Source organism: Astatotilapia calliptera, chromosome 20 (assembly GCF_964374335.1).
Source record: "Astatotilapia calliptera chromosome 20, fAstCal68.1, whole genome shotgun sequence".
In the NCBI taxonomy this organism is placed as follows: Eukaryota; Metazoa; Chordata; class Actinopteri; order Cichliformes; family Cichlidae; genus Astatotilapia; species Astatotilapia calliptera.
In genome coordinates, this window is record NC_137441.1 from 8,147,236 (window position 1) to 8,254,600 (window position 107,365).

The following is a 107,365-nucleotide window of genomic DNA, read 5'->3' on the forward strand; positions in this document are numbered from 1 at the left end:
CATTGTATCTTTTTTCAGCACAGTGCTTGTGATAGGGCTGTCCACAGGCTCTTGCTTCCAACAAGCCAACTTGTGCGACTGTCTTCCAATCAAAAGTTGTAGCCCTGAGTTTGAGGATGTTGCATGATCAAGGTTGTCATTCATTTGTAGCCATTGTAATAAGTTTTAAGTTTGTTTTTGTATTATTCCTGTTGAAGTTTGGAAATAAACTAAGATGGTTTTTAAGAAGTGGGGGGTATGTTTATTGTCTGTCCCAAATGGGAAACAAAATAAATGACCTGTAGCTGCAAAACACCTGAAAATCATGCCTAATAAATCTTCTAATAAATCTAAAGTATTTTTTAATACTCTTTTTTTCTTGTTAGAATTTTCCATTTCCCAAAATGATAAGTTGTTTTTACTATTGTTATGGTTGCCAGGACATCTTTGTAAAATAGATTTTGTAAACTCAATGGATATTTTTGCTGTTTAAATAAAGATTTTTTTAAAAAAGTTGTTAACTATAACCCTTGACATACAATAGATATATTACTAATCCAAAGATATTAATGAATGATTAACAAAAAATAGATTCCAGTCATATTCAAAACAAAACTGACTCAGCTACATTGTTTACATTTGAATTCTAGATCATTTAGACTTTTTGGAAATAAACATCCTTGATTGTTAGCAGCATTAAATCGGTCTACACAGCTGACATGGACATTTTGAAATTTTGTTTCTCTTTCTTCTTTCTGCTACACAGTTCAACAGTCGGAGAGGACACAGGTGAGAGAAAATGTTCTTATGCTGGGTTCGTATCCATTAGCAGACAGCAATACTGGAGCTGACACAGGAAGTATGAAATTTGTGATTTTCCTGTTCTCTGTTATAAAGTATGAATTATTGAGTTTCTATGCACTGCAGATGAGAAGGATAAAATGACAGTTTCACGCCATAAAAGCGGCACTTGTTAATTGAAAGCACAGCCGTGCTGCAGAAATGTTCTGTTGTGTCTGCACCATGCTTCATTAAGCATGACATTTAATGTGACAGCAGCTGATTTCAGTGTAGGGTCACGTTGCCATGTTGTTGGTTAGACTGGTGGTCTTCCTTGAGTTTATGCACCGCTTTTAGTAGTTTGTGTCATGGCTGTTTAGTGGCGGAAGACATTGATGTCCAACAACTGGAACGTTTAGTGGAGATGCTGACACCTAGGGAGTGTGAGGACCTCCTGTCTGCCCTCTCTCACCCAGAGGAAAACATATTTGAGCACCTTCAGCGCCTCTCGCCAGAAAAAAATCTCCTAGGTCTCCAGCCTCGAGCCAAGAGAGAGACGCCTTCTGCTCTAGGTTAGCTAAACTTCTACATCTGAGGATGACAGCAACACATAAGTCACAAGCTTCTTATTTATACATTAAACATTAAGTGTCACTCTTCATTTCAATGCAAAAATAAGTTATAGAACAAATAATGCAAAGTTAACTTTTTAGCGAGAGATGAAAAGACGCTATGAGCTGTAATAAGGTATAAAGACAAAGCGCACCTTGAAACCTGTCTGTTTCTCACACAGCCAGCTCAGCTTAGAGAGTTTCTGGCAGCAAACTGACAGTCAAAGAAAAGTCTTTCTGAGGGCTATATGTTTTGTGTTTACTAGATAGTGAAGCCCAGTGCCAAACGGCCCTGACAGACTGGCTGCTGAGGTACGGCAAGGAGACCTACTATGACAGGCTTTCACGTGCCTTGCATCACATCGGCAGAACAGACATCGCCACTGGTGAGAATAATGGTGACTCCTGCCTCCTGTAGCATGGAATCATTTATTTTTAAACAGAACAACTGTGTTGTGCTACTAATGTAGTGGTTTTCAAATTAAAATGGCTGACTTTTTATACACAGTACAGTGTTGTTGATAGGAACAAATCCCTATGAGCAGACATCACAGCATGTCCCTTGACAAAAGGAAATTAGAACAAAGCCTCATTTGGGTACATGGCAGTGTATTTTCAAAATTGGTTTATTTCGGTCAAGAAGGCCTCCTCAAGATTTTAACAACAGTGTATAATTGCTTCATTACTCTGAGATTTATTTTAATTGGAACTTCAAAAGTGGCATATTTTGCAGAATGCCAGTCGTTGGCATGTGTTGCAGTCCAGTGTGCACACAAGTCCACAGCCGAGTGGCGTTGGGTAGAGGGAGGTGTAAATGATCTGACAGAGGACTCAGTGGAGCTGACACCAGCCACAGAACAAACCATCTGCTCCTTTCATCAGCAGCTTTGGAGTGAAAAAAAGACAAGGAAAGGATAGGAAGAGATGAGCTGGAGTTTGGGGTGGGGTGGAGTGGGGGCCTTGATGGAAAAGCCTGGATGCAAAATGTAGCAATTATCTTACACTTGATTGCATTTCTGAAGAGATCTACTCATACATCGAAACCTGAGAGATTCATTTTGTTTTATTCTGAAGGACAGCAGGAGCTCTCCTGCTAGAAGTAATTATGGTCATTGCAAAAAAACAACAATCAAATCCAATTTTACAATCTTTTATAGGATACATAAACACATTTATACCTTGAGATGCAGAGAAATAACGATCGCTTGTGTTATTTTGTCTTCACAGAAGTGGGGAAGAACATCAACCAGGACAAAGCCCTGAGCCTGAAGCGCTATGTTGAAGATTATCACAAATATGTCAACTCTTTAAACTTTGTTTCAGACACAAAACACCAAAAGCGCGGACACCAGAGGGTCAGAAAAAGAACGGGTATGATCACTTAACTCAAAGCTTGAATTTTTCACTTTTGAGCTTGGTAGATCATAAAACAGGAAAACATGATAGACAACTAAGTCTTAGCATCTGTGTCCATGCTAAGCCCAGATCTGTGACTACAGATGTCCAAAGGAGATTTCTGGGTTATTCCTCTGGAGACTCCATGAATGACAAATGGTATAATGTTTCACTGAACCCTGAATCTATTAAGTGTTTAGATGAGATGACAGATTAGATTTGGTGGTCGTGGGCATGCTTCCAGCTCATTACTTCTCAGTATCAACACTCTCGCTATACAAGTAATATTTCCCAGGACAGTTAGGAAACCCAAAATGTAATTATCACCTGTCCATTTCGTCAGTCTCCTGGGTGTTCATTCAAGTTAAAACTTGACAGAAATGCTCCCATAATCCTTTGAGATGGTAAGTGTGTCTGTCCTGTTTGTGCTGTGTGTGTGTCTGTGTGTCTGTTAGTTAGCGATCTGACATGGCGTGACCTGGATCTGATTGTGGAGCAGGTTCGCGTCCCTCCGTACCAGAAGGGGCCTTTGGATGTAGCTATGCCAGTATTGTACGGTCTTCTGTTGGGCTTCGGGGGCACCTTGCTCATAGGCACAGCTTTACTCCTCGTCATTGTCCACATTTCTCATGGAAGGCTTCAGAACTGTCACTCCAGAGCCACCAGCAGTTCCAGCAATAAAGCCATGTAGTTTGGGGAGCTTCTGGAATGTCAGATGTAAACATTCCAATTATCAAAAATGAAATAAGTGTACAAAAATAAAAGCTGAAAATATTTTGTCTTCTTTGGTTTTGCTGTTCTGGTAAGTCCTGCAGAGAAATATGCCTGAAACATTCAATCATCACCAGAACCAATGCAGGACCTAAATATCGATTCTAAATCACTACTGCTAATTATGATAAATGTGACAAGCATAATGTAGTTTGAGATCAAATAATTATCCTTGTGTGTATTGCTAGACTGGTAAGTGTTATTGTCTTGCCAGTGGGTAGATGACTGGTACTGTGACAGATGCGCTGGAACCCAGCCCTTACACCAAAGGTTGTTCCGGTGTTACTGTGATAGTGATGCCACCTTCCATTTCCCCTCCAAGTGACGGCAACGTGCCCGTCTGGCATCGAAGAACAACTAATTATCCAGCCTGGCGCCTGCTTCCCCGGAGCCTGCCGATACCTCCACAGGCAATCCAAAAGACTAATAACAATGACAATGCTAGCAGACAATGGAGCACTCGTTGTGATGGCAGCTTCCAGCGGGTGACAAAGCCAAACAGAAAACACAGGGCTATATTTTTTGAAAGTGTAAAGTGGGAAGGACTCTTAGCAAGCTGAAATAACTTGATATTTGAGATGCAGTAAGTCAGTCCAGAATTTGTATCGGAAGACCAACAAAATAAAAATGTCTAATTTCAAATTTACTTTGTTGACATGTGCAAGTTTTAATTAAGAAAAGCATTTTCTCAGAATATTTTTTTTACTTACTCTGCTGAGACAAACAGTTTCATAATTGCAAGATAGAAAACAAGCTCACGGCGCTGGAGTACTTTCGAGCTTCTTGTTTCTTACTCTAACACTACTTTCTTCGTCATAATTGAACTAATTACTTCATTATACAAATCTGGCCTAATGTGCTTCAGGAGTCAGACAGCTTGGATTAACAGTGGCACTAAGTAGCAATTACCGACTATTAGTTCATAAATCAACATTTAAACAAATTATAGTGCCAAGCAAAGCTGTATGAGCAAAGCTCTAAGACCAAAAGTGTGTGCGGAGTTTTGTTGTATTACCGAAGCACTGGCCTAAAATCCTAGAACATCGTAAGGGTTCCCTTTACAGTGATGTCATTTGAATTCGAATCTTCTTGGTTTGCCATAATATTCAAATGCATAAGGCAATTCACACTTCTTTGACTTTGATTTTGAAAATAAAGATGCCTTACATTGCCAGAATGTAGCCTTAACCCTGTAGCATGCAGTAATGACATTTTGTAACAGTTTGTCTTTCTCGCCATGTGTCTTTAAACAACATTGTGTTTCACCTTCGTCGCTTAGCTTCCCAGGTGGCACAGTAAAACTCTTCATGACAAAACTTCCTCTGTCCTTCAGTTTTCCCCTGCTGGCTGTTAGGATCTTGCAGGTGCTGAGTATGACAGGTTCACCTGCTGTGGGCTCACCCGTATTTCTGTAACCAGTGGAGAGGAAAGCCAGAGTTCTGTATGCCTGAATGACTCACAGAAACAACATGTCACAAGGGGGCCTGCATCATAACTGTGACACTCTTTAGCATAGAGAAGGTCCCACCAGAAAGCTTAGTTTCTAGTTACTTTGTCAACTAAGGTTGACAAAGAAAGCTATGAGCACACCATAATCTTGTTGAGGCATCCTTCATAACTGTAAAAGGATACAATGTGGTGCACCATTTTAGATTCTATAAAGTAAAGCCTGATCATGTGATTGGATTCAACCCCATCCTTTAAGATTCATGTCATTTCCAGAGATCCGAAGAATAGGCCAGCGTTCATTTCAAGCCATTCTCATGCAAAGGATGTAGCAATCACAGATAGCATGGCTGAATAGAGAGAGAATGTGACATGAAATTGACATTTGCAGCCAAGACGATGCCAGCGTCTGAAGGTACGGTTTCCAGGCATATCCATTCTCATGTTAAACAGAAGGAGGGTTTTTTTCCTGTGGTTTCTTTGGGTTATTTAATAGTTTGTGGACCAGCTTATCAAACTGGATTCTCTGAGGAGGACACATCTGTCTCTTGTCATTGGCTCAGCTTGGCATAAGGAGTCAAGTGTTTGTCTGGATGAAAATGTAGACGGACTGGATGTAGCGCGTGCCAAGGGGACGCTCAGACAGAGGGCTGCGTCCTTGATGTGCTGAGGCTGAGCGTTCTGCACCAGGGCCTCTGGGGTGTGCTTAGTGTCACTAAAGGCTTTAACTTCCCCCTCCCTCCATTTGCATCTTCATTCATCTGCAGGGCCACTGAGGTGCTGCAGTCCCCACTCAACCATCACTCTGCCTTTGCTCAATATATATGGATCACAGGAAACAAGATCACAACACCAGCTCTTTTAAAGTCATACTTTTTTTAATCGCCTCGACTTCAGCTTTCACAACTTTACCTTTCATGGTTTCCTTGGGGGGGGGGTGTCTGAGACTTCTTCAAAGTTTCTTAGTGCTGATCAGACAGGAGGATTTTCTGGGTTGACAGATATAGCCACAGTGCCATCCTGTGGTTATGGCACGTCAATACAGGATTCTGCATGATCATTTGATTGCGTTTGTGAATGGGGTTGAACCCTACTTATGAGCAATTTTTAATGGCTATAATAAATGTCCATGTTATAAAAGCAGAAAATAATGCATATTGTCATTTATCGTTTTAAAGTGAGTTTGTATATTGCGTTTATTGCTTTAACTCCGAGAGCAGCCATAGAAAAGCAGTTTCACCTGCAGTTGTCATCTAATAAAATGCAAGAGAAAGGTGAACAGATGGTCATAATGTGATGCAGTTAGAGTTTTAGTGAGTCAGGCACACTGAATCACTAAGCAGTACTGTGTACTGTTGTCACAATAAAACGCCTCATATGCCTAAACATAGTAAATGGCCAATGCTGAAACTTCAACTTCCACCATAAATCTCCCTTTATTTTATTTATTTCTTTATTTCTTTATTTATTTCTTTATTTATTTTGGGGGGGGGGGGGGGGGGGGTGTTAAAGAATAAAAAATATCTGGTTGCACTATTCTACTGTATAGAATAGTGCATTGTGTGCAGCAGTTTACATGTTAAGATAAGCATGATGCTTTCAAATCAGGGAATGTTAATACATTTTACAACAGATTAAGTTATTTTAGCTCTAATTTAAGACTTTAGAAAAAGTCATCCCAAAGGTAGGTTGAATTCCCCCAAAGAAAGGTTATGAATAACCAAGAGGTGAGCAACAGCAAAGTCATGGTAACATCTGGTAAAGGGTTTTCAGTAATGGCTGCTTGGCTTGTCTACTTGTGGAGATAAAAGCAGAAGATTTCTCCTGTGTGTTTCTGACAGGTGTGTTTCCTCTGAGCCAGAGAAAGGCAGATTTACCCATGAGACATCAGGCATAAAGAGAGCAAGCCAAACTGGTCTCAACTGGTCTGGTATTGAAGCCCATTCCTATTCCTATTCCTATTTTTCCTATTTTCCCCCTTTTTTCAGCTTTCAGACTTGCATTTATGGAAAATTTTATGGATCACTTTCATGTAGAACTCACTGGGATGCTAATATGTTTGTGTTAATGATTCTGCTATATTATGCAGCTGAAGCAAGTGGCAATTTCACTAATGCTTATGCGGTTAATGGTCTCAGCATACTCCATGTGACAGGCATTTGTAGGCACCCAGTTATGCCTAGTGATGGTCTCTAAAGTCAAGTGTCTGTTGTGCTGAACAGTTCGGTTCTAAAAGTCTGAACATACAAACACTCCATCAGTGCTGATGGAGATCTTCTAAATTGGGCTGTGAGCTTATCATTCAATTCTCAAAATAAATGAAATAATTGTACAGCAGCGATTAAATTATCATTGTGTAATAACACTCATAACACCCCTGATGACATGCTGCAAAGCATCATGTGGCTCTGTTCTACACTCTGTGTAGTCTTCTAATGACTTCTCCCAGCATTGCACCACACTGCGTTGTTTTGCATTGTCTTGTCTAATTTCCCCACTGATACTGAAGGGCTCAGTAAGGAGCCAGAATCTATAGTCATCACTTGTTTTTTGGCAGGGGGAGGGGGTTGGTTTTTGTTGCGTTGTTGTTGTTTTTAATCTAGTAAGAGACAGGAACGCAAACAGCACCCCCACTCTGTTTAATGACTTGATAGGATGATAAAACACCTCACTTGCATACCTGTCCAACACAATAGCTGCAAATCTGTCTTGATTAGCAAGGTCAAATTTGTGTATCTCTCTAAAGAGTTATCTTCTTGTTGCAAGTTTGTTTATGATACTGTTTATGAAATTGAAATCACACAATTAAGTTGTTAAAAACAAAAAATAAAGCCAACTCTGAGTTTTCAACAGAAAAATTCTGCTGTTTGTAGTTTCAATCATTTAATGAAGGTCAGTGGCTTTTGAAATAATTAGTTAGCATTGCTTTTGCTTTTAATGCAATAATGGTAGCGTGTAAATTCAGTGCATCTACAAGTTGATATAGGAGGAAAACAAAAATGGCAAGAAGGTTGAACAGCATCTTCAATCAGATGTGGGGTTCTGGCTTAATTCAACTATAAATAATTAACCATCTTTCAGTTAGACACGCAGACTTAATGATTTTATGCCTTAATTAATCACAAGAGAACGTTCCATTGTTGGTGCATTTAGTTGCTGCTGAACTACTGGAATGAGACAATAGGCAGCATTAATTAATACCAGATATCACTGGCCACATTTGCTCTTTGCAACTCTGGAAACAAACCCTGTCCAAAGACAATTTGCTGACATTACACAATCAAGATTTATGATGCCCCAGCTTAAAACTAGTTTGTTAATGATGCAGAACAGATCCCCAAACACAGGCCTGTAAAATGCATATGCAAAGCACCAACTGCTGTCAATTGATCAATGTCAGACAACAATTATTTAAATTTACAGAAGTGATATGTTTTTTCTCCATCATCCTCATTTCCTCAGATGAGGCTCACAAGCCCACATCCAATTTGCACAACAGTCTTTGGCTTCCTGGGTCTTTATCCAAGCGCTCCAATTTTAAATCTGATTTTGAAAGGTCAGAACTAAATATTTTCTCAGGGAAGGCGCTTCATAAAAGTACACGAGCGCTAAATGACAAGGTCCCATAACTCAATGAGAAGATACCCTCTGACACCATGCAATTAGTCTCTATAGTATGAAACCACTGGGCGTGTAAACAAATTTAATACATAAATCTCTTGGTCTCAGATTTCTAAAAGGAACCTTGTTAATTAAACCATCATGGTCAATGAATGTGCAAGGGGTGTAAAATTAATTTTTATGTGAACTTGCTATTATAGGATTAAGAAGCTAGTCCATTATAACAGCATCTCATTTGAAAAGGGATTTAGCTGGAGGTATTTCATAGTTCAGTGTAATCATCGTTTGACCTCCAGAAAGGTTTGGTTTTTTTCTACCTATTGCTTCATTGATAAAGAGTAATTATGGAGTAATGTCACAGTATCAAGGGGGTCCGATTGAAAACAGAAGTAGTCCAAAGTCTGTTGTTCAATTTGAATACGTTAGAAAGGAATAAAATATGATGGTAACTGTAAAGTTGTAACAACACCAAATAAGAATAAACAGTTGCCCAGAATTCATGGGTGGGTGCATAGACGATGTGAACCAGTGGCTTGGGGGTGTTACAGTATTTTAATCCCTTTCACTCTGAACAATTCACAAAAAGCTGCAACCACACGATTTCAAAAGCTATGACTGACATGTTTCTGTGATCCATATATTTATTGCATACATTATTTACTGTATTCTGTTACTTTTGTTTTTTACAGTATGGAAGCAAATTAAAAGATTCTCCTAAAGTGCAAGAAACTACTGTGTATTAAGTCACCTGGTGTTTTTAAGCTAGGCCTGCTTTACACACAAACATGTGCATAGGCCTACAGTATTGTTACTGTAAAGTAATTTAATGCTCAGTAATGACCACTGAAATTTCACAATGTTACTGCAAATAACTCGTTTAATTTCATCGTTCAATCATTTCTTTTTGAGATAAAAATAAAAACAACACAAATGAAGTAACATATTTAACTAAAAATACAAAGAAAATTGATTTAGGCCAACAATCAATATTATCAAAATTTCTTAGCACAGGGAAGAGTAAGTAATGTAGATGCTTACTAAGTTTGGGATTTCTACATGAATGTGAGGGACTTGTCTTAACAGAGTGTTGTTTTTGTATTGCAATGAAAGACATCTTGATTCATACCAATAACTAATAACTTTCATAATATAACTGAAACTCAAAAACATAACATTTATAAAAAATAATAAAATTTAAAAAAAACATTAAAAACTGGAAATTAATTGAAAGTGATTGAAATTAAATACTACAGTAATTTGAAAAATAACATTTTCAAATGACTTTATGAAGTCCTCACCAATACTGGAGCTATAGGAATTAAGAGGAACAGCCAGGTACTGCTAATCAAATGCATCTGATTAACTGATGGTCAGTAAGTGTGACTGCCTCTATAAAAGAATACATTTTGGCTGTTTATTGGTTTATTCAGGTGTACGTTAACACATTGCCACAGTCTGCATGTCCCAGCAAATTCAAAGTCAAACCATTCAATGTTCAAAGAAAATGAAAAATAACATACCAAGACCTCAGTGAGCATGTTAAATGTTGAAGTTAATGACAGCACCATTAGAAAAAAAAACTGAGCATGTATGTTTTGGAAAGGTTGACAGATAAGACTTGAGTAGATATGTTTGACCACAATGCAGAGAGAACCAGAGAACCACGTCTGGTAAACCAAACATAGTATATCAGCACAAATGGTAAATGGACTGGTTCTTATATAGGGCTTTTCTACTCTATCTGAGCACTCATAGCACTTTATACAGCTAATTAATTCGCCCAGTCACACAAACACTTTTTATAAGCTGTTAAGTGCTCACTATCTAATATTCACACACATTCACACTCTGATGGATGCATCGGAGAGCAACATGGGGTTAGTATCTTGCCCAAGGATATTTTTGGCATGCAGACTGGAGGAGCCTGAGATCGAACCATCAACCTTCTGGTTAGTAGCTGACCTGTTCTACCACCCCAAACAACCCACAGCCAAACAACCCATACCAACTGTCAAGGGGGGTGGAGGGGTGATGATTTGGGCGCCTTGCTGTCACTGAGCTGAACTCCTCTGCATTTCAAAGGACTGCACAGACTCCTTTGAAAACTTTTTTCTAATGAGTTATCACATGTACATAATAAAAACTGCTATACTGGCTAAAGTTAGTACAACAAATGAATATAGTGGTCTATTAGCTTTTGCTAGTGTTGTGTATGGAAAATGAAAAATGACAGAGAGATTGCCTTTTCTTACACAGTACATTGAAACATTTATAGTCAAGAAAAGTAGGACAATAATAGCTCATAACCATATGTCAAACAATAGTCAAACTAATTCTTTCAATCAAAATATCCCTTAATTTAAATCAAATCAAGTCCACACAGGCAGCCTGAAAACAATGAGGCAGAGAAGAAAGAGAAGTGTAAGCTGCAGGTGATGAATTAAACACAAACACACACAGACACTTACATGCATTAAGCGATGAAAGACTTTCCCAAGGCTCCAAATTAAAGCTGATGGCCATAGAAACCTTGTAATCACTTGTGGTGCCAATTTGCTGCAGAGACGAAGGGGAGCAGAGGAGCAGATGTGTGCCAGAATACCTTAGGATGATTTCTTAATAGCGTTATAAATCCATTCATGCATCACAGGCATACCAACACCACTGACAGCCTGCTGTTAGACTAGACACCACAGGCCTTTAAGCACCTGCTACACAAACACAAGTTATCTGGCCCACACATTTCTCTTTCTTACAGTTTATACTGGCGCAAGAGGCAACAATTAAGAGTGTTATTTGGTTGTTGTAGCTCAATTCTGCCTTATGGACAGTTATGAAGACTCTGATGCTTAACAGAGTTTGCAACAACAAAGCCATGAAACTGCTGATACTATGTAATCTTCCTTTCACTTATGTTTAGCCTTTTGCAGTTCCTTACCTCCACAGGGGCTTAGCCAGACTGCTCAGCTAGTTGTAGCTCACAGCTGTGGCCATGCACACTCTCATTTAATTAAAGGAGCACTTCTGTATGACTGCGCAGTCAGCAGTTCACTCCTCGGTTATTGTAAAAGGTAGGCAAACTGAGCCCCAGAGTTCCCTTCATTAGCACTTGCTTGTTGCTAGTGTCTCTTGCGCTAGTACGTGCCACCCCCTGCCAGTGACGTGAAGTACTGGATACTGCCCCTGATTACTGATCAAGGTAGAACATAGGAAAATTTTAGATAGTCGGATAAAAGATGAAAGTTTAAGCAGAGGACGGATTTTGGCAAGAACGCATTTCATAAATTGCAGAATAATGTCAAGATTATTGACAATATCTTCAGTATGTTTCTTCTGCTCTTGTTCACTTCAAAACATTTCCTGCAAAAGTAAAGTGACTCTTAGACACAGAATGTTCGCTACAGAATTAATAATAAGTAGGTGAACCTGTCATTTTGTATCAGGTTGTGCAAACAAACGTCAGTGTACCTGTTCCAGATCCTTCTCCTCATTAATGTTAAAATCAAGTCCGTGTTTTGCTCCCTGGGCCTGCAGCCAACAACATTTCACATATTTTAGTTAAACAGGCTTGTACACAATGTGATTCTATTAATACTGACAGACATGCAGTAAGACAGTTGGCATACAATGAAATCTCCTTTAACTGTGTGAAAGCAGTTACTCCAAAGTGCTCTTCAAAGACCTAGACTTTTGCATTACAGAACTAAAGTATACTTTAAAATCATTTGTTATCCATGCTAAGTAATATTTTTTTTATCAGTAACCAATTTTTACAGAGCTATTTTACTTTCTATTTAGAAATGTACAACATAATCTATTTTATTAATCTTCTGAATTAAAAAAATATTAACAATTTTCTACCTTTTCACCTATAATAATTTGCTATTGTCTTCCATGGTGTGTATGTCATGTTAGATTAATAAAAAGGCTGCTCTAGCTCATGTGACAATGAGAAACAATATGAGAGACTAAATCAGATACAGAGCATACAGCATGTGCCATGACCTTGGTGTAACGTACAGCTTTGTTTGTTGTGGCGCTTACTCTGTCACAAAACCCTGTGATATTTCTGTTTACCTTTGCTGAACCAGATAAGGTGACAAAAGCTGTACTAAGAAGAGGAATTTTTCACTTAAGAAAAAAAGATATTTTTCTCCTCTGTTTAATCTGTCCCCATATCCCTAACCTTAGAGGCTTTAAACAGCATGTGTTTGTATGTGATGTTTTGAAAAGGATTTGTCTGATAAGGTTATTTTATGCAGAGAGGCCTACCTTTGAGTAGACTTCCCTCTCTCCAGAGGTCTGCTGAGCAAACAGAATGGCATCATGAACAGAAAGAAAGAGATTACTGCGGGCAATATTGCCATCTTCAAACGCTCCCCCGGCCTCCAGTTCTTCATACACCTGGGCTGAAAGTAAGGCAACTAATATTATACAGGGACAAAGACATTGTTAAACGTAGTGATTTTGCCTAACGCGCCTGTAGTATTGTAATTACAATTCTCTAAGGCAGGAAACAAGAGAAAATTTGCAGCTTTAAAGTAATCAAGCATGATAAACTACAGTCACTGTGGATCTTCCCTTTATCTCGCTGGGAAATTGAGATTACCTGCACAAAATGTTAAGCAATGTCTAACTTGTTTTCCTCTGACAGAGCACTTCACAGAGCTAATGGACTCAGTGCTTTATGAATGATTAGGTCTTTGTTGCCATGCCAACTGTACAGAGTAGCCAACAGGTGTGAACAAATGCAGGTAGTTTAAGATTTTACCTTGAACGTTAGCCAGGTACAGTTTAATGCCCAGCATCGTGTAGCCCGAGTTCATCTGCGTGGAAAATGAAAGAAAGAAAACCTGTCATGGACATGCACATACATGAACTTACAACGAAATCCAATTATTAATGCTCTCATAAAAAGGCTCGGCTGAACAGCATCTGGCTAACTGAAAATGAAATATTTGAGAAAAAAGTAAGGCATCCTTTCATGATTCAAAAATGTGTTCAACGCAGGTTAGAAGCTCTCTTTTTCTATTTGGACATAACTGCCTCAGTCTCTTTGATATGGGAATATCAAAATGAGAAATTCTCTGAAATTATAATTTGTGTTAATTAACTTAGCTGTTAGACATCCATTTTATATTATTAAACATAATAAAACCCCTTTCAAAAAACTTTTGCTGCCAATTTAAACTATTTTCCAATCTAAAATAACTGCATCTTTAATCTTTTATGGTTACTTTCTGCACCATAAAAATTTTTTAAAACATTTAGTGTACTTATATTACATTACATTAATCCTATATTGTATTAATCCTGACTCTGTTAGCACAGGAGAGAACTTTATAACCTTTATCAATGCTTTTATGCCCATCAGGTCTATGAAGCAGACCCCCGCCATGTCGAGGATTAGGGTGTGGAAGGGCACTGGCTGAGGCTCCAGGGTGAGAACAGGGGGACTGGATGGCTCTTGGTCAGGCAACTGCTCACCAAGTTCAATATCATTACAGTGGAAGTTGACATAGCTTGTAGGAAGTTCAGCATTGTTGGCACTGCCATCGTTCATATCAAAGTCATTTTGCAGTTCAAGCTGAGATATGGTCTAGATTTACAGGAAACAAATACAGAAAGGTACAGAAAGGTCACAAGTTGTACTTTCAGTGAATCACCTTTAACTCAGTGGGATATATATCAACAGTTGGATGGCCCGTAAATTACATGAGTCTGATGTCATATGAACTTGATCCTACCTGAGCTTTCATGTTAACCAAAGAGCTGAGTTTCCGCCTTCTTGACGTTTTGTCCTTATCTTGTTTCACTTTTTCCTTCTGTTCTTTGTCCAAGAACTTCTGCCTGGCCAGGATAAGTTTGCCAGGGTCCAGCCCAGTCTAGGTATACAAATACTATATAAACATCTACATGTCACATGAACACATGGCCAACCTTGCCTGACGGGAAAAGTGGCCATTTTGTCTTACCTTTTTGATGACTCTCTGGCGAAATATTTCCACATTTGCAAAGTAGATTGGTGAGCAATAGTTAACTATTTTCACACCTGTTACTGACATGACCTGTGGAGTTGTTACAAAAAAATGAGATGCAATTCACCCCAAGTAATTTCTTATGGTAAAAAAAAAAGATATATACTTAATATACCTTGCTGTACGTCTTTGGATTTCTGTAGATATCTGTATCCTTAATTTGAACAATTGTTGAACCATTGCGACTGTAAGGAAAACGTAGTTATGAAAAACTAAAACAGTAGAGCTCATTTTTGGTTCAAATGTACTACATGTTCATACAGTTTACTCACAACTGTGTCTTGAATATAACTACCAGGATGGAAAAACTCACTCCGATAGCAACACCATAAGGCAAGCTTAGAAAGAATGTGGCCAAGAATGACACAACCCACACACACTAAAAAAGAGACAATAAGACATGAAAAAAATATAGTAAAAAAACCCCCACTGCATTATGCTTCAATATCATATCAAATAATTTAAATTACACAGTCCAGTTTGCTCTTCTTCCATAAGTAAAAGGGATCAGAGAGCTGTAGGAGCGTGTTCTTCAGGTTTACTGCAATCAACGCTCCAAGCACTGACTTGGAGAAACAAAGATAACTGAAGTTACTTAATATGTCTCAGTTGTTCTCTTACGTCTGTATGTTTTGTATGATATTTCAGGTTCACACTGTTATGTCCACTTACTTTTGGGAGTGGCTTTAGATAGATTCCCAGGGCGAGCATGGTGACCATTACTACTAGCATTACACACAGACTGGCAAACTACAAGAGAGCAGTAGTGCAGTAGTTAGGGGCTTTGGTAAACATTTGCTGTATTTATAGTCCATACTAAATCTTCCTCAGTAGGTTCTTAGTTATAATTTGAGTATGATCTGCACTCACTTGTGAAGTTCCTCCAGCACTGTCAACAGCCAGCGTTACAGACAGAGCACAGCAGATCACATGGATCTTAAAGAAAGACCCAAGGAAATTGCTGCAGCCTAGAGCCAACATTTCCTATTCAAAAAGACCATTTCAGTGTTGACAAAAGTGAAATAAAATACACTTCTTACATTTTTAAGAGAGATGCAGTTTTTCAAACCTGGTTGGGATTCACATCATAGCCATGCTTAGCTGCCAGTGTCCTGCCCATAGCTAAGTTGATGACGTATCCGACAATAGCCAGAGAGAAAGCTGTGCTCAACATGTCTTCCCACTGACTCACTGTTGGGAGGATCGGTGCAGGAAATCTAGAAAACAGAGACAAGAAACAAATCAGAGTTAAACATTCTTTAATGACTTTCATGAATAACAGTAGGACAAAAAAGCTGATGTCTGCTTTACCCCAGAGGAATATTGCCCACAATGTCCATGTGGTAGATCTCAGGAAGATGCAGCGGACCTGAGATGGCTGTGGCCACCACCACCTGTGTAAAACAGGAACAGAAATCACGCTACATTCTATTATATACTGTTAATTCTCTTATGTGCACCCAGAAAAACATCTGTGCAACAGCTATCTCAAATATCTAAAAGAAAAAATTTTAACTACTTACGACGATGATCTCAATAGGAATAGGGAAAGGAAGTTTATGACGAAAGTGGAAACCTAGTTCTTTCACCACAATCAAAACTGCACTGCTGACCAAAGCAAAGACTAAGGAGGCTATATTGGTATCAGGAAGGCCCAATATTATATCCTTGAGAGTCTGTTTGGAAAGAAATCATTTTCAGCAAATCATAATTTTGCAAAGTATCCGATCATATTTTCTTTAATAATGAATGGGTAACTTACATATATAACAGCCAGCGGACCACTGTAAGATGGCACTGTGATGCCAAAGATGTACTTGAGCACTGAAATTAAGATTTGCAGTCCTGCAGCAGTCATGAAGCCTCTGACAAACGACTCTGACAGATAGATGGCTACAAACCCAAACTGCATGAAGCCAAGACCAATCTGCACAGACATAAATCATACTCAGTGTGCCACCTTTAAACTATATCCCATATTCCTTTCAGATTTTACCTTAAAGGACTGAGCTTTTAGTGGTATAAGTACCTGTATGATTGCAGTGAGACAGGCCAGAGTACCAGATATAGCCAGACGAACTTCATTCATCCTGTCAGTGTCCACTACTGTGGCATTAAGAGTGGCATTGAAATGACTGAAATCCGACTCAGGGGCTAGCCTAAGACACACGATTCCCACCATAATGCTGAGAACAGCAAAAGTACCTAGACATAGAAAGTAGGGTGTCACATCTATTTTCCTTGCCATATTGCAAAGCGGGCAAAGTCAGGCTCAGTGCAGCACCATGCAGCTCTGGTAACTTATCACTGTCATCACACAAAATTGCTGTAGATAAATCATTCTGATTTACCTGGGACCATCTGGTGAGCAGTGCCCATGAAGAAATATGGGATGAGGGGGAAGAAAGAGGAATAGAGACCATTGACAGGAGGAAGATTTGCAAGGAGAGCAAAAGCCATGCCTGGAAAGAAAAGAAGCTGTCAAATAAATAATAAAAAATAACACAAAAACTGTTATCCACTCCACCAGCTAGCATCAGTCAAAGGCTGTTATACAGAGTTATCTGAGAGTAGAAGATTGACTGACCTTGGGGAACCTGAATGGTGCCGGCGCTGACCCCACTAATGACATCACACAGCAGGTTTTCTTTTACTTTGTACTTGGGAAGCCAGCTTAGAACCGGCAGGTGTTTAAGTAACAATCCTTTGAGCCTGGGTACAGAACATCTAACACAAAAAAACAAAAAACTGTCTTAGAAGATCTCTGGTTTTCTGCTTGTTCATTTATAAAAGTCAATAACACACATGTAAACTTGAGTTCTAGTTATGTATCCCCGTGCTTTTGAATATAATACAGAGGCTTATCAGAAGAGTTTGTGTGAGAGAAAAGCACGTTGTTCATGTTGACTGTGCAGTAAGATTGCAGTTCGGTACCTGAAGAGTTTCTTTACTTTTTCTCCAACAGGGAACTGTCGACTCTTTTTGTCAAATTCTCTGTCAAAGTCAGGGAGGTTATATGCCGGCCTGTCAATCACATAACGTGGGCTTTCCTGTTGCATGGCTACAACATAGCAAAATATATTAAGCAGGCAGATATTTTATGCAATGTCTTCAAAGTGAAATTTAACACATTAATATAGTAAGTCATTTGGTGTCTTTTTTGTTTAAATTTGTCATTAATTCATGAAAGTATCCATAAAAACTCAACAGCATACCTGGAACTTTATACTTCACCTTTCCCGATACTAAACCTGGCCCATATTTTAAGTGTAAGGTCCTTATCTAACCTTGATGAATGAAAGATCAGCCAAAACTTCACGGGACTAATAAAATGTTTGCTCTACACTGGGTAAATAAAAGATCATGCACAAGTTTATTCAGTCCTCGGTAATCCTTTTCTCCATGCAGGAGAAAAACTTATGTTATTTTTCACCAGAATGACAATACAATACATTATGAATACACAGATATTTTTACTTTTTATATTGAACAGATGATCCAACAGCTGTCAGTTGTAATTGTTGTTATATTTTTATAAACTGTTAAACACTAAACAGGAAAAGAAGATTTTAAAGAAATAAAGCTAAAAAGAGATATAACTGCATTAAGAAAATGAAATTAGATTTAGCCTTTTTGTCTAATAAATAAATCTCCAATATGGAAATACTGTGTGAATAATATATCTTATCAATATCACAACCTAGGGATATTACATTACATCTCTTACATATAACCTGTTAATGTAAATAAGCGATTCCTAACAACTGGTGTATGCCTGTAGTGTGACTGATTGCAGCTGACTAAAATGCCGTGTGTAAAGGCAAACACAATTAGACAGATGTTAAAGCTCAACATAAAAAAAGAAATTTTGTTGTACAATGTTAAATAAAAAACAGAAATTTTAAGACACTGTACTTACTTTTGCCTTGCTTACTCTTGAAGCACGTCTGCAGATGTTTGACTCAAATGAGACTTGTTTGATTACTTTTGAAGTAATGCTAAAGACCTTCTACACCTGCTGGGTGGAGCTTAAAAGGATAAAGCCTGGTGCTGTGAAATACACTGCTCAAAAATTTAAAGAAACACTTTCAAACACATAATGAAATCATAAGGATGCCACATCATTTAATGAAAATTATCATTATCAAACCATAGATGGCTGAATTCAAAGACAACAAAAAAATCAAAGTGAAAAAATAATACAGCATGCAAGTCCATTATGCTGAATTTTCATTGTAGCAACTCAAAATTGTATTCAGATGTATGTGAAGGCCCAAGATATGCATACGTGACAACGTCAGGGGATGCTCCTAGCGAGACCATGGATGGTGTCTTCTGGGGATCTCCTCCCATATCTGGACCAGATGACTAAGCTACTGGGCAGTCTGAGGTAGCATCGAATGGACCAAAACATAATGTCCCAGAGCTGTTTTACTGGGTTTCAGCCAGGCGAGTGTGAGGGGCAGTTAGCTGTTTCAGTTCCTTTATCTTTCAGGAACTGCTTGCATACTCCTGCCACATGAGGCCAAGCACTGCCTAGCCAGTAGAGGTCTGTCCGTCCATCCACAATCAAACCAGTCATGCTGAACAATGTTACCAGAAAAATAATGTTCTCCATGGCATCTCCTGACCTTTTAACATCTGGTCTCATCTATTAAAAGTACAGGAACCAGTGCTGGACTCCCAATTCCGGTAATATTTGGCAATATACTAATCAGGCTCCACAGTGTCAGGCAGTGAGCACAGGGACCACTAGAGGGCGTTGGGCCTTCAAGCCACCCTCATGAAGACTGTGCCTCATTGTTTGGTCTGAAACATACACACCAGTGACCTGCCGGAGGCAATTTCATAGGGCTGCAGCAGTGCTCATCCTGTTTCTCCTTGTACAAAGAATCAGATACTGGTCTTGCTAATGAGTTAAAGGCCTTCTATTGCCCAGTCCAGCTCTCCTAGAGCTTACATTCTCCTCCATGCTTTGGAGACTTCCCTGACAAAGCGTTCTAGCAATGTCACACACTGATGTGCTGTCCTGGGAGAGTTGGACTACCTGTGCCGACTCATGATACCAGTAATGATGCTGACTCTAGCAAAATGCAAAACCAGTGAAAAAAGTCATCAGAAGAGATGAGGAAGGAAAAATGTCAGCTTCCATCTATAAAAACATTCCTGTTTGAAGGCTTGTCTCATTGTTGAATTTCACTAAAACAAATTAAATAAAACTGATTAACAATCCCTCTGCTACTTAACTGACCACATCAATGTCCTAGAAATTTAACTGACTTGATGGTATACTCTGACTGAAGTGTTCCTTTAATTTATTGAGCAGTGTAGTTAAATTGGTTAAACTTCTGATTGCCAAATGTGCCGTTTCATCAGTGTGCTACCGAGCAAGGACACAAGATGTAATTACCAATAAATGTATTTTAATAGGTTCAGTTTCTATATACATGTAGCATCCTGATATTCATACTTATCAACAGAAACACACAAACAAAAATACTACTTTACATATGTTATGGGAAAAGGGTAGACATAAGATAGAGCTGGAACTAAACCAATTACAAACCAGTTTAATTTGGCGAATACAAGTAATCCTGCTAACTGCAACAAAATGATACATACAAACACCTTCTTTTCACAAAAAAAGGGTGAGACAGACATGACAATGTGTAACACATGATTTTGTCCCATTGTATTAGAATTTGTGTGCAAAACAATGGCATCAATATCATAGACTAAAGTGCAATTATATAGTAGTTCCATTTGTGTTTTCTCTAAAAGAGGAATGCCAGACTTCAGATAACCTCTCGACATAAAATGAAAGTCTCCCTCTGGTGGAACAAAAAGAAAAGCACAAACTTCACATGAAGGCATCGCCTTCAAGAATGAGAGAACAATAGAGCACTTCTTCCTTTCTTACAGAAGCATGAATGCTCTTAACATTTCACATGACAGAAAGCTTTCGATGAGAACACAAAACTTTATATCTGCAGCTAAATTTCCAAAAACATAGTTCAACGAATAAATTGACAATGACAGAAATGTTATGAGAACCAGTCATTTTCCAAACAAAAACTGTGAAAAGCTGAGAGTACTGTTTGTGAATGGTGCCAACAGTAGTAAAATGCTGCAAGTACTGGTGATACGTGGCTACATGTAGCAACATGTACATGGACTTGTAGGGGAAAAAATATAAAGAAGTGAGTGTATACATTTTTTCATGAGTCTGTATAAAACCAATGCCGCAGAGGATTTTCATCAAAAAGTAGGATGCACATAAAACATATTTAACTCATCTAAGACAGACATTTGTATCTGTACACAGAAGTGAAGGTGAACAAGTTTCAGTTAAGTTTATATAAACAAAACGTTCTCGATAATGTTGCCATTTTTGTTAGTGCACTGCAACAGCTTGATCTTTGTAGTAATGCTTCACACATAATGTTTAGTCGTGATACTAAAATAACAAGCGCCAATAGCAATAGCAGAGTAGTGCAGCAGAATAAAGAACTTGGTATTGAACAGTGGTATTGGTATTGTCTAGCAAATCCTGGACTATAATAACTATAAAACACTTCTCAAACATTAAGTCAGTGACTATCAGGAGATATGAGTATTCTGCAGTTGAGTGCTGACTGTTTGAGAGCTAATTTGGATGAAAACAATCACTCGCTGTCAAGCTAGTATAACTTTTAAGGTAAATGGTTTTAATTTTGGTTTCGATTTTATGGTTGAGTATTTTAACTTTCATTTGAAACACTAATCACTGGATTAAAAGCCTGTTATGGAGGGGATTTTCTGACTGTTTAAAAATGAAACAATCCAAAGATGTAGCTGTTTAAAACCACCTGCACGTCTCAAATGTCCTCCACAAATTCATTCAAAAGCAGCTGACGTTTTCAGAGGTTTACAATTTCTACAGGACTGTAGCACGTAGGCCATTAAAAGTGGGAGAACAGGTTACTATGCAAATACAGAGCTTGTTAAGCAAGTGCAGCAAATGCAGCACCATGTGATAAAAGTCTGATGATTTTTTTTTTTTTTAAATCTAGCCATGTCTGCTTTTCCTCTTCTTTATTATAAAAGCTCATTGTCCATCTCCCGCTGGCAGCCTAAAACCCCTTAAGTCCACCAAAGTCTTTAAAATGAGTACTGACTAAAAATCACTGAGGATGCTGATGTCCGCAAACTCCTGGCGGTAATTGTATGAGTAGTAGGCCAAGAGGGAAGACCATTTGAGGGTCAGAAAGCTCCACACACAGGAGAGGTAGAAGCTCTTCGGGTCAGTGAAAGCTGTGGGACAGAAAAAACAAGGTGGTTACTACTAGAGTTACAACAATCCTCACCTCTCTGAGTATTTGAATTGTCAGTCACTTATTTTAACATAAATGAACAACAATACAAAATTCATTAAAAAAAAAAAAAAAAACAGGAACAGAAAAGACAAGATTACATTGCTTCTGTGCGATGGCCATAGTTAGGAAGATAATAAAGGCAGCCACAGCCAAAACTGAGAAGAATACTCCAACAGCGATGAAGAATCTAAGACCCTTGAGCCAGGTTCGCCAGTAGTCCTGACGGTACATGATGTGTGTGATGAGAGCCCAGAGCGCTAAAACTCCTGTCAAGACAGAAAAACACAGATTTCGATTGAGTATGATAACACTGCAGCCTGAAGACTACAGAAAACCACCACGTGACAGTAATTTATGGAAATTACAGTGTTGTAATAGAATGTAATAGACTACTCCCATACAAAACAAGAAAAGACTACTATTTTAGAAATTTTCTGCAAAAAAATGTGTTTTAAAACAAAATTTACATGATACTCAGAAATGCAAGTAAATCACTTAAATTACTCAATTATTGAAGTTAATTAAAAAAAGAACAATACGGTTTTTCTACTTGAAAGATAAATAATTATAATTTAGCATTAAAAATATCATTACAATTTTTTTTTAAAAATCATAATGTACCAATAATGCATTGTATCTTATAAAGATTTCAGTGACGGACTAAATTTTAAGAGTCGTTATATGATTATGGCGCTTAACTGTCCAGGCCTACATCGCGATTAGGATGCCTGACATGGCTAAATGCGCCGATATCCCGTGATAAAGTCATTAACTGTTTGCAGTGTTTTTAGTTAATGCTATGTGTTTCAACATACCTGACAGGCCTCCCATAGCCGCCGTCCATGGTTGTTTATATGCGATATTCCAGACCAAGAAAGCCGACAGTCCAAACACAGTACCAACAGTAGCATATCCTATTTTAATGTATATGTTGGTGACTCCCATGTTGGAATATTGCTACTGTTAGCCAACGTTAGCACCGTCGTCGAAGATAAAGGAGTATTTTTTTCCCCTCAAAACAAACTATTAATAGGTTAAACCACAGCTTACTGCCACATTATGCAATACCCTAAGCTACAGGAAAAGGACGAAATGAATTTCCCCTCCGCTAAAGAGGACCCAGGGAGAGACCGACAGCTATCCCTGCTAGCAAAACTCTATTTCGAAATAGAGATCAGTCACTTCATGTGCCTTGTACGTAATACAAAGACGAAAATGGCGTTAAGATTTCCAGCTAGCAAGCAACATCAAAATAACAACAGACGAGCTTATCCGATGTACGCCGCAAAGATGTTAGGCTATCATCGAGAAAACAAAACCACCCCGGAGAGCTGCCTCTTCATCCGCAGAGGAAATATTTATTTCAGTAAAAAACTTTCGTTATTGGTCTTTACCTGCCACTCGCTGTTACACGACAAAGGACAAACAAATGAACTAGCATTGCTAATTCAGGGAAAAAACGAATTTCTATGCTCTGTTTACAAAAATTTGCCATACTATCACCTCCCCTTTAAATATCTTTGTACAGAGGAAACCCCCTTCTTATCGACACACCGCCCCTAGTGGAGCAAAGAGAAACAGCATTTCTCTTAGACTTCTCTAATGGAGCTTTGTAGAATTAAATGTGTTGTGCAAAGTTGTAGGCACTGAAAACAAAATAGGAATTTATAAATTTTTAATTTGTTTATTAACTTCAACCCATTGCCTTTAGTGTTTGTGTGCGCTGCACTCTCTGGGACTTTTGTTTTGAGCACCTTAAAGACCTTTGCGCAACTATTCTGCAAATTTGAACAGCTTTAATGTATTATAATTTAACAAATGTCAGAGGTGATTTGTGAAAGAAGGACAAAACCAAGAGTGAAAGGGAGGGTTTACAAGATGACAGTGAGACCTGCAATGATGTATGGTTTGGAGACGGTGACACTAACAAAAAAGACAGGAGGCCAAGCTGGAGGGTGCAGAGCTTAAGATGCTAAGATTTTCACTGGGAGTCACCTGGATGGAGAGGATAAGAAATGAGGATATCAGTGGGAAAGTTTAGGTTCAACAGTTTGTGGACAAAGTTAGAGAGGCAAGGCTGGGTTGGACATGTGCAGAGGAGGAATATAGGGATATTTGAATATGAAGCTGGTAAGTAGGATGAAAAGATGAAGACTGCAGAGAAGGTTAATGGGTGTATTGAAAAAGTACATACAGGGGGCTGGGTTATCAGAAGAGAATGCTAGGAATAGGGGAAGATAATCCACCGTGGGGACCCCTGAAGGGAGCTCCGAAAGAAGAAGTGTCATGATTACTTGATCAGGTCTCTGAAGACAATTTTATGTTGAATGCTTGATGCTTGAATGCATGATGCTTGATCAGATGTACTTTTGATAAATAAGAATGTAAGCATCTAAAATCCCTATAACTTATACAGTGCTGTAGTGCTGTTCATACATTTGCATTTTGGTCACACACAAAAAACTAACTGACCTGAGATGAATTTTTAGTTTGTCTCTTTTCTTTCTGTTTAATGCATTAGAAGTTTATGAGTAAAATGTCAAATGTTTATGTGGTCATAAGGTCAGACAAATATATCACAGTATTTTCCTGCACAAATGGACATGTGTTAATGCAGCTGCACACAGAAAAGAATAACACCAAAGACTGTATTCAAAGTAAATCATGGCTCCTGGCTAACAGTGGCAGGCATGAAGCAGTTTTCCCATGGAAAAACATAATGTATTTATAATCTCACTATGAATGGAACAGTGATAAGGATGTATAGTAAAGCGTACTGACTTTTTTTCTCAGAAGCTGAGCCTCATAGATTTCCTGTGGTTGTCTGCAGCTCGTCTACAGTCGAGACTGTTAAACAAGAAAACCACATAACCTAGTTCTGATGAACTGCAATTCACATTGCTTAGATTCAAATTCTGTCTTCATATTCTCACATACATTGCCATGTATCAGTGCTGTACTAAGCCCATGCCCCCGGGCACTCTTTTCAGGACCAATCAGAAAGACACAGGAAGCTGTGTCCAGTAGCACTCCCCGTAACTCACATAAAGTACCCTGACTGAGAGACATATGATAGAAGCGAAGGCTAGAAAAGGAAAGCAGACAAATTAAAGAACTGAAGTAATCAAACTGAAGAATCTTATAAGACTGCGACATTGGTGAGTTACTGATTGCAGAGGAAAGGATTGTGTGGAATTGTGGCAGACCATTTGGTTCGTTGTGCTAATTAATGAATATTATATGTCTATTTTAATCATAATATCTTGTGCTTTACAAAGCCCCTGCTGATTTGTCTGACAGGGTTTTAAGGATAATTTCAGTCTATAAAGGCACTTTTCCATCACAGGTGTTCAAATTCTAGTTTTTCTCCAAATAATATATTTAAATTGTTACTTTTTAGTATTTGAAACTAAGTCGGTAATGTAAATGTCAACATGTGACTGCACAGCGGGGATTAGAAGTGAAAGAACGTGGTTGACAAATGTGAAAGTGTTGCAGTGGGTGCAGAAATATTGTCTCCAACTGCTTTAATGTCTTTGCTTATGTGTGCTCTGCTTTCTGCTTCAGCCCTCAATAGACCATAAGGTCAAACAGATCAAACACGTATTTCCCTGTCACTGCTAACTGGCTTGGATAAAGGAAGGAAAATGTGTGTATGTGCACGGACATGTGTGTGTTTATGTGTGTGTGTGTGTATGGAGAGACACTAGACAGTCACAACAAAGACTACTGGCAAAGTACATTCCATGGGTGTGTTGCAGGAAATCCCACTCCCATTCCCGAAGGATCTAAATAGAAACACACGCACACAAATAAATACAACTTTAGAGATAGAAACACAGAGAGAAGCGCTGCACATAAAACAATCCATTATAGTTTGATGCTGTAATAAAATTAAGTCTATAACATTCTATAACTAATGCTTGCATTTTTTTTTTGTTTGTTTGTTTCATTTTGAGCATTCTTTATAAGAAACTGATCAGCGAGTTGCTCAATTTCTAAATACCCTGTGAATTGCTTTGCAGGGCATGTGCATCATCAATAGGGGGCAGCATTTATTTTCAAAGTGCCAGCCTGGAATGTGATACGCAATGCAGACCTGGGTCCATAAGAGTTCAAGGTGTCAACAGTCTAAATTCAGTCTACCTTGAAACTTGGAGCTTTTTGCTGGTTATATTCTCTGGAGCTAAAACAAGGTCACCTAAATCTCCAAACGAGTTAATAAGATTTGATTTCAATCCCTGGGCCAGAAAGCAATCGCCACTGCTGAATTATTAGGATTTTCAGGGTGAAAGCTGATCATAGTCTAAGTGCAGCTTAGGTCTTTTGATATTTGGTGCAAAACATCAATCCCCTGAAAGAATGTTTTCCCAGTAATATGTTGCTATTTACAGAAGACAATCAAGACAGTCACTTTTTCAGATGCTATCAACCAGACTGTAGCAATATGCTCTTCCTTATCAGCTAAACTATTGTATTTAAATTCCCCCAGGAGGTCATAAGAAGGAAAACCGGATTCCTTGGTTGTGAACATTCTTTATGTGGCATCAGAGAGCCCCTGTGAGCCATTTTCAAGACACAGAGAAACACACAGTTTAGTCAGAGAACACAAAATTTATCGACTAAACTTCAGCGGTAACTTCTGTTTGGTTGGGTTTGATTGCTTGGCTACTTTTAAGATTGGATTTTGAGACAATTGTGACTGTTGTCATGACTCGAAGGAGGTCTAAACATGGTAAGAAATCATTATTCTTTTGAACATTTGCAGCAAATGTGCCTCACGGTACCTTTTAAAGTACAGTTTTCTGTACTCCAAGAGCCACCGTTCACTTACCACACGATTATGTAACAGGGTTCCAAGATGGAAGCAGTAATGTCTACAGTAAAGGTCAGCAACAGGTGCTGAGCTTTTAATAAAAACATACAAAAGAGGCGGTTTGAACACACAGCTCAAATTGCAGCCAAGCATGGAAAACATGGATGCTCTGGTCAGTGTGTGTTGTGGAAAGGTTTGGCAAAGTGACTCAGACACTGAGGTCAGTACAGGAAGGGCTGCCCTGCACTAGAACAATAGCTGGGATTTAAACAATTCTTGCATAACTTTTCCAGCCTGCAGCACACAGACATGATCCTGTTATAACAGAACATGGGAAATTAAGTTTTTAGAAGGGTCTCCTTGTCCTTATGTAAGACATTGCAAATTTACATCTGCTTGTTTTGCTATTAACTGACAAGGGAAAACGCTACCTTCCCATTTTACTTTCTCGACTGTTAAAGAATAAAATCATTGTGCTGTTTTTTCTTCACACAGATTTTGTTCAAGCTGTTTTCTTGATGGAGAACTACGTCAGAAACAGCAGTTTTCCACCAAGGCGGCGTACACCAGAGTTGGGGGACGTAAGTCACCTGCATCTATAAACGAACACAAAAAGCCAAAAGTGTGAACTACAGGTGTAAGGTTTGAATCACAGGAAGAAATATTGAAAAATCCATTCAAAACTGAACACCTGTTATGAATTTTATGATTTCATAAAGCTTTAATGGGTACATAACACTTCAACACCAAAGGAAAAACACCTGTGAACTAGAACTGCATAAACGCATTAAGTGTTGTCCTCAAACCTAAATTACTTTCTGCCCTTGAAGCAGTTTATCTCTGCCTACAGGCCCAGTTGAGCCAGGCAGCTGGATAACCTGATAAGTGTGTGGTCTATACAACGTGCTGCAGCTTGTGTGTTTTCCTGAACTACTGTACTAAACAAACTTTATTATATAGTACCTTCATGCAACATTATACCTCCTTTAATACCCCTGACCCCAATGTTTGTGTTGATTCACCCATTTTTTTTTAACAGTTCAGCCAAGAAATGATGCAAATTTGTAACAAATAAGCCAGTTATTTTACAGAAAGGGTGCACATTTTTAGCAAATTACTTGTTTGACTAAGACTTGAGTAAGGTTTGACATCTTTGAAAATTTCATCTCTAGCATTCAAGAATGAATTTGAGTTGAAATATACACATCATATTTGTCTACTCGCTGACGTGTTTTAACAGAAGGACAAAATGTTAAGGTTCTACATGCACACGAGGTCAAGCTAAATACGTCAAACGCCGTTTTTAATTAGGTGGTAAAACTGCCAGAAGAGGCAGTCTCTCTGATGCAGTTTCTTGTGAAAAGCCAAAGAGCGCACACACGCAACGCAGCAACAGTGCGCCTGTGCCGCGAGGGATGGCTGAACAGTACACGACTCGACCTCAATGAGGCAGCAAGATCTGAGTTTGATGCAGGACCTGCCTGGAATTACTAGGAGGACAAAATGCGGAGTTATGAGTTCACATTGTCGCCGTGTTGAGTCGCCGCTGTGCAGTAATGAGTGTGAGACGGGGCTATCCAGATTACTGTGCCGTGAATAATGTGTAGAGCTGCCGAGCTGCAGATCTTCTGACTGGGAAACTTGTTTGTCGGTTGTTTTGATCCGAAACAAGATGCATCTCTTTCGGACTCACAATTACCAAGTGTTCCCGGACCGCTGCTCGGTGGAAAAACAGACAATACGGGGCATCAGCTGGGTATGCCTCTTTAATATTTATACATTTACTTAAGCGAAACGACTGCGGAATATTTCATGGAACATAAGCAAGAATTGCTTTTACTGCATGGTGTCACAATATGCGGATAAGAAGAGATGAGAATGATGACTACGATGACATCATAATTCACTGTCTTTTTATATTGATCCGTTCATTTCCAAAGTAACGTGACTTAAAGGCTTAGCGTTCATTAAGAACAAATAAAATAACATAAAAAGCTTATAAATTTGAGGTGTTGGCACAAAATAGGGCTTCCAAGATGTCATTTGCTTTCTTGCTTTAGTTCATATGAAATCACTGCTGGTAGAGCTACTGCGAGGGTAAAAGACTGTAATCATAATTTGGTATGCAAATTGGTATCTCCTAAATGTCTGACACATGTTGCCTAAAAGGCCCTAAAAGTATCCTTTACGTTGCAAGTAAGCTTCGAGATTTGGTGCTGAAATAGGAAAGATGGAAAAGTGACAGAACATTTCTGAAGATCTGGGAGCAAAATGTGTGGTTGTGTGAACAGTGCATGTAACTGAGTACAGCCCAGTTTTGTGGCACTTCTCTGTTTATTTGATGTCACTATGCTGCCTTTCCTGCTCTATTTACTAGTTTTCCCAGCCTTACTTTCGCTGTATACTAGCCTCATTATAGAAACCACAGCAGAAACAATTGCAGCTAACAAGCCTACAAATTAGTTAGTTAGAGCAAATTAATTGACATCAGCATTTTCATGAGTCCAACTTTTCAAAATTCCCTCTGAATTATTATTATAGCTTGTTTTCATTGTTATTGATGTTGATGTTTTGGCTATTAAACAGACCAAGGAGTGTGAACCCTTCTCTTTTGGTTGTGGCTGACTGCGGTAGCATTTCTTGCCACTGTCTTAGTTTTTGAAAACCTATCATCAGTTGATTCCAGGAAAATAGATGGAATGTCATCCATTTAAGCAGCTGTTTTAGTCATATACAGAATAAATAAAATTAGCTCAGCCTTAACTATGTAAATCAGCTGGAGTCTCTGCATTTTGTAGATATTCAGGAACGCTTCCAAGTAGACTGAAGCAGGTTCCTCTATTGTTGTAGCAGTTGGCTGTGGTGACACAGGAAGGTAACAAAGCATATTTCATTATTATTATTTACCTCGGGTTATAAATAGTGCATTGTTTATTGTTCACGTTCCCTGAAACACCCTTGCTCAGTTTACAGAAGAGTTTGTAGAAGAATGCAAAATGAGGGAGGTTTCGGTTGCCAGGTCACAGGAAGACACATAACAGCGCTGAAAGTCTTCTAAATTTACCTGATTTTTAACTATCAGGGGGCCAAAGATAACGTGCAGAGACTGTGTCCCAAACTACCTGCTTTTACCAGCCAAATATCAATGTCATACTTCCGTGAACTAGTTAAAAGTTCTGCATGAACAGCAACAATTGCTTTGGATTTTTTTTTACCATAACACTATGATGCACAACACATTAATCTAGAAGTATAAAAGTATCAATCTTTTTTTGAACGTCAGAAGTATCGCTGAACCGGATAAAACCGAGGGATATCTTACAGCTGACAAATTACAGAACTTGAAAACATGCTAAATCATCCTAAATGCAAAATTGACGAATGCATGCATTCACATTGTGCATTGTGCATTTCAAATATTGTTTGTGCTATGCCAGCACATTAGTGGAATCTGACTCTGTAACAGGTAATAGCAAGCCTGTATGCTGTATTTGGTTTTACTCAAAGCTGTTTAGTTGTTTGGCAGTAGAGTGATATCCAATCTTTCTATTCATTGTCGTGTGTTATTAGTAATAAGCCCTGAAGGTTAAGCTAATTCTTTCTCTGAGCACATGAGGCAGATAAGAGCACAGCTGAGCTCATTTTTCTGTCATCATTTGCAGCATCCCTCCTGGACTTCTTGCTCCTGCATACCAGTGCTGACACATGGACACAATGCAGAAAAAATACCTCACATACATAAGGGTTCCTAAGTGTGTCTGTCTAACAGATATTGAAATGTTCTCCACATGTTTTTAACTTACGAGGCACGTTTGTTTTGATTGGCTCATAAATTAGCTATGCTATGCATAATGTTTCATGGAGTTACTGCCATTCAGTGGCAATTGGGTTACAAGCTAAATTGTGGTCCATTCAGGCTAATATCACATGATGTAGCTGCCTGTACAGCAGGCCAAATAAAACATGCCACAAAGTGTGTGTGCAGTAGAAGCAGAGAAACCGATGTCTATCTCCGATGTGAAGAATCACATCAGCTACTGTTTGTTTACATGTCTTCTATGTCACGTGAGTGCTCTGCATATTTACCTTTTTTTGTTTTGTTACAACTCTTACAATCCATCAATTCAGTAGAAAGAGAGAGATTTGTGTTAAAGTGACACTAGTAAATTATTAGAACTGTGAGGCAAGTTGAAACGTAGTGTGTCCTTTATATTTTCAATTAGTTACACTGAACCCAATTACCTTGGGAATACAGACAGACAACAACAGCCGCAAGATGGTCATAAAAACATAAAATCTAAGCAACAAAGGGGAAGTCTGACTTGGGTCAAAGTACAAACGTGGGAATGTTGAATATTTTTACATGGTAGGGCGTTAGAGATAGCAATGATTTGACTCTTTTAAGTGAGCATTTCAAGAGTGTAATGAAAAATCATCAATATTGTTTACCTGTGGCAGCTGCTTCAGTATTAATCTTTAAATGTTCAGGTTCAATTACTTTTTACATGAAAGGATAGTCTGTAGTTTAAAGCAAATATTTGTTTTAATGAAATTCAAAGAGTTTAACCATGTACCTTCTGTTGCCGAGGTCTAAATACTCTTTCCTCCCACTTCATTACACACACTTGACAACCACCCACACCATGTTGGAGACAATGGCACATCACAGGTTGAGATAATGCATCTGTAGTGACCTTCATACCAAAGAAAAGAAAACAATTTTCCGTTTCTCGATGGTCCAGCTTGGTTGTGTTTTTTTCAGACTAGCTACAACAAGATTGTCATCAACAACCAGCCCAGCTAGTTCCTGTGGAATGCTGCTCCCGAGCAATTTATTTTCTTTATTTTAGAGGTTTTAGATATGGAGAAACGGTTCACTGGGTATAAAGTATGTCTTTCTGTTTCTCCCAGACTCCACTGCCAGAGGCTCTGAATTCAAAGGACACTATGAAGCAGGTATGTGTGCCAACATTTAACAGCATTTCAGTGGTGCTTTGAGACTCTCACTCTGACCATAAGGAGAACCACAATGTGAGAGCAGAGGTAAGATTTAAAGCAGAGTGTAAACACCTTCACCCCTGTCCTGAAAGATAATTTAAGCACATGTGAGATCTATTGTTGGTTATCACTAATTAGCTGATTAAACTCTAGTTAGCCTTTGACAAGTTTCACTGCACTGGTGGCTTTAGTTTTACTGACCTCCAGTATAATTCAGAGTTGCAGAGCTTGCATCCTCTCAAACTGCTGAACTTGTTCTTTTGTTGTTTATAATATCCTGCATTACTACTCAACCGAGTTTTAAAAAAACACATTCCTTGCAGGGGCAAGCAGTCATAAGGAGTCTAAAGAGCACTCCAAGGCCCACAATAAATTGACCCTCCCCACTCTCCTGAGTCCTACCTAACTCAGTCCAGGCCCCTCATGTTGCTTTATCTCAGCTTCTTCAACAGCATGCCAAGTAGTGAACCTTTAAAACCCTGATAAGAAGAATTGACAGGGAAAGTGGCTTCTGTTTAGGTTCAGTGGTCTCCCTGCGACAGAAAAGGTAGAAAGCAGTACAGAGAGTGCATCTTTCAACTCCTACCCATATGGAAAAGAAATAGTAAAAACTTATAAAAGACTTGCATAAGATGTGGCCTACTTCATATAGTGAATCATATAAGGCTTATATGATTTACTCATGAAAGTGGCCACTTTCTCATTACTTTCATATATTGTTTTCATAAGTATCCAAAACATACAAGTTTCATTTATGTAATTTTTCAAGGGATCTTATATCTGCTTTTAATACAAGTTTCACACAAGACAGATACAAACTTTATAAGATTTATATATATCTTTTCCATATGGGTAAATAATCAACCCTGTGAATATTTTCGGGTTTGTAAAGACACAGAGGGAGGACAGAGCAACTGAATCTGCAGGAGACATGTGTTGCTAACCTCATTGGGGTTTTTTTTTTGTTATTGTTGCTTAGCAAATGTTTGCTCCCGATTCTAAAAGTCAGTAGTGAGCATCATACATTATGATAGCACTGTACAGGATTGGTGTTTTTAATAAGCAAGGTTTGATTGTGCTCCAACATTTTCCAATTCAAACATGAAATGGAAACGGAAATCTGTCTGTAATCTCTGAAAAGCTTTTTTTTTTTTACCGTACATTTTTACCCATGTTTGTGGTATATATGTTTGCTGAAGAAGTGTGGCGTTGTTGTTGTTTTTTCTCACAGAGAAAGAGAGGGGTAAAAATCAGCCCAAAGATGAAGCTGCTTGTCAACTCACTCTGTGCTTCTCACACAACACAGCCCACTGAGGTCAAAGAGAAAGTAGAGAAATGTCTCGCCTACAAAGGAGACATGCAGTGAATGCTGCACTCATCAATATTCCACTGAATGAGACAAAGGCATGAAATTAAACATTTTAAAAGAGCATGACTAATGGTTTTAGTCACCATCAGATTTAAGTCAAAAAGGATAAGACAGAGAAAAGATAATCCAATTGAGCTGTGATAAAGACAATTACAAGCTTTTCTCAAGCATCTAGCATGTTTGAGTAAACTGTACAACCTGTAGAACAGCTGTTCTTTGCCTGGTCCTGCAAAAATTGGCTGTAGTAATTTATAATCACAGATTAGAATCATTTCCTTGACAATTTGAGTATGATCTAGTATGGATCACGTGAGTATTATACTATACATATTCAGTCATAAATCACCTAATAATGTAGGTTCCTGACTTTAAAATTACCTAAACAACAGTATAGTGCCCTGTCATGAATATATTATGGCCGCCTGTCCAACTGTTATAGATGGCATATACATCACTGGAATATTTCTAACATTTTGAGTTATTTTCCAGTGTTAGAAAATCAGCACTGCTCAGTGTTAGCCATTGTTAATCTTCAAAACTGACTAGGTTACTTTTAAACATATAACACTGTCAAAAGTGTTAATTTAACACTCAACAGTGTTGTATTTAACACTCAGAGGTGTGGACCCATATAGACACTCTCCAGTGTTAATTTAACACTGGAGATTTTGCTGTGTATGCACGGGCTGAGTGTGTGTTGTACTCTGTGTCACTGACTGGCACACCTGTGGGAAAAATGTTTGCTCTTTAATTTCACTCACTAGAAACAGTTACATGTGTGTTGTAGTTCTCAGATAATGGGATTAGATGGCCTAGTTCAGGAAGCAGACTCAACCACATATAGTCAGCAGCAGAGGGCTCACAGTGATGTATGGCTTTTGATGTTGTTTTTGTAAGGAATGAGTTAGGTAATGGAAAGTCGCCTCATCAAGAAAATAAGTTGGGAGTTGACAGGCATGAGAATGTGACTGCAGGAGCCCCATGGGAAAATGGGCCTCTGGGAATACAAGTGACCTCACGACACACTAACTTCAGCAGGGCACAGCAGAGGCCTCAGGACGCATTTACTCTGTTGATGTCAGGTCTGGGAAGAGTCCAGTGTCAGGGCGATAGGTTAAAGTGTACACTGTGCCCGCAGCTGTTAATTGCAATTTTAAATTTGAATTAACAACTTTGTGTGAACTTGGATTTACCAAGGATGTGTTATGGCCCACTTTAAATAGGGAAAACCAGGGGCTGTGTTGGAGTCATCGAGGCATGATGTCAGCAGATAAGTCAAACAGTAGGTGTTTTTACATCCTGAATGAATTGCAGAAACCTACAGGAGACAGAAAGTAGTTTCTGTTGCTGGCTTCTTTGCATTGCATTCTTAAGAAAAGAATATAGGAAGTAATCCGTGTTGGATTTTGTGTGAATCTCCAGGTCACCACCTTAGACAAACAACAGTGTCTAGGGGAAAATCCACAGCCTGTGTCAAGCATGTAATCACAAGACCTGTGGGAGTCAACCAGGGAGGCGCAGAATTAAAGTTTGTGCGACTGTCAGTCATTGAGACAGTAAATATCGTTGGGTGGTAGTTTAAATCAATTCTTTTATGTTCAAAATACAAAGCATAAAGCATGAGAAGGTCTAAAATTGGAGAGCTGAATTTCAGCCACAAACAAAGTACATTCTTGTTACGTAAGCTTTGCCTCTGCATGAGTGGCTGGCAGGTTGTGCACCCTTGTGTGCAGGTCTTTGTGAGTTTAAGCCTGACCTCAGTGTGTTATGTGCAGCTATGTGTATTTGTATTACCAATATTGTTGGGACTATAGGGACAAAAAGAAAGCCCCCATAATCTCACTAAATTTGAAGATTTGGGTTTAGGTTAAAGTTATGGTCTAGGTTAATGCAACCCTTTATATTATGGTGTGTGTGTGTGTGTGTGTCTGGGTGTGTGTTTCTGTGTGTGTGGTCTGTTTGTCCCCATAACAACCCTTATAGGGACAAAATGCCTGTCCCCATGAGTTTAAAGGCATTTTTGAGACTCAAAATGTGGTTTTAGCGTCAGAGTTACAATTAGGTTATGGTTAGGTTCAGCCATTCATTTTTGATGGTTAGGGTTAGGGTAGGCGGCTATGGAAAGCATTATGTCAATGGGATGTCCCCACTAAGATATGAAAACAGGACTGTGTGTGTGTGTGTGTGTGTGTGTGTGTGTGTGTGTGTGTGTGTGTGTGTGTGTGTGTGTGTGTGTGTGTAGGTGTGCTGTTGAGAATGAGTGGTGGGGACATCAAAGCAGGTTAAAGGGAAACTAGTTCAGAGTTGTCATACAGTTTGTTGTTGCTCTGTGCTGGCCAGAGTCAGAAGCTGGAAAGTCAGTGAAGTTTCAGAGCATTTAAGTTTGCATCTTTAACACCTTTTCACCTCTGTGCAACCCCCAAAAACACTCCATTACACTTTGACACCTATGCAACCCCCACAAACTCTCCATTACACTCCAACACCTACAGAAGTCTCCACACACAACATTGTTCAAAACTGAGGGGGAAATTGTCTTCCTCACTTTCACAAACACTCGTTTCTTTTGCTGACTTCGGCCTTTCACCAACCCAAAAATTGGCAGAAATTGTGTTTATAAAAAACACTTCACCTAATACAGTAACTTTGCTGTATTTGCTAACTTCACCTATCTTTCATGTTTATCAAGTTTCTCTCAGATCGCGTGGTGAAGGCAGCCAGATCAGTATATAGTGTCATGATTGAGAAGAACCCTGGTCTGATCCGAGATAGAAAGCATCACCTCAAAACATACAGGTACCTATTCTGGCGATGTGCTTTAGTTCATGATTAAAAGTAACAGTGTCTCTTAATTACATGCAAATTTCTCTCATAGGCAATGTTGCTCCGGTAAGGACCTTGTTGACTGGCTGATGACCCAAAATGAAGGCCTCCAATCAAGAAGTCAGGCAGTGGGAATATGGCAGGTCTTAGTGGATGAGGGAATACTTCTCCATGGTAAGAACTGAAGAGCTAACTTTTGAAGAATTTAGTATCCATCCATCCATCCATCCATTTTCATCCGCTTTGTCCGGGGCCGGGTCGCGGGGGCAGCAGCCTAAGCAAAGAGGCCCAGACCTCCCTCTCCCCAGCCACCTCCTCCAGCTTATCCGGGGGAATACCAAGGCGTTCCCAGGCCAGCCGAGAGATATAATCTCTCCAGCGTGTCCTGGGTCTGCCCCGGGGCCTCCTCCCGGTGGGACATGCCTGGAACACCTCACCCAGGAGGCGCCCAGGGGGCATCCTTGTCAGATGCCCGAACCACCTCAGCTGGCTCCTTTCGATGTGGAGCAGCAGCTGCTCTACTCTGAGCCCCTCCCGGATGGCCGAACTTCTCACCCTATCTCTAAGGGAGAGGCCGCTTGTATCCGCGATCTCGTTCTTTCGGTCACTACCCACAGCTCGTGGCCATAGGTGAGGGTAGGGACGTAGATCGACCGGTAAATTGAGAGCTTCGCTTTTACATTCAGCTCCCTCTTCACCACGACGGACCGGTGCAGCGTCCGCATTACTGCAGCTGCAGCCCCAATCCGTCTGTCGATCTCCGGCTCCCTTCTCCCATCACTCGCGAACAAGACCCCGAGATACTTGAACTCCTCCACTTGGGGCAGGAACTCATCCCCGACCCGGAGTGGGCACTCCACCCTTTTCCGGCTGAGAACCATGGCCTCAGATTTGGAGGTGCTGATCCTCATTCCCGCTGCTTCACACTCGGCTGCGAACCGCTCCAGTGCGAGCTGGAGGCCCTCACCCGATGAAGCCAACAGAACCACATCATCTGCAAAAATCAGAGATGAGATTCTGAGGCCACCAAAGCGAAAGCCCTCCGCCACTTGGCTGCGCCTAGAAATCCTGTCCATAAAAATTATGAACAGAACCGGAGACAAAGGGCAGCCCTGGCGGAGCCCATCACCCACCGGGAACGAGTCCGACTTATTGCCGGCAATGCGAACCAAGCTCTTGCGACGGTTGTATAGGGATCGAATGGCCCGTAGCAATGGGCCAGACACCCCATATTCTCGCAACACCTCCCACAGGACACCCCGAGGGACACGGTCAAATGCCTTCTCCAAGTCCACAAAACACATGTAGACTGGTTGGGCAAACTCCCATGCACCCTCAAGTATCCTGGAGAGGATAAAGAGCTGGTCCAGTGTTCCGCGACCAGGACGAAAACCGCATTGTTCCTCCTGTATCCGAGGTTCGACTAACGGACGAACTCTCCTTTCCAGCACCCTGGCATAGACTTTCCCAGGGAGGCTGAGGAGTGTGATCCCCCTGTAGTTGGAACACACCCTCCGGTCCCCTTTCTTGAAGATGGGGACCACCACCCCGGTCTGCCAGTCCACAGGTACTGCCCCTGATCTCCACGCAACATTGCAGAGGCGTGTCAACCAGGACAGCCCTACAACGTCCAGAGCCTTCAGGAACTCAGGGCGGACCTCATTAACACCAGGGGCTCTGCCACCAAGGAGTTGTTTAACTGCTTCAGTGACCTCGCCCCCGGAAATTGGCGGGTCATTCCCCTCATCCCCAGACTCTGCTTCCTCCTCGGAAGACGTGTCAGTGGGATTAAGGAGGTCCTCGAAGTATTCCTTCCACCGCCTGACAATTTTCTCAGTCGACGTCAGCAGCGCTCCGCCAGCACTATACACAGTGCAGGTAGAGCACTGCTTTCCCCTCCTGAGACGTCTGACGGTTTGCCAGAATCTCTTCGAGGCAGCCCGAAAGTCTTTTTCCATGGCCTCTCCGAACTCCTCCCACACCCGAGTTTTTGCTTCAGCCACTGCCCGAGCCGCATTCCGCTTGGCCTGTCGATACCTGTCGGCTGCCTCCGGAGTCCCACAGGCTAACCAAGCCCGATAGGACTCCTTCTTCAGCCTGGTGGCTCCCTTCACCTCTGGTGTCCACCATTTGGTTCGGGGATTACCACCACGGCAGGCACCAACCACCTTGCGGCCGCAGCTCAATGCAGCAGCTTCAGCAATGGAGACGCTGAACATGGTCCATTCGGACTCAATGTCCCCAGTCTCCCTCGGAATGCTGTTGAAGCTCTGCCGGAGGTGTGCGTTGAAGATCTCGCGGACTGGGGCCTCTGCTAGACGTTCCCAGCACACCCTCACTACGCTTTTAGGTGCACCAGGTCTGTCCAGCGTCTTCCCCCGTCACCTGATCCAACTCACCACCAGGTGGTGATCAGTTGACCCTCTCTTTACCCGAGTGTCCAGAACATATGGTCGCAGGTCTGCTGATACGATTACAAAATCGATCATCGACCTACGGCCTAGAGCATCCTGGTGCCACGTGCACTTATGGACACTCTTATGTTCGAACAGGGTGTTCGTTATGGCCAAACTGTGATTAGCACAGAAGTCCAATAACAGAGCACCGCTCGGGTTCAGATCAGGGAGGCCGTTCCTCCCAATCACGCCCCTCCAGGTCTCGCTGTCGTTACCCACGTGAGCATTGAAGTCTCCCAGCAGGACAACAGAGTCTCCAGGTGGAGCACCCTCCAGCACCCCCCCCCCCCCCCCCCCCAGGGACTCTAAGAAGGCTGGGCACTCTGAACTGCCACTCGGCGCATAAGCGCAGATGACAGTCAGGACCCGTTCCCCGACCCTAAGGCACAGGGAACAAACCCTCTCGTCCACCGGGAAAAACCCCAACGTACCGGCAGCAAGCCGAGGGGATATTAGGATACCCACCCCAGCCCGCCGCCTCTCACCAGGGGCAACTCCAGACTGAGACAGAGTCCAGCCCCTCTCCAGGAGACTGGTTCCAGAGCCCAAGCCATGTTTAGAGGTGAGCCCGACTATATCTAGCCGGTACCTCTCAACCTCACGCACTAACTCAGGCTCCTTCCCCACCAGAGAGGTGACATTCCATGTCCCTATTGCCAGTCTTGGCAGCCGGGGGTCAGTCCGCCAGGGCCTCCGCTCCTGGCCGCCACCCGGCACACAATGCACCCGACCCCTATGGCGCCTCCTGCGGGTGGTGGGCCTGCGGGAGGATGGGCCCATGTCTCCTCTTCGGGCTGTGCCCGGCCGGGCCCCATGGACTAAGGCCCGGCCACCAGACACTCGCCCTCGGGCACCCTCCCCGGGCCTGGCTCCAGGGCGGGGCCCCGGTAACCCTATCCCGGGCAGGGTAAACTGTTCCCTCGATGTCCTTTTCATAAGGGTCTTATGAATCGCTCTTTGTCTGGTCCCTCACCCAGGGCCAATTTGCCATGGGAGACCCTACCAGGGGGCAAAAGCCCCCAGACAACATAGCCCCTGGGATCCCTGTGACACACAAACCCCTCCACCACGATAAGGTAGCGATTCAAGGAGGGGAAGAATTTAGTATTTTGATGAAAAATAGGAAGGATACTTGTCATGTGTTGGGTGAATTTAGGGCTTCTTGTGAACTGTAGATGAATGTGGAATAATGTCCAAACAAATTACTTTTCATGTATTCTGATGATAATGCTTTTGGTAGCACTTAGAAATGTCCCAGACATGCTCGAGTATCTTGAAATCTGGTGACCGAGTCTACCATGACATTTGTTTTGCGTTGTTATTTCAGTCAGTCAAGTGTTCACTAACCACTTAAGCTCTTTGGATGAGACACTGTCTTCCTGGAAGAGACCACTCCAATCAGGACAGAAATGCTTCATCATCAAATGAAGGAACTCACTCAGAAAGCATTTGCATTTATTTCCATATATCTAAAGTTTTATAAATGACCGGCATAAAACTTATCTAAAAATTTACTCATCTGCCTCGTTGTTGTTTCTAAAGCAACGTGTGTGTTGGAGTTGTCTAACCGCATTCTTGCATTTCATTTTAAGGGTTTTATTTTCTCTTCTGTGTTTTGTCTCAATCAAAGTGAAACACGAGTTGAATTTCCTCGACAAGGACACACAGTTCTATCGCTTCCAAGACTCCCAGTTTGGACTTAACCACATATTGAATGAGAAGGATTCAGAGGATGAACTAGGGGAAGCTCTGTCTCTGCTGTCTCAGCTTGGTCCTGATGCTCTGCTCACTATGATTCTACGTAAATGGTCAGTTTGTTTAGTTGTTACATGAGCATTTCCTCATGATAACCTGTATTGTTAGAAAGCTTCTTACAACAAGTTCAAGGTGCTAGCAAAGTTACTGTATTTTGTTTTGTTTGGCTTATTATGTTCTTCTTCTTTCCTTTTTTTTTTACAGCCCCAGTCAGAGGAGTCCCGAGGACTTGGAGGTTATCTACGAGGAGCTGCTCCACGTCAAAGCTGCCGCTCATCTCTCCTCTTCAGTCAGTCTCTATAAACTCCCCTAACATTTTTAAAGGCTCTACATATTGATTTTTTTTTTAATGTGAACTGTTATCAAGTTTTCGTGATAGTTAACCATGGATTTGATCTGATATATTTTATTAAAATATATTTTTTTTAAAAGACACTATTCTACTTGCATACATCAACCATAATATTTTTCTTTTGTATTTTATGCCACATGAAAGAAATGTTAAAAATACACTGGAAATATGAAAGTGAAAATCAAGAAAAACCCATTTACAACAATGATAGCAAAAGGTATCAGTGCGCTTCTGTCTGTTCTTGTCCTGCTGTGCCTGTAGGTGCGTAAGGAGCTGGCAGCAGTGCTGGTCTTTGAATCACATGCCAAAGCTGGAACAGTCTGTGAGTTTACACAGCTTCATTGTGTTGCTGAATCACACGATAATACGGTTCTTATGCACAGAAAATAGCATCTTTTTCTGTGAAACATTCATTGTTTCCAGAAAATAAGATTAAGACTATTCAGACCGTCTAATGTTATAATTAATTTCTTTGTTTACTGTGGATAAGAAGATCATCAGGTCTTTTTTCTCTTCAATCCTACCCATTTCTTTAATGTTAAAGCCATATTTAACAAAGTACTTTTAAGGAAGGTGCTCTCAAGGTGTGATCTTCTAGGAGTTGTAATGGTTAGAAAGATATATGACTGACTGATGTGGTTTCTTTCTGCTTGTTTTTCAATATAGTGTTCAGTCAAGGGGATAAAGGAACCTCTTGGTACATCATCTGGAAAGGCTCTGTAAATGTGATCACGCACGGCAAGGTAAAGCCAGTGGTTCCAAATTAATAAAACCCACTGTCTCTAATAAAACACGTTGCAATTGATTTCAAGTATGCTGTATAGCTCAGAGTATTGTGTGCATATAGGGTCTGGTGACTACTCTACATGAAGGTGAGGATTTTGGGCAACTAGCTTTGCTAAATGAGCAACCTCGAGCCGCCACCATCATCTTGCGAGAGGACAATTGTCATTTCCTTCGTGTTGATAAACAGGACTTCATAAGGATCCTCAAGGTTTGTTGGATTTCCTCTTACTGCATTTTTATCACCAGAAGTTGTCTGTCAGACATCAGGTGCTTACTGAACACATGTAGCCCCATGTGACAATTTAAGAGATGTGAGATTCACGCAAATTTTCAAATAACTTTTCAAACTGGTTGTCATCCTTCTCTGTCCTTCAGGACGTGGAGGCTAATACAGTGCGACTGGAAGAGCACGGAAAGACTGTGCTGGTGTTGGAAAAGAGTGCAGACTCGACTGAACAAGGAGGAGCAGGGAACAGCAGCAAGTAAGCGACTCTGACCTACTAACTTCTATAAAATACTGCAGTTAATTTACAAGTAGGTTTATGATCATGAAGACGCTTTGCCTGGGTGTGGGCTGATAATGCATGGCTCTAATACAAACACTGCATCACAATAAGTGATGATTACATAAATTTTTTTTAAAGATGTGGTTAACCGTTTATTAATGGAGTATTACCTAACACTCACATAATAGGCGGACTTTAACCCTGCCTTTCTGAGTGACGTGTTATCAGTCTTGAACCACTTTATCAAGTATGAAGGTCAATTAAGCTGATGCAGGACTCTTATTTAGATTACGTTTAAACCACTTTCTTCTCTTTACTTGTAAATCTACACAATTGAAAAGAACATTTATTCTCTGAACATTCAGTCCCTTTTTGTGCTCTCAAAGTTTTGAATTGAATTTGATTAATATAGCAATCAATTCAAAACAGTTCAAGGCACTTTATATTGCATTGTAGAGATCCTTTGATGTTGGAGAGAAAACCCAGCAATCAGACGATCCCCCATGAGCAAGCACTTTGTGATTATGGAGAAGAATAACTTAGTTTTAACAGAAACAGACCTCCAGCAGAACTATGCTCAGGGAGGGGCAGCAATCAGCTGGCTGTGGAGGGGTGAGGGAAAGAAAAGAGGAAAAGAGGAGAGCATAAATAGACAAGAGCATAACAAAGTATGTGAGAGAGTACACAAAAGTTAATAACATGAGGTAGCGTCATGTAAAAGCATCATGAGCGAAAGAGGGGTGTGGAAATTAGAGATGTGCTGGAAGGTGAAGTGTTTTAAGCAAACACAGTAAAGCTATGATCTGAAACAGACAGAGCGCTATTGTCTACGCGGCTGTGATATACAGCTAAGAACTTTCAAAGTGTTGTAAACACAGTCTGCTAGACAAACTATGCAATGATTACGTCAAGAGACTTTTTGTGCTTCTTCTTTTTGAGGAGATAACAAGTCAACATTTACACAACAAATACTTTTTAATTAATTTATTGCTTTATTTATGTGGATCAATGTAAGGCAAACACAAGGTTTTGAAAGTTATTCTTTGTTTTTTTTCTGTCTTGCTTTTTGCAGGTACACAGTTATGTCAGGAACACCTGAGAAAATCTTGGAACACCTACTGGAAACAATAAAGTTGGAGTGTAATGGAAATGATGCTATAGGTGACACTGTTAAGATTACAGATACCTGTTTTCTGTTGTTGAAAAATGTTCAGACCAAGTCAGTTACTTTGTAATCACTGTATTATGGTGATGATTGTGTCCCTGCAGATTCTTGTGTGAGTGACTTCCTGCTCACCCACAAAGTCTTCATGCCCTCCAGCCAGCTCTGTCCTGCACTACAGCACCAATATCCTACAGTGTCATTTATACTGACAACAGTGAAGCTAGTGTTGTTTATGAGAATTACTGTAGTCAAACAAAGCTGGATTATAGTGTATTTTTGTAATATAATGGAATTCTCAGTGCATTTTATTACCAGAATAAATTGTTATAGTTAATGTTGTTTTTATTTTGTAATTAAGGTCTTATGTGTTATACCCTTAACCAACATTGCACTTACCAGGCACAGCTTGCTGAGGGCTCAGAGCAGGAGAAGACTGCCTATGTTCTCAACATTAAGCAGAAAGTAGTAAAGTTGGTTGGCCAGTGGGTGGCACTGTTTGGCCTTCACCTGAAAGAAGACCCTATTGCCTTGGACTTTCTGGAGGTGAGATCTCAGCCTCAAAGTCATAAATTAAAATTTTAAACATATCACTGTGTCAGTATGTTTTTTTCATCAATCATTTTATTTTAATGTTGGGGTTGAAACAGAGATTAAAGAAAGATATGGCACCGAATTCACAACTGTTCAACGTGCTGAAGGACTTCAGAGAAAGGAGGAGGACAAAAGTGTACGCACTATCAGATCATGTTTCATATTTCTTAACAATTCACAAGTCATAGATATTCTTCGCATACTATTTAACACTTTAATTCTTCTATACTTTTTCAGGTTGGAGAATGGCTATCAGTCACTGAGCAGGGTAAGTTATTGAGTGTGTGGACACAAAGTACAGGTTTCTGGCACAACTTCGCCTACTTCAAAGGTGCATGGAGAAGAGCAGATGTCTTAAGAGGCTGAAGCTCCAGCAACTCTTGTAGTATGAGGAACAACCCATTAAGTAAAGAAAATTGGCCCTTTTTCAGAGATATCATGTCCAAGAAAATTCTCTTACAGTAGCAACTCCTTAAGGTATTCCTTAACTGGATCATATTTGAGCACTTTTTAAATAGTATGTTTTCTATGGTTTTAAACCAGTTTTTTATCCTTTACCATATTTTGTCACAGTCCTGGGTCAGTGACCCAGTGTTTTGGATTTTGTATTGTTATTTTTTATTAGTCTTTGGTTTCATCTTGGTTCATATATATCAGGGTTTGATTTCTGTTTTGCATTTCAAGTTCTTTAGGTTTTGGTTCCTGTGCTCCTCATGTCCCTGTACTCAGTGCACCCTCTGTTTACCTGCCGCGGTCCCGCCTTTCCTGTCTAGTCAGTATCGTGTGTCTGAGTCTGTGTCTGGAGGGTCTGTCTGTGTGTTTCCTGTTTTACTTTGAGGGTCCGTGTCTCAGGTTAGTGTATTCTGTCTTGCTTCCCTTGAGCAATTAGATTCAGGTGTGTCGCCCTCCTGTGCACCACTTCCTTGTTACCAAGTGTGTGTATTTAGTGTCCATGTCTTCTACTGCTCGTCGTCGCATGGTACCCTCACTCTAGCTGTGTGTTCTGTCTCCCTTACCGGTTTAGCTTATGTTTGTATCTCTCGGTTTAGTTCAGTTTGTGTCCCGCAATAAAGCTGTTAAAGCTCACATCTGCCCTTTTCGAGTCTACATTTGGGTCCTCTATCCCTGCCTGGACACAGCCATGACATATTAAATTTATTTTGAGGGGGGGCTCATAAGGTATAAGGCCCAGTTGGCCTTATATCTATTGGTGAATATGTATGCTGAATAATTTTCTACTAAAAATAAAATTTCCTCCCCAAAAATACACATTTGAGTGGATTGATGGATATGTATACCAGACATATATCACAGCTTGTCTTTTCTACTTAAACTCTCTACTTAAAATGTGTTCTATTTAAAGTTGTATCTGCAGTATATTTTTGATAACCCTGACAGAGGCCAAAATGAAAGTTTTTCTTTATACTACAAGTCCTACTGGAGCTTAAACCCTTTGGGATGTTTGCCAAAAAGTGTGACAGAGTGTAAGAAATGTCTTTCTACTGCCATTAGAGAGTTTAATGTCACTGAAGTGTCACTGAGTCGCCTTTTATATTATTGGCAGAACCACCAGTTTGATTGGTTTTCAAACTTTGAGGAGTCAGTGGGGAGGGTTCAACCAATCAGAGCACATGATAAAGGTGAGTAAAGCTCAAACACTACAGCTGACAATAATCAAGAAAACCAAATCCCCATAATAAGGATAGAAGTCTAGTGGGGGATATTTAAATAAATGAAAAAAGGAAACGACCTGAAATTGATGGCAAATCATACAAACATCATACATAAACTTTTACATCTATCTTTACCAACAACTTCAAAATCAAACCTGGCTAAATTTGTGTCTGAAATATAGCTAAACAGTATAAACAGTTTTGCTAGATGTTCATGTTTAATGTTCACTAAAAATACTGAATATAAAGTTCAACTTGGTCACTATATGCATTAAATAGCAGTATGGAATAGAAAGCGTGGCGAGATCCGCATCTTCAGCACCAATGTGAAAGCAGTCCTCCTGTATGGGTCCGAGATACAGATACAGATTTTCATCAGCAAGTGCTTGCGACACATCCTTAACATCAGATGGCCTGAGAAGATCTCGAACACAGACCTGTGGAAGAGAAGCAGCCAGAATCTGGTCGGTCAAGGCATCAAGTAGAGAAAATGGGGCTGGATAGGTCACACACTCCGAAAACCGTCCGACAACTTCACAAGGCAAGCACTGGACTGGCCGCCTGAATGACGTGAACCCAGCTGAAGAGAACGCCCCAGAACAGTCCGTTGGCGTGGTGTTGTTGCAGCCCTATGCTCCACCAGGAGTCTACAGGAAAATTGATTGATTGATGGAATAGTAAAACTAGTCAAAAATGTTTTAAATGCTAAGCTGAAGTCCATATCCAGGTTAGAGTTAGTTTAAATGAACACGTGAATGGCCATGATGACAGATGTTGGGAAAAGGGTTTAGAATCAGTGCTTGTGACGTGTGTGTCACGCAATATGTCAATAAAGGACAACAATCTCAGTATCCAGTAACTTAACAGGCACCATTAGTCTTTAAATTAATCACCAAATTAGCATGATGTGACATTTTATTTTCTGTCCTCTTCTGATTTAGTGTTGTATGAGATCTACAGGCCAGACAACAAACCTCTCACTCCGATGCTGCCGGTGAATACATCTGTACAGGAGATAATGTCAGCATTAGGAAAAGCTGGAGAAGATCATGTCCTCATCAAAATGAACTCCACAGGAGGTGGGAGGCATTACTCATATGTTTTTGTTTTGTTTTCTAGAACCAACACTTATTTTTCATTAAAATAATCAGTTTTTTGTAGATTGCTAGACTAATGTACTAACAGATGAGTAATTCTGTTTGTCATCAAACCTATGTCGTGTTCACAGAATTTCAAATGCTCTCCTTTTTTTTTAATTACGGTGAAAATTACTCTGTTTCCTATGACTGCGCACAGAAAGAGCTCAGCTAAAGCTGGATGCTACTGCAGTCTACACCGCCCTGGGACTCAACGAGAGACTGTTCATCTGCACAATCAGCGAAGTGGAACAACTGGTGAGGATTTGTTTTCTTCCATAACTTCTTTACCATTTTTTGGTCTATTTAGTTTATTAAAACACACTTATTAAAATACATGAACTCGTTGTCTGTCTGTCCACCAACTCCTCCTACACAATCAGGGGTTGAGCAACCAGACTTGGAAGACAGGTACATCCTATGTCCTTTATCTACATCAGATATTGCTGCCGGTTGTTATCTATGGCAGACATTATGATGTTGCCTAGCAACCAACTATCAACAGGCTAAAAGGATCTGTTTTCTGCATTTACGCATGTACAGCACCTATGAAAACATCCTATCATTTAATTTTGTAACAGTAACATCTCATTTATAGCCACAAAAGCTGAATCATACACAATATTATTATGTTTCATAGCAACTACCTAGCAGCCAAACCTAAAACAACCTATATTTTGCATTTATGTACCTGCAACACCTAATAAAAGCCTCATGTCATTTTCATCTCACAGCCAAGTTTCACCATAAAGTACTGTAGCATGGTCATGAACTAGTAACGATTAATATCATCCTATTCTATTTCATAGAAAATGAGGAGGGGATTTAACTCACGGGATATATTCTAAATATGTTTGTTGTTTATTATGGTTTTTCATATTATGGTTTTGTTGAAAGCAGCATCCCCAACTATAAGGCGAGTCATTAAATGTTCACCTGAACAACATTGTTCCTGATGATTTTCATTCTCTCTGCCACTGCGCCGTCTCTCTCTCTGTCAGACACCTCTAAAGGAGCAGCAGGGTCCAGAGCAAGGAAGCGCTGACGTCCTTGAACAGATGTCTTCTAAAGACATTGCCAGTGAGCTCACCAATTATGACTGGGAGTTGTTCACTGCCATGCACGAGGTAACTTGGCGGCTATGATTGATGTTTCGTTTGATTTTACCAATCAACTACTTCAAAACTGCTTCAGAACACTAGAGTATTAACTAGTAATTAACTTTAATTGTATTGAATTTGATTTATATAGCATATTTTACAAAAATTGCTATTTCTGTGTACTTTATATTGTAAGATAAAAGCCCTACAACATTAGAGAGTGATACACAATGATCTGGTAATCCCCTTTGAGCAAACACAGCCTGACGGGAGTGAGAAAGAAGAAAGAACCATGCAGGAAGGAGAAGACTGTTTTGGTGGCGAGGGAACCTATAACAGCATTTCCTTTTTGTTTTTGAAGCCTTTTTGTTTCTCAACAGTGTATTTGCCTGTTGTACATTCTTTATGCATGTTCTGAAGTGTTCTGCATTTGTTTTTGTTTTTCTCTGAATTGTTGTTTTTGTTGCATTTTCTAAATGTTGTGGATTTCCCTTTGTAGTTGTGTTTTGTATCTCATGGCCACTACGCCCATAGCTGTTTATTTGCTCACTGACATACATAACCAAAGCTCAAAGTAGCATTCGTGCAACAAAGAACTTTGCATGACTCTCAAACTTTACCGCCTTTTATCTACCAGTATCATCTCTGCCATCAGATTATTTGGGTCATTTCCTGCATGCCTCACATTTCTAAAGAAACAAAAGATACCTGCAAAAGACTTCCTGTCTGCTTGTTTCACGGTGTGTTTAAATTATGCCAGTGGTTGTGACTCATTGTCTGTGTCTCTCCAGGTGGAGCTGGTCTACTACATTTTTGGGCGCCACAAATTCCCTGGAGCCATCACGGCTAACCTAGAGCGGTTTGTGCGTCGCTTTAATGAGGTGCAGCACTGGGTACTGACTGAGCTGTGCCTATGTGAAGACCTCGTGAAACGTGCTATGCTGCTCAAGAAGTTTATCAAGATCGCTTCAGTGTAAGAATTAATTGCATAAACCATACATTTAGCCAAAGCAGGTTGGCCACTGAACAAATAAGCATCTCAACAGTGAAACCTACTGACCTCACGCATGTCTTGCCTTTTTCCCGGCCCTAAAAGGCCGATGGGGTGTTGTCATCACCTTACCGGGTGGGCGGTGTGGACAGTCAAGTTTATGGTTGCGATAACTCAAGAATGACGCAATGTAGGATTTTGAGATTCATGCCATAGGTGCATCTACTATAAATCAAATCTCAGTTTAAATCTCAGTGACGTCAGCTTCAAGGTCAATGTCACATTTTAATGTAATGACACAACAAGGAAGTCATCTACGACTTTCAGAGTCATACCATAGGTGCATCTACTTTACCAGTAAGCAACTCATAGTTTAGACTTGTTGATTGAAACCTCAGATGGTTTGGTGCAAACGTTTGGCCACGGGCGACCGTGGCTCAGGGGGTTGGGAATCGCATCTGTAACCGGAAGGTCGCCGGTTCGATCCCCGGGCTCTCTGTCCTGGTCGTTGTGTCCCTGGGCAAGACACTTTACCCTACTTGCCTACTGGTGTTGGCCAGAGGGGCCGATGGCGCGATATGGCAGCCTCGCTTCTGTCAGTCTGCCCCAGGGCAGCTGTGGCTACAACTGTAGCTTGCCTCCACCAGTGTATGAATGAATAGTGGCATTGTAAAGTGCTTTGGGTGCCTTGAAAAGCGCTATATAAATCCAATCCATTATTATTATTTATGGTTCACAGAGAAATGTGTGAAATATGTGCACATTGCTTTGTGCAGTGGAGCACAGTCGTGCAGGAACAGAAACAGGTTTTCACCAAACTGTTACCACAACATTCGAACCATTGAATTGTTACTAAGACATTGAAAATGTCTTAGTAAGCAGAAGCATTAAGGTTTTCATTCTTTGAAACTAAAAGATCCAGGCCAACTCATTTTTTATCCACTGAGGTGCGGCCCAATACTTTTTTTGTATATAGTATACATTTAGAAGAATTAGCATGGTCTTATACCAAAAAAAGAAATTGATACAGTAAACATTAATATCCTGCTTAATATCATATATTGTAATCATACAGGTATTTTCACTGTGAGTATCCGGGCAGGACCTTTGTACTTACTTTTGTCCCCCCATCTTAAACTTTATCCATCCACTTCAAGGACTGCACTTTATTTACAGTCATGTTTCCTCTCCATCACAGATTAAAGGAGCAGAAGAATCTAAATTCATTCTTTGCTGTGATGTTTGGCTTAAGCAACAGTGCAATTCAGAGGCTTTACAAGACCTGGGAGGTGAGAGCCCCCTTGAGGCAGCAGGCATGATAATAATAAATGTTCTGCCACACTTATTAAACAAATACTTTAAAATTGACTTTGCAATCTTTTGCTGGTCTGTTACAGAGAATACCCAGCAAGACAAAAAGGATTTACTGTTCTCTTGAGAGACTCATGGTAAATTATACTATGTACTCAGCTTTGAATAAGTTTTATAAATGTCCTAAACAATAGATTTTCTTTAAGGTTTCTAATGGTCTGATTGTGCTATGCTCGCTTATTCTTTTAGGACCCTTCACGCAACCACAGGGCATACAGACTGGCTATAGCTAAACTCAGTCCTCCTTACATTCCCTTCATGCCTCTGCTGCTGAAAGGTAACAGACACCAGTAAATCGCAAATCCACTGGCAAGTCCTTATTATTAAGATACTAATTACTTCTGTCCCTTCCTATATCTAGATATGACGTTTATCCATGAGGGAAACGCAAACTACGTAGACAAACTGGTCAATTTTGAGAAAATGGTATGGAAAAGTTATTTTCAAATGTTGTTATGTAATTGTTTCCTTACAAATCATATCCTCAGTATAGACTGACTTGAAGAGTTTCCTTTCTCACCTTGTCGTAGCGAATGCTTGCCAAAACAGTGAAAATCGTTCGAGGATGCAGAAGCCAACCTTATGGTAAGTGATAGTTTGGCAGCAAAATGATCGGGCCCACTGACTTCATACCTTTGAGACTGTATGCATTCAGGAAAAGTTGGAAGTAATTCACATGCATGTTGGAGTAAACACATACAATGCAGTTTTGTGCATAAATCGGGTAAGATAATGTTTTATTTTCCCTCTGCAGTGCCTTCATCTCCACAGAGAGGCCTGGCAGATCGTATGTTTCTGGAAGGCGCTGCTACTCGCTTGTCTACATGTAAGCCACATCTCTAATGCCATTCGACAGTTTTTAATATTTTCTTCATAAGATCTATAGAAGGTTCAGTTTAACCTTGTTTCTACAAAAGTACAAAAACTTAAACATATGCAGATTCAGGCATGATTTTAATCTTTTCTAGATTCAGATCACGCCTTTCCTCTGCGGACTTCCACAAACATCCGGCACTATATCCAAAACCTGAAGGTGATTGACAACCAGCGCAAGCTTACGCAGCTATCGAGAACAATCGATTGCTAGGAAATATGACTGAAAATGTGCAAGGACTGTGAAACTGAAGCAAAATCACAGCCGAAAAATTAACTCTGTATAACGGAATAAAACCTCCAAACTCATCTCAATTAGAGGTGGGAACTGGACCTTTGGAGATGTAGCATCCCATGGAAATTCATTGTTACTTAAGGAGTTTGGACATTACTGGAGAAGCTTTCTGCACAGCAAAACATTGACAGTCAAAATGGGCTCTGTGCACAGAAATGAGCTCCAGTGGCCCTGACTCTGTGTTGACAGGACTTGTGGTTATTCAGAAAGCCTTATGTCACACTGGTGTCTAAACATTTCAAGTGATCCCTTCAAAAGGAAATGTTACAACATGATGTACAGTGAAGTATTCTTGTCTTTGGTGTCAAAATTCATTTTGTGAAGTTTTTTTATACTGCTGTCTGTGGAAGAATCACATTGTTTTTTCCACAAAACTGCCATAAGAACACAGACCTGTGCCACAATTAACCACTTTAGGTCAGTGCACAAGTGTTTTCACATTAAATATATTGTATCAGATCATGTTTGGCACTAACTGACATGCATAATTTCGTATATTATTTTCTAAATAAATTATTTTCCCACTAATGTGTATTTAATGACAGTACAAACATGTTTAAAAAGGAATCATTTTATTTAAAGTACAAACCGTAACAGGTAAAAATTGACCTTCAAAGAGCCCCCATTCCACCTGACATTAAAGGGTCTCCCCAATATGGGGTGAGGATATTCACAATTCTCCATCTTATTAATATTTACAACACCTTTTTGAAAGTCCTGGCTAAGACATGTAAATAACAAAATGAAGAAACCAGTGCTTTCTCCTGATGTAACTGAGGAGGAAGAAGTAAAATTATCCCATCATTATAAATAATGATTTTCTGTGTTTCGTTTATAAAAAAAAAAAAAAAAAAACAATGTCTACTGACTACATTTTAGGATAAAAATAATTTTCCAAACGCAAATTTTGTGGACTATCTGGAAAATTGTATCTATCAACTACAAGGGGATTTATGAAGAGAATTTAATGAAGCAAACAAATGCATTGCAGACGGTCAGTATGATGCTGTTTGGACAGGTGCAACACCAGAGCACATAAATCACCAAACTAATTCAACATACCAGAAATGTGCTTGTATTTTTATGAAAATCTATGCTACAAAAAGTGAGATCAGAAAGGTCCTGCAGTGGTGAGTACATATGAAGTGGGAAAAATCCTTGAAAAACAAAAACTTTCACACCTGAAATAATGCTTAGTGAGAAAAAGCAAGTGAACCACCAACAAAGGATTTGGCTACATGTTCATCACCTTCACACGTAAAGGTCTGATTTATCACAAATCAATCACAAACAAAACATAAATCAAAAGAAAGCACTGTAATATTAAAACAAGTGAATATAAATATTGCACTTCCAAACAACATGTAGTTCCCAGTGCCTAGCTGTCATCCCTTTGTTAGAGGTATTTATGCTATCAATTTTAAAAGTAACGCAGAACTGGTTAAGCTCAATTATCTCAAGCTACTGATGTGATTGGCATAAAAAGGACTAGGCAGTGGGAAAGGTAATAAGGCAAAAACAAACATTCATAAATATACCATCCACACAAATGCATGTATTCATGAAATCTCGCATGTATACATGTAAACACACACAACTGGAACGGTAACTGACAAGCACTAAGTATTTACATTAAGGACACATTAAACGTATGCATATGTCAAAAGAAACCAACACGAGGCATTTTAATGTTGCGTCCCTGCAGCCTCTGGGTGTGGGATGGCTTCAGCTACTTCTCATTTTAAGCATGGGCAGCATTTACACAAAAAAAGAGAAAAAAAAAGAATAGAAAAATACAGTATCTCACAGCAACACACATTTTATGCTGAAAAAGAATCATTCTGCCTTCAGCCTACTGTCGAGGCTACAGGATTGCTGATTGTCATGTCTTCAGTTTAAAATATATATATATCATTATATGCTTATTTCCTCCACCGTAAGCACAATTTGCTTCATTTAGGCTTCCATCTTGAATGAACCCAATCCAAACAAAGCAGGAGTAATGACATTAAAACTAAATCTTGAGAACACTGCGTTTTGACAGAAGCACCACACTGCTTCAGGCCTTACATGAGGTTTCACAGGTCTGTGGTGGTTCCAGTCCCATCCCAGTCGACTACACAACAATGACATTGCCAGCACTGGTAACTCTCGACTCAAACATACAGGATTTAAACAAAGTGATCAGTAGGAGTCAAATTCAGAACTCAAAGGAAGGTCAGTCAGTCTTTGGTGTCTTTGGAATAATATCAGTAGATTTCCTTTGAGTGCAAAAACAACTTAACCCGGCACTGTCCACCAACCTGAGGCAGAGAGAGATCAGTTCCATGGTCGGGTGAGAAATGTCCATCTATGCATTTTTTTAAATTTCCGGAGTGGTGGAGTGGTGGAGCATATCCCAGCATGCACTGGGCAAGAATCAGCACCTCTGAATAGTTGGGATTTAAAATTACTTAAATTTTAGCAAAGGAATTGAATTACAATTAGCTATGAAATCTGAGCTTTAAAACAGGTTTTGTTGTTAAATATTTGTCGATGTAATGTAGCCTTTACTAAAGGCAGATAAACAGTTTTCTTACTTTTTGTCAATTAAATGTGTTTAGGAGATATCAGAATACTTTCAGGCCTCAGCAGGCAGCATAATTCACAGCTCCTAGATGCCACAAGCAACATGTGGCCATATCCTGTTAGAGGCAGCAATCATATCAGGTCATTAGCACCAATATAAGGCAGTTACAGGGAAATAACAAAATGATCCATACCAAGAATCCATAAAATTAAACCCATCTTCCTGCATCTGCAGGTTGACGGTAGCCTGCATTTCTTCTGCAGTCGTTTTTTGTTGTACAGTCCAATGTTAGCCTTATGCATTGACACAAGTTCCATTTGATAACAGTCCAACCCTGCCAGCAAAAAAGACATAAATTAAAAATAGAAAAAGAAAACATTCATTTGGCTTTGAGATCTTTGGAGTTTTGTCTTCCTCTAGTGCAGCACAGTGGAGTTCCAGTAGTCTTTCTTTCTTGTAACTCTTCAACTGCTTCTGTCTTTCTTTCTTTTTTTTAAATCCACTCTACATATTCCACCACAATTCTCCGTTGCAATCATATGGCCAGGTACTGTGGTTTTGGTAGCTTTGGTGGTCTTTTAGGCCTCAGAGGCAGCCTGCGGTTTGAGTTCCGCTTTCTCCATGGCAGTGCCGTAAGGGTCAGATCGTTTGAAGAAGCCCAACTGCAAGAAGAAGAAAAAACATTTCAGAAATGCAGGAAACATAAATGAGAACAGAAAACCAGCCCATTAATTGATCTTTCAGATCAAAAGCATGCTATGATTCTTTTATATCACAGCAGTACTCACTCTGTATAAGATGTATATGAGAAGAGCCAGAAGCAGTAAACCAGCCAGAATAGCCAAGATGATGATCCACAGTGGAACTGAGTTCTCAATATCCGGCTTGTTCCAAACCACTGGAGTCACCACCTGAGGATGACAAGACAAGATGTCTTCTTCCAAACTACAACAATACAAAAATATGTACTAAAAATATAGATTTGTGTGAAATGAACAAGTTCTAATAAATTGAATAACTTAATAAACACATTAAATACCTTTTTGTTTCCACTGGGAAAAAGTTTAGGCTGGATTGCATATGGCATCTTCTTCACACGGTATTCTGCCAGGCACTCCAGCACATATTGCTTATAAGCTCTCTGAAGAAGAAAAAAGAAATTACATTCAAAATGCATATAATATACTAGTTATACACTAGGTGGCGACATTGACCATGTGCATCTCCCTGCTTAACACCCTTTAGCATTCCTACCCTATGAGAAGCTGTGGTAACCAAATATTAAATTTTCAGTACATACCACATAAATGGGAAATAATCTGTGTATTTTAGACATGACAAACACTGGTAGAAGCTGCAGTATGAACACCAGTGTGGAGCAAACTGCATCCTCAGAAAGCAACTGTTGTCTCATTTGTTTAGGCAAATATGCGTAACTGGTAATACTGTTAACTGATTCAGAGCTGCTGCTGAGTACAAATTGATCACAACCAAACATGTCTTACTGACAACTCCAACTATTTGCCTTTCCTAGCAGCACATTTGAGGTCGAGTCTCAGTGTTGTTTTAATAACGCTTTAATAAAAATGGCTTCTTACTTCCTCCCAGAGCCTGACATGAGAAAATATACAGCCACTGGTAGGGGAAGATCAATTTATTACTGTATTTTGTCTTATGTTTGGAAGATATGTAAAATGTACAGTATGTGTGTGGGGAGTTTGTATGGCAAGGTTCTTCCCCCACAAACCTCAGTGAAGGTCTCAGCCCAGACACGGGATCGCATTTTAAGGATAGCTGTAGTCCCCTTCTGCAGAAGACCCACATTGCATTCAACTTTCCAGCAGTCCACAGTAGAGCAGTTCTGTGCAAACAGAGAGAATGCCATCATTATGATGCGGTTAGCGATGTTAAATACATGTCAAGCCATTTTGTGCGAGAATACCATCTGAAAAAAAATTTATTCCCACTAAACTTAAATAATATGACAAAGCCTAAATTCAAGTGGAAGTTATTAAAGCAAATCTAAAAACTAGCAGAACAGATAAATAAAAGCCGGTGGAACAAATATACAAATATAACAAAGAACCCAATGTTATGATCCCTATTGCACGCCTGCTTCGAATTAGATTGAAGGAATGTCATGAGACTGTAAAAATGCAGCATGCACCACTCGCCACATTATTGCCCAACCACTAAAACCAGCCCATTTTTCTCAAGACTGTAGAGTACACAATCTTAATTAGATCCCCATAGTGCAGCTTGATACATTTAACATTTTAAAACATGTGCACACTCTGTTTTAAAGGTACTGTAGCCAGACCACCCCTAGACTGAGAGGTTTCGGCGGGTTTCCTGCGGGAACCCATTAGTTTACTTATTACACAGAGAAAGGCAAAAGTAGGAGAAGAGGGTACCCGCCTAGTTCCTTTAGGCTCAGTCTTAGACAGTCTTAATAATTATTCAGACAGACAGAGAGCATATCAGTCTGTTTCCGTTCGGTAGTCATGCTTGATGCCCAAGGGCAGCAGGGCCTCAAAGGTTTGTGAAAATGACATGCACATGGTCGAATGCCAAAGATGCCTCAGACCCAGTTCCCACATATATCCTCACTGGCAGGATTATGTGGTCAAGAGCTGGATCATGGAGGCATGGATCCTTAATAAAATGACAGTTGAGCTTGAAAACACAGCTACTGTACGGAAGCGGTCTGTGAAGTTTTACAATTACGCTTCAATGGTGCTAATAATAAATTAGGTGGTTTTGAATCAGAGTGTTGATCAGGTAAAACTACTGTTAACTGCAGCCATATTTCAAGTAAGATAATGAGAGCATTTGGTAAGGTAAAACATAACAGAACTATCAAATACGTGGAAGCCCTTTTTCATATATGACATGCTTGATGTTAGATTTATAATTAGTTAATCTTGAAGCTGACAGTTACCGTTGCTGGTTCATAAATATGGCAGTCATTCAACATTAATAAGGACAGAATTAAGACTAATACGTGTCTACAGTCAGTATGTTAATAGATTGTTAATAAAGAGGACTTTGGTTCAGCCCCTGATAAAGATAAACATCTGCCAGGTATCCCAACTTGGTAAACCCATGAGGTTTTAAAGGCCTTAAACATACGTGTAAAGCACTCGGCCATTATTAGCCTACAAATTTTTTCCATCCTTCCATTTTCTTAGCAGCTTGTCCAATTCAGGGTAGCAAGGTGGCTGGAGCCTATCCCAGCTGTCATAAGACGAGAGCCGGGGTACACCCTGGACAGGCTTGCAGTCCTTCGAAAGGCTAACACAGAGAAACAGGCATTCACATCTACGGACAATTTAGAGTCACCAATTAACCTAACATGCAGGTCTTTGGACTGTGGGAGGAAGCTGGAGTGCCCAGAGAGAGCCCACACAAGCACAAAGAGGACATGCACAGAAACACCCCAGTCGTCTGGTATCTTTGAACCAAGAAGTCCTGCTTTTAGCAAGCAGAAAAGTCTGTAAAGTGGTTTCAAATGTATTACATGTGCTAGAACAATAAGATATACCACTATTATCTTCAAAGAGCTCCCCATTCAGTGCCACTGAATGTTGCATGTCCCACAACACAATGAAAGTGAGGCCATTTTAAATCAAAGTAATTTGGAAGTCTTTTGAGTTTTGGTGCAGTTAATCCCAGTCCTTCAAAAACTAAACAGGTCATCTACAATTCTCACCATCTCACCTTCTCTGACCACAAAACAGTAATGCATTCTGATCAAGACTCGTGCTGAGTGGAGATGTCTATTCTCTCAGGCATAAGGAAAAAGTGCAGACACAAGAGAAACAGGAGAAAGGGCTGCTTCATACTAGAGTGTCATTGGACATGCTTGATAAACGACCACAGTTCGGAGAGACGGGCACAGAGACAAAGACTTCTTTGGTAGAGGCAGGTATCCACAGACAGAGGGAGATAGAGCAGCTACCTACAGCTGGGTGGATCAATAGGACCAGTGTGTGGGGGCTGAGCAGGCTTATAACACCCAGAGCCAAAAATTAGAGACAAGTCTGTGAACTAAGCAGTGCATCACAGTCAAAAAGCCTCCCATGCCTTTTTCCCCACCACTACTAAAGGCTCTTTAATGTTAATCACCACAATGGGACAAGCCTGTAACCTCTGACCCCTCCCTTTTAACGACATCATAACCTAATTTCCCGTCCCCAGAGCTTCATGTAGGAGCAGGGCCAGTGTCACCAAAACAGGGTCGCACAGAAAAGCATCAAATCTATAGTTTCAAATATAAGTTTATGTGTGGTGCAAAAATGAATTTACTTCCATCATCATACTTACTCCAAACTCCAAACTAAAGCTTGTCATTCCTTTGCTTTAAAGACACTATCACAATCAGTCCCCGACTGCTAGACTCCACCCTTTTGTCCGACAGGGTTCATTCATGCATAAAACATGTTGCTCTTACAGAATGTGACAATTTCCCGCTAAGTGCCTTACCAGGTTAGTCAAATGAGCAAGCTGATTCTTGTGGACGTCCCTCCTCTCGAGGCGATGCTCATGGCCCTTTAGCGCCAGAATAGGTGACTCCGTGGATGAGCGCTGGAGCTAAAGGAAAACAGAAACACACCAGCCACCCATTAGAACAACACAGATACTGACCTCACTAGGCAAAAAAAGTGCACCACCCTTTCTGTCAATATAAGACCTAATGTTAGCATGACCCTGAGGCTTTTTGTCATTAATCAGAAGCATGTGAGCTCTACTCCTTATGGATTCCCATGGAAATACACCATACTTAGCAATTCACTAGGGGGTGGGAAAAACATTAGATCACAGCTAAGACAGATGACCACTCACAGCTCTGCTCAACATCTGTCAAACGTCACATGTAAACACAAACAACCACACTAAAATGTTTTGCCCACAAAATCCCCAAGTTACAACTTAGTATGAGGGGGTGTTGTAGATGAATGAGTGTGTTGCTGGGTGAGGTGGTTCATCAAGCTGTGCTGAGCATAGGGAAGAGTTTGAACTTCAAAGCAGTGGTGGGGAAAGTGTCCTGGGTGGAGTCGAGATTCAGGGTGGAGAAGGTGGGTGTGGGCCAACCGTTGGGAATCACACAGGGAAATGATGGGAGATCTTCACTCTCTGACTTTGCCTCATTTGACCCTGAGAGGTGTTCATCTGAATGTCACTCACTTTAAGGTTTCGGTGGTTCATGTTTTTGTCAGCTGTGCAGTTAATGGGGCCTTCAGTGGAGAACTCCAGAGGGTAAAGGAGAGTTTGACCTTGGACACGGAAAGGGCAGCGCAGCTCAAGTAGGGTGTGGCTGATCCTACTAGGGCCATTGTTCACAAGCTGGAAAAAGGAGTGAAAAAGAAACATTTTACTATATCAAACATTAAAAAAACTGTAAGAGTCCCCTTATGTTTTTCATTTGTTTCTCCAAGCAGTTTATTTCCCATGTTGAAATATTAATATCTGGTGTACTTTTTTAAATCCACAAATCCATGGATCTGCACTGGCGCAAATCCCACCGTGTGATCTGGTTTTCCTCCTCTGTCTTCCTCCTCCTTCTTTTTTTTAAAACTATAATATCTGCTTTCCAAACCAATCTGCTCAACCCCACTGAGCATGCACAGCTAACATCGATTACCTCATAGATGTGTTCCACGGCAGGCCCAACGTCCACCTCCACGTTGTAATTTTTGGTCAGTTTCCAGTTGGCCGGCGGAAAGAAGACCTTATCTGGTCGAGACACACTTAAAATGGGAAGGAGGGGTATGAGAGTATGTGTAGGGAGGCACTAGGGATTTAATGAAGTCACAAAAGCACGAATGGGGGAATTCTAACACTCAGCTCACCCCTGTAGAATGACATCAGCCTTAACAATCACCTCCAGCTTGGAGGCTACAACCTCACTATGGGAATTATTCTCATTTTTGCTGTGGAAACAGAGAATGGAAAAAAAAAGAAGATCTGATTAGCTGATGTCATTTGAGAGTTGTGAAAATCAGTACTATTAAATCAGAAGTAGTTGATATTGTGTACACTTTTGCTATTTTTTCCTGTGTTGGTGATCACATGAAATTGTACCTGCGGATTTGCGCCTCGAACTGAATCGTTTTGTGTGTGTCCTTCAGCCGCGGCACTGTGAAACGTAGGCCTGCCCAGAGCTAAGGAAAGGAAGTTCAGACATATTAACATCCTCTGAATTTTTTCTCATTACAAGTAACAGAGAAAAGGAAAGGACCTAAAATTACTGACTGACTGCTTGAGCATGTTGCAGCACAAAAATGTGACTTCTTGTTCCTGTGCTGCACATTATTAAGGGGTCATTCAGTCAGATCCATTTACAATAAAGAAGTCTTTTTGTCGCTTTGAGTTAACATGTAGCCAACTGTCTTGCACCGCAAACCTATTAAAAACATGCTGACTTGTGACTCAATCAATAAAAAAGGGAACCAATAGAACAAATGTAGCCTGTACTTCCTGCCACACCATTTCCTGACACACGTTGACTTTTCCTGTGCTGTCCACACCCAAAATGAAGATCGCATCACTTCCTTTTTTAGTTTCTATGAACTGATAACTGATACATTAAATTTCAGATACTATTTATATGTCCTATGTAAACAAAACAAGCAAACAAACAACCTTGTTTGTGTCACAACACTTAAACTTCTTAAGCACTGAGCTAAAAGAGAAAGACAGCCAAAAGACAACATTGCTCCTACATTGGTGCCCGACTTCATTGGGTTCCCCAAATCACAGCTGAGGTATCGGGTCTGGTTCTCCGTCTCATAGCTGCAAGTCAACTGGGTCAAGGTCTGGAAAAGAGGACAGACTGGTCAAACCACATCAAAAGAAAATCATCAAGATTAAAGTCCCAATAGTCCCAAAATCAGGGTGTCAGTTTGATTGTTTCTATTCACCTCATTATTGCGGGCAATGCCAATGTAGTCAGCTTCAGGGGGCAGCACCACATACAGGTCTGCTTCATATGCCCCTCCCTCACCCTCATTCCTGGCATTGAATGTCAAGGTCAGTGAGTTGTCATCACCAAGGTAGACTTCCTTCCTGTCACTGAGGACCCAAGGAAAAAGAAATACAAAACAAAGAAACCCCCAAATGATTAGTTGGGTCACTAGATAAATACCTCCATAAATAAACATGGATTGAGTTGTTTTCCAAGTAAACAAGGGCATTCTTTGTTCCCATTTGCTGGCAGTGGAACAGGCAATAAATTGCAAATTGCTCTAATAAAACTAATATAACTGCATGCTCTGTGCTTATAAGATCTATTTTATTTAGAACCTGGCTGCAAAAATGCAACAATTAGATTAATCTCAAAATAGCCCACTTTACATAATTTTTTTCCCCATGTGATATTAAAGACATACAAAAGGCGCAGAATTATAAAGCATCTCCCAATTATTGCTTTTTCTCACTCCCTACACCTTCCTCCAAAGCTAGGCACAAAGAGAAATTCCACAAGAAGGGCTACAAGGGCACTTTTAATTAAAGTCTATTCTCATAAAAGCAAGAGACAGCAAAAGGGAGACGAGTTATAAAGCCGATCCTCTGCTGGCCAAAGATTCAGCTGGGGCCTGATTTTAACTGACATGGCACTTTTTAAAGCAAACAAAGCCTCAAAATTAGAAAACACCACAAAACCCTAAGACTTCCCTGAGGGACCCTTGGTCTAACAGGTTATGTGATTTGGCAGCGGAATAGAAAAAAAAACATCGTACAAATGTTGGATACATTTTTCTCTGAAATTCCACTAAATCATGACCATCTGATCACCCCCTCCAACAACTATTAGGCTGCCATAATTTACTGCACAGCAGACGAAAATCAACAAAGTATAATTTTAATTGCACTAATCACACTTTCTGCGTCTGGGTTTCTATCGGATGGGGCGCAGCAGAATCCCAGCAGGTTGTTCCATATGTAATAGATAAGTTATACATTGGGAAAAATGGGGTCAGATGGTAGATAAATATAGGAATGTGAAATCAAAATGACAGAGCAGAGCAGGGAGTATCAGGGAGGCAGTTATTTTTGAGAAAACTGCTAACAGATTTCTCGAATCAAAGTGTAGCGGGGATGGCGATGAAGACAGGGTTGGGCCTCTTGCAAACAGATTCCTTTCATCTTTTCTGTCTTTCCCCCTTTAGCGTTTGTCACAGCACCTGTGGAGCTGAGCTATTTCCTGCTTTGTTTTGTTTTTAACGAATGGTGCCCCTACTGTACTTCAAAATTGTAGCTATTAACACTCACACTGTGGTTTGTTAAACTAAACAGAAAGTAGAGAACAACAATAACAGCTGTTTTTATGCTTTAGGGTCTCTTTTTGCATAGCGGAGGTGAAAATTTCAGTGTTTGTAATCCTGTTCAGGGTTCACTGTGTAATATCCATTGAACTTTATTTTATTTTCTAAAACCTATATGCTCTGGGATTTTTAGCAACAGCTAAGGAAAAAGACTCACCCGCTAACTGCCAGCTTCAAGTCAGGAACACAGATGTTGTCCTCTCCACAGTCCAACAGAATCTGTGCCTAGAAGATACAAATTGAAGATGATAAAAGTCTGAATATAGGGGTGCAGGCCAACATCACACAGTAGGTTGTGACACTTATTCTACACGTGAAGAGAATTAGGTACACAAGATAAATCACAAGCTCTGTTTAAGGAAGAGAACAAGATGAGTGTAGCAAGATGCAACATGCAGTATGACTAATATATTCCACCACCTGTCTCTGGACCACCACCCAAGATGCACACACACCTGGACTGCAACCCCTCTTATTTACAAGACATCATCACTACACATCAGACAGCTAAAAACACAGAGACAATAACTGCCTCAGTGAGGTCATGACAGCAACAGACAGCCTGATGAGCCAGCTGTCCCGGCACGCACGTGCTTTCTGTTTGCAATGTAAAACTGGGGGAGATTATAAACAGGGTGCAGATCAGAGCCTGTACAAAAGAAGATACTCCTATGGAGCTGAGCACAAAGCAGCCAGCTCCCAACTTTAACCAGTGTCCCACATCACAGCGCTATGTGGTAAACCGCGCCTTCACCACACACTACACCACTGTGGAGCATGATCAAATGTAAAGGGAGAAGCCTACAGCCTAAAGGAACTTGCTGAGACATAAGATATCTCTGGTGACCTGACAGCAGGAGGGATGGTTCAGAGATTACAGTGGAGGGAAAGACAAGAAAGGAGCAGAAACACTGCCGGATAAGTGGATGACCGCTGAACGTGTGGCAGGGAAAGCCCTGTGGATTGCTAAATTGCATCTCGCCGCGACTATGACAGTGTGATGATGTTCATGATGATAAAGACAATAAATAGAAATAGAGAAGAAGATTAAAGAGAGCCAAGAACCCCCCTTGTCATTACACCATCTAGGAGCTCTAATTATGCACACCATGGTAACCACCATGCTAACTTGGCCGCATGTGCACCCCAGCTCATATGTCTGTTTGGGGCAGGAAAACAACATTCGTACCACCATTACTGTACTTAAACAACATCAACACTGACATCAGCATGTGACATAATGAGTCCAAGTATCATTTGGCAAAAACAAAACACAACCTTGGCAATATGACTGGAGCACATTCATCAAAATCATATTCAATTGGTCAGACGACTTTGTTTTAAGAACAAGGAGGGCATTGATTCACAATTTCAGCCGGTTCCAAGTTCTCCAAAGGTGGCTGCAACTTGAATCTTTACTGGCATGCATACAAATGCATGCTATGTGCAAGACGAGCGATGCGATAGCAATTAATAGATCCATCATAATGCCACAAATCTTCACAGATACATGTGGAAAATGTTAGGGTGAGAGAGTGAGACTGCGCTCGGCGCAAAAGCTGCCTTTCATTCGCACTCCAGCTTTGAGAGAGTACGAACTTGGCAGAGTCTATGAACTGTTATATCGCCTTCCACACATTCTCAAAGCATGTGTGGAAATCAAGAGGGCATCATATATCTATTCTAGGCCAAGGCTGTGGTATAATAGTCACCATACTCTGTTTGTATACCGTTATATTCATACAGAGTAAAGCAAAATTAATTAAATTTGTTGGCAGTCTGACACCACTCCTACTCTGCTTTTATACATTCAAAGAACGGATTCAGGTTTATGGCTAATTCTTTCTCTCAGGCTTGTCTCAAGGTCTTGGTACAGCAGTAGACCACATCTGTTGGAGGCCCAAAAGCTTTGATATTTAGGAAAGAAAAACAGCAGTGACAAGGTCCAAAAGGAAAAAAGAGAAACACACAAGGGTAGAGAACGAAAAAGAAAGAGATGGAGATCAAACTAGACTGATTGCTATTCCCCTAATGCTCCAATCTGGTGGCTGTTGCTGAATTAAACATATGGTGCGTGCTGTGCCACAGCTGAAAAGATGCCTTCATGTAGAAATGCTGAGACACTTCAACCAGAGGGGCCAACATTCTGTCCGTGCCCCTCCCTGAAATATTGACCATCCTTCTGTGCCTGCAGCTCTGAAAACACTCACCTCAGTAGCTAAGCAGGCCAAGAGCTACTCCTGCTGGGACAAGGAAACACGCCACTGTACATGTGTCTCACATTTTCATTTTGAAAACAACTTTCCAGACACCCTGGATCTCTTCCCAGCCGACAAAGAAAAGATTCACACTTTCATCATGAACGGAAGAGTCAGTAAGGAGTTGGCCAGTGATTACTGAATGATGGCGGAAAGTGCAATCGAGAGATCAGAGAGAATGAGTTGAAGGAATCTCAGTCGCACATGCAGATTATTAGTGAACTTACTATATAATAATTTAAACAGCTCTGTAGATACCCGGGTTAATTAACCTAGCTGATAGAAGTGTAGTTCACGTCAAATTACCTTTTGCTCAATTACGTGTGTGGTCTGATAGTTGAGGATGGGCCGCAGGCCGTGGGAGTCAGCTGCAGCTTTTGGGTCCAAGCTGAAGTTCAAGGCCACATAAATAGAGGAGAGTTTATCTCTGAACTCCTTCTCATCCTACAGTGAGAAAAACACATTTTGTGTCATACCACCGTGCAATTTGGCTGTTCAAAAGTGACACAGAAACACAACTATAAAATGACTACAGCTATTAGTTACACTTCACTTAGAATCATTATTGAAAAACTGCATATAAGCATTGCACAGGCTTAAATGTCATTTTTTGTTAGAGAAAGAGAGGACTTACTCTTAGGTAGATTCTTTTATGCTGGCACACTTGCTGTCCGTGGTTCAGCCTCACAGTCATCGGGAGCAAAGGCTGCTGGGAATCCAAGAACAGAGCCCTCTTCACTGCACCTTTCTGCTTGTGCTTATGACTATCAAGCTGCACCTCCACCTGGAAATCTGGAACGCATAACACACACAAATGACCATTCATGGTGTGATGAATGTTCTAGAGTCACAAAGTGACAGGTCTGAAAAGGACCTCCGTAAATACTCTGAAATACACACAACATAGTCAATGGCACATAGAGCTGTTGTGTACTGAGGGGGACTAATAAGAGATGATAACTAAGAGGTAACGAGGAAAAATGTTGAGGACAGAAGAGGTTAGATCACTCAAGGTGGATCACAAAGGACATTTGGCATGCTGCACTCCCTTTTTGTCATAACAAAGTCTGAAAATCTGCATTAGCTGCCAAAACACTTTAACCTACAGACTGTTATGGATTTAAAACATTACCACTGGTGGCTATTTGACAGTTTGTAATAAAATGCAGATGTGGAAAATTGGCTCACCTAAGTTCTTTGGAAGGTGTTTCCCATCAGCAGATATGCAGAAACTCAGGTTGACACTGTTTTGGGAAGAAAGGACAAGGACATGATGAGAGAAGCATATCCATTAATGGCAGAGACTCTGTGTAAATACTGTACACATAAGACACCTCAGATGCCCTCCCTTGTTCTCTCGCCTTTTCTCATGGGTGACTTTTTTTGTGTGTGTCAGCTCATTACATGGTTCACATTACAAGGCGTGGAGCACACTGAGCTTTCAGTGAATATTATGACAAAAACCACACATGTTTGGAGATAGGCTGGCATAAAACTACTTTTGCGGGCCAGGCTGATAAATCAGTGTGTCTCCGCTTTCCACCCGCAGCCCTCCCCACACACAAAGAAATAGCAGAGTTAAGAAGGGTGAAATTGAGCAACGACTCAGGTTTCAGTGCTGACCAGTGAGTGGCTGTCTATATAAGCCTGTAGCTCTCTCCCATGACATCAGCCACACAACATGCCGCCGCTGTCCAAGTCTGCAACCCCAAAACCCCCAACCCCTATCACTAGTAACCCCTTGAAAGAGTCACAGAAAAAAAAATAATGCAAAAGAGAAAAGAAAGATGGATGGGCTTTACCGAAAAAAAGCAAAGTAACAGGAAGAGAGGTGAAAAATGAGAGCAAAAGACAGAGAAAGTGCAAAGCCTCCTTTTGAAGAGTAGCAGTAACTTCATATGAATGCTCCTGTGTCTGCCCTTTTCGGCACAACTGTGTGCGCACGCTCACGGGAGTCTACGTGTCCTGATGTTTCCCAGCTGTGTTCCACCACCAAACAATATCTCATTCAAAGCAACTGCAAAAACCTTCCAGCCCCTCCCCTCCCATTATTTCCTCTGCTCTCCTCCCCCCGATCACCAAAATCTCCCCATCACCAGGCAACGTAGCACAATCAAGACATATGTGTATACAACAGTTTCCTTTATGGATCAGCATGTAGAGAAGGGGGGGAAGCTGAAACAGGAGCACAGTGTCAACCGTGTCGAGCAGCAAGCTACCGTGGTCTCCTTCCTCTAGGGTTTTTCTTTTTTTTTGGAGCTGGATACTTTGCACAGTTAGATCAGGCTGAAAACTGCAAACAATGCTTCTATTCAACTTTTTTTCTCTCTCCACTCCACAAAATAAAGTGTGTTATATGAAGACACTCTGAAAATAGGTCAGATAAGAGCAGTCCTCAGAATACCATCACTGTGTAAAGGATATTCTTTATCAAAACTTCCTATTATGATAGAAATGTTTATGCATGGGGGAAATGGGGAAGCCCATGTCTCTGCAGTTGGGTCAAATAAATACCAAAAGTGAAGAGCTGCAGGAAACAGAGTGTTCTGTAATTCTGGACCGTCTGAATACTCACCAGGAAACGGGAATGCTGGAGTTTCCAGTGGTGAGAATGCAGTTCTTCTCCTCAGGATTAATCATGGTGGGGGAAACTGTCAGCGAGGCACTGGTGTTGACTATCGGCCGGGATCTGTAGGCAACAACAAGAATGCTGATTGAAGACACAGTCATCAGATATTACAGTTTCCACTTTAAGTGCTTCATAGATTAGCTTCAGATTTTGGAAACTCTATTTCTATGTCTTTCCTTTTGTTTTGTTCTTACACTATATCTGTAGAGTGACCAAACATTTATCTTGGCACACCAGGCAGACGAACACAGCCATGCTTTTTCCCCCAGACTTAATTTTGGAATTTGACTTTTCGATCAAGCAAAAACATACATAAAAATAAAACATACCTATATAGAATAGCCTTATTAATACCAAAAGCTCCAACAATGAGATCTGAGGAAATTAAGAAAGATAAATTAAACACACACAAAAAATAAATAAATAAACCGTTAATGATGCTCATTACAAATTTCATCCTCACTTACCTGGGTATCCGTTCATGTCCAGGTCCTTAGCACCTCTGAGAGCAAATCCAAAGCTAGCAGGAATAGTCCCTGCAGCCCACTGCCCCCTAATCACCTGAGATGGCTTTTGTCTGAGTCCTTCTGAGTATCCATTGTAAATATAAACCAGTCCCTGCTGATCTTCTCCTCCAAATGGACAGCTGATAGCCACATCTTGCAGGGGGAAAAATTAACTTATATTACCGTTGAGATTTAGAGAAAGAAACTAAAATCCCAGAGCACTTTATTTACAGTTTCAGCTGTTTTTCACTACAAAATTAATATGCATGATTTACTTAAATAGCCTACAGTATGTAGGTTTCCTTGCTCTACAAAGTGTTGCTAATGTTTTGAAATTGCACAAAGAAGCAAAACTTTTTTTCTTTGACATAAGGACACAGGGGTATTTAGAAGTCAACCTATGTGATGATGCTCTGTGTGATCTACATAATCCCCAGTTATGTAGGAATGAAACTTCCGGTCCATTTCTGTGATTAAAGCTAAAACTGAATCCTAGCTGATAAGCTCTCATGTTCATCCTCTTATACCAAGATCACTTAACATACTCATCATTGTATATACTATATCATTTATTGACTATATGCCTTACATTGTGACATAAGCAGCAACACTTAAAGTTCATAACCAATAACTGTTTTATCTTTTAAGCTAAACACTTAGTTACCATCCATAACAGTCTTTAGGTTTAGCATTATTAGTCTTCTAGTTTGGTTCATTCATAAAGTGAAATGTATTGTAGGCTATAAATATTGTTGAAGTCACCAAAGCTATTCGGCTTCATTCTTTAGAGACCATAAGTGGTTCAAGCAAGCACATTTCTACAGAGCGTCATTGTGTTATAGCGTAATCTTCGATATTATAACAAAGCATACAAGCATTCTCAAAGTGTAATGAGAAAAAAGTAGCATCATAATAGATTGTTACTAAATTTCTTTCTTTTAAATTGTCGCCTTATATATCATTTCCCCACATTACCAATTTCTGTCCTACCATATTATAATTCCCTATTCTTACCATTGAAACCATCCAAGTTCAGATCTCCCAAGGGTGCAATGGTGCTGCCAAATCTCCCAAACACCTGAGTGCCTGTTAGAGGTAGGCGGGACTCTAGTTTCAAGGGGCTACGCTGGAGATAAACGTAGACTTGGCCCATCTCTTCCAGGCGTCCATGAGAGCTTCGGACCATGAGCATGGGAGCTCCCACCAGCAGGTCAACCATCCTGCAGACAAAACAGGAACATCACAAAAAAGAAAAAAAAAGATGCACTGAAAAATAAAATAAAGAAAGACAGACAGCTACTACTCACCCATCACTGTTAATGTCAGTTGTGGCCACTGCATACCCAAAATATGAGCCCATCTATTAAAAAAAAAAAGAAAAAAGAAAAGGTGTTTCCATGACTTTAAACATCACAACAACAGAAGACATGATTACAATTTAAGCAGTCCAAAATCCCAAACCCTCACACTGTTAAACTAAACTTCAGGCGTGTTTTCTCTGTTACTAGAACAAAAAAAAATCATAAAGACTCAAGAAATCACAAAGGCTTGATGGGTTTTACAGGTTGGGTCCAGTGAAGGCCTGTCGGTTCCATTTCTCGTTCAGTTTCTGTCACGATTTTCAGTCTACAAAGCACTGCAAAAGCAGTCTCGCCGTAGTGTATGCAAATTCGCTTGTGATTATATTTGTTCAGCTGAGTCAATCACCAGTGTTGAAATAAGTTGATTGCTTTTCTATTCCTAGAACCATTTGCACAAATTGCGACTGCACTTTCCCCCCCAAGAACTGAGATTTGCAGTATTGTGTTTGCTAGATTTTTGTCTCTATTGTGGTTTGCAGTAGAGGAAATTATTTATGCTTACTATGAATCAGCAAATTAAGAGCTCTCATGGGGAGCTGAGCAATAAAAACACAGAGGAAGTGGAGCATTACAGAACTTTCTGTAGTTGGCTCAGGTGGGAGTTTTTGGACTCACCTGCTCTCCAGTGTACTCAGTCATGTTTGTCAGATCTGTACCGTTCAGAATAGACACCTGCAACACAGCAAGCACATATGGGGAACTTTTATAGGGTCTAATATAAGCACGATCCATGGAAAGGAATTCACTGCAAAAATAATCCCCACTGTGACAATATCGCTAAAGTTGTTTTCTTTCTTGTATCATTCCCAAGTATAAATCCCAGGCTTCCCATTCTAAAAGCGCTTAAATGAAAGCCAAAATGAGAGTGATGATTAAGCGATCTTACCGAACCATAAAGCATGTGTCCTTTTGGAACCCCAGCAACAAAATCTGTGAGACAAAGCAAAGATTTAAAGTGGGGAAAATACGGTTAAAGCCCAGTCAGAGGATAACAGAATTTACTAAAGACATTTCCAGCTCAATAATTATGTAAAATATTGTAAATGATTTATGTTTATCTTACTACAACTATAACATTCATGTTGCTCTGTAAATGTCTTTAAGTGTTTCACTATTTGTCAACCTCACCTAATGCTGGCAGTGTCTGCTACCTGATTTGTTGACTTACCTTCTACCCCATCACCACTAAATTCCCCAGCTGCAACAGAGTAGCCTGTAGGAAACAGAAAAATTAGCTTTCGTGGCAGGTACATGATGACATGTGATTTAGCAAAATTTATAAAGTTTTAATTAGCTTACCTTGATAGCTGTCATCTTTCAAAGAATGGGCCTGTTTGGTCTGGATCTGGCCACTCACCGCCTGAATAAAATAGCCTGGATAGTATGCTCTGATAATGTCCTCCTTAGCTGCAGAGATCACTTGACCTAAAATACGATAAGATAATGATAAGAAAGAAACTTGGAAGGACATACTGAGATTTCTGTGTGTGCGTGTGTGTTTTTTGTTTTTGACTTTTGATTGATCCAGGTCCTACATACCTTGCCAGAAATAACTGCCTGGTCCTCCCAGCACCACTTTGCCATCCTAAAAGAAAAATAACACCTGTGAATTACCTCAGTGGGAAAAAATACAACTATTCAAGAAACCCGTGTTGGTTCACTGACAGAAAATGTACATTTACCTTTGTAAATTCGGCACTGAATCCTCCCTGGCAGTAACCTTGTCCTGATGGACCACTGATTTCTGAAGGACAAAAGGAGCGGTGTATCATGAAGGACTTACTGTCAGAATAAGTGAAGCATCAACAAATGATATCCAGAAACCATCCAGGAAACAACCATTGGTGTTATCCTGATATATTAAAGCATCCATGCCGATAAGATTTGAAGAGAGGTGATGATTACCTGTACGACAAGGAGCATACTCCACAAAGTTGGTGAAGTTTTCGACAGAGAGGTAGCAGCTTCCTGTAGCATCAGAATGGGGAATATCCTCCTTAGTTCTCCATGAGTAAAGTGGGGCACAAGCCTGCAGTTCACAGGAGTGGGAATGACAAGTAAGAAAAGTGGAGGATTAACAGTGTGTTGATGAACAGGGTGAGCCATTAGGTGGGAGATGTTTTTCCAGTTGTGAACCCCCCCCGTTGAACTCAGAATGGGTCTCAAGCTGAGGTCAGTGGAGTGTCTTGTGTGGGGGTAACCATGTAACTCAACCCAGGTCACAAGCCGTACAATCAGACCAAACAACAGGCAGCTAAACTTTGATGTCACATGGTGTATGTGTGTGGCTGTGAGTACAGTGAGTTGAGACTAGGGGTGAAAAGTGGACCTGAATGACAACAACTTAATGGGCAATAATCTAGCCACTTCTCCTAACTTCTAACTAACACAGGATATGTGCAATCACCCAGCCAAGAGAGTGAGTCATCACTCAAGTAAAAAGTTTCTCACAGTCGTATATCAGGCTAGTCTGAAATTCCTGATCTTAACAGCAGAAAGCAACAGCTGAGGTTTTCATCCCTTAAGGAAGATTCTATCATTTTAAATGCATCTCTTTGAAGGCTACCTTACCAGAATTGTGTCACCATGAGACCGGACAGTGGCACCAAACCATTGGTGGGATTTGAAATCAGCTTGGTAATTTGTGTCATTGAGCAAGACATTGCGATCCCCTGGGGAAATAAAGGAAGAGAGAGAGAAAAGAATTTGAGTTATAGCAGCATGATAACACATGCATTCCTTCAGCTGGACCTCAAGCATCATAACGCTGCCTGCCCCTCCCTTCCAGATTCTTGGAAACATCTGTAAAAACTGGCAGACAACATGCATTATGTTACACTTTCTTCATACAGAGATGGTTAGACTTGAAAAGAATGTTATTTCCTACTAGGCCACTGTTCTACAGATAGTAGTTGTGTTAGCTTTTGCCAGGTTTGGACTGGACTGGTGTGGCTTAACCCTGCTGACCCTTTGCCCTGTTTGACCACCTGGACAGTATCACTGATCTCCCACTTTAGTGCTCTGACAGCAGCAGGTGATGCGACAGATGGTCTGGGGAGTCCAGTTTAAACACAACTTTATTGGAAAACAGATGCTACATCTGTGCTGCAATAAAGAACGAAATCTGAACTAATTGATTATGCAAGGAAGACACATACCGCTCATATGAGTGTAGGAGCTGACATCTGTAAGGGGAAGTGCGTATAAGATCAGCCATTCCACGAGTCCTTCACTCATAATCCCCATTCACTCAGACTTCTGCAACCACAGGTGTCTTTCTAAAGAACAGAGCTAGTGTCTGTCAGACAGAACTGGGAGATACCGGGAAAGATCAAGACCCATGTGGATGTGAGGAAGGAATTGTGTATTATATTCACTCTGTCCATGCCTGTCTTCCTCTAGTCTTTCTTTCAAGCCAACTAGGCAGCCTGGAGCTGAGGATGAAGGCCTGCACCATGTCTTTGTGGAAACAGCAAAGGGGCTGGGGTCCAAGGAAAACACACTCTGGCCTCACTTCCTCACAGCAGCTCCTCACTCATCTCTATTTAGGCACCCACTTCACTCTCCCCTTCTCTGTTGTCAGTTTCAACATTATCACTATTTTCCTATTCATTTTTCTTTCACTATCTCACCACAAGGCTCCTCAACTGCACAGCCCCTTCTCCCATCTGTTTCCAGGGAGTGATGCCTCCCATCACCCAAGCAGTAAGCAGAGAGAATATAGTTTTATAATAACCCAAATATATTTCTGTTTAATCTCCATCTCTGGGGCTTTCGTGCTAACAGTATTCATCATGGGCGAGCAGCAGGCTGCTATGATTCAAGTGTTCAAAAGAGTGATAAGAAGTGCTTTTGCTGCATGGGCAAAACCCCAACCAGTACTTCAAACAGCTCCTTGTTGCTTTAACTAATCTGCCTTAGCTGCATGGTATGTTTTTTTTTTTTTAACATTTTCATAACAGAAGGGTTTGTTTGGTCAAGGCAAATGCTAATCGGCCAGGTGAAGTTTAAGACTGACCAACATCTGTGTTGGTTTGCGTTAACTTCCCAAGATAACCAAGAGTAGCATTCAAAAAGGTGGTCTTGTAATTCATACTGTCTAACTATGCTCAGGTTATCTTGCAGGGTGACAGAAAGGAAGCACCTCATAGTAAGGACCCAAACAAGGTTAGCAAAGTCTTTATGTGGTAGCCATGGCTCTGTGTCACTATAATGAATGATGAAAAGCTCTTTTTGTTGTCTGTGAGGCGACGGAAGGCAGCCAGCTGTAATCATGTGGAATTCCTTTAAGATGAAAATAGAGGAGATTCACAGGGGAGATAAAGGGAAATCCAGAGAAGGACCCACAACAAGATGTGATCCGACCAAAGTCCCCCTGGGAGGCTTGATAGCACGGTGTGCTGATGTGATGTGGTGCCAGTCTCTCCAGGGAGCAGAGGGGCAGTGAAGGTCTGGAGTGCATACAGACTCACTGTCTACTTTGAACTGTGGGTGAGTGGAGAGCCATTAGTGTGGTCAGACCCTCTCGTTTTAAGTGTGTAAGTGTTTTGCTGTGTGTCAGTGAGGTAGAAGACAAATGGCCAAATTCACTCATCACATCAGCTGCCCCTGTGGGAGTACTGACAGCAGGAGACGAGAGGGGGACAGAAGAGAGCTGGTCTCTGGTTTCTTGGCCTTTCCTCTTTTCTCTCGTTCCCTGCCTCCCATCCTGTATGTGTCCTCTCAAATAGACAGGCTCTTATCTCAGTGGCAGAGGATGTGGATAGGAGGGAGTCTCTGGCCACTTTGACCCAATTAGTTAGGCTAATTAAGAGGTTCTGTGGCCTCTGGGTCAGAGCTCAAAAACACCAAGAAACAGGCGACCTCTGACACCACTTTGTTTCAAGAATATACAAGACACTCTAGAGCCATTTTCTTTATTATTCATACTGAATAAATTGGGGGAAAAGAAAAAAAAAATCACTAAATGTCTTTTTTTATTGCACTAGTCTTTACTATCATGATTGGCAAAGAAAATACAGGCAAAGCTGCAGTAAATGAATTGCAGCAGTAAATGTCATTCATGTAACAGCTGCTTGTCATAGCCATATTTGCATGCAGATGTTCATGGACTAAGCGTTCCTCCACAGCACTGCAGTTTTACTCTGATCCAGATGTGAGAGCTGGCACTGGCACTCTAATCTGCTCTTTCAAAGCATTTTCTAAATATGAAGGACTCTGGCAGCCCAGGAGACTAACCTTGACCGTGAGGGCTCATTGAATGTGCATGATATCACTCCGCGTGGCCTTTAGCCAGCATCCATGGCTGCACGACGCATTTTATGTTGCAAGAAAAGCAGTGCTAAAATAGTGGAGCAAAGGGTACCAAGCAGTGGCGTCCAATAGGGGGGAAAGGGGCTTGTGAAACATGCAGTGGAATATTTCTCCACTTTGTCAATTAGGGAGAATAAATTTAAGTTGGATTTCCCAGGAAAGAAGCCAGAAGTGATGGGATCCTCCTACATGTATGAGTCATACTGTTTGTGTGTTTGTATAGGAGTATGTCTTTGCTACATCATTTATAATTTGACCTGCTCATTCTTCACTTCGCCGTGGATCCATTGTGCAAAACAGGGCTTGTGGGCACTCTGTCAACATACTGAAACATGAATCCACTCTTAAGACAACCTCACACGCTTCCTCGTGTTCTTCTAAACCACTTTACTTGATTTTGACTCAACTGGAGCCTCTTTGTTAAGACTAGTAGTGTCTACCTCACCTGTCATACAAACAGGATATTTCTTTGTCCGACCTATTTGTTTATTGGTTGCTTATCTCCGTATACCTCCCGAGGCCAGGCAACACGAACATGATCTGGAGGAAGGAAGTAGTACCCTTCAAGAACTCTTTGACACCTCATTATCTTTTTATCCCTGAAGAGAAGACAAACAGGAAAAAAGGAACACCCAAAGTCCAGGAACTAATGTAGCCAACAACCACTCAATGGAGTAAAACAATGATTCCTTTTCCAGAAAGAAAATGCTCCGATTGCCTCCAAATAAATGGGCAGAGAAACAACAATACTGAATAGTTTAAGAGCAAACAATATGTCCCAACAAACAGGTTAAAGGAAAAAGAGAGGGTAGTTGCATTGCACAGATAACAGGCAGGATTGTGCAAATAACCTTCTATGAAGTAAAAAGCTCCTTTTTTTCTTTCATTTCTAACTCTGCATTATGTCAGTGAGAAACAGCTCCAGCTTTGAGCCTGAAAACACAGCACATCTTCTGATCAAACCTCATGGTTGAACAGAAGAAATTTGACATAAAGGGAGGGAGAAGGCAGAAAAAAATTGTTTGTTTCTGTCACGGACCCAGTTCCAGGGATTCGGGGTCCGTGAGCAGTCTGGACTACTATTGTAGTTATTATCATTATTATTGTGGTTATTGTTATTATGGTTGTGTCTGCTGTCCTGTTTTCCGTGTTGGTGTACTGTCAGGTGTTTATGGGTGTGTGAGGGTGCGGTCGTGGCAGGCACTTCTAGGCCTGGTGGGTGTGGCCCTGCCAGCTGACCGGTCCCACCCAGGAATCCACACACACCTGGCGCCGATCAAGCCTCGTCAGAGGAGCTTCAAAACAGTGTGGCTGAGAGCTCCTCGACGCTGGATCGTTGAGTGACTTCCCGTCAGTCTTAGTTTATCGTGCAAGGTTAGTGCAAGTCTGCCGTTAGGTTTTGTACTCACGACTGCCTTTTGTATGCGTGTTTCCTCAGGAGGAATTGTGGCGACCAGGAGGCAGCACACGGACAGTACACAGGGAACGGAGACAGAGCACGGAGCACGGGATAAAGGAGAAGACACGGAACGGGAGTTGGGATCGCACGGGGAGTTTATTGTTGTTTGGATTGTCACCACTGTAAATAAACGCACTGCCTTCAGCGCCAAGTCCTGCATTTTGGGTCCTCATTTCTCACATCCCCACGGTCTGCCAGCCAGACCGTGACAGTTTCAGAGAGTGGATGAACTGATTTGCAGCATCAAGGCCCCGTGGAGAAGGATTTCTTTTGAATTGCAAAGCTAGAAAAGAGCATAAAACTTCTTTGGCGCTAATGAAGCCCAGAGTGTAAATATCAGTCATAAGACTTACCTTCAAGGTCAAATTTGATGGCGTGGCAGTCGGTTTGGCTGGAGCTCCATGGACAGTAGAATACAGACCCTCCCTCTGTAACGTTGAACTGCTTTGTTCTAGCCTTGGGGGCTCCAACCAGCACACTTGCACTGCAAAGAAAAGACAGACAGGGTGGGTGACTAACAGATAACCAAGCATTTTTAAATGTACATTTTTTTTAATCAAACCACGGTTTGTAGCTCAAAAGTCATTTCACACATATGCTACACCCTTTTTTAATCAATCAGAGGTGCATGTGAGAGTGCAAATGTACCACACAGATACAATGTTTCTGTTATTTGAAGTTGCACCGATATGAGAACAGCATGGGTACTTTGCTTTAGGTTAAGGTGTCAAACCTAAAGTAAAGAGAATATTTCCAACACAGCTAAATGCCAGCCATCTCCTGCTGTGAGCTACATGTGAGAAAGGAAAACTTTCGGACACTGTCCCAACCTAATTTTTTCCAACATTTTTGGGAGTTCATGTGTGAAAACATCTCCAGCCTGACTTCAATTAAAAACTGCATTCCAGACCTCCCACCTGAACAGCTTTAAGCATGATCCGGCGCACGTTTTTTTAAACATCCTAACAGGTTGCAGCACTGTTTTACATAATCCCCTACAACCACTGCAAGCTGCAGCAATGTTGACAGGCACATTCACTCCCTTTGTTTACAGTAAGACACATACAAGGGGAAACAATTGCATGGTCACACACGCTCCCCTGTGGGCCAGATTCACAAGGAAAACAAAAAAGCAGACAGGCTAAGTAGAGTCACTCTCTTGTTTCTACAGCTGTGATACTAAACATCAGTGTCCTTGGAGCTACACTGTACAACTACAGAAAGGCAAGTCACCCGTGAAGAGGCACAACCAGTAGACACGGAAAGAATAGTGAGGTTATAGGTGAGTTCCAAACAGAAATAAAAGAATAAAAGCAGTAAGGGGGTGCTATGTAAATTGAGACAATCAAGCCTTAGGCAAGATTTGTGGGGGGGGCTAGATAATGTGCCTAAGGGTTTAGCCATTACCTCATTCCTGAGCCACTTGACCTGACAAGCATCACAGACGTATTTGGGATTGATGTGGGTAGAGGAGGTATGGGACCAATGAGACCAGACAGTGTCCAGGGAGCTTAAAAACAGGAAGAATACACCCTTTCCTGCCCTAGATCTACCAATAGTGCATGAAGGTTTACATTGGGGCTAAACTTAGTATCATGGCCCGAAGGGTAACTACTCAGTAGGGTCCAGAAAAAGACAGGAGAATCAGTATGAGTCAAACAGCAGTTAAACGGTGGAATATTCCAAGGATGGTGTAATCCACTGTAATTAATCCTCCTGGAACATGACTGTAGATGCTAAGATGCAGAAAACCACAGAGAAAAAACCTCTAACAGCGGTGGGGCAGGGTCTACTGATGGTCAGCACAAAGCTTTGAAATCCTCTCAGCATCTATGGTTATGAAAACACATATGTGGGAGAACAAAGAGAAGGTCACGGTCACACTGTTACTGTAGCCTGTACCTCATAAGAATGTGCAATGCCAGTTCCAAATCCAGAGCAGAAACTCCCGTTGGAAGAGGAACAAAGAAGCAAACCAATTCAATTTGGAGAGGAAGAACCTGTGTCCCCCCACCCTTTTATTTTTGATTGTATATGCAGACTCAGGGATATCCCAGTAAAGCAGCAAAGACCTGCATGTTTGGTATTGTAAATCACAGCAGGATTTCCTAGTTATGAATTCTCACAATAAGACAGATGGAGAGCTTGCTTTTGCTATCTTTAAATTCAGATCTGAGTTTAGAAGTAGCAGAAGTTTCTCACCAGCAGACCACACACTTCATGTGTGCCTCTTACAAGTCCTCCAAACCTATGCGAGAAAAGTTCATTGAGCACAGTTTCCTTTGTTTCAGCCAAATGCTCTCGGACAACCAGGATGAGCAAATGATTTTTTGGCAAAATAATTTAAGAATTAATCTGCAAGCACATGCATGCAATAAATGACACAGCTGGAGGAACATGTACACAATAACAAGGCAGAGGAAACAAAGCTCCAGCATCTTTTGTTGAATCAGATCTGAACAGAGTCCAGCCACAGTTGGCCATGGCAGCTTTTCAAAGAGAGGAGGAAAAAAAAAAATCAGGAAATAACCAAACAAGCACATCATGCTTTAATCAGCAAGCTGGCAGTTGAAGGCAGTTTTTTTGACTACTTTACACTGATACATGCAGATGTGCAAAGACGCACACACACAAAGTTCTGCACTGTAAAGCAGGAAGAATTAGTATTTAATGGGTCTTTATCTTTGGATGATCTGTCAACTTCTCGTTGGCATTTCCCCACCCTTATCTTATAGCTGCATGCTCAAAAGAAAGAGCTTTTGCATAATTAGCATTTAATGAGGCTCAAACGTCAGTCTGCTGAGTGCGACTCATCAAATTCCTTGGTAAAAGTAGGGGCATGAAAAGTATGGGCAGAAATCTGTGCCATCAGAAACTGAATTTGAATAAGTTAAATTTGAATTTGAATTGCTCAGATTGAATCTGAATTGTAACTTGAATAAATGCTTTTGAAAATTGAATTTGAATTAGTCTAATTTGAAATTGAATTTATGGTTTGAAAATGATCATCACTAAATTGAAATTGAATTTTATATTTTGAAAATGAATTGATTTGCTTTGAAACGGCATTTTATCCTTTAAAAATTCAGCATCTCGGATAATTTCAGTTTCACTTCTCACCATTCAGTTTCAGTTCTACAATTCAATTTCAGTTCCAAAATTCAGTTTTTTGGAACTTCCATCCGGTTCCGGTTCAAGCGCAGATTAATAGAACTACGTTTTACTAGCGGACCGAAAGTGTTACTGACGGGAATCTACAGCGTCTTGAGCTGAATTAAGACTTCAGAAGTCATTCGTCATGTCGAATGACCAGCGGATAAACTCTCAGGTTGGTGATAAATGTATTACATGTATAAGAACAAGCGTCATGTTAACAAATGATAGCCGTACGGTAACTTTTATGCTTATTGTAGCTGCTAGCTAAAAACGCTAATTTAGCATAGTTTGCCCTGAATTCAGCTTTGACAACAAATATGATCGACTGTTTCTAGTAGAATTCCAAAGTTGTCATCTTGGACCCTCTCAGAGTACCCCCTCTGTATGCTTGCAGAGACCCCTACAGTAGGGAAACATGCAAAACGGTGTCCAAACCTTTGTATTTTAGCTTTATTTATGTCTTACACAGCATCCCAACTCTTTAGCTAACTTAATAACTTTAGCTAAAGTGAATAGTTAGTCCAATTCATTAGTGCAGCATTACTGGATCACCTCTGTTTGAAGTGATATAATATGATATACAACTATCACTGTGTTTAACTACCATAATAATTCTACTTAATTAGATTTTTTTTTTTTTTTTTTTTTTTAAACATACTGCTCCATTACTATGTTTGACAGGCTGAAGTTGTCGGGTCACCTCCTAAATCGACCATCTTTTACAGGTGTTTTGTGCCAGAAATGGAGTGTCCACTGAAGACTGAAGATACTGAATCTCTACGCCTTGCCATCCATCCCTCTTGTGCCTTCATCTAGACAAGAGACAAACTTAACCACTCTCATATGCTCTGTACCTACATCACCTTCCCTGGCAGTCGTAGCTTGGCTCATCTGAGGGTGAAATTATAAGAATGTGTTATTTTGCAAAGTGCTCTCTAGGTGATCCAGTAATGCTGCACTAATGAATTAGACTAACTATTCACTTTAGCTAAAGTTATTAAGTTAGCTAAAGAGTTGGGATGCTGTGTAAGACATAAATAAAGCTAAAATACAAAGGTTTGGACACCGTTTTGCATGTTTCCCTACTGTAGGGGTCTCTGCAAGCATACAGAGGGGGTACTCTGAGAGGGTCCAAGATGACAACTTTGGAATTCTACTAGAAACAGTCGATCATATTTGTTGTCAAAGCTGAATTCAGGGCAAACTATGCTAAATTAGCGTTTTTAGCTAGCAGCTACAATAAGCATAAAAGTTACCGTACGGCTATCATTTGTTAACATGACGCTTGTTCTTATACATGTAATACATTTATCACCAACCTGAGAGTTTATCCGCTGGTCATTCGACATGACGAATGACTTCTGAAGTCTTAATTCAGCTCAAGACGCTGTAGATTCCCGTCAGTAACACTTTCGGTCCGCTAGTAAAACGTAGTTCTATTAATCTGCGCTTGAACCGGAACCGGATGGAAGTTCCAAAAAACTGAATTTTGGAACTGAAATTGAATTGTAGAACTGAAACTGAATGGTGAGAAGTGAAACTGAAAGTATTCGAGAGCTGAATTTTTAAAGGATAAAATGCCGTTTCAAAGCAAATCAATTCATTTTCAAAATATAAAATTCAATTTCAATTTAGTGATGATCATTTTCAAACCATAAATTCAATTTCAAATTAGACTAATTCAAATTCAGTTTTCAAAAGCATTTATTCAAGTTACAATTCAGATTCAATCTGAGCAATTCAAATTCAAATTTAACTTATTCAAATTCAGTTTCTGATGGCACAGATTTCTGCCCATAGAAAAGACACGTAATTAGAGGCAGGCACAAGATTTCTCAGCTGTTCAGGACAGAGATACTCCTGAGATGGGCTGTATTAATGCTTCAATGGCTAAAGTGGAGACTAGGCAAATAATTCCTGTAGTGCCGTGAAAACAGCAGTACAGTATCCATCTGACAGGCAATAAAAAGGTCAAATGTGATCATCTCAAACCGATCGGTCTGCTCATTTGGTCATGCTGCTATGAACAAATGGCAAGCCAATTTCACAGCACACAAAGAGATTTGAGCAATGTTTTAATGGGAAAGTCAGGGCAGATGAAAAGCATTAGCGGCTTCTTCATGTCCCACCAACTGCCTTACAGCAGCCACTAATGATGCGCACCACCCAGCTGACAATTAAGCATTAATTAAACTAGTTTAAACGATTTAGGCTGCAAGTAAGGAATGTGTAAACAACAGCTTCACTGTAACCAAGTACTGGGTTTGTCTCATTAGAAGGTCAGAAATCAGGGGACATTCGACAAAAAAACATTTCACCACGCCATAATTGCCAGACTGCAACCACTATTTTATGTGGGGTTGAGAAATTAAGGGTGATACAGAGTGCTGGAACTTGCTGATGTGACACAACAGTGCGTAGCCGTAACTAATACGCTTTATGATGAGGTTACAGAGGGAAGTTGTCAGCAGTCAAATGCCTCTGTTACCCCCCTCCTGTTCAGCACAGCATTTTTTCCCCCCATTCCACATTTAATTGTCTTCCACCCAGCTGCAAGGCTGATGTCACTTGAACACTATTAAAAAAAAAAAAAAAAAAAAAAAAAAGGATTTAAGCTCGAAAAGGGAAAAATTACAATCACATTTTAAGCCTCCAGTGCCGGCTGCAGTCACCATCTGCAGTCATAAACACGGCTCAACAAATGCTACGGTTCTTGTGCACAAAGAGGGCCGGAGAAAAGAACCAGCGTCCCTTGAACCTTAGCAACACCTAAGTAAAACACATGTGCCCCAGAGTTTGCACTAACCTATTAGGATATGGTTAAACACTGGAGTGGTTCCATATCAGAAAAAGGATCTCGTATGCAGTGATCTGATCTAAGCCAGAGACAGCTCATGACCTTCGCTGCTCTCATTCCTTCAGTGAAAAAAAGAGATTTAAACGTCCCTCTCATGAACAGTTTGAATGAAACCTGGATCAGCGGGAGCAGAGACAAAATTTCGAAATCAAGTTCAAATGTGGAACACGTATAAGAAAAGCTGAATGATTTCCAACTGTAGCGTGACTGACACTTGAGAAGTGAGATCAGCTGAATGACAGAAATGAGAGGCAGTAGTGTCTGATGATTTATTGCAGATCACATGGACCCATACAAATAGGATAGTACTCTCAAAGTCAAGGCCAGACAGAAGCTGTTTGAGTCCTTACAGCTGCCATATGGACGCTCGTCTAGTCACACACACACCACATACACACATGTTGTCAGTCCTGCTGTCCAGGAGCCTGAATATGATGAGAGTAGCAGTGTTTGGTTGGCGCGTGCTGACTACAGTGAGTCTACTACGCTGAGCAGAGGCCACCTTTTTCTTAACAGTCAGATGTTACTGTAAGTTGCAGGACGGGGAACAGATCTATATGTAGCTCTAAAAGCCTAGAGCAAGTTATGTCCTTTTTTTTTTAACAATTTACAGACATTTCCAGATCCCAGCACTGACTTGAAAAGAAGTCATTAAGATCTGAAAAAGCACCCACCAGTGATGATAAGATAAACAGCCCAGTCTCTCAAGGATCTGATCCCATATCACAGCAAAACCATTTCCTCTGTATCCTCAGAAGGATAATATAGCCGGGCAACAGGTGGCCTGGAAATTGAGGCACTGCTAGCTAAGGTAGCCAAATAATGTTGTTTATTGTCACACAGGCAAAATGTGTGCGCATCCAAGCAGATGTCACAACCAGAAATAACAGCTAAGGCTTCAATACTTTATGCTATTCAGCAGCTGACTCTCTTCACAGCTCTCAACCAGGAGCTGTTACGCGGATCAGCAACTTGACAACAAGTTCATTCAGCGATCATTGCCTTTCCTTCCAACTTTTCAACAAGCAGCAATCAGTTTGAACTCACTAGAGTGAATGTGGGGAAAGCATCAGCTGTTTTGTTAAAACCGTCGATGTGTCAAGTTGTTTCACAAGTGGCAAGCAAGACATTTAAAACACCCAGCTACTAAGAAAAACATCCAAAATGACTCAGATTTTCATCTTTGCATTTGTTCATACCAAACTGTTGCCCATCCCCAACCACGATCACAGTCTCTTCCTCTTTCACAGTCCTCTGCAGGGATTTTACTGCTGCTGGTTCACACCTCTCCACAATGGCCACATCAGGGGGTCTAATGCTCTCACCTCAGAATAGAGAAGCTGTTGTATTAAACATGGGGGATTGCAGCTGTTGGAGCACTTTGCCTCTCCACCCCTCTGACCCCTGCTGCACCCACACATGCATATACAGAAGCTCACATTCATAGGCAAGAAAGGCTAAATGTTACTTAAATATTCCTAAATAATAAAACTGATTCCAATTTGAATTTCACAAGAGGACAATGGCGTCATGTGCTTATTGCCATATAAAGGACAGCCCATATCAGATTACTATAGAAGTGAGTCATTTCATGATTCAAGGTAAAACAAACCAGGCTTGCTGGCAGTGAGACATTAAATCTGAAGTATCAGTCCGGCCAGCCCTGACCATTCCAGAACCAAAGTAAACCTGACATCCTCGGGACATTGCTAATAGAATAGACATTACAGTGGGGTCCAGTGGCCCTTTAAAGCCATCATCACCATCCACGTTGACATCTGTTTCCACTGCAACACACAGAGACTCAGTATAAAAAAGTATCTTTAACTAAAAGAAAAACAGCAAAACTTAGAAAGAGACTACAGTGTAACCTCGCTAACTATTCCCGCCTGACTTCACAAAAACCTGCATGAATATTTCCCACCTACTGGCCAGTAGGTGAAAACAACATTTGACAACAGAAGATTAAAGCTGCTTTTTAAGGCTAATAAATTTTAAAAAAGAAATGAGTCACAGTGAAAGCTCCTCCAGTGGAAAATGGTAAACAAATTCTGCCATTAGACAAAGAGCCCCTTTGTCTGCACGTAACAACGAGAACCTGGATGAAGAAAAGCTTGGCAACCCAAATATACAAGCTGTGCTGTGCTGCAGCTCAAACACTTACTGGTTTGATTTAGAACCAGGTCTATAGAACAGGACACCAATGAAAACAATAACAGAAATAAGACTGATCATATATGGAGAGCGACCCCTGCATAGGCACAGAAAAAACACTGCTGCATTAGCAGCCAGTCCAGTGTCAATATTAGTTTAACTCTAACACTGTTTGAGAGATTAAACTGTAGGAGAGTTACCAACATGGACTGGCTGACCTTGCCATGTGTTTGTCACGGCCAAACCAGGACAGACACAGGGCTAAGCTAATCCATATCACCAAACACATCACTGAAACACATCAACCTGTCTCTTCTGCTCATACACTCCAGGCAAGGTATGTTATTGTTTACAGCTCCTGATCTTTAACCTTTTCTATCTCGGTATGATCCACTCCCTTATCCATGCCAGACACCAGAGAAAGTGAAAGAGCAGTCAGTTAGTGGTTGTGATTAAGTGGTTGAGGAAAGAGTAGGCCCTCCAAAGTCCATGTAGAGGAGGGTACACAAGGGGACTGATGTACACAGAAAACAGCAAGCCTGTGAAATGTCCATCTTCACTCAACATGGAGAAACATGCTCACACAACAGGGAACCATATATCCTCTTGCTCTTCCTGCCCTGTTCTGACAAGAGCTGTCACACATAGTTCTATCCTCAGGCGTCCTTCCATGGGGGGCCATCCACAAATGTCTAAATTTAACTTTATTATGTCATGCCAAAGGGCATGGCAGACCCACATATATAAACTAGCTGTCAAGGATCATCAAACTGGGTGAAAGCAGCCCACTTCTTTGTTGACTTGACAGCAGCTTTATTGATAGGAGAAAGTCTCAGTCTCTGAATCCACATCTGCAATCTGCATGGATGAAAAGCAGCAATAATTTTACCTAAAGGTTGGAGCCAGGCTCACAGCAGTTCATCCTGACAAGAAGAATCTCTTTGTGCAACCCTCAACTGACCTCACAGTGGTTCCAGATACTCCCCCACATCTTATGGCTCCAAAAATTGTGGACGATGATGATGTGATGGCAAAACAAGAGATAATAGGAACTCATTTCATGTCACTGCTGATAATGTTTGATGTGTACACTTCTAAGAAAGTGTGGATGAAATGTGGCAGATGAATGTGGTTTGCAGATAAAGCGATGAGTAATGGTTTTAAATGTGCTCTCTCAGACTTTCGTTTTATTTGATGTCTGCCTTTTGAACACAGATCACCAGGAGGAAAATTACAGGGCAGTGTGTTTTAGGAAACTACATTTAAGCAATATCCTTGTCCTGGACATATAAACCATTGTCTCACGTCCGCTTCCAAGAGCAGAGCGACTCAACTGTAAAAAAGTTCAGATTAAGTCATCGGTAAGATGACGTCTACAGTGTCTGATACTTAATGAGACTAGGAGTTATGATGGGGAGAAAGGCTAGACAGTGGGGGAAGGTTTAGGCGATGGGTGAATTAAAAAGCCTGCAGAATGACATCAGCATAGGAGGAAATAAGGAGGGGAAAGCCGGAGAGGGGGAGAGGGTTCTGTGCATGCAAGCTTCACATTCTAAATCATACAGCTCTCCTAAAACCCCTGCTTCCCAGGCAGGGAAATAAAAACCAATAGCAGAAGGAGTTTAAAGAGACAGTCAGGGCCATAGAAGAGGAGGAAATCTGTTCATGTCTGAGAGTCTGCCGTCCAGGGAAGTGGGGAGGAGAAACAGGGAAACTAAAGCTGATGCTCGCAGCCCACTCGGCACAAAGCCCGTTCTCAAATCGCTGCATGCTGGCTGCTTGAACAGTGGTCTGAGAAACTGTTCAGCAGACACATCGTCAGCCAGAGAGTGTGATTACATTGGAGTGAAGTCCTGACTCCAGCTGTATAACCTTTTGTTAATGATTACTGCAATTACAGGTTTGAGTGGACTCACCAAAATATAGTGAATGGTCAGCAACACAAAAAACAAACACAAATGCAGAACTGTCAGGAACTAATGTAATCTATGTCTTATCTTTTCCTGCATTCCAGCTGGTAGAAAGACTATATGATCCTGGGACAGAGCATCCCCCACCCCACCCCTTATTTATATTCCCCACAGAATACTGGAGTATAAGTCCTGGTCACAGCCATGCCTGCCAAAGTTTTACTTCCAAAAGTGACTGATGCCAAAAACCCCTCGGGAAGAATACTGAGACGGTCACTGCATGCTAAGAGTCACTGGGATCACATCCCAGATGAACCAGGAAGCATCAAAATCAGCCACAGCATTTAATACCGAGATTTGATCGCTAAAGGTTGCAGTGAGGTAGCATGTTCTGGGGTTTCGAGGCAAGGGCGGATTAAAAGGTCATCTTAATTTTGTAATTTGGTGGGACAATGAGATTAAGCTTTGAGGAAGATTTCCGAATGTTCCGATCTTTGATCTTCATCTCAATATAAAATACTGAAGCTTTCAGTCTTTTATATTGGAGTTATGTGGGCTTTATTTCAGAAAACACAACAAAAAATCAAATTTTCTGGATAAATTCAATTGCAGTAAGTTGTAGGCAGACTGACCGTGTGCGCTCTGTGCGCAAGGCATGCGTCCAGGAAGCACAGTATACACACAAAACCCCGATTTTCCGAGCCAAAACAACATCCCACAAATGAAATGTGTTTCCTATTGGAAACTTCTGACTTTAACGGGTGAGCTGTAGATGGCTGAAGTTTGGCCAGAAGTTCCGAAATACTTCAATGAACACTGCAATCTGTGCGCAATATTTGCGTACAACTGGGAAACTTGAATTGCCCAGATAAACCTCAAATGTTTCAGACCTTATACGGAAACTATGTTATTTTTTTTATTTTATTTTTTTACTACATAACGCTCTGCAGTTACATTTTCTGTTTTCTATATTAAGCACACTTACCTGCCAGAATCAGACAAATAAAAGTCAACTGCATATCCGAAGTAGCTCCCATTGGGTCCGCTGTAAACAGCTGGGTTCTCCACATCCAAGTTGAAAGCCTTGCAGGCAGGCTTAGAAAAAGTCAGTAATAGCCCGATAATACAAAGGAATGAGCGTGCGAGAAAGGCTACTATCCCCGGCGTCTTTGTGAGAAATCTCACCAAGCCCATTTTTGACAATAAATTAATCCACTAAAGTTAGTTTTGAATGGCGAAATTGGCCAAATGTTTTGTTTTCTAGTCCGTAGATGAAGCCTGTAAACAGTGGGGAGTAAAACTACAGTTGCATCCCTGTAACTCTAAGCGGCCAATATCTCATTAATGCTCCGTCAGCTCCTCTCGGCGTCCCCGCTCTTCTTGCGGCTTCTCTCTCTCTGCCCCTCTTCAGACCCACGCCTTCTCTGCTCACCTAATCAGGATACATACAGCAGGGAGTTCCCAGACCCGTAACAGAGTTTAGAAGAGGAGGAGTTTGTGATTCCCTAAAAAAACGAAGAGAGAGAGGGGAGAAGAAAAAAAAAACTTCGAAGAGGGATCTTCTAATCCACTAACCCATATGTTTACTAATGTGATAGAAATGCTTTTATCACTCACACTAAGACTGTTAACAATGGACCTTAAAGCCTCTTTCTGATTTTATCTCACACTTATCGTGACCCTTTGAGACCAAATTTGTTGGCAGAGAAGGTAGGCTGCTAGGTGATTGAAAGGTCAGTGAAACGTCACTTCACGCTTTTTTTAAAACTATAAATATAACTGCTTCGCTTTCCAAATGCAAGACTCCCATGTGCCTTTTCCCCTTCCCTTATGACCTATTTGCATAAATCTGTACTAATTATACGTCCATCAGCCACTCTTGGATCTCAATGTGTGATCCATATGTATTTCTATCTAATTACAGTGTGGATCTGATTTGGGCATATGATGTCTTCTGGGGAGCTTAAGGGGGGGTGTAGGAAGATTATGTATTTCTGTCTGAGTCACACGAGAGAGGAGCAAGGAAAGTGGTTAGGCTGTGGAAAAGCATCTACTCACTGCAATGAGACCTTTAATAAACCAATCCAGGCCGACTGGAATTAGTGACTGTTGGTTTAGCTGATTCATCTGAGGCCTCAGGGATTGAACACAGGGGCCAAATTTGGCTGTGTGGCAGTAGCAACATGAACTCTCTGTCAAGTGCTGCTCATATTTATAACTCTTCTAAGTGCTCTGACACACAGAGCAGAAACTGATGGGAGTAATCCAGAGGGTCGGGGGGGGCAGTTCACAGCTGTCGGGGGTGCTCGATGGTTCAAAGCCTTAATCCCAGAGAGGTCTCATTCTCTTACTCTGTTTTTAAGTCCCTAAGATGAGAGTGCTGGTTCATTTTGAGCCAAAGCACAAGGTGTGGTTAATAGACAAACGAGCTGTACCCATAAAAAACATTTGTTGTTGAAAGTTTTCAGCTGAGGTCATGGTCTGTTATTCAGAAACCCCAACACACGATGGCTCTCAAATAACAAGATAGTGCATCTTCCAAAGGTGCACTGCTGTTTTATAATGATGCTTCTGGATGTTCTGAAATCTGAAGCAGTTGGAGGTAGTCATGGTGGTGCAATCAGAGTCCTATGACCTCATGCATGAGGTTAGACACAGGGTATAATAGTATCAGCAAATGATAATCAGCTCTTAGTCATCACGGGCTTCTTTTTTGTCTACTTACTGACAGCCATAGGTTTCGTGCTATCTGTGCACACACATTTATCTGTGTGACCTGTTAAAGCATCAGAGTATTGGTTACATTTTCCTTTGAAGTAATTCCTCCTCTACTTCTTTTCATGCATACCTGCATGTACGCCATCAAGCAGGAACAAGCCAGTGCACAAAGCGTGCTCCGTTATTAAGTATGTTCTGTGCCTAAAACCAGAGTCTCTTTTGCTTTCGGTGATGTGTAATTGGGTCTGGCTAACTGAACAGTATTTTCCATCTTGTCTTTTCGGTTGAAAAGGGGGTGTGGTTTTATTCCAATGCCTGGACTTTGACATCATCACTCAGCCTCTATGGCAACAGATTTGAAGTGCTGCAAAACACTTATAGCACACTTCACAGGACTCAACACAGCTGGTCAACTATTTTAAATATAGAACTGACATATTGGCACTGTGGTATAGCCTCTATGCAGTACGTACATGTATGCGAACCCATGCATACACACGTATAGTGTCTCTTGACTCTTTCTCTGTAATAACTGAGGATATGCTTTACAACAAACAAGCATCTATCACATGTTAGGACAGCTATATCAAGATGTGAAGGTGTGAAATCATGCTTTCACATGGGTAAGTTCTGTTTCTCGGTTGGTTTACACAGTGCAACAAGGTCGAGGTCTCCCCCCAAAGGCAAAGAAAGAACAGACATCGTTTTCAATTAATGATTAAGTTAAAATAAATCCAAAGAAATTTCTGATGAAAGGTTAGTCTAATAGCATCAGAAAACTCTCACTTTTTATTCTCCTTAAATAAATCACATTTGTTCTGGTTATTTTCACTCCTTGGTATTCAATGACCCCCTGCAAAGACTATGTGACCCTCCAGGTGGGCTCATCCCCCAGTTTGAAAACCACTGTCTTAAGCTAAGGGTGTGGTGGCCCCAGCTTAGATATAAGACTGTTACTAATAAATAACAGTTATTTCTTTTGTTCTCCCTTTTAAAGTGGATCTGCAATAGAGCAGTGCACTTCAACTGTAAAAAATATATTCACAGTGAATAAAATCATTTAAGCTTTGTTAAATAGAGGGAGCTCTGTGAAGAGTGCTTTGGGATGCAAAGACTAAACTTTACATTTAAAGATGAAAAATGTTGGAGTGTGAAGTGAGAAGGAATCAGGCTTCCCAGACCTCCTAAGCAGTTTGTGTCTACCAGCTTAACACTACATTAGTTTCTAATACCACAAACACTCAAATCCCCAACCGAAATTAGGTTGTACTGTAGGTGTACTGTGGCAAAGAAGACAGTTTTGTAAAATACTCGAAGTTTCAAAATATAGGTAATCTCCAGCTCTAATTCAGCAAACAGTCATTACCAGCTATTAATCTTTGTTCCAGAAGACACCGACCTCCATCCCACCTCCTGATCTCATTTCTCTTTGTGTCACCAACTGTGAGATGATACTGATAGGCTCCACGGGGCTGGAGAGACACCCTGACGGTAACTGTTTTGCTTTTAAGTCACAGAGTAAACACCATTTTACCACCGGGAAACAGACAGTAAATAAAGGCCACAACAGATAACTCAGTAGTTCAAACCCAGACAGGTCACGAGTGACAATGATTAAGAAGTTTAACTTCTGTTTGTTTCTTGTGTTTTTAACATTTAGTGGAATTTTGCTCAGAATAAAAAGTTTTTCTAATCAAGAAAAATGATGCCAATGATGGAGAATGTGGTTTTTGAATAGAGGGCTATATTATTGTGTAAAACCTAACAAAGACTTTGAGAGGAATAGGACACTGAAATTAGATTCTTCAGCTAATGTAAATGGTAAGCCTAAAAGCTGTCTGTCTGTTTCTCCTAAGCAGGAGAAACACAATGACACACATCTTACAGGCAGGAAATTCCTCTAGTGTAAAAGCCTGCCTGGTTTTCCTGTTTCACTGGGTTCATACTGTTCACTCTGTTACACTTCACTCGCAAACACACCTTGAATATATGCGCAGTCAGTTCCTATCAGCTTTGCTTTCCCATCTGCACTCTGTAACATTCCCCATGTTTATAATAGAAGGGTGGTGAGTGTTGCTGATATCTCCCGCTAGTATGAGACACTTCATACTGGATGACAGATTTGTCATGATGGGGTGGAAGTCCTGAGCCGGCCCGTGTTGCTGAGAAGCCCGTCTATTGTTTTCAACACAAGCTCTTAGCAACACAGTGGCTGAATCATATGATTGTTTCAGATGTTGAAATCTTTCCGGAGGCTCCTTACAAGGGAAAGTTTACCCACCCTGGTGCATTATGGTTTCCTCTTATGAGCTTTTACTGTCAATACAAACAAATTGAGACAACTTGTGTGGGTAGTAAGATAACTCAAACAGTGTCCGTTGTTTTGTTGCCTTTTTTAAAAGAGTCATAAAATGGCTGAAAATGAGCAATTTTGGTTTTTATGTGCATCTGCAAATCAGTTTAAGGAAGCAGGGTACTAAAGCGGGGAAACGACCCCACTATCAACTCCACCAGCCTTGTTCTACGATCCATAACACACACACACAAAGCCTCTCTAACCTGCCTGCATTTACAGCTCACTGCGCTTCATGGAGTGTTTAGTCTCTGTGGTCCCTCAATTGACATGTTTGCCTAAATACACAACTTTTTAAGAGGCTGCATAAAATACTTGACATCCTTTAGAGAAAGGTCACTGATTCAGAGTGTCCAGGCTGATAAAGTGAGACAAAATGCCAGCACCTGGCTATGGAGCATTGAACAAGACTGGCAAGAGAGTGAAAACGCACTTTAATACTGGTATCAGCAGTGAAGCTTAATAGTGCTTAAATACTTCAAGCTGGACTCAGGAAGCAACATTTATATGTTATTACATTAAAAAGAAGAAGACACTGACTGTTGAGGTCTCAAAACTGCAGAATTTGAATTAAAACACAATATTGAACAAAAAAAAATGTGTGCACTGCCCTTTGGACAATTTTGCATTCACGTTCAGGGTGTCATGTTTTGTTTGGATGGTCTATTTGTCTCACAGAGTAATGATATGCCCCCTGACCCCCTTCTGTGTTTTGCTATTGGGGCAGGCGCACTACAGGGCTGCCGCCAGGCCCCTGTGCGAAGGAATGCGACTGTTAAAATGTGTGGATCTGGGGGTACAGCAGGAGAGGGCACTGAATCAGTGTGAGCACTGAGAGAGCCTCAGGGTATTGTTTAACACACACACACACACACACACACACACACACACACACACACACACATAACCATTCACACATTCCCTCCGATTTGCTTCCCACACCCACTCCCTCGGCTAAATATGTTTGATAGAGCTCATATGGAAACAGACGCACCCGGCTTTGCGGGAACAAAAACAAACTGCACTAGAGTAAAAATCTATCTATCTCTCTCTCTATCTCTCTCTATCTCTCTATCTCTCTCTATCTCTCTATCTCTCTCTATCTCTCTCTATCTCTCTCTCTCTCTCTCTCTATACATATATATATATATATATATATATATATATATATATATATATATATATATATATATATATATATATATATATAGAGCTACGGTTTCTTCTTTTACTCACAGACAAAGAAAAAATATGCTCATTTTTTATAGCCTCATGTTACTGTTGCAATATCAGGAAAATTAAGAGCACCCACTGCCAGTTTAAGCGCGTGCATAATCGTGCTTTCAGATACTTCATTAATAGAGACATCAGAACTCTTATGCATGACACTCTAATGCAGTGACATTCAGCACTTCTTCAACTTAATGAAGACATGTATTTTATTTCACTGATGGAAAAATTCTAAATACAACTCATGAAAATAATGAAGTTCACATCGTTTTGCTTTTAATTTGACAGATGAAGAATACACCAAGGGTGATCTTTACATTTACTATCATCATCTACACCAATATAAGGGGCAAAATATGTTCATAGTTTCCTGAATGTTTCTGGTTAATGCTTTCAGGTTGGTGCTTCCTTCCTGAAGTGTAAGCTCACATTTATCACTCTCTTTACACAGAACCATGCAGTGCAGAATCATTAAAACAACCTCCTCTGTGCTTATAGCATTTTAACTGTTGTCTTTTTGATTCATAGCAACTAATTTACAGCTCAGCAGCTCTGTGAGGCTTCACATAGACACAGCAGTGCTTGTTTAAAATTTTGGCTCAGCAGATATAAGGCTGATTAATGATTTTTTTTCAAAGGCTACTGTGTATATACCCAAGTGCAATGTTCACTTGATTTCTTCACGAATAAAATACCCTACTAAATATGTTTTAAAATACTAAAATGGAAGCATATATGATAAGTTTATGTTTTTTGTTGATATGTGGTCATAAATCAAATTATTGGACAAGGAAAAACGGGTCTTAAATCATGAGTGATAAGAAAGTTTTCACAGGTTTCTACGCAATCCTGTGAAAAACGCACCTCTATAATAACCACCTCTATAAAAGCTGAAGTTTTGGCAGTTTGCTGGTCTGGAGCATTCAGGTTTGTGTTAACAAAAAGCCACAGTCTTCCCAACAAATTCACCCCGACGCCAGACTGCAACTCCTGTGAAATTGCAAAAAGGAGCTCCACTCAGACTAAACAGGCTTCAGTTTGCATGATAAATGTTCAAGTTCATTACAGTACAATTAGAATAGGATTGAACAAGCATGGGTTTTTTTGAAGAGGTTACCAGGAGAAAGCCTTTTCTCCCTAAAACGAACATGGCAGCACACCTAAGACTCGCAAAGCTGCATCTGAACAAGCCACAAGAATTCTAAGAATTCTGGAACAATCCTTTTGGATGGACAAGAGCAAAGTGCAGATTGTGGCCATAAAGCAGCACCGCATTTGACAAAACAAACGCCCACAAACACCTCATTCCAACTGTCAAGCATGGTGGTGAAGGGGTGATGATTCAGGCTTGTTTTGCAGCCACAAGATTGAATAAGTTGAATAAGTCTTACAAAAAATAATTACCGTTATTATTGTTGCTAAAGGTTCTTCTGAAACTTAAGTAATCACCAAACTAGTAAGAAATACTTATTTCACGGTGACACAGGAGGAAAACCTAGGGGATGATTCACATCCGTCATGTGGATAACATGAATTTCTGCTTTGAGATACTTTAGAATAGATTAGCTTTTACTCCAATATGGCCAACATTACAGTTTTGCCACTTGCCAGGGTAAAATGCCATTAATTCTACCCTATCTGTCATCTCTGTCAACTTCCTGATGTATTGTGTGTTATTTCCTGTGCAGACTTTGCTTACTGGGGCTGATGAACAACACAGTAGGTCGTAAACTATGTGGCGGCCTCAAAAGAATGTACCATATTTCAGTCGTGTCACCCTTTGGAAACCTTAAGAAGACACTACTCGGTATGGTGACTAATAAATGCCCATTTATAATGTAGTATCCCTTGACTCCCCTTAATCTGTGCGGCTCCTCCTTATAAGTCAATGTTGATGTCAATGCTGTGCAGACCACCGAGGTGTCATGAATGCTTGTGCAGCCTTATATAGAAGCCCTCTGAGGTTTATGATCAGTGCATTATTAGTATCAGCTGGTCTGAACCAACATGAAGAGGGTATGCTGTCAGCTTGCTAATGTACAAGTCAGAGCAAGGTTATGTGCAGTGTGTCTGAAGCTCTTTAGTAATAGCTCTTACCCTTATAGGAGTAAAGGAGGCACAGGACGAGAGGTAATGGGAAACCCAATCAGCTTTTGGTGCTTCTATTGATGAGGAATTCAATGAAATATTTGGTGGAGGGGATACAAACAAACCAACCCGTGCACACAAGCAAACAGAGTAGAGTAGAGTGGAAATGAAGTGTCCTCTCTAATGAAAGGATTCAGGGTTTGTAGTAATATTATGGTTCAACTGCAGGTTTTTCCTCCAGTTGAAATCTGACTCGTCGCCAAAGTTTATGTGTTATCATTTAAACATCTCCACCTGTTCTCTGAGTTTATTTCTTCAGTGATATGATAAGCCTTTAAATAAATAAGCAGGTGTTGTAAGCAGCAGATCACCGCATTGTGAGTCAATTCAAATTCAAACAATAGCACGTATCAAAGAGCAGGAAAAACCACACAGGCAGGTATTTTATTGCTGCTGCATCCCGCTCTGGTACATTTCCATGGAAAATCTTTTTTTTTTTTACAAAGGCCTGCGCTTTTAAGACCATCACTGAGACTTGATACTGAATCTGCCACAGCTTGTATGATGGGTCTTTAAAGAATCCATAATTCAAACAGCGTGCTCTGGAGTGAAAAAACAGAAAAATAACTTTTTCATTTTGCCTTTTGTTTTGCTTAGAAAATACAGGTTTATCCGTTGCATGAAGCCTGGTTCTATGTATTAGCATAATTTGTGTAAATCTTAATGATTGTTACATCCTGGCACATTTTATCAGGGAGTTTGTGTTGCATTATTAGGAGAGTGCCAGGTCGCCAGCACAGTCAAGCATTGAAGTCAAACAATTCCCAGTCTTCCTGCATTTGTCTTAAGGAATGTTGCTTGTTCGTGCCGCTAATGAATCTCCTTCACCTCAGGGGAACGGAGACTCACTTCACAGCTTACTTAACGTCACATGTTGTTTATGCAATTGTGTTGATGTCTTCATTCCTGTTACTGAATCTGAGACCGCAATGAATTCTGTCACTATAAAAGCACCCATTTTACTTTCATTTGGAATTTATGTAAAACCCTTGTTATTACATTAATTGCTTTATGGCTAAAATGCATTTTCCTGGCCACACATAACTGTGGCCTGACCAGTAATGGAATATAACGCAGCTCCGGGCTTTTAGAGAAAGACCACCTACTCTCTGCTACAGCTGTAGCTTCTGCCCTGTGGGGAAAATGACAAAACATACATTTTTAACAACAGAGCTTCAACTCTTATTTCACTTTAAATAAATTCTTTATAGTGGAACACCCAGGTAGAAAACAATTGGAAAACATTATCTTGCCATTTGCCAACCTCTCGTAAAAGTTCTCATAAAACAGGAGACGGAAGGCTTGCATCAGACAGCTGAACAAACCATTTTGTTTTATTAATTTTTTAACACTTTAACGGATTTTTTTTTAACACAGCAAAACTGCAAAACTTTTTTTTTCATGACATCTAACAGGGATAAGTTGTACACCTATTGATAGCTGTTAATGTTATTTTTGGAAATACTTGGACATCCTTGTTAAGGAGTATGAGCTTTAAGGTCTCCTCTAAATGAAACAAACAATGTTCTGTAAATAGTCTTTCTCTAGTTATTGTGGTTATGGGTTCTCCAACATTTTTCCAGAGAAACATGACAAACTAAGTACAGCTGTTTTTAATAGAGCCTGATTTGAAGGGTCACGCCCATTTTTGATGAGGTAACTAGAATAAAAAGCTAATGTCTAAATATCTGTCATGATGCTCATTTATGAAATAAAACAATAATGAAAACATAAGTTGAGGTTATGTCTCCTCTACAGTTTCATTTCAGTTCATATCATTGTCCAATGAAAAATTCACTGAAAGATGACTTTTCCATTTCCAGCATCCTTCAGGAAGTCACAGCATTGTTCTAAATGCTGATTCATGTTGAACAACCTGGAGACCAAATGTCTCACTCTAAGGAGAGACTGACCATTCATGGTAATATCGAACTCACGCAAATTCTACTGAGCATAAACACCAACACCTTGTGTTTGTATAAAATGCTGATTCATTCTCTGTAATGAATTCCCTTGGGAGAGACTGTGCCGTCAATGTCTTGTGACTCAAACTCTCTTCCAAGTACAATTCTAAATAAGGCAGCAGACTTCTGTGTACCATTCATCACACAGTACTAGTACTCAGTGTTTAAGCTTATGACCTGATTTGAGTACAAGCTAAACTAAAGTGGAGCCTCTGTTCTTAGTTGCCCGATGTCTCACACATGACCAGCAGAGGAGGGTAAAAAGTCTGGTGGTCTTGATAAAACTTCTGATTCACAAAACTATGATGATGAATCACCTAATCTGAGGTCTCAGTGTCCTAAATTACCCAACTATCCCACCGTTTTCCCCTCTTTTTCCATTTCAGACAAAGTGATTTAAAAAAAACAGTATTACACCATTCTTAGTTTTTAACATTTTCTCAGCACTTGCTTATCTTCTAAAATATTTCTGGCAGCGTTTCAGTAAACTGTCAGTGAGTTCAAAGTTGATGCTGGGTGGTTATCTGTGTGTGCGTACATGTGGTTGCAGTTAGGTGCTTTATCCATTAAGCCAAATCAATAAGATGTCAAGCGGGAGATAATTTTCTCAAAAGTGCAGCTGGCTCTGTTTTAAAGAATTATCTCAGTAAAGTGTTTTGCTGACTTTCCTCTTATCAGTCAGTAGTACTCATCTTGCGAAAGAATGGAGAAATCCCAGAAACAAATAAGGATTTAATGCTTGCATAGCTCAGCCTGACTACACGGGGCGTATAATGGTTAAAGTTTGTTATCTCTCCAGATCTTGGGAAGTTTTGCCTACATCCCACCTTCTCCTCCTTTTTCTTCGTCGCTCTTGCTGCGCTTCCCTCTGGAGTTTTGCGGTGAAAGCCTCACTCGTCATGCACCATGTGCCTGGCTTTTATTAGGGATTTGGCACAGATCACTGTGCACATTTTGCCTAGGTAAAGGAGCTGTTATGAGGACAAAAAACTCTCTTTTACAAGAAATCCCTCTGTCTGCCTCTGTCATTTTGACTGATGCAATTATAGTGTAAAGAATGTATCAAAGCACAGCTACCCCCCACTGTCCCACCCCTGTAAGAAGGAGAAGACAACCCGGAACATTTGAGTCTTGCAGCAAAGTTGTGTGTATTAACATGTTGGTTTCCATGAGTAACAAGAAGAGCTGGATTCTCTGAGGAGCTGCTGTCATGGGCGCGTCCAGCTTTTCTGGACAGATCCACCTCCGTTCATCAGGACCTGGCAGAACCACAGTCACTAAGGAGTTGGTTTACTTTTGGAAGAAATAACTTGTTGACTATGTAATACCCCATATGAATGATAATGACCTCCGGCTGGGTGGAAGGACGGAGTAACAAGAAAGAAAAGCACTGATACGATGGGAGGATCACAGGAAATGTTGCATTGAGTGGTGAAAATAAATATCATCAGGATTCAGAATTAATTAGACGGATAAAGACCACTATAAACTGCATATATTAACTATAAACTAATTACTATAAACTGCATATATTTCACACTAGTGCTGACCATTTATAAAGTATTCCAGTTAGTTTTCTTTTTGCACTATGAACAACCTTTAACCAAGGCAACACACTGTTAACCAGTCTGGTCATGCAAATATTACAATTGACTGGTTTGGAAAAATATATTTTAGTTGCATCCAAACTGCTCTGACATCCGAGAATTAACTCCTGGAACTAAATTCAAAACCCCAGAAACAAAAAGTTGTAAAATCTGTAATCTGGTGATTTCTTCCATGAAAATGTTTTCACAAAGAACCTAGGGTTTTGAATCATTACATGCAGAATGGGTCTCTCGCCCACTTTAAGACACACTTTGAAAATGAGAAAGCAATCATTTAAAAGGCTAAAAAAAAGTACAAAAACTTCATATATATACTGTTGGTATGGAGCAAATAAACAGTCCACGTTGATAATGTTAGGAGGCATCGAAGAAAACAATTTACATTCAACAGATTTTGAAATATTCTGACATTTAGTCAGCTAGTCCAAAAATGTAAAGTCCTGATTCATTTAATCTGATTGCAGCTTTCATTAAACGTCTCTTTACTACTCCGTCTTTTTCCCCAAAATCCATTCCCTGGCTCATTAATTGTTTTTTCCGTTAACAGTCTTAAACCTAACCCATAATGAGACTACTTTCTATTACTTGTGAAACTAATATGGTTCAGAGTGTTATTTAGCCAGGAATGCAGCCCAAAAGCATATTTTTGAGCCAAAATAATTCTAAGAATTAAATATGAATCAAGTCAGCTTGTCAACAAGTTTTTTTATGTCTTTTCCATGTGGGAATTTCTACTCATTTTTGGAATAAGACATCCATAAAGAGTTTCCGTTTTCCTTACACCACTCCTGACAGCAGTGATCAGTTTGCTTGCAAGCTAAAACAGAGCCAGTGCTTGTCTTAGGAAGCTCAGACTGGACTTTACCCTGCCTATACAATATGTTTCTGTGCTTGCTGCTAATTGCTTCCATGTCTCTCAGTTGTGGTGCAGGCCATGTAGATGATGTTAGTATGAGGTGCAGAGGGGAGTTTTTGGATAAAGACAACAGAGACCAGCTGGGTGGAGTCATTTACTGGCTGTGGGGAGCTCATTCTCTCAGCTGAGTTGCCTGCTCACTGATGACACAGTTACTGAGACTTCTATGTGTGCGCTGTATGAGTAAGGCTTTCCTTTGCTCGTAATGTGCTATTTCCACAGCAGTCATGTCAGGCGAACCTCCTGCAGCCAATTAAAACCACCACACGCCTAGCAAAAGAGAAATGAGATAAATTCAGAGCATGCAATCTATTGGAGCCTTTTAACTGTAAATGATGAGATATTTTCATACAAAACACATTGGAAACTTCATAAATCATTATGTTCTGAGTTAAAGAAATCTCTTTCATCCAAGGCGCTGATGGAAAACTACAGAAACTTCTAAAGATGTGATTTTTTTTTTTCACTTCTCAACACATGTCAATCTAATGAAACTTCAGACCAACAGTCAATGCCAGATATTTTCTGGCAAACACTGCAATTCTATGCCCACACTATTTCCAGGTGTTTGGAGGGTCCACAACCCTATAGCAATGGAAGAGGCTGCACTCCACAAGTACCATCTGGTTCCTCTGGTCTCAGTCTTCCAGCTGCTCGCATCCCTCTGAAGATCTCAGTGAGCAGAAAACTGAGGTGATATCAGGACAAACATCTGTATATTTATATAGCAGCAAAAATGAATATGAAATGATTCACAGGCAGCAGCCTCTTTCTCACCCCACATCACAGAGGAACTGAAGGCAAGTCTAGCTGTACTCGTGAGAACAGCAGCTGATTGTTCTCCAGCCCTGGGATCCAAATCTTTATTCATCATAGTGGAATTATCTGAGGGTGGCCCACTCTTTTTTTTTTCTTCATCTTTACCGCAAAAGTTTCACATTTACATCATCTGTTAATGAAACAATTGCATGTATTGTAAAGGGCTTTCAGGCAAAAAGAGTCCTTACAAATGAAGAAGTATTGCTGTAAAAAATGAAGAATTGAATCTGTATCTTTAGTCGGTGACTCAACCATGCAAAGATCAAGTTCGGGAGACATCTGTTCTGTGGGGAGACTGCTGAGTCGGACATCGGTGATGCAACGCAAACAAGCTGTGGTTTTACACGGAGTTACATGCTGTAACTATTTCCTGAAAAGAGATTGTAATTTTGAGGGGTTTGGTTATGACTGCTAGACTGCAGCTTTTCTTCCATTCCAGTTGTCTTTAAAACATACTTGGCAAAGTCTTTAGTCATGGAAAATGTTAGAGAAAAGATCAAGTGATCTGACAGAAAGGCATTCCCACATAAGATACACATTGGTGCCAAAAAGCATCTACAATGCCTTAGTGGGAAAACAGCGAGAACTTATCACCAGTATGTGTGCACAGGTTACTTAAAGGAATAGTCACATTTTAAGAAAAACACAGATGTTTGCTATCTAACCTTGAATTGATAAGATAGATGCACTTTAATGTTTAGATGTGCTGGTAGGCAGCCTGTGTCAACTTTATTCAGGGCCAAGCTCGAGGTTTCCAAACATTATTCTAAACTTGTTGGCTGGAGATTTCCTGCAGACATCCTACAGGCATGAAAGTCATACTGATTATTTTATTTGACTCAGTAAGAAAGGGGATTGAATATGTATTTTTGAAAGTGCTGTTGCTTTGTAGGTGGTTATAAGCACATGTAAAAACTGAAAAGCAATGTGTTGTCATTGTGGTTTATAGATAAACAACAAAACCTGTCAGTGTGTGGAACAGCTGTGGGAAATGTCAGTTTGAGGTTTTCACACATCTTGTTAAGGAAACATTTTGAAGAAGTTGTAAATATAGCAGTTTCTATTGACATGTTGCTACACTGAACAAAGGATTAAGACCTATTCGTGCCCCACAGTTCATTATTTTTGCTTAAAGCTATTTAAAACATTTCCCATTATCTGAAGACATCAAGAGAAAATGCTGCAGTAAAAAAGAGCTCTTTCTTTAGAATTACAGATACTTAAATGTAACTCACTACACTGAAATTTACATAAAGTGAGATAAAAATGCAGTGAAGCTTATCTCCTGCTGCAAAGTCACAGATTGAATGATGGGACTTTTATACAGGTTTCTTTATATACATATACAGTAGCTAAGGAAGTGAAGGATCAAGAAATACCCAAATGACATTTATTTAAAGTACAAATGCAACAATCTGGTGAAAGACTTAGCTTTCACAAAAAGAGTTAGACAATGGAAAACAGCTAGCCCAGCTTTGCCCATATAAAGAGAATAAAATCTAGGCCATTACTAGCAGCTCTAAAGCTCTACATTAGCTCAGCATGATAACTTGTGTTAATTATTTACCTTTAAGAATGCTTTCCCCCCTAATTTGTGCAAATCTGAACTAACCAATAGTCTCAGCTTCCTTAATAGCTGCAGATAAGCATTAAAAGTCTTTGACCCAACCATCCATAAGTTTGTGCATGATTTCTTTCATCAGATGTGGAACCTTTCTTCTTAGTGTGACTTTTTCCACTCATATCCAGTAGACTTTCTGACTCTGCAGCTCCATTTTCCCGCAACCTCCCCCACATGCATATGCATGCATGCTGGGATAAAGCAACAGGTACCCTTATTAGCACAGCTTGGGGCTATAACATGCCTCCTTCATTAACATGGGCACACCCTGCTCTAACAGTGAGTTAAAGCCAAGCGTTAACTCCAAGGGCTTCCACATTATCATATCACTTTTATCACACATCTCCACCCATGTCCTTCCCCCATCCGCCCCACCCTGTGCAGCCCCCACAATTCTTTTATCATTCTCTTAAATGTAGTCCTGTTCATTCAATTTATTTAGGAGCTACTTATTCTAAACCAACAATGATAATTCTCTGATCTTTTTCCCATAATCAACCACAACAGAAGAAAGAAGAAGAAGAAGAAGAACAGGCCTTCAGGTGATTTGACAAAGAGTGTGTTGATTCACCTGCCAGCTGCTGGTGAGGGGGTCTCCCTGCTCAGAAAGGGAGATAGTGATTAGTAAAAAGCTGAGAGACGACCTCCTCTCCCCGGGTGAGTGCTCACACTCTGCAGGAGCCTAATGAAGGGGCCTGAAGGCAAAGAAAGCCCCACAGGGTCAGAGGCTGATGTCAATGAGAAACTACCCTACCCTCTAATTCGGTGACACCCAACACAGAGTGTAGGAGCCCAGAGATTTGTGTGTGTATCTGTCCAGGGGGGTGTCGAGTGGGTGTGTGGGTTTGTGTGAATTTGATTTAGCTGAAGTGCCTCTTAAAAGGTTCACCGTAAATACACAATGCTGTGTTTGCTTGGAGTCAGAAATGTCAGAAATGGACTCCAGGACTGGAGTCACTTTTGGATCCTCTTCATCAGTTCATTCTTTTTACTATGCCAGTGCCAGCACGAGCAGCAGGTCACGTGAGACTTTCCCACTTTAAAAGGGTACTCTGAAGCCTTTAAAGAGGGAAGCACTTCAGTAGTGGAAAAACAGGGGGGAAATTTTGTTGGCTAGGGATATAAAATATTGGGTTAACCCATCACTCACTGGGATGGAAGCCATGGCGCCTGCTCAGAAAAGAGTCAGCATACAGTACAATGAGTGTATCCGCTCACATACAGTAGCCAAAACATCCAAGAGAAGTCGGTGCCCACAATGCACATTTCGCTTTGTTTCATTGTGCCAGGAAGACGTACATTGATTGCATCTATTTATATGTCTTTGTTCTGTCAGCAGTTACTCTCAGTGCCTTAGTTTTGACCAGAAGGAAAAGTGGTGGCCTGTGGGAAAAGGCACTAGAGAGTGAAGTGAAGCGGATCAGGACATATTCATTAACCATGTCGCTGCTCTCCAGTTCATGTTACTATGCCTAGGATTTATAGCAGCTAGAGCTCCTTGTGTCTTTCCATACATCTTGTTCTCTCCTCCCTGGAGTTTAATCTCAGGGAAAGGCGTTTTGGGTTTCTACTGAAATATTTTATCAGCTCCCAGGATGCTGTCTGACATGGGAGTGGAGTAAATCTGTACCAAGATCACAGAAGCATCCTCTGATGTTTTTTTAGGAACGCCTCATCAGTCTCTGTTAACTCTTACAAACCCAGACAGATGAAGATCCCAGTTAATCTGATTTCTTTGTGATTCCCTTCAGGGGGACTGGTGGGAAAGCCATCACATCTCATGGAAGTGCTGAACCATAACATTTTCTCCGGGAGCAGCTGGGAGTGTGTGGTCATTAAAGAGAGAAGCAGGAGATCAAATTGACATTCAGCACTATTGTGACCTTCTTAGACTACCCTCTTGATGGTGCATCATCTTCTATCTTTGCACAGCTTTGCACAGCTCAGATGACGCAGCATGCTTGCACTGAAGTCTTTTGAATCTGAATCCTAGGTTAAATGCATTTTTTCTGCCTGTCCTGCTTCTCAGTGATTTATATGGAACATGAACTTGAATGAACATGAACTAAAAATAATCCAAAAGGAAGGTAGGACAGAGTAAACAAAACTCACTCCACATTCCAGAGCATTAGCCAGCTTAACCTCATGTTCATTTGGTTGAACTGATCTGTTATCTGTTACTGATTGCCAACATTTAAAATTTGACAGCAGTTCGCAGATGCAGAGCGGGTCTTTAACGAGTCAAACTTTGAATGACCTCGCATTACTTTATTTAGCCCACAAGTCAAAGGGATGTCACTCAGTGTCCAGTGGAGCAGCTCTCTGATACTTCCATTCTTTCTAAGCAGCTCCCCTTTCCACTAAACCCCCCAAGATGGGCTATAAATAATCATCTGAAGTCACCCCTGATGTGTAATTAATTTCCAGGAGAAGGCCTGCAGTGGTGGAGCACTGCAGTGTTATGACAAGCCTTTCCATCAAGCCCATCACCTGTTGGACTCATACTACACTTGTTTTCCCAGCTGTAACTTGAGACCAAGTCTCTATTCCCAGCACACTCTGGGGCACCAGTAAGACAGGAGGTTTATTTAAAACCAAAAAAGTACATATTTTTATATTTAGGAATGTTTTTTTTCTTTGTCCCAATTTCTTTAAAGCAGTAACAATGCAACAAAAAAGCAAGTGGTGTTCACAATTAATATCATACTAACAATCTAAAAGGTCTCTCAGTCCTGTCACTGTCGTGACAAGTCTGTGCATGTGTATTGCCAAGGACCTGAATAATTTTGGATTTATACTTCTGTATTAAATCTACACCATAGGTGTGTTGTAATTCCAAACCTTTCTGTAATTCTACGCCATAACTGATGCTGTAACCTAGACCAACCTGGAAAAGTAACTCCACATTGCATCGATGTAGCCGGTAATAACTTTAATCAGCATATCTATTTCTTTTTACTCCTATGGGCAACCTCCAGAGCTTAAAAATGAGTCTACGGATCAGAAAATGATTTGATCTCCTGTGGATTGTTTCCACTGCAAACATCTTTGAGTGTGTTTTTAATAACTTATCCAACTGGATAACCGAGTTGGGGGCGTTGTCGCACTGACTGACATGAATCCTGACAGACAGCTGAAGTTACTCTGTTAGGCCTCATCCACTATTTTGAGTCATTAAACTGGACCTGTGTCTAGACTTTCGGTGCCTTTGGGAGAATTTTAATGGATTAGCTTACTAATATATGGCTTGTTGTGTGACACAGACCATCAAAAAACTTTGTGCTTCAGTTTTGGTATTTTAAAAGTCCTTTACTTATTACTTACTAGTAATGTGTGTCTGTATGATGCACTCACATAAATTGGGAATTCAGCATCCTAACAAAGCTAAAAGTGTTAGCTGGGAAATGAGTATTCCACCCTTTCATGCATAAAGGTAATTACTGGTCCCAAAAAGCAAAATGATGTCTGCAAAAATGCTAAGTTTGAAGCATTAAATGCGGAGTCCAAAACCAGTGGGCGGATTCATGGTGGTTATGTCAATCTTTTTATGCTTTCTATGTCTCCAACTCATTCTGTGTCTGGTTTTTTTTTTTTTTGTCAGCTAGAAAGCATAAAATGCATTGCTGATTTTCAAGTTAGATGAGCAATGTTTCCCCCAGAATGACTGCTGCCCGCTCCACCCTGTATCCATCCATCCAACTATCCATCTTCTACTTATCCAGGTGTGGGTCATGGGGGCAGCAGTCTAAGTAAAGACACCCAGACCTGCCGATCCTCAGCCACTTCCTCCAGCTCTTGACCATGACAGACAATCCTGACAGAGTCCAACACCAACCAAGAACAAATCTGACTTGCTGCACTGCAGACCAAGCTCTGGCAGGATCTGTACATGGATTAGATAGTTCACAAAAATAGGCCAAAGCTCCTTTTTGTGGAATGCTGTTGAAGCTATGCTGCAAACACTGTATGTTTGAGTATGCCAGGCCTGTCCAGCACTCTCTGCCCACCACCTAATCCAACTCACCTCCAGGTGGTGATTAGTTTGCAGTTCTGCTCTTCTCATCATGTGACTGTCCAGAATGTACAACCACTGTCGCACATAGTCTGGCCCTTCACCTAGAACAAAATTGCCTTGAAAGAAGGGGTAAATTGCCCTCAGCAACATAGATCCTAGAATCACTGAGGTACAAAAATGCCTCCACTGTGATAAGGTGTTGAGTCATGGATAGGATTTTCTGTGTGATGGGGCATAAATATACACAGACATGTTTATTTGGCTGTCTTTATGAGGACAAGCTACCCAAGTCTTTAAAGCCTTTTAAGTTTAACCAACAAAACTAAGGGCCAAATCGTTATCCTAAACAATTTTAACCCGTAAAAACCAAGACTTAAAAAAACTGTTAAATACATGCATTCAGTGAGTGATTCCCTAAATCTATCCTTTTGTCATATAGGAACTTAATGAATGCCTCCAGTGATGCATTTAGGAAACACTTGTAAATTGTAGCATGTGTTGCACGTTACTCAAACAGGCACTGCATTAGTTGAATATAGCCCCTAACAGAATCCCTCCAATAAGTGTGTTGGGGGGAGAAAAAAACAAAAAACAATCATATAAAACATAATATTTCTTATCAGTTTCAAACTCAACTGCACCTGCAACCCCCTTAATGCAATATGTTTCCTGTAACCCTGCAGATTATTCCACATTGGAAATCACCCTCAGTCCTACCAACATCACTGCCCTAAACACACACACACATACACACACACACACACACACACACACACACTCCACACTGCACATACATAGCTCAGCACACACAGTATGGAAAGTCATCACTGCCCTAAACACACACACACACACACACACACACACACACACTCCACACTGCACATACATAGCTCAGCACACACAGTATGGAAAGTCTTACCCGCAGAGGCAGCAAGGCAGCGCATTGTTTTTACAGGTAGGCCAATGAACCCCTTTGTTACAGGAAATGAGGTCATTCGATTAAAGCATCAGTGTACAATACCACTACTGAAAACTGAGCTGCTATAAAAGTCAGCACAGCCTGGCCCCTGCTGAGGATGACTATCATTGCTAGGTTTTTTATGAGAATGGGAGAAACACAAAAAATATGAAGTTGGGGCATGGTTTTAATTAAGCTAAGTGACTTGGCCGCTGTAATGGGGGTTAGACATTTGCCACAAGTGGGGACTTTTACATGATTCACTTAATTGTCCATTAGGGAATAGGGCACATGGACAGGAAGTGACTCTGTATCCTTTCCCAGATTTCTGAAAGCACAGTTATCTCCTGTTCCCACCACCTCTGTGAAACTAGGACCACCCCAGCAGATTGTGTCAAGTCCAGTCAGTTTTATTTGTTACGCCAGTAGCAAATGTAAAGGTTCAAAGGGCTTCATGTGCATAAAAATAACATACTAAAAACAGGGAAAGTCGTGTATTAAAAGAGAAAAAAGGGTAAAACAACAAATATAAAATCAGACAAAACAGAGAGACAGAGAAGAAGAAGTTATGAAGAACACTGAAATAACAGGAAGACATAAAGAAGACATGTATGTACCGAGATTACTACATGTGGCTTAATCTACCAGTTAGTACAGCTGTACAGTGCAACTAGAATCAGTTGTCATTATTAAGTAAGTACTTTAAGATTAAAGAAGTTTGGACACATATCAGCAGCAATCAACAGATGAACAGAGCCACAACAGTACTGATAGAAAATGCATGCTTAGAAAAGCGTAACTTTTTTTTTCATGCACAACACGGCATCATTTTGGGCCTCTCGTGTGTTACATTACATTTAACTCTCAGAGCGAAGCTGTAATTTTCTTTTTTTTTTAAAAAGATTTTTCCAACATGACAAACTATTTATAACAAAAAGGACGCCTGGCTTTGTGACACATTCATATTTGCGACGTTTCATGCAATCCATCAAATTAGTGCTGATATATTTCAACGTGAAACAGCGTTATGGGCCGACTGACACTCCCATCCCCAGAGCCGCGGTGTAGATGTGGCTAAAATGTGGTTTGATGGGTCAGAACCTTATTTTAACGACATATTATCACACACAAAGACGATGTCATCATTCACCAGACATTCCCTGAAACTTGCGTTTCTCTCATTACCATCAACCACTGCGACCATTCAGCTGCCTCTCGAGACTTGAAATAAACATGAAGAGAAGTCTCAGCAAGCAAAGACACTAACCACCAAAATTGAGCACCACTTTTACCGACCAATTAACAACAGGCAATTTAAAGGCCCCTTTTTTGTTTACACAAATTGAACGCATCCTGACAGCTGCAAAGGTCAAGCCAAGAGATTCCTCTTCCTCCAGATGCCTCTGATATGAAGTCACCTCTTATTCCTCATTGGGTAAAATAGAAAACATTCAAATGAGGTTAT

General features: G+C 40.6%; 5 protein-coding genes and 2 long non-coding RNA genes across 8 annotated transcripts; 4 read left to right on the top strand and 3 right to left on the bottom strand.

Moving 5' to 3' along the window:
• Nucleotides 1–614: 614 nt before the first annotated feature.
• tmdd1 (transmembrane and death domain 1) lies at nucleotides 615–3,539 on the top strand. The gene is made up of 5 exons (XM_026154610.2): nucleotides 615–768; nucleotides 1,140–1,331; nucleotides 1,637–1,756; nucleotides 2,598–2,741; nucleotides 3,221–3,539. Exons 1-5 carry the CDS (start codon nucleotides 699–701, stop codon nucleotides 3,454–3,456), a joined length of 762 nt encoding a protein of 253 aa, XP_026010395.1. The 5' UTR covers nucleotides 615–698; the 3' UTR covers nucleotides 3,457–3,539.
• A 5,923-nt stretch (nucleotides 3,540–9,462) lies between these two features.
• Nucleotides 9,463–18,147, bottom strand: LOC113013939 (solute carrier family 26 member 9). Its single transcript, XM_080295164.1, has 20 exons — nucleotides 17,576–18,147; nucleotides 17,229–17,368; nucleotides 16,993–17,103; nucleotides 16,671–16,846; nucleotides 16,404–16,568; nucleotides 16,165–16,317; nucleotides 15,953–16,035; nucleotides 15,711–15,858; nucleotides 15,512–15,625; nucleotides 15,314–15,391; nucleotides 15,112–15,207; nucleotides 14,914–15,020; nucleotides 14,757–14,826; nucleotides 14,579–14,671; nucleotides 14,351–14,488; nucleotides 13,951–14,202; nucleotides 13,375–13,429; nucleotides 12,876–13,012; nucleotides 12,072–12,131; nucleotides 9,463–11,963 (listed from the first exon to the last, which is right to left on the bottom strand). The coding sequence occupies exons 1-20, from the start codon at nucleotides 17,698–17,700 to the stop codon at nucleotides 11,952–11,954; spliced, it is 2,313 nt and encodes a 770-aa protein (XP_080151290.1). The 5' UTR covers nucleotides 17,701–18,147; the 3' UTR covers nucleotides 9,463–11,951.
• A 3,024-nt stretch (nucleotides 18,148–21,171) lies between these two features.
• Nucleotides 21,172–23,560, bottom strand: slc48a1a (solute carrier family 48 member 1a). The gene is made up of 3 exons (XM_026155075.2): nucleotides 22,812–23,560; nucleotides 22,095–22,262; nucleotides 21,172–21,934 (listed from the first exon to the last, which is right to left on the bottom strand). The coding sequence occupies exons 1-3, from the start codon at nucleotides 22,939–22,941 to the stop codon at nucleotides 21,798–21,800; spliced, it is 435 nt and encodes a 144-aa protein (XP_026010860.1). The 5' UTR covers nucleotides 22,942–23,560; the 3' UTR covers nucleotides 21,172–21,797.
• Nucleotides 23,561–25,018: 1,458 nt separating this feature from the next.
• rapgef3 (Rap guanine nucleotide exchange factor (GEF) 3) lies at nucleotides 25,019–51,580 on the top strand. Of its 2 annotated transcripts, XM_026153143.2 has the most exons (28): nucleotides 25,019–25,154; nucleotides 27,308–27,393; nucleotides 31,724–31,768; nucleotides 35,869–35,975; nucleotides 36,055–36,176; nucleotides 40,089–40,266; nucleotides 40,418–40,502; nucleotides 40,827–40,887; nucleotides 41,232–41,308; nucleotides 41,413–41,559; nucleotides 41,727–41,833; nucleotides 42,930–43,018; nucleotides 43,127–43,205; nucleotides 43,415–43,565; nucleotides 43,670–43,749; nucleotides 43,851–43,881; nucleotides 45,178–45,253; nucleotides 46,228–46,365; nucleotides 46,583–46,680; nucleotides 47,424–47,549; nucleotides 48,314–48,495; nucleotides 49,712–49,802; nucleotides 49,911–49,961; nucleotides 50,074–50,161; nucleotides 50,246–50,310; nucleotides 50,415–50,469; nucleotides 50,639–50,710; nucleotides 50,853–51,580. In XM_026153143.2, exons 2-28 carry the CDS (start codon nucleotides 27,331–27,333, stop codon nucleotides 50,969–50,971), a joined length of 2,583 nt encoding a protein of 860 aa, XP_026008928.1. In that variant the 5' UTR covers nucleotides 25,019–25,154; nucleotides 27,308–27,330; the 3' UTR covers nucleotides 50,972–51,580. The 2 variants fall into 2 exon arrangements, with proteins under 2 accessions (XP_026008928.1, XP_026008927.1); XM_026153142.2 differs by lacking the exons at nucleotides 25,019–25,154; nucleotides 27,308–27,393 and adding an exon at nucleotides 28,142–28,568.
• A 27-nt stretch (nucleotides 51,581–51,607) lies between these two features.
• itga5 (integrin, alpha 5 (fibronectin receptor, alpha polypeptide)) lies at nucleotides 51,608–87,059 on the bottom strand. Its single transcript, XM_026153140.2, has 30 exons — nucleotides 86,537–87,059; nucleotides 75,828–75,958; nucleotides 71,274–71,374; nucleotides 70,608–70,731; nucleotides 70,385–70,446; nucleotides 70,242–70,287; nucleotides 70,002–70,127; nucleotides 69,871–69,915; nucleotides 69,589–69,632; nucleotides 69,318–69,374; nucleotides 68,649–68,701; nucleotides 68,356–68,561; nucleotides 67,303–67,494; nucleotides 67,165–67,210; nucleotides 66,782–66,895; nucleotides 65,395–65,450; nucleotides 64,841–64,998; nucleotides 64,513–64,650; nucleotides 62,106–62,173; nucleotides 60,545–60,695; nucleotides 60,347–60,439; nucleotides 59,706–59,785; nucleotides 59,474–59,554; nucleotides 59,266–59,371; nucleotides 58,809–58,967; nucleotides 58,107–58,214; nucleotides 55,369–55,482; nucleotides 54,661–54,762; nucleotides 54,410–54,532; nucleotides 51,608–54,283 (listed from the first exon to the last, which is right to left on the bottom strand). The coding sequence occupies exons 1-30, from the start codon at nucleotides 86,743–86,745 to the stop codon at nucleotides 54,200–54,202; spliced, it is 3,177 nt and encodes a 1,058-aa protein (XP_026008925.1). The 5' UTR covers nucleotides 86,746–87,059; the 3' UTR covers nucleotides 51,608–54,199.
• Nucleotides 72,274–75,625, top strand: LOC145423329 (uncharacterized). The gene is made up of 2 exons (XR_013904378.1): nucleotides 72,274–75,365; nucleotides 75,454–75,625. It is a non-coding gene; the product is annotated as an uncharacterized LOC145423329 (long non-coding RNA).
• On the top strand, nucleotides 78,598–79,686 carry LOC145423330 (uncharacterized). Its single transcript, XR_013904379.1, has 2 exons — nucleotides 78,598–78,802; nucleotides 79,356–79,686. It is a non-coding gene; the product is annotated as an uncharacterized LOC145423330 (long non-coding RNA).
• Nucleotides 87,060–107,365: the final 20,306 nt, after the last annotated feature.

Bases quoted from the DNA above. Each gene is read 5' to 3' on its own strand.
- LOC113013939 (XM_080295164.1), bottom strand. From the start codon at position 17,700: ATGCAACAGGAAAGCCCACGTTATGTGATTGACAGGCCGGCATATAAC. The intron at 17,104-17,228 runs GTCAGTCAATCT...TTTTCTTTCCAG, and splicing joins CACCATTCAGGTTCCCCAAG to GCATGGCTTTTGCTCTCCTT. The intron at 14,827-14,913 runs GTGAGTAAACTG...TTTTCCTTACAG, and splicing joins GTTATATTCAAGACACAGTT to TCGCAATGGTTCAACAATTG.
- slc48a1a (XM_026155075.2), bottom strand. From the start codon at position 22,941: ATGGGAGTCACCAACATATACATTAAAATAGGATATGCTACTGTTGGT. The intron at 22,263-22,811 runs GTATGTTGAAAC...CTGTCTTGACAG, and splicing joins GGCTATGGGAGGCCTGTCAG to GAGTTTTAGCGCTCTGGGCT. The intron at 21,935-22,094 runs GTAATCTTGTCT...TCTGTCCCACAG, and splicing joins GGCCATCGCACAGAAGCAAT to CTTTCACTGACCCGAAGAGC.
- rapgef3 (XM_026153142.2), top strand. From the start codon at position 28,485: ATGCATCTCTTTCGGACTCACAATTACCAAGTGTTCCCGGACCGCTGC. The intron at 43,882-45,177 runs GTAAGTTATTGA...TATTATTGGCAG, and splicing joins GCTATCAGTCACTGAGCAGG to AACCACCAGTTTGATTGGTT. The intron at 49,962-50,073 runs GTAAATTATACT...TTATTCTTTTAG, and splicing joins GTTCTCTTGAGAGACTCATG to GACCCTTCACGCAACCACAG.
- itga5 (XM_026153140.2), bottom strand. From the start codon at position 86,745: ATGGGCTTGGTGAGATTTCTCACAAAGACGCCGGGGATAGTAGCCTTT. The intron at 64,651-64,840 runs GTAAGTCCTCTC...TTCTCACTGTAG, and splicing joins ATAAAAGAATCTACCTAAGA to GATGAGAAGGAGTTCAGAGA. The intron at 62,174-64,512 runs GTAATTTGACGT...TGTATCTTCTAG, and splicing joins CACACGTAATTGAGCAAAAG to GCACAGATTCTGTTGGACTG.
- tmdd1 (XM_026154610.2), top strand. From the start codon at position 699: ATGGACATTTTGAAATTTTGTTTCTCTTTCTTCTTTCTGCTACACAGT. The intron at 769-1,139 runs GTGAGAGAAAAT...ATGGCTGTTTAG, and splicing joins AACAGTCGGAGAGGACACAG to TGGCGGAAGACATTGATGTC. The intron at 1,332-1,636 runs GTTAGCTAAACT...TGTGTTTACTAG, and splicing joins AGAGACGCCTTCTGCTCTAG to ATAGTGAAGCCCAGTGCCAA.